Here is a 144,179-nt window from a genome sequence, read left to right as displayed (position 1 = left end):
GTATCCCTAATGAGCGTGCTTCTCAAGGAAACCTCTTACACCCTCAGGGGTCATACTGCCCACCCTGTAAGACATACCAGAAACTACTCCAGGTACCTCTGTTCCCCAACACCCCATAGGACATACCAGACAGTGCTCAAGCAGCTGCCTCTCATTCCAGCACAGACTCACCTGGCTTTTGGGCTCCTTCCCTATATGCCTCTTGACAATCTCTGCCGCTTTCTCAAACTCTCTGTTTCTGATGCACACAATAACAGCCTGCAGGAGAAAACAAAAAACATTTTCTCTGCTGACACTGAAATGACCATACTCTGTAGATTAACTTTGGAAAAGCATGTATGATCATCAAGCACAGCACAGGTAACAGCTTAGTACCAACTTACAAAGAAACTCTTCTACATTAACTGATGAAGAAGCACATGCACTGAAGATACACATTTGCAGACAAGTCAGCCCTAATAATAGTATACCTGAGGCAATTTTCACCGTCATTTACACAAGACCTTTGTAAAACAGAGTATTTATTCAAAAACACCTTACAGCTTCCTTAACCATTTCCCGAAGAGTTTCCATCGTCTCCTGAGTCACAGCGAATTCTGTATGAATAAGCTCCAGGACACCGATTGCTGATTCCAGAGGGGTGAGGTCCGACTCTTTATCAAAAGTGCAATCTGCAAGACCAGAGATGCTTGTTTGTGAGGGGTTCACAGATGTCTTACACAGACCTAGTCACTTGTTTGCTTGTTCCAATTGCGAATCCCACAGCTACCGAAGATGAAGGTGAGAAGGAACAGAAGGCTGTCTGCCAAGGGCTTAAACTGCAAGATCCACCCCTAGGCATAGGAAGCTACAGAAGCACCATGTGCCTATTAATAACTGACCCGGGGGAGTGTTGCAGAAGCAACGAGGCTGAGCCAAAGCCACAATCACAGAACTGTAGAATCATGGCATGGTTTGGGTTGGAAAGGACCTTAACATCATCCAGTTCCAATCCCCTGCCATAGGGACACCTCACACTAGACCATGCCACTCAAGGCTCTGCCCAGCCTGGCCTTGAACACTGCCAAGGATGGAGCATTCACCAGTTCTCTGGGCAACTCATTCCAGGGCCTCGCCACCTTCACAGTGAAGAACTTCTTCCTTACATGTAACCTAGATATGTACACTAATGTTGGTGTATGTCTGGCTAACAGGACAGACTGGGAGCTTGGGATCTAGGACACTGCTCCTGGCTACAGCAGCACGATGCAGACATGAAAAGTCATGCTCTTTAGACCCTTGCCTTCAGGGAAAAGCTACTACAGGTGAACAGCTTCAGCCCAGGCTTCTGCTCTGCGTAGAAACGCTTCTCCTGGTTGCTACTGGGACGGAGGCCAGGGACAATGGGCTGCAGGCTCAACCTGCGGATTCTCCCCCCAGGCACTACTGGAAGGTTTGGGGACGCACCAAGGTTCTCGCCTTCCTCGACCCGTGACAGGAACTGCATCAAGCGCAGCCTCCGGGCCATGATGTGGTCCTTCTCCAACGGGCGCACAAGCAGCGCTGCGGGACAAGGAGTAGGTTACACAGTGCAGGTACAACACGGTGCAGGTACAACACGGTGCGGCTCCGCCTCCCCCGCACCCGGCCCGGCCCGCCTCCCCCCTCAGCCCCAACGCACCCTGCATGACGTCGCGGAACTGTCGGAAGTCGCGGTTGCGCCCCGCGCGGTAGGCCGCCAAGGCCTGGTGAAAGTAGAACTGCAGGACGTGGCTGTTCACTACGGCCTCCTCGGGGAGCCCGCCCAGCGCCTCCATCGCGTTTGGCCGCGGCGCCCGCCGCCATTTCCCCACCATGGCGCCGGTCAGTGACGCACAAACCCTCCCGAACGAACGACGGGACCGAATCATCCCCTCCACTGCTCTAAAGCCGCGCACAGTCTGCTGGTACCGGCATGCATCGCGGCTACGCACCCGCGCCACGCCTACACAAGCGGCCGGTACCACGCCGCTCCCCGGCAGGGCTGGCGCCCTCTGTCGGGTGGGAGGTGTTATAAAAATTCTGTCTTGGCCATGATCTGATTTAATTAATTTTTTATTACAATTGATTAATATCGAGAGGCAATAAGCAAGCAGCGCTGGGTGCGCCGGGGAGTCTCCGCTGCACCCAAGATGCACACCAAGAGTTCTGGGGTACAGTCTCTTATACTCCTCGGTCTTGGGTTTCAGCCAATTCTGTCCTCTCCTTCATCCAAATACCAACGTGATTCTTTTTCATTGTTCTCCTCCTGTTGCTGGGATCTTATCTTTGGGTGATGAAACTTCTTAAGAAGTCATTGAATTCCTTGGCAATACATTAACACGGAATGTCTGTCACTGATGCAGAGGGTTGACCAATGTACAGGGGGGTTGTACAGGGGGGTTGGAGGGATTCGATTGCTTAAGCAAAGGTATTGTCTGTACCTATCATGCCTACTAAGCAGAACAAAAGCACTAGCTATTGATAAGGAAAAGCAGACACCTGGTTCTATTGACAAGGAAAAGCAGACACCTGATTCTACTGATAAGCACCTATTGATAGGGAAAAGCAGACCCCTGAATCTACTGTTAAGGGGGAGAAGCAGATGGTTGATGGCTGGGACCAAACCCGAAGGCCATACGTGAAGACTAAAAGGTGAAAAGTTCAAGAAGAGGAAGACTCATTTACTTCATCTTGAAGACCCCTACCCATGACCAGAGGGGGCACTGCGCAGGCGCAAAGGACCTTCTAGCTCACTGTAATACGAAGCGGGGATAGGACATGAATATGTATAGGCGTATGGTGCAACCTTATAAATGTAGAGGGAAACAACACTGGGGCACGCATGACTTTTGGAGGACCAATCCCCCGTGCGTCTTCAGCTGAATAAAGCATACCTACTTTACAACTTTAACGAGTTGTGGAGTCTATTCCGCTATCAGGACCTCCCTGAAATAGAAGAAATCCTTAACCAGGTGTATGTGGGAGTATGGGCATCTGAATTTCCAGGTAAGGTGAAAAATGCTTTGCCTGTTAAAGTAGAAATAAAAAGGGGGATCTGCCCAATTAGAATAAAATAATATCCAAAAGAAAAAACATTTATTAATTGAATGTGAATTGGAATATAATACTCCTATCTTGTTAGTGAAGAAATAAAGTTGCAGATTGGTTCAAGATCTCAGGAATCAACAAATTTATAGAGGATATTTATCCAGTAATAGCGAATCCATTTTCCTTATTGACTAAATTGAATCAGAAATGATTTGCCATCTTGGATTTAAGGACTCTTGCTTACCATTGGCCAAAGAAAACCGGAATTTGTTAGCTTTTGAATGGGAAAATCCTGATACAGTAAGGAAAACCCAATTAACTTGGACAGTATTATCTCAAGGGTTTTAAAACAGTCGTTTCAAAATCAGCATTGGAACTAGAATCATGGAAACCACCCATTCAGACAGGGACTCTGTTACAATATGTGGATGACCTATCAATTGCTACTGAAACAAGGGAAGAAAGTGTTCAGTGAATGGTGGGATTATTGAATTTTCTGGGAGTGAATGGTTATTGGATAACCAGACAAAGACCCAACTAATCCAAACTCGAGTTTCCTACCTAGGATATGAAATAACAGGAGGACAAAGAGAACTTGGAACTGCTAGAAGAGAAGCCATTTGTCAAACTCCACAACTGTCAACCATCAAGGTGCTCCATATGTTCCTGGGCATGACTGAATGATGCAGACTTTAGATCCATGATTATGGTGTTCCGGTAAGACCCCTAGATGAACTGTTAAACCCTTCTCTCTTTATTCATTAGAGGAGGGCTTTAGAAATTTAAAAGCAGAGCTAATGAGAGCTGCAGCTCTGACTTCTGGATATGACTAAATCCTTTTGGCTATATTCCTATGAAGAACAGGGAATAGCTTTGGTGGTCCTTAGTCAGAAACTAGGACCCTATAAGAGGGCAGTGGTGCATTTTTCAAAACAGCTGAATGAAGCGAGCAAAGAATGGCCTGGATGCCTAAGGTCTGTGACAGCAGTCGTCATGATTATTGAAGAGGTTTGCAAATTCACCTTGGGACAAAGGATTACTGTGCTAGTGTCCCATGTGGTATCAGCAGTCCTGGAGCAGAAAGAAGCCCACTCTTATGTTTTTTTTTTAAATACCAGGCCACCCTTGTGCAACATCATGATACAGAAATTGTGGTCACTAATGTTGTCAATCCAGAATCCTTTTGCAGAACAACCAACAGAACTATTAACACCCGACTGACGTGCCCTGCAATTGGCTAAGGACAAAAGGATAAATCTTTGGGCTGATTCCAAATATGCATTTGGTGTGGTCCATGCACAGTGTGCCATCTGGAAGAATGAGGACCTTTTGAACACACAGGAGAAACAGATTAAACATGCTACAGAAATTCTATGACTACTGAAAGCTGTTCAGCTACCTGAGGAAGTAGCTATTATGTATTGTTGAGGGCATCAACAAGGTGAATCTGATCAGGAAATTGGAAATAATTTGGCCAATTTGAAGCCAAACGAGCAGCTGAACAATCTAAACTCATTTCCTTAATCCCTGATGGCAAACTAACAATTGAGAAATCTAAACCTAGATATTCAAAGGAGGATAGAAAACTGATTGGAGATCTCAAAAGAGAGGAAAACAAAGAAGATTACGTTCAGATACCTGATGGGCGAATTATAATCCCCTATAACCAACTCTGGAAGCTAGGTCAGGAAGAACATAATAAAACTCATTGAGGCAGCAACTCTGTATAAATACTTAGATGAACAAATTGAAGGAAGGAATCTGTATAACATAGTTCAATTAGTGACAATGTCAGCTCTGTCTCAAGAATAACCCTAAGATTGAAAGTAGAAATCAAATTGGTACAACTGGGGAGGAAGTTATCTGGGACAGCACTGACAAATAATTTTTTCTGAATTATTGAGACCAATATTTGTTGGTGTTAATACTTTTTCAGGGTGGACAGAAGCATTCCCTTGTAGAATAAATAATGCAAGACAAGTAATTGGAACATTGTTAAACAGTGTAATACCTTGTTCTGGAGTACCAGAGGCAATTTCTTCTGACGAGGCTCACCCTTTAGTGCAAAATAGTTAAAAGAAATTAGCAAAAATTAGAAATTCATTGGCAACTACATGTTCCATACAGGCCAGTGGGCAAGTTGAAAAGATAATAAAACAACAGATTAGTAAAATATGTCAAGATACTGATACCAAGCCTTACCACTTGCTCTGTTAAGAATTTGAACTAAACCTCGGTCGAAAGAAGAGGCTATCCCATGTAAAATTTTATATGGAAGACAATATCAGTCCCAGTTTAAAGGAGATAACCTTCTCCCACTTCCAGAAGACTATCTCCTAGAGTTTCTGATCAATCTGGGAAAAGCAATTAGAAGAAATAAAAAAATACTGAGGACAAGAGCGAGAGGCATGGATTATTCGACTCACCCTTTTAGATCCAAAGACTGGGTTTATGTTAATAATTTTTTAGGAGATCCTCTATGGGAGAAGTGGAGCAGACCGTACCAGATAATACTGACCACCTTTACAGTGGTGAAGATAAAGGAACAACCTGCTTGATACGTTATTCAAGAATAAAGAAAGCACCAGAACCAGAGAAGACATGGTGGATTGAACCTTCAGGACGCTCGCATATGAAATTATGTCAGTCATAATTTGGATTTATGTGATAACTGACATACCACCTTGGGACTAATACCTGAAATTAATGCAGAATGTTACTAAAGTTGTTAATTGTAGTGACTGTTCGGTGTGTGCACAGTTGCCTGAATCAGGAGAAGATCAGGGCCTTCCATTAATTGGCATTCCAGTTTCCAACACTATCTCATGGAAAGATGTACTACACCAGGAAGCAGGAGACTATGTTTGTTTAAATGCCACAGCTGTAGGTCACTATTCACATTGCAATCACACTATTAATATAGATGGTATTGTGGTTCAGTGGTGGCCTGTTCCTGAAGGGAACGGATGGTATTGGTTAAGTGAGGGTTTAACCCTATTGCTGAACAGAGTACTGCATTTCATAGTTTTGTGAGATGGCTAATTCCACCTTTGGGAATAAGTGAATTAAAGAAGGCAATCATAAATATCACAGCAACCATAGGAAATAGAAAGTAAAACCATTGATATAATCCCAGTGGAACAAGAATCAATGAAAATTGCTGTTCCTGAAACAGATCTGGAGGAAATCTGGAAACAAACTAAAATATTTAATAAAATGGCCAAGGATGATACCTCCTGAGGATTGAAGAAGTTACCTTCATGGTTACCTGATCTCTCCTGGTTAAGGCAACTGGTTGCAGGAATATTAATATTAATTGTTTTAATATTGATTACTTGTGGTATAACGAAATTTTCTTCCTGGAATTATAAATGATCTATGATAAATTATGAAGATTGAAAAAGAAATGAAATGTAAATATAAAGTAGAAACAGGAAACTATTTCAAAAAGACTCTGGATGGTAATAGCTGTATATAAAACGTTGCAACAGAATTTTCAAAAGGACAGAAAAAGGGGTATAGACATTTGTTGGTACTAACAGACACCTTTTCAGGTTGGCCAGAAGCCTTTCCAACTAGAAGTGCACAAGCCAGGGAGGTAACAAAGATATTGTTACAGGATGGTTGTGAGGATTTCGAAGGTATGTGCTGCGTGAATTTATCTGACCATTCTGAATCAATTCATGATAAGCTGTGAAAATCGAAGGAAAATATGCAAGAGCTTACAATTGTTGGGGACAGATTGGATGAATGGCTAAATAACCTAGGAGTTACTGGATGGTTCAGGGAAATACTTAAACAAGGCCTTCTAATCTTAGCTATAGGATTACTTATTTTAATGATTGTATCTTGCATAATACAATGTGTATCGAAATCACTTCATAAATCAATAGAAGGAACATGGATAGCTATGTCATAAATAATAGAGTAAAAGAATTTACTCACTTTATAGAAAAAGGGGGGTTTGATGCAGGGGGGTTGTACAGGGGGGTTAGAGGAATTCCCTTGCTTAAACAAAGGTATTGTCTGTACCTATGATGCCTACTAAGCAGAACAAAGGCACTAACTACTGATAAGGAAAAGCAGACACTTGGTTCTACTGACAAGGAAAAGCAGACACCTGATTCTACTAATAAGCACCTATTGATAGGGAAAAGCAGACCCCTGAATCTACTGTTAAGGGGGAGAAGCAGATGGTTCATGGCTGGGACCAAACCCTAAAGCCATACCTGAGGACTAAAAGGTGAAAGTTCAAGAAGAGGAAGACTCATTTACTTCATTTTGAAGACCCCTACCCACAGGAGGAAGACTCATTTGCTTCATCTTGAGACCCCTGCCCATGACCAGAGGGGGCACTGCGCAGGTGCAAAGGACCTTCTAGCTCATTGTAATACGAAGCGGGGATAGGACATGAATATGTATAGGCATATGGTGCAACCTTATAAATGTAGAGGGAAACAACACTGAGGCACACATGACTTTGAGGAATTATCCCCGTGCGTCTCAGTGCTGAATAAAAAGCATACCTACTTTACAACTTTTAACGAGTTGTGGAGTCAATCTGCGCATCAGCAGCAACTTGGAAACCTTGCTTTTTGTCCCCCCTGTGCTTCAGCACAAACAGAATCCTGTGTTTGAATCAGTCTTGGTAGTGTTTCATGTGGTATGTTTGCTGATGTTGTTTTTCTTTCTAAGCTATCTGTGGAACAACTTGCTGCTCTCTTCTTCCATTAAAAATCCCACCTATTTCAGTCACCCCTTAGCACAGGGGAACCCCAGCACAGCCAAAGTAGCGTGCATATCTAACTAGCGTGCAGGCATCTGTGACCTTGAGCACCTTATGATGGTAACCAGAGCATCCAGTTTGGGAGTGCAGTAGTGTACTGTTTGCAAGTCCTTGCATTTCATATAACTTGTAGGAATGTTTTGAATGGAATATATACTCTCGTACAAGCAATAAATTCAGACACACAAACATATAGGTATAGATTTAAGTATTGCTTGGTCTTTATTATTTTAGGGAGGCTTTTGCAGTCTGCTGTACTGTGGTGGGTTAACCTTGTCCAGTTGCCAGATGCCCACCCAGCTCTTCTCTCACTCCCCATCCTCAACAGGACATGTAGAGAAAATAAGATGAAAAAGCTCATGAGCTGAGATTGCTTAGCAGTTACTGTCATGGGCAAAATGGACTTGACTAGAGGAAAATTAAATTTATTTTAATTTATGTCAAGAAGGGCTGGGAAATGGGAGGTTATGGACAGCACAGTGATGATCAGTCAGTGGTGGGTCTGTCTGGAGCTGGTTATATCCAGAACAGGGCAGCCCCTGACCTCAGAGAGGCCCCCTGTCACCCCCTCTGCTACAGAAGCTTGGACATGTACACCCAATCTGTACACACATTTCCATCTTGTGTTGTGCAGCACAGGCCTCAGCCAGCCTGACCCCTGGCCTCCAAGCAGATGTCTCCAACTTTTCTTGCCTGCTGTCAGCGTAAGTAGGTGACGGGCTCTCACCCAAATGTTTATTCTGAGTCCGGCTTGTGGAGGCCCCTTTTGATCTTTTGTTTTGGCTTCTCACCAGGGGGTCCAATTTTTAAAATCACTGGCATAATGATCAGATTAATTTTATTATTCCTGTTTCCGAATTCACTGTTCTGCAGATGTTGTGTTTCCTGTACTCTTGTTGGGTAGCTAGTTAGGTCTCTGAGAAGGATGTGCTACCAGATGCAAGATCCATTTCTGTGATGCTGGGAGGAATAACAGAAGGACTACAGAAAGTTGCCTATTCGTATGTTAATATCACAAACCATGGGCTGGTCTGGAAACAAGTACAATGCATCTGGGTGGTTAAGAACAGCCTTGCTTGCTTTTGTTCTAGGTACCCGGGAGTATATGTTAGCATGTCACAGTGCAAGACCATTTGTACACTGTAGCAAAACTCAGTCTAGAATTATACCTGCTTGGAGTTTTCTTTGTACTTAGGTGGGAAATTGAGCTTTATAAATAATTCTAAATCTTTGTGCTTAAGTCTTAAGAATACATACCATTCAGATTTGCATACTGTCTGATTTATTAATCTGAGTAAAAAGACAACCGAAATATACCTGGTCCATTGAATATTCTATCTTTATGGCAGATCAGGAAGATGAAAAAAGGTACTGAACACTTGCCCAAATAGAAATCTTCAAATAGCATTTGTGGTAGAAATAAGCTGGCAGACCAACAAAGGCTGCCCATATTTACCATTCATAGCATTTTACTGCTAGATACAGTGGCTACCTCAGATGTAAAAAAGTAAGAGACTTTGCACAAAATGTGTTTTTTTTATTAATTTTACAACACTCTTTCTAATGCTACCCAAACCAGCGTGTGTTGCTCTAATGGCCCCATTTTTATATCATTGTAGCTGTTTAAAATTTGGAAATTCTTGATTGCCCTGTGTACTGTAACATTTTGAAACTCTGCTTTAGCATAAATGTATTTTGATGCCCCTGTTTGCTTCAAATGGCAAAAGCACTGAATATAAAATAGAATATATTAGCAGTTTGTTAACTTAAAAGATGGCATTTATTCTGATGCAGAAAGAGTTAATCCTAGAGTTTTAGCTCTGAGCTTAGTTTATTGAGCTTCTGGATACACATATAAATTTTATCAGATGAGAGATAATGGATGTCAGTTAAAAAAAACAATACTGATTTGGGTTCTTTCATAGTCTGTGGGTTTGTATGTCCCACATGGTATGGAAGCAGGCTCTGCGAGATTGCCTGAAATATGCCTGGCCTCTCAGCTGCACTAAAAATAATTCCTGCTCCCCTTATTTCTAGAAGCTGCAAACCTTTTCAGCTCCTTGTTTAGGAAGATTTCAGCTTTCAAATAGCAATAAGGGAATGGTCTTTAGGGGTGACTTGTATTTCTAAACCACTCCTTTGTAAGAATTTGTGTGTTTTGGAGGTTTTTTTTTTTGTTTTGTTTCATCACTTTTGTTATGAAGTGTTCTTGACTGGGTGACCTTTCTTTGAGAGCAGCAGTTCACATTGGATTTTGGCAAAATGGGTTTGATAGTCCTTGCTTTACTAATCACTAATACCTAGATGACAGTAATTCACCCTCTAATACCCCCACAAAACCTATTTATGCAGAACTTGACATGATTTGCAGTCTCTGTAAAGGAGGAACAGAGGACTTAAGCAATGCCTAGAATTTATTTTTTTTTTTTTACCTACATTTCAGTTCAGTTCAGACAACTAAACTGTTCTTGCTATAACCTGGCACTTAGCACCTTATAACAGTCACACTATCAATTCTGTGTCATTCATATATCTTCCTTCTAACGGAAAGGGGAGGAAACTGCAAGGGTTTAAGGCTGCCAGTAAAATTGATCTTAGTAGCAATAATAGTCCAATTTAAGCCAATGCAATCACAGCCTTTTTATTAATATTGGTTTACCATCATCCATTTTAACTGTAACATGTTGTCAGTGAATGAGAACGAGCATCCCAAAGTCAGAGTACTTGTTTGAGGTTTGTAATCAACAACACAGGTTCAGAGGCATTATTTTATTTATTTGCTTCTGGAGACAGAAAAAGAAGTGCTGGCAACTCATAGTTTTGAGAGAGGTTTCTTTCCCAATGCCTGTTTTAGGGAAATGTGTGAATGGAAAATTTTGTTTCCATGAGTTTAGATAACACCTGCAATGGTATAGTGTAAGGATCATTAAAGTTCAGAGTATGTTATTAGGTGTTCTCTAATGCACTTTTGATGAGCTTTAATGATGCTTGCTGTAGTGTTTTTTCATCTTTTCTCTTCCTCCCCTATTTTTTTCTGTTTGATTTTAATAATGGCTTAACCCAGATGGTAGACTCTATCCAGAAAGTGCACAAGGCAAATATTATTCCCTAGTACTGGCAAATATTATTCCCTAGTACCAGCAAATATCACAGATAGTCACTGAGTTCACTATGGTAGTTTGCCCAGGAGAGACGATCTTGGCTCTCCCCTTGGATGTCTGGACCTGCCCCCCATTTGCTGTCTAATAATTTGGCTTTGGGAGGAGGTGGAGAAATGGCAGAAACAAAATTAAAAATGTATGTAGAGAGGAAGGAGAGAAGCCAATAATGGATGGTAACTTTTAAAATTACTAATTTCCGTTAGAAAACAACGTCATAGAATAAGATCCTAGAAAGTGTTCAAAATAGCAAGGCTGAGTATATGCAAGGATAGAGATTTTTCTCTTCAGATATCTTGGGTTACAGGTTGGTTGTGATTCATGCTATAAAACACTTTTGATTTTTTGAAATAACTGCTATTTGTTCTCAGTATTTGTCTTTTATAGCTCCCTTAATATGCACTATAAGTCAGAAAACTTATTTTAAAAGACATAGTTTCATGGTCCTTTTTATGCCATCCAATTATACAGAAAAGCAAGCTTAAAGTAAGCGTCACAGGTACACTGTAGCTTCATGTAGAGATGCCATACAAAAGTGCAAAAGTGAAAATACAGGCAACAGTGAAAGAAAAATACTACAAATACCTTCAACTGAGCAAGTTCTCTGTAGTAGCAAGTTTGTAGTGTTAGGTATCACTCACTGTGTGTAGTTAAGATTTACTGGCAGTAGCCAGCACCTGTGCCACAAGCAAGAGTAAATTATGTTGTGTTGGTTGTTTAAAAGATCGTCTCTTTTAAGTTTATGTCGTGGTTTGAACCCAACCAGACAGCTTTCACTCACTCCCCCCCCCCTTTCTTGCACTCCCCCTATTCTCGGAGGTTCAAACCACGACAGTTTACCCATGTTTGAAAGCACATGGGAAGAAGGGGGTTCTTAGTTTTCTTTTTGCTTGTTTATTCCCCCCCCCCCCAATCACTGCTTCATTGTTTGCAGAAGAATTCAAAAGTAAAGTACTCGGGAAGAAAATTAGGCTGTTAGGATGCTTTTGGCTGCACTATACTGAAAGCTGTGTTTTGCAAATGTAATCTGTAACAGCAAATGGTGTACAAAGGGAAAGAAGTCATGTTGTTGCACACAAGGTTTTCCGTGTTCTGTACATAAATAATTTTGTGCTCTCCCCTTCTCAATGTCTTTCTCCAGGCAGCAGTTGACCACGAGGCCCTGTTGCCCCAGGGCTGGTCCATGGCATGGGGAGACTTTTCTCAACAAAGGGTGCTGCTGGTGGGGAGGCTTGAGTGTAACTTCCCACCAGTGGACATTTTGTCTGTAATTGTCTTTGAGGCTGTTTCTACTTTCTGAAAGCACTTTGCACCATCTTTTAATCTACCCACATCTGCCCCTTTTAGGCTGCAGCAGCCCCTTAATATTTTCCACAGATGGGGCAAGACTGGAAGGATGCAGTGCAGGTCTCCAAAATGGAAATGAAAAACCTATGTGATATCTGGCCTGAAACTGTTTTAGATTTGTCTTGGAAAAAAAAGAGGCTTTTCAGTGGTCTTTTACAGTTTTCCTCCCTAGCGAGATGCATTTTGTGTCAGCTGTTTCTATATTAACAGAGTCTCCTGAAATAACTGCTCTTGGCTTGTCAGCATCTGGCAGCCTCTCCTCCTGGAGCAGGCAACACCAAGGGCCTGCACAAGGCAAAGGACCTCAACCCATCCCACTCTGGTGAGGAAGGGGGTGCTCAGCCCAGCTGGAGTCATAAGTGGGGCAGCCCACGTGGATTGCACCGCAGGTGCTTCTGATGTGCCTGGCCCATGTGTGCACAACTCTGATTAGATTTCTGTTCTTGTCAGTCCATTAAACCTCCAAAAGTGATTTGCTCTCCCCAGAGAATCCAGGGAGAGGGGGTGTAAATGTAAAAAGAGAAAGAAGGAGGAAAATAAGGAAGGGCTGGCAGGGGGAGAGGGTGAACCAAAAATGAGTAAAACAGAGCTGCTGAATCCAATAGCCAGTATAGACTTCCAGTTTGTACATAAACAAAATGTTTCCTTAGAGCAGAACTGCATCCAAAAATTGGAAAAGTTGTTTTCCAGAGCTGAAACAGCCATACTCTATGCTGCCTTAAGAGGGAGAGAGGGTGGCTTACCCCTTGCACTCCTGTCCTCACCACCAGCCCTCTTTGCACACACATGCACCTGTCAGTCCCCAGTTTGCATAGTGAGCAGCTGGCAGAGGAGCTGCTTATATATCATAGTTGTAGCCCTGGGTGACTGCTGCTGCCCAGGGCAGGCAGCTGGCTGGCCTGGCTCCTGCAGAAATTGTGCCTCTCAAAGCTATTGATCCCTGCCCTCCCTTGGGTCAGGCCTGTGGGTGCTGTCATGGCCACTGTGGCTGCAAAAGCCCAGCCCATCATGTCCATACAAGCACCATTTTCTGCCACCCACCTTGTCTCTGCTGGCTGCCCTGAATTCATCTGCCTGCTTCCATCTATCCGACACTTGGGCTGACTTCCATCATCTTCTCATAGCACTCTGTTGTCTTGCTTCGTATCTCAGTGGCCCTGATTTAATGTGACTGAGGGTGACCAGCCAGCTTTGTTGCTGCATTGTTCCACATTGCCACATTGGGTGGGTTTTGCAGGCTGGTGGTGTGGCTCATGCAGCGCTGTGTGACTGTGACCACATGGCAGTGGCTTCCCCTAACATCCCTTCAAGGGGGCCTGGGACAGAGCAGGGCAAGGCTGGGGCTCTCGAAAGGTTCTTGGTTTTGAGGAGTCTCCATCTCTTACAATATCATTCAGCTAAATGGAGAGCATTTTCTAACAAAACAAAACAAAACCAAAAAACCCATGGCAAAAGAACATGAATGTTGTCACCAAAGTTAGTAAAAGTAAGGAAATTAATACTTATAGTTGACCTCCAATACCTAGGCACAGTGGGGTGTAGCAAGGAAGTCGTTAGAAAGGCACCATGATGAGCCTTAGCTGTGAATTACCTTATTTTTATTAACTTTCTGACAACCTCAGTGAGTTTACTTTCTTTTTATGAATTAAAAAAGCTAATCAGATAATGTAATTAAAATACATAATTACACGATCTCAGAGTTTTTAATAATTAGTGCACATGGTAAATATTGTTATCTGATAACACTGCACAAAAAATCTGATAGGAAATTGTGTAGGATGGTTAGGAGGTGTCTGCTTTCCAGTGTCTGCAATGGAAGCTTCTCTAACAATATTAGATAGTAATTGTTTTCAAATGGAAAATATAGTGAAACTCTAAAATAATGACTCAGTTGTCTTTTTTATAATTTTGTATGTATTGGGCAGCTGGTATGTGTTGACGCGGTGTGTTTCTGTGCATTTATAATGTCTCTTTCCTTTGTGCTCACACCTCTGCTTCATATTTTGTTAGGTACCACCCACTGGAAAACAGGTTTTTTGATTCAAAGTAACACAGTAAAAAAAAAAAAAAAAAAAAAAATCAGATCCAGTATCTTAATTCCGGCCAAAGAAATGAATTAACATAGAGTCACTCAAGCCTATGTACAGTGACTGCAGGGTAGATGTTGCAACCTTCCTGATGTCAGGTAGCCAGGAGGTCTGGGGACATGGTTATGTTCTTGGGAAATCCAAAGATATAGCCTGATGTGTTTTTAACAGGCAGCTTCTAGAAATCCAGGAACCCAAACTCTAAAGTGAATTGTTTGAAATCATACAGTTACTGCTGTATGTCAGTCTAATATTTACTACTCAGAAGATTAGTTTTATACTCAGATGCTCTATGACTGAGGTGGAGTTTCCATGTTTCAACAGAAGACGTTGAACTATTTTAAATACAGGCAGATAATTTGGTGTTGATGGGGAACTGAGGTTGGTACTATCATAACTTAGTACTTGTAATTTCATGTGCTAAATTGAGTATGAGATGGAGGAAGTGGAGTTCAATTTCACAAGTAATTCTGGCTAAAGATGTGAGGGAGCAGTTACTGAATTTTCATTCAAACCAATCACTTCTCCGTTTTTGTTTGTTTATACAAGGGTGAAATGAGCTGAAGATACTCTTTCAGACAGCAGTCCAGGTTATCTGAGGTCAGAAAACTGTTTTATCCTGAATTTTTTTTTCTTATCGACCAGAATTAAAATAATAGAAAAGCCTTGACAAACCAAAAAAATAATATGTGAATGTGTATCTGGGGTGCCTTGTTCTGTCACTCTCCTATGGGAGACATCAGAGTTGCCCAGTTCTTTCTGGGCAGGGAGCTGCAGCTGTCGGCCTGGAAAAGGGACATAGAATCATAGAATAGTTAGGGTTGGAAAGGACCTTAAGATCATCAAGCTCCAACCCCCCTGCCATGCCATGCTAAAACTAAATGGATTTGCGGAGGGGGCAAGGGTTTTTCAGTATTTGGGGGTACCTAGGATGGTATGGGTTTGGGAAGTGAAGCTGGTCTGAGCTTTAAAACTTTTTGTGTTGTTTATGAAAACAATTTTTAATCCCCCCCAATTTACATTGCCTAATTATGACCAGCTTATTGACAATATTTACTCTTTTAGACAGTCAGAGTGTGAGCTTATGCAGCTTAAAGTCACTGCTTTGCTCTTTATGACAGTAGAAACAGGATGGAGTTTCTTCCAGGTATCTGCCAGTTGCATTTCAGTAGTTTTTGTAACTCTGCCACACCATACATGAGGTTTCTGTGCATGTGAGACACCCCACACCAGAGATCTAAGCGCGGGTACAAAACCTTTTCATATCTGGAGAAAAACAGCAACAAAAATATTAATTTACCTGGTGTGGGGAGGGGGCACATGTTTGCAGCCATTAACTGGCTGGAGATGTTTTCTTGAACAGCTCTGGTTCTGGAGGTGCATGTGTGTCTATTAAACCTGTCATGCCTGATTTCCCCAAGACTTTGTTTGTTTGTTTTTGTTGTTGTTCTTTTGTGTTTTGCTGTTGAAGTTTTGATTTTCTGACCATTTTTTCCTGTGCAGGGAATATGCCCACACCCCAAACACCCACCTTAGCTTTCACACACTTTTTAATTTAGCAGACTCTACTATAGAAAGCTGAAAGCTTTTTGTATCTGTAGTATCAAAATTCATTTTTCTAGGGTAAATTCAATTTCTCTCTCTCCACCATCTCCTCATTCCTTTTACTGTGTTGCTTAGTCTGTAACATTACCATCTACATTTCTGTAAACATAGCCAGTCCTCATCATGTAGATAGAGCTACAGAGAAAGCTATTGACTATAGCTTTTCCCTTTATTTCATTTAATTCTCTGATATCAGTGCCAGTGTCTGTGTGAGGCTGCTCTCAGATGGAAGGGGTGCTCTTTGAGAGAGACGGTGGGAAAGATATAGTTTGTTTGCAGGTGCCAAGACATTTGCTGTTCCTCCTTCAGGGATAAATTGGGATGATTCAATGTACACTCCAACCCTAATTTTAATCCCGTTTAAGCAAATAACTGTGCCCTGCACCTTTCCTCATTATAAATTCATTCTCTCATGTATCTGTGGTCAAGGCACTGAGACAGTTACTAACTAGAATAAATTGTGCAATTCACATTTGTGGGAGGTAACAAACCAACCACGCACATGCGGGCAGAAGGAAACCTACATTGTTGATTAAACTAGAGCTATCTGAATACAGATAATTGGCACCTAAGACTCTTAATTCAGGATTAAGACACCTTTGCTTTTAGGGAAATGTAAGGAAATTGCCATCCTGTTGCGGTACATGGACAGCGTGGTACCTGCAGCTGAGGTGGGAAGTGCAGCTGTGTCTGGCAGGTAGGTTCCTGCAGGGCTCTGTGTGTCCCTTGGCAGGAGCACACAGGGCAGGAGGGGGTCTTGTCTCCTGGTTGGATTCGCTTTGGCTCCCAAGCTGTGCTCCCCTTGCCTGTCTGTATGCACTGATGAGTATCCTCCCTATGGGAGCCTTTCTCCTGAGTGTGGTCGGTGCTGTCTGACATCCTGAGAAACCCCTAGAGAATTTAGAGAGCCTCAGAAAGTCTTTCTGGAGGCTTGTGGTGTAGGAGATGGGGCACAGTGTGGGCTGATCTCACTGCCTGGTGCCTGCAGGAGAGAGCTATCTGATGTAGTGTCCCTGTGTCCCTGTGGAGTGGGCACCACTGAGGTCATCCCCTGCAGCCTGCATGGGCACTCGGTGTTGTTGGGTGCAGGATCCCTCCTTGGGCTGTAACAGAGTGGGTGTGAGCCCTGGGGAACAGACCTTAGCTGTCACTGCAGCTCTTCTTTTGAAAATCTCAGAGTGCAGTCACATGAGTTGTCATTGAACCCTGGATGTTGTTTTTTACTGTTTGTTTATTGCTGAGTAATTTCAGCCAATGTGTTTTTTAGCATTAGCTCTATTCATCATGAATGTCAACACATTAAGTTCATAAGTTTTCTGACCTAGATCAAAATGAGAGTCTGGAACAGGCTACTCTTTCTAACTTAACAAGCTGGTTTAATTTTCCCCTGCAACTTGCTCTAATAATATGACCAGCTTTAAATTCCTCTGTCTGGAAGGCTTGGCAGTAAAGTCCTATGCAGGGCTAAGGTTTGAAACATGAGGTTTTTCTCAGGTTTGGAACATGGCAATTTATGTCTCTTCTACTGAGCACTGATGGAAAATGCTCAGGAGCAAAAGTCTGTTCTTGGGAAAGTACTTTTCATATGCTGAAGACAGGGACTGCAAACCCATTTTCCTAGAGGTCAGGTCACTGCTTAGCATTAGTTGAAGATCTAACTATAGAAAGCCACCCTAGCAATCCAGTCACATTTGGTGACCCCAGCCAGAAGACACAGAACATTTGTGGGGTCTGGTCCCAGTTTTCTCCCTTCTTAAGTGTTTCTTTTGGCTCAGAGTTGATACATGGCCGAAAAGTTGAAACAAAACTCTGCAGAAATGGAAATGCCACTGTGATATTGTCTACCAGCACAGAAGCAGATATGCATTTGTCTTAGCAGTAGCAGCAGCTTATTGCAAAGGGCTTGGCAAAACTCTCCCTGTCCTAGTTTGCCACTTCCCCAGTTTTAAAGGCACTTGTTCCTCCAGGCTGCTGTTCATGCCACCAGAAGGAACTGACTTGATTCTGCACAAGGTGAATATCCTGTGGGAAAGCGCTGCCTGTCCTTGTCAGAGCTGGCTTCCAGGTCTCCCTGCTCACCATGCAGGATATGACCCTTAAATGAATTTTATGAATGAGCTAAATGGATTATAATTGATGACGTAATCTTCACTTGAAAGTACAATTCAGAAACATGAAAACGAGCACGGTAAAGCATTAAATTAAATCACACCAATCTGGTCAGATCATGGAGAAAAGTATTTTTCTCTTTAATTTTGGCTTCTGTATTCATTGAATTTCTCCAAACATCGGCTAGTCTGTACGTCTGATTCTCAGTTAATGGTATGAACTCGGCGAAGGAGCTTGAGCCAAGTCTGCCTGACTGCACATGCCTGAGGGTGCTCAGCAAAACAGCCAGAGAACAGGTGCCTGCTGTATTTGAGAGCTGCCTGATCTGATGGGAGGGAAGAAATCATAAATCTAGGAAATTCATTTCATGTATTTCATCCCACCAGAAAGGCTCTTCCACTGGTCACATCTCCACAAGCGGTTCAGTGTCTCGATGCTTGGGTTTGTGCTGTATGGGAAGCACCCTTCATGCTAGTAGCAACAAAACATGAGGAAGGGAACACACCCCCCCATTCCACCACTACAGGCTGGGTCTTTGGCTCTGCAAAGGAGGTAGTGCAGGGGCTGGGGTGGCCCTGGTCCTGCGGCGATGAGGGCAAGCTCTACAAATCTGCTCTGAGCTCTGCTCAGAACATTGCAACCGACCGCCTTGTATCCTTAGGTTTAGATAAAAAATGAAGCAGGCAAAGCTATTAACTACTGCATGTTGTGTCTTTGTTTTGTATAATCAGGTGTTGAAATCATGATAAATGTTGATATCAAGTAGCAAGAAGTGCAGAATATAACTGTGTGAGCCAATAGGGTCATATGAAGTTTGTGCTTTGGCTAACATAATATGAAGAGATGCTACTAACAATATTATCATTTATTATAACTAATTTTATAGCTAATTATTAGAAGTAATAATTATTTTACTAAGATTATTTTTCTAAGGGCTTTGTCATTCTTTATGCTTGAAAGTTGTACAGTATGTATGACAATTGCTGAAACTCTAATTTTGTAGGATTCTCTCAGTGTGACTACTGCATTCATGATGTGTGCATGTGACTCTGTATATGGTTTTGGTCTTTTACACCTGTCTTGCATGATGCCTTCTTGCTAAATGCTCTGCAAGTATCAAAGCAGGCAGGAATGGCACAGCACCCTCTCAGCAGCAGGGTAAGCATGAGCTGCAAGCTGTTAAGATCTTTCTGTTAATTCATTGATAATTTTGCTGGCATCATCTTCTCATCTTGCTTAAGAAAAAGCCAGAATGTGCATTTGTACATTTCTGAAGAGCAAATTACTAGAAAAATATATGTATAATCCTAACATTTTGGTGGAAATAGGGTGAGTTATTATTGATTCACAGAGCATGACAAAACATCACTGCATGAATTAGCAAACAGCTGTTTCTAATTTGAGTTTAGAACTGTACACAAAGGAACTTGTTTTAGAGTTCACTCCTTTCATTTATAATGAATTTTAAGTACTGCTACAGGTGAGAAAAATGTAGAAACAAGCTTGTATCTTGTGGAAGAAACAAAGGAGAGACAGATGTTAACAGATTTACAGTCTGTGATAAATGTTTTGGTACACTTTAAATGTAATTAGCAAACAGCTGTTTTCAGTCCCAAGTCCATGATTGCACAGCAGAATATAGTATCTGCTGCTTTTCCAAGGGGAGTAAAGAAAAATAGTGATTCAACTCTGAAAGCATTTAGCTTATTCCTAGATCTAACATAAAACTTTCTCCTCCACCCCTTACTATGTCATTTATTGAAGTGTGAAATAACTTATTTAATATGTTAATTTTTTATTACCACCAAAATACAGGTGGCTTGAAAATAATGTTAAAAATAACTTCCTGATTTTATCATCAGTGGTCATTACTGAGTCTTGATATCTCTGCTAATGGGAGGCAAGGGCTCAGGCACGCATTACTCTGGCTTAACAAGTTTCTGTGTATCAGCTAAGCTTTAATAGACATCGTTGTGTGTACTTGCAGCATAAAAAGGACTAATTAGATGTATCTTTGATCACTACAAAAGGGTTTAAACAAAGACAGTGAGGTTTAAACTGTGTGTAACCATGTATCTGCGGCAGACACCCCAGCAAGTTTAATGTTTGAAATTCTGCACTATGGCTTGTGCTGTACCAAGTTGATCTCTGCATGAGAAGAAAAATTAGATTAAATATACTTTCCATTGAGGCAGATATCTGTCTGTCTTTTTTAAAAACTTCACTTAAAAATGAACTGCAGTGCAAAGATGAAAAAATTCGAAAAAAGTCACTAACTGGTAATTTAATCCAATAAAAATGCTTACCACATAAGCATATAATTAGGTATAACTGCATTTTTTTCAAGTCGAAGATAACAATGAAAGCACTGCCTGTGTTGCCACTTATATTAGCACCTCCTAGATTTTTATCCAGTTTTAGGTTTGCTTTGAACATTTTAAATATATGTTTATATATATTTTTTTTTTTAAATGGCATCATGCCTTAAAATAAAACCCTATGAAGACTGTTTTGTGAAGAAGCTAATGTTGCTGAAGTCTGAAGCTGCATATGGAGTTCTTAAGAACTTCCCAGGGCATCTTCTTAGTGCCTCAGCTAAGGGTCAGTTGACCAGTTCTGGGACACAGTTGCATGATTTTTTGTAGGGGTAATTATAAATAAGTTGTAGAAATCTTTTTTCCACTGTTTAGTGTTTGAGTGTGCATGAATGCTGGGTTTCAGTCACCATTTGGAGATAGGTGTGGTGTCAGAATAGAAAGGCTTCCATTGCCCCAAGAGCTGGTGGTTCACAGTCCACTACTGCCTTCTGTGACACAATGGACAAAACCATTCAGGGAAACTAATATCTGCATATATAATTGAGTTTGGAATATTAATAATATTTTTTATTATTTACTATGTTATAACTGTGTGGGAAATGTGCAGAAAAATGGGACTAAACACTCCAGCAAAAAATTGAAGTAAAAGGATGTCACAGTGTACTGAAAATATTGAAACTTAACACATTTGCTATGTGAACTTGATGTGCATTATTTCACACCAGCACTGCAGTGTAAATGAGCAATGTATGCCATGTGAGGTTCTTACTATAATATATTGTAAGGATCTGTCCTTGGCTATAATACATAGTGCAGCAATGCAAAATTTGATGTAACCAGTACTTCAGACTGCTCAATCCTCAATCTTTCTATTGTATAGTTAAGCATCTGTGATAATAATAATGATTGAAATTGATAGCATTTTTATCAGGCCTTCCATCTGAGGATGGAAATTTCAGGGGTTTCACAGCTACACAGAAGACCTACAATCTACCCTTGACGGTAGATGGCTTTTTTTCTATTATGGAGATGAAACACAGTTCAGAAGTGTGTCTTATGATGCCAATCTCGTTTTCAAAAGTAACTTACTATTTGGGTGCTAGAATTCCATCAACTATCAATAGCTGTTGTGGTTTAAGCCGAGCCGGTAACTCAGAACTATGCAGCCGCTTGCTCACTCCCCCTTCTTCTTCCCCCTCCCCACTCTCAGAGGGATGGGGAGGAGAATCGAACGAATGTAAATCCCACGGGTTGAGATAAGAACAGTCTGGTAACTAAGGTATAACACAAAACTGCTACTGCTACCACCAATAATAATGATGATAAGGGAAATAACAAGGGGAGAGAATATAAAACTAAAGGGGGAAAAGGAAAAGAAAATAATAAACACAAGTGATGCACAATACAATTGTGCACTACCCACCAACCATTACCCAGCCTGACCCAAGCAGCAATCTGGGCCTTCTGGGTAACAACTCCAGTTTCTATACTGGGCATGACGTACTATTGTATAAAATACCCCTTTGGCTAGTTAGGGTCAGGTGTCCTGTCTGCTTCCTTATGGCTTCCTGTGCTCCTCCTCACTGGCAGAGCATGAGACTGAAAAGTCCTTGGTTGGAGTAAGCATTACTTAGCAACATCTAAAAACATCAGTGTGTTATCAACACTGTACTCAGGCTAAAGCCAAAACACAGCACTGCACCAGCTACTAGGAAGGAGGAAAATAACTATTACAGCTGAACCCAGGACAATAGCCTAAAGCAATTTGAGTGCTTTGACCATTTTTAACTTGTGTGCCATGGAAAGGTTCAGAGAGAACCAGGAGTCCGAACTTAAATCAACATCAGTCCTCTGACAACTTTTTTTTTTTTTTTTTTTTAAGTTTTGTCAGTTTATCTATATCTCTTGTGTACTAGCTCTGTGCTAGAGGATTAAACATGATAGAATAAGAGCACCTTTCAAATCTGCTCTCCTTGGTTTATTGTCCTGTATGGAGATGCCTTCTGGGTTTTGTAGGGCAGTCTCAAATTTGCCTTTTTGGCCAAACCCTGGATATTTTGTTGATGCCTGGGTAGGTTGCGTGGCCTCTTCTGAGCCCTGTGGTGCTCAGTCTGTGCTGCTGTTTGCACCCAAGCCAGCTGAAATAAAGTAGCTGCCATATAGCACTGGCTACGTTGTGATGTACCCACAGTATGGGGGGATGTATGGAGGGCTTGTAGAAGAGCCATCTGAACATGCACAGAAGAGACAGAGAAGGGAGGTTTTTCACTGGAGGGGAACCCAATGATGCTCTACATTGGTAAACAGAGGGTTTAGGAAGGGATAAACTTCAGGTCTGGGCCAGCAAATGGGGCTCTGTGCACACCTTTTGTTCTTAGGAGAATGTCGGAGACTCTATGTCGTCGCGATGCGGAGGGAACACAGCACAATCAATATGATTGATAGAAGTGATCCGTTTATTCTGCTTAAGCCTAGGGTATATATAGAGCTAGACTGCTACAGACACACATTCTTGGGAAACTCCTTTTCTTGGGAAACAGGGAAAAAAACAGGGAAACTCCCTGTTCTTGGGAAAACATCCCTTCTTCTAACATCCTTGTTCCTCCCTTCAGGATACTCTTTAACTACAAGGTCAGCTTATCCTTTTGCACAGCTGATGTTTTACCAAGCTGGGTTTCTTACTGACTTTTACAAAACTGGTCCCTGGCCAAGTTCAGCCATGGGAACGTAGCCCTTGCCTGCTAACCACGCTTCCACAGGAGAAAAGGCAGCTGGCTGGGGGAGACCTGGGTATGTGCAGCCCCTGCCCATGAGCAGTCATGGCAGATTGTGGTAGCCTGAGGTTACCTGAAAATCCTGAAAATCCAACTGCCTTTAAAAGATTTCACTAAGGCTTCTCACTCCAGGATTTCTTTTTCACATACTTCATTCCTATCTACAATGTTTTCAAAAGCATGCATTGGAAATGACAACAATGACAGTTAGCAGGAAGTTTCATTTCTGTGATAGACTTCTCTCTCCAAGCTCAAGAATCCAAAGGAAACACGACAAGAGAAAATTAATTTTATAGAATCAGTCTCCCAGGTGGAAAAACTGCATTCTGTTTGGCCACTTGCCACATACCAAAACCCCCAGTCACAAAGCCATTTGTAACTGACCCCAGGGTTGGGGGTGACTGGGCAGCTGAGCAAGTCTGGTGGGAACATAATATTTGCAGGTAGCTCTGATCAGGAAGATAGAGAGAAGTGTTTGCAGGGACTGAAATTGTGTCTGCTTGATTGTGTCTGGTTGATTTTCTTTCTATTAGTAAAATAACTCTGAAATTATGAATATCAGTGTCATTAGTGTATGCTGAGACAGCAGTGCTGATCACTCCTGGCAATCTGGGATGTGCTGTTTGCCTCTTTTCTGAGAGATCACATTTTTTAAGACTTAATTTTATTGTTTTATCTTCATGAGTTTATTTCTGAACTTGGCTGCAGTTACCTGGAAAATAAATAGAGGATGAAGTATGATTTATACTACATTTTGGCCAAATTGCTCTTATTAGAAGGAAAAATCCATTTATTGAATGCATTGAGGATGGAATTAGCTCCTCAGTGATGATGATAAATGCTTGCAGTCCTGTAAATGTGCTGAACATTAAGTTCCTAAATTACTGTACCACTTTGATTATCAAGTTTGGTCCTTTAAGCTTCATGACCCACACATATCCTGAGGCCTACTGACGTTCTGAAGCTTCCTTAATGCTATTTTTTTCCCTAATTAAACTTTTTATTGAATTTTCTTACCCTTTTAATGGTTGTTTTGATTCTCTTATATGCAAGTGACAAAAGACTTGCACTAGCCATGTGATTCTCTATTTTAGAACAGTCCCAATTTGCGGGATTAACCATTTTTAATGACTTTAATCTCCTTTTTGAAAGTGATTTTTCTCACACTGCTACAGTCCTTTGATTGCATTAATGTAGAATTAGTACTAACCATTGTTGCTATATGTCGACGCGGGAGTCACGGACAACGCAGGAACGATCAATGTGATCAGGGAATGCCAATTTATTACAAAGCTTTAACTCCTTATATACCATTTCTTACAGGCACTTACAGTGATTTGGCATATTATGATTGGATACATGTCTTGAAGACCCTTAGTGACTAACACACAATTGGTTAAGCACAGGTGTGAGAACTTGACCTCGAAAGCTTGCCAACAGTCCACAGTTCTCATTAACTCAGTGAATTACAGCTTCTTCTTATCTTGCTTTCTTAAGCTTCCTCGGGCCCCTCACGGCCTTGCTGTATCTTTCAGGATTATTCAGTTTTTGCACCAATTATGCATTCTCCTGTGAGAACACTGTCTCCACATCTCCTCCTTTTTGTTTTATGTATCTTTTGAATGACCCTACTTGAGCAGGGGATTTGGGCTAGGTCATATTTTCAACATATGCCAACCACAGGCTACTGGGCCTGCCCCTTTTATCTGCTGTATGGCTCTCTGGTAACAGGGGAGGCCATCCTTCACATCAAGGTCTGGCATGGCATGTGTCCCCACCACTCCACGCCTGCTGGGTTGCAGCCAGCAGCGGAGCTAAAGGTTCTTCTTGGTGGCAGGCACAGAGGCCAACCCAGTCTTGCCCTTGATTGTGGTAGCAGGCATTTGGTCAGCCTCAGTCCTTGCATCTTGTCAATGCAGTTTCACCTGCTTCATCCAATAACAAGCTGTTATTATGGCAAGGCACACACACAGATTTACATTAGCAGAGTAACTATTACAGGGTGCAGCAGCATGTTGAAGATGCTGATGCCAGCAAGGGACTAGCCAAAGAAATTTCTTACCAGTGGAATTCTCTCACCCTCTTAATTTGATCCATTGCCTGCTTTACAACACTACCATTGTATTAAAATATTTCTGTCTTTTGCTTTAGTATTTTCTAGCAGCTACTACAAATTTGCATACTCTAACATCTCTTTTACAAGTGACAAATTCATATAATACAAGGTGTAGTTTCCTATTACACTGGCTAGTAAATACAGGTGGTTTTAGACACAAAATCACAGCATCTAACAATAGCTACTTTACAAGCACACATATTCAAGCTGTTACTTTGCAGTTGCCCCCAAATGATGTTTAGCAATCATTGGTTTTTCTCTTCCTCTGTCTCATTCTGCTTGGGGTATTCACGGTCAGCTCCTGCAGCTGAGGCATCAGGTTCCTCCATTTGTCTGTCCAGCTCATGGCAAGGCTTGACAAACTTTGCAGGCAGTCCCATGGACCTGTAGGCAGGAGGACACAAATACACCCCCTCCTCCAGGTTATCCGTTCTTGAGAAGTAGACAGGTTAAACAAGGAGTTTGCTGCATCATTGCCCATAAATATCTGCCGGCAACCTCACTTTTGCAGTAACCCTTTCTTGTCTGAAATGTTAAACTACTGTCTACCCAACAACAAAAAATACACAGAACACCGTCTGCCCTCAACACACACACACATATGGGATCCCACAAGCACACTCCACACTACAATATTTGAAGCACAAAATCCTAACAATCATTACTTCCACTACACAATCCCACGTACAGAACATGGCACAAGGACCCTGTGGAGACTAACAAGAAAACCAGCTCCGAGAAGCATCATCACAATTTGAGGTGGCAGGCTTAACCCTGGTGGGCATCCCCGCAAAGACTCTGCCTCCCCCACATTGCATGAGGCTTGGGCTTTTATACTGACCAAAATGCACACTCATTCCGACACAGGTGGCCAGCCTATGTTGGAAGAAGTAGCCAGCAGTATTTATAAAGGTCTCCAAAGGTCGATAGAAACCTGGACATACTTATTTTTACCAGCTTCTAGTACATGAGTATCACAGAGAGAATGTATTAAATGTATATGGGGTCATAAGTCCTCAGCCCGTCACAGTCTGCCCGATACTCCTGATAAGAGCATACGAGAGACCTTCCCACTGCGGGTCTTGATGCAGAAAATACACCACCAGGAAAGCACACAATACATCTGCATCCCCCACTGGTCTCACTTCTCCCTTTACAGATGTGCATTTAACATGAGGATCTCGGGGATATAAATCAGGCTCCTTTTCCAGATGAATAGGTTCCAGGTCAAAAGGACCATCCAGGTCAGCATCAGAATTATCAGGCATCAGAACCTTAGGAGCAGCGCACAGGCTCCTTCTCGGGGCCAATAGGGCATGAGTCAAAAGGATCATCTTCATCTCTGTCCTCAGTCTTCGCAGCCGCAGCGGCAACCGGCGAAGGTTGGGAGGGGGGTGGGAGGTGGTGGTGGTTTTGGTGTGGTTTTTGTTGTTGTTGTTGTTGTTGTTGTTTTTGGTGGGGTTTTTTTGTTTGTTTTTTTGTTTTTTTTTTTAATGTAAAAAAGGTTGCTCCCTTCACTTTAAGAAGGACTGAAAACATCCATAAAACGGATGTCCTAAGCTCAAATTTCAATTCATTCAATCACTGACAAGGGGGGTGTCCTGGGCAGTGCTGACTCTTTCCAGTGTTTCACCCATCGAGTGGGCACCCACCACAGACCAGAATCTGTAATTACACACATATTACCTTCACCAGTTAGTTTTACTTCCGCAGGACCTTTCCAAATGCCTGTTTAAAATCCTTGTACTGGACCAGAATACCCAGAGTTTTAGTCATATAACCTGAATGTAATGCCTGACCATGTATTATAGCGGAGGGGGGGGGTCATTAAAATCTCCTGTCAATTGCAAAAAACTCATAACATATACAGCTTTCTGTATCCTTGCTTTTGGTGTAAGTCCTTCTTCCCCCGTTTTTTCTTTTTCCAACAACTGTTTCAAAGTTTGATGTGTTTGTTCAATAATAGCTTGTCCTGTAGGAGTATGAGTAATACCAGTGATATGAGAAATACCCCAAGTATTCAAAAATCTAGAAAGTGTAGCTAGATGCATTGTCTGGTTTTAGCTGTAAAGGTACTGCCATAGCTGCAAAACAACCACGTAGATGTATGATTACATGGCGTGAAGTCTCACCAGCCAGGGGAGTGGCCCAGACGAAGTGAGAAAAAGTTTCAATAGTAACATGGACATATTTCAATTTCCTGAAAAAGGGTACATGAATCACATCCATTTGCCAAAGCTGAAGAGGCTGGAGGCCTCGAGGGTTGACTCCAAGGCCTATACCTACTGCTTGGCCTTGACAATCGGGACAAGATTGCAGAATGCCTCTGGCATCTGTTAGGGACAGTCCAAACTGTCGAACTAACATCTTTGCTGATTGATGGAAGAAGGCATGGGATGCTCGAGCTTGTTGAAAGATATCTACAGAGGGTTCTGCCCATGATGGGGCAACTAATTTATCCACTTTATTATTGCCTTCACTAAGGATTCCTGGAAGGCCTGAATGACTGCGAATATGCATAATAAAATATGTACATTTACAATTATTCACAAGATGTAATAAGGTTTTTAACAAGATCCACAACCTGTGATTAGTGACTTCTTGTAAAATTGCTCTTTCTATACGTTGAACAATGCTTACAACATATAAAGAATCGCAGACAATACTAAGAGGGGTGTCAGGCCATGGTTGAAATACTGCAATAACAGCACTTAGCTCTAGTGTTTGTAGCAAATTGGAAAAATGACCAAATATCTTCTGCTCTGTCCAACCATCTCCTGTAAAACATATCTGGCTGTGTGATTGATTTTGCTTGCATCTGTAAAGACAGTTAATCCTACAACAGGTTTACTAGGATAAAAGGTAACATCTTCAAACTGATTATTCTTTAGCATTGTAAACATCTTATGAGGTGGAAAAAGTATATTAAGAGGACCAACAAAACCTATCAGAGCAAACTGAACAGCAGAGCTAGATTGTTGTGCCCAGTCTAACCATACCCTGGTAAGTGGCAAACAAATTTGTGATGGATCACAGCCCATAATTTCCTGACAACGTGAACGACCTCGTATAATCAAAAGAGCAAATACTTCTAACCGAGTAGTTACAGTAGTTACAGTTTTACGTAGGAAAATCCATTCTAAAATGCATAAAGAATCAGTCTTTTGAAGATCCCACTGTGCTAGTAGACTAAATGGATAATACTCAATAACCTGTAAATCTGGATTCCATTGAGCAGCATAAGAGGTGGTGATTTTTGTCATGATGTGATCTAAGGCCTCATTCTGAGCTTTTAATAGAACTTTGGGGAGGTTTTTTTGTTTTTTTGTTTGCTTTTTTTACTCACCCTTTAGAAGGGGCATGAGATCCGTCAGATCATCATTTGTGATTCCACACAAAGGGCAGATCTATTGAATATCACCCATCAATTTCTGTACATCAGACAAAGTTTTTATCTGTGTGGTAATTTTAACTTTTTGAGGCCTAATTTCAGTTCCGGAAATGATCCACCTGAGATATTTCCAAGGGCTTCACGCTGCTCTCTGTCTGGTGCAATTACCAGTCCTGCTTTTGCTAATTCTGATTGTAGCAGCTAGAGCAGATGGTCCTTGTTTAAATCTTTGCCTGCAATTAGGATATCATATATACAGTGATAGATAACACGTTTTTGCAGTTTTCATCAGATCGGTTGCAATACTCTGGCAACATACAGTAGACAAAGAACAGGATAATTTTTCATACCTTGAAGTAAAACAACCCCTTTTGTATCGCTTAGCAGTCCCTCCGTTGTTAATTGCTGGGACAGAGAAAGCAAAATTTTCACAATCGCTTGGGTGTAATCGCTTGGGTGTAGAGGAATTGTGAAAAAACAGTCTTTTAAATCAATTACTATTAAATCCCAACCCTGAGGTATCATTAAAGGGCTAGGCAAGCTAGGTTGCAAAGCAACGACATTCAATTGTCTTGTGTCCAAATTTGTCATATCTAATACATTTATCTGCAAAACCAGTAACACTACTGGGGGGGGGAGGGGGGGTGGCGGCGGGCTGCTGGACTAATTGTCTTTACAGTACACTGTTTCTTTTTACAATGCCCTGTCCGTCCACAATTATAACATCTCATACCTTTAGCACCCCCACGATTGCCCTAACCTGATTGTAAAAGGGGTTTAACAGCAGCAGAAAAGGCAGTAGCCTTGTATCCAGCCTTTTCCTCTGCTGTGCTCACTTTAAATCATATCTGAAGGTGGGGAGTAAGCAACAGTTGAGCTATCATACAGATATCATATGGTGCTAAGATATATGCAGAAAAAAGATGTGCAATAATTGCCTGAGTATACGATGATTTTAACCTGTAGGATGTTACCGGTTGACGTGCCTCCTTTACTGCCTTTAAATTCAATGCCTCCCACTCCTTTCCCCCCTGTGGAGTGTTAAACACCAGGAATGCCAAGGGACCCATAGCCGAAAATTCCCCCATAACAATTGCATCTTTGACCATCCCTCGCCAACCTTTAGCAGGGTTATTACTGTAATCCCCTACCCCGTGCCCAACACCCCCCTCCCACTCCCCTTGCTTTACTACTGGATTGTAGGAGGGTGGGGCAGAGGGTTCGGAGGTTTCTTTTGTCTCCAATACTTTAATTTCTTCAGCAGCTGTCGCAGTTGACCATCACTGAGGCTGGTTCGCATCTGCCGATGAACCGAACTGTCTGAACCGTCTGAGTCAGGATCAGGAAGGAGAGGGTACAAGTCCGGCTCTGCTGGAGTCTCTGGGTCTGGTTCCAATTCCATTTCGGGGTCTTCTTCCTCTAGGTCGAAGGTGACTGCGTTTGCACTTTCTACTTGTACTTTCGGACGCGAGCGCCCTTTCACTTTATCTTCCCCCTTATACCGAGGAGGCTTCTGCGATGCTGTGCCAGGCACACTGGGGGGGGGGCAAATACCATAGAGGCAGCACTCAGCACTCTTCTCTACCTCTCAGTGACTTTGTGAAGGAGCAGTGGCCAGGAAAACAGATGCCACTGCTGCCTGTTCCGATTTCATTTCCTTTAAAGTCTCAATTATCCATCTCCATAACGTAGAATACTTCAGGGCTTCCTTTGTCCCTTTACTAATCTCATCCCACAACGGCAGGCCTATACATTCCCATTCAGAACCAGATTCAGAATTCCCATTCAGATTCATAATTCCCATTCAGAATTCAGATTACCCAGCATTTGTACCAATTATGCGTTCTCCCGTGAGAACACTGTCTCCACAGCTATATCTATAGATAGATATATCTAGAATATATCTTCCCACTGAAATATTACTCCAGTAAAATACTTTAGATTTTCCTTCTCAGTTTATTATAGAATTCATAGAATCATAGAATAGTTAGTGTTGGAAAGGACATTAAGATCATCTAGTTCCAACCCCCCTGCCATGGGCAGGGACACCTCGCACTAAACCATATCACCCAAGGCCTCATCCAACATGGCCTTGAACACTGCCAGGGATGGAGCATTCACAACTTCCTCGGGCAACACATTCCAGTGTCCCACCACCCTCACAGTAAAGAACTTCCAACATATATTCAGGCTAAACATCCCCTATTTAAGTCTGAACCCATTACCCCTTGTTCTATCACTACAATCCCGAATGAGGAGTCTCTTCCCAGCATCCCTATAGGCCCCCTTCAGATGCTGGAAGGCTGCTATGAGGTCTCCATGCAGCTTTCCCTTCTCCAGGCTGAACAGCCCCAACTTTCTCAGCCTGTCTTTGTCGGAGTGGGAGTCGGGCCCGGAGTAACGACGCAACCTCAATATGAGTATGATCGTTCTCCTTTATTGTTTGCATAAACAGTGTTTATATAGGATTCTAAATAAGCCACGCTCCTAAAGCAAAGCTATCATTGGTCCCCAACAACTGTTCACGTGCCTGTCTATACATTGCTATTGGCTAAGCTAAGTTTTACACACATATCTCTGCAACAGCAGGGTGCATGCCTTGCGATAAGCGGTGCATTCCTTGTGGCCAGCAAGCTCCTGTTTCAACGTTCTGCTTACATTTCTTCGACTCCAGGCCTCCTCGGCTCAGCTGAGTCAGAAAGAGTTCAAGGCTGTCTCACTCGGCTCTAATCCTGGGTTGTGCAGGCCCTCGTGAGAATAACCATTGCTCCACAATTCCCCCATTTTTCTTTTGCACAACCCAGGATACTTTCTGTCGCACAAGGAAAATTTTGCTAAGTGATCTACTAAGTAAGCTTTGCAAACATTGTAATAAGCAAGGTATCAATAGTAAAACAAAAACAAAAGCAATCAATCCACATATGCATGCCTTAATCAAACTATGTAGCCAACCACTTGATCCCCAGGTTGTGCTGTAGGCCATACAAACTTAGAATACGTATCTACCGTAACATGTACCTAACATGTTGGGCAAATGCCCAAACTCAGAAACATGAGTGACATCCATTTGCCACAGCTTCAAAGCCCTCAAACCCCGAGGGTTGACCCCAAGTCCAAGTCCTGGTCCATGATTGCTGCACTGAGGACAACTTCAAACAATTCCAGTGGCTTCAGTCCATGTCAGTCGATACTGCCATTGTAGGCCTCGTGCATTTTGATGGAACTGAGCATGCGCCATCCGTGCAGCATCAAATTGATTGATGATAGGACAAACATGGCTTACGAGTTTATACCTCCAGCTAACCCATCTTGACTTTTGTGGCTCCAAATATGAATGATGTAATATTCTGCTGAACGCTGGCGAATAGCTTGTTAAGGTTGTTGAAAAAGAGTCATAAGACGCACATTCCACATTTCTCTAATAAATGCATCTTTGAATTCGTTGTACTACACCCACCACGTATAATGAATAAGTGACCACATTCAGTGGGACATGTAACCAATTCAATATTGCCCAGACAACCGCAGTTAACTCTACAGTTTGTAACGAATCTCCTGACCTGGCAAAAGTTTGTGATGTTTCCATTGATTGCCCTGGCACCATGTGACCACTGTACTAGCCGATTTTTTCCCTGCATCTGTATACACAGTTAGCCCTCCCTGAATGGGTCTCATGGATAACTTTGGTAGTGTTATCCATGCATTGGACAATAGCAATGAGGCTTCTTTTCCGTTAGGTAAATCCACCGAGACTTTCCCTTCATATTGCAGCAAGGCCATCTGCAGGCTAACGGAATGCCCCATTACCCACTCTAGGTCCTCCACAGCTATAGGAATGTGAATGCTAGCTGGCTTTTCTCCTGAAATGGCAAGTATGCATGTTCTCCCTTTTCTAATGATTTGTCCAACCACTTCCATGCATGTTTGAATGCTCTTGCGAGCTTGCAATGGCAAAAATAACCATTCCAAAATAGCCAAGATGTCACCCCATTTTTCTTTTGCCATTGCAAGATCACAGCAAACACTGACTGTGCATGAGAGACGACCGTTGTTCTTCAGAAACGACTACTGGTTTGTCAGCTTGTGCACCCTTTAGCAAAGGATGTAAAGGCATTAGCTGTTCGTTAGTAATTCCAATAAGAGGCTGGACCCATTGCAAATCCCCCATTAGGGTATGAACATCGGTCAACGTCCTCAGCTCTAGGTGCAATTCTACTTTTTGGGGCCATACAACAGAATCAGATATAAGCCATCCCATGGCATGTGTCCTCACCGCTCCACGCCTGCTGGGTTGCAGCCAGCAGTGGAGCTAAAGGTTCTTCTTGGTGGCAGGCACAGAGGCCAACCCAGTCATGCCCTTGATTGTGGTAGCAGGCATTTGGCCAGCCTCAATCCTTGCACCTTGTTGTCAATGCAGAGTTTCACCTGCTTCATCCAGTAACAAGTCATTATCGTGGCAAGGCACACACACAGATTTACATTAGCAGAGTAACTATTACAGGGCGCAGCAGCGTGTTGAAGATGCTGGTGCCAGCAAGGGACTAGACAAAGAAATTTCTTACCAGTGGAATTCTCCCCCTCTTAATTTACCATTGTATTAGAATATTTCTATCTTTTGCCTTAGCATTTTCTAGCAGCTACTACAAATTTGCATACTCTGACATCTCTTTTACAAGTGACAAATGTATACAATACAAGGTGTAGTCTCTTATTAGTAACTGGCTGGTAAATACAGGTGGTTTTATACACAAAATCACAGCATCTAACAGTAGCTAATTTACAAGCACACATATTCAAGCTGTTACTTTTCAGTTGCCCCCAAATGATGTTTATCAATCATTGGTTTTTCTCTTCCTCTATCTCATTCTGCTTGGGGTATTCACATTCAGCTCCTGTAGCTGAGGCATCAGGTTCCTCCATTCATCTGTCCAGATCATGGCAAGGCTTGACAAACTTTGCAGACATTCGCTATGGATCTGTAGGCAGGAGGATACAAATGTACCCCCTCCTCCAGGTTATCAGTTGTTGAGAAGTAGATAGGTTCTGTATCTGCCACCCTGATGCTGCTTAGGTGAGGGCTCGTAAGGCTTGTGGTTGGGTTGCACTACCCCTCTTGCTTTTTCAGTTAGTAGTTCTTGTTTCAACCGATCTATCTGTTCCTCCTCCAAGTCTTGGATTAATCCCCAGGTTACTTTAAACATATTAAGCTTGGTTTTGTTTTATTTTGTTTTGTTTTTTCTCTCCTCGGCTCTGGTGTCCATCCTGGTCCTTCCACCTTTTTTTTTTTTTTTTTTTTTCTTTTTTTTTTTTTTCTGAAGTTGCTCACCCTGCTTTGCACGGCTACAAATGCCGGCCTGCCCAGCAGCAGCTATAAATGCCTGCCTGCTGGGCAGCAGCTATAGCTGCCTGCCTGCTTCAGCAGCAACCATAAATATGTGCCGGCAACCTCACTTTTGCATTAACCCTTTCTTGTCTGAAATGTCAAACTACTATCTATTACAAACTTTTACATGAACCCAACAACAAAAAATACACAGAACACCGTCTGCCCTCAACACACACACACACACGTATGGGATCCCACAAGCACACTCCACACAACTGCAACATTTGAAGCACAAAATCCAGACAATCATCACTTCCACTACACAATCCCACATACAGAACGTGGCACAAGGACCCTGTGGAGACTAACAAGAAAACCAGCTCCGAGAAGCATCATCGCAGTGCGAGGTGGCAGGCTCAGCCTTAGCGGGCATCCCCGCAGAGGCTCTGCCTCCCCCACATTGCATGAGGCTTGGGCTTTTATACTGACTAAAATGCGCACTCATTCCGACACAGGTGGCCAGCCTATGTTGGAAGAAGTAGCCAGCAGTATTTATAAAGGTCTCCAAAGGTCGATAGAAACCTGGACATACTTATTTTTACCAGCTTCTAGTACATGAGTATCACAGAGAGAATGTATTAAATGAGTTGTATATGGGGTCATAAGTCCTCAGCCCATCACAGTCTGCCCGATACTCCTGATAAGAGCATATGAGAGACCTTCCCACTGCAGGTCTTGATGCAGAACTTTTACTTTAACGTAAAAAAGGTTGCTCCCTTCACTTTAAGAAGGACTGAAAACATCCATAAAACGGATGTCCTAAGATTAAATTTCAATTCATTCAATCACTGACAAGGGGGGTGTCCTGGGGCAGTAATTTGTCACATCTAATACATTTATCTGCAAAACCAGCAACCCCACGGGGGGGGGGGGGGGGGCTGCTTGCTGAACTAATTTTCCAAAAGCAAGTATTGAGAGGGTGTTAAAACTAAACGGGCTAGTGACATGCAATCATTAGGTGTCATAACCTCTGACCCAAAAACATAAGACAAAAGATGTCTTGCTGGTTCAGAGTGAAGCCCATACTGACAGACAGCAGCCCGCAGCTGCTGCATTAGCTTCCAGTCGAAAGGACGCCACTGTGCCCCGGGCTGTCCCTGGGGTGTTGTTATGGTCTGAACTGGGAATGCCAATGCCGATGCTGCTTGCCACTCACCCTCCAAAATGGCATCTCTGATAACCCCAGACCAACAACTATTTGTTTCAGTGGGTTTCACTAATACCCCATTAGTAGTTGTCACCTGGACATCCCCCACGGGAATTCCACCCATCTCCCTTATTCCCTTTTCAATGTCCATTAAAGATTGATCTGAGGGTCCTGACTTTTGAGGGGAGAGGGGTCCTGGAGTGGTCTTAGGGTGTTCTCTTGGTACGCCGTCGGGTTCCGAATCTATGTCAGACTCATCTGTCGCATAATGCAGGCAAGTTTCCCGAGGACGAGAGTTGGGGTCCCTTGGTGTGGGTTCGGGGGGGGCCGGAGGGGTCTCTCTTTCCCCCACCTGTTAGGGTTTCTGCAGAACTTTATCAGTTTCCTTGGCCACTTCTTCAGGTGTGTCCTTAATAGGGATAATAACTCCTTTGGCTGTATCAGCCAATAGATGGTCAAAAACACGTGTATCAGGCAGGGGGGGCCCTTCTGATCCCAACAGCTTAGTAGCTGCCATAGTCATCCTCTTCTCTGCCACCATCTGCTGCAGCTGATTTATGACCTCCCTCCAGGTGACCCCCAGGTCTTTAGCAGACTTATTCCCCCCTATGGTAGCGTCCCACAAAGAGTCCCCAGTTTCCCTCCATTCAGCAATGCTGAACATTAGCTGTGGGTCCTTAAGATGTCCTTTCTCCTTCGCCCACCGACATAGCTCTCTGAGCTTTTTCGTGCTCACACTTGCCTCTCGCTTAGCAAGTAATTGTTCTAAAAGTGTGAGTGCCGCCTCTCGATCCATGGTGGATTTTAGAGCGCGGTCTTACCCGTGCAGGTGTGGGTGCGCAGGCCACATCAGCTGTCCCTCCTAGCCGAGCTTCACTGCTTTTGCCAGTAGCCGAGCTGCGCCGCTTTTGCAAGTATAGACGCTTCCTGCACCGCCGGCTCCTCGCTTCCCCCGTCTGTGCCTTTGCTGCAACGGCCGGGCACAGTTTGGAGAAGTCCGAGTCCAACCTCGAGTCCCCGTTCGGGCGCCAAATGTCGGAGGAGCGACCCGAATCAAGAAGACAATCCCAATATGAGTTACGCTTCTTGTTCGATTTATTGCACAGGCTCACCTAATTTATACCATTGGTGATAGTTTACGTGACAGCTGTACATCTTTCATTGGCTACATAAACCTGTCCACGCGCCTGTCTATACATTGCTATTGGCTAAGTTAAGTTTTACACACATATCTCTGCAACAGCAGGGTGCATGCCTTGTGATAAGCGGTGCATTCCTTGTGGCCAGCAAGCTCCTGTTTCAACGTTCTGCTTACATTTCTTTGACTCCAGGCCTCCTCGGCTCAGCTGAGTCAGAGAGAGTTCAAGGCTGTCTCACTTGGCTCTAATCCTGGGTTGTGCAGGCCCTCATGAGAATAACCATTGCTACACAGGTCTTCATATGGGAAGTGCTCCAGTCCCCTGACCATCCTCGTGGCCCTCCTCTGGACTTGTTCCAACAGTTCCATGTCCTTTTTATGTTGAGGACACCAGAACTGCACACAATACTCCAGGTGAGGTCTCACGAGAGCAGAGTAAAAAGGGGCAGGATCACCTCCTTCGACCTGCTGGTCACACTCCTTTTGATGCAGCCCAGGATACGGTTGGCTTTCTGGGCTGCAAGCGCACACTGCCGGTTCATGTTCATTTTCTCGTCGACCAGCACCCCCAAGTCCTTCTCCACAGGGCTGCTCTGAATCTCTGAATTATTTTATATCCTCATAGTTGTGCACACATCTCTTATTCCTGTTGTTTGGTCCCCATGCTATGGGCAGTTGCATAGAGGTATCTGAGCTGAGCTCCAACTGAAGGCAGCTCATTAGCTGGAGTGGCTGAAATATCTCTACATTGCTCCAAGCATTTATTTTAGGTGTCCGGAACTGACTGGGTGTGTTGGGATGGAATGATGCCCCCCTCCCCCAGCACATTTAGTTTAAAGCTTTCTTCACCAGCCTGGCAAACCAAAACCAAAACAGCTCTTCCACTTCATTAGACCAGCTCCACCAGCCTCCAGTAGATCTGGGCACCCAAACTGAGTCCCATGTTCTAAATACCCTGACTATGGCATCACTGTTCTAACCATTTATTAACCTGCCAAATTGGTCTTTTCTTCAATGTAATATTCCATATTAAAATTAACAGGGATACTTTTCAGAGATTAATGGTAATGAGCTTTCCCTAATTTAACATCTCATTTTTAACCATGGTAGGTTGTTTCTGAGCCTTAATATTTTCTAATTCTTTTTAAATTGTAAAAGAAAGAGAAAAGGGTGCAATAAAAAGAATCTACATGTTAAACATTTTTATTGCAAACCCAGGTTTTCAGCCTGAGAAATGTTGGATTTTTAATCCAAATTGTATTAGCACAGCAATGTATTTGTGCATCACTCACAAAGTAATATCAGGTGTCCTGGGTTCAGCAGTAGCAGTCATTTTTTCTCCTTCTTGGTAGCTGGTGCAGTGCTGTGTTTTGACTTTCAGCTGGGAACAGAGCTGAAAAACAATGATGTTTTGGTTTGGCCAAGGACTTTGTGGGCCTCATGCTCTGCCAGGGAGGAGGGAAGCCGGGAGGAAGCAGAGACAGGACACCTGACCCAAACTGACCAAAGAGGTATTCCATACCACAGCACGTCATGCCCAGGATGTAACTGGGAGAGTGACCCGGAAGGGGGCGAGGTGGACTGCAGGGTTGGAGGAGGTATGGGTCGGTGCTTGGTCGGGCTGGGGGGAGCAAGTTATCGGTCGCCTGGTGATGGGGTGTTGTATTCTCTTCCCTTGTTATTTCCTTTATCATTACTATTATTGGTGGTAGCAGTAGTGATTTGTGTTATACCTTAGTTACTAAACTGTTCTTATCTCAACCCGTGGGAGTTGCATTCTTTCTGATTCTTCTCTCCGTCCCTCCAGGAGTAAGGGGAGGGCAAGAAGTGGGGGGAGTGGGTAACAAGCTGTCTGGTTGGGTTAAAACCACGACAGTTCTTTTTGGCGCCCAACGTGGGGCACGAGGGGTTGAGATAACGACAGATCTGACCGTCACAATGCTGATTTATTGGCTCTCAGAGTTGTTCCTCTTGATCTCAGAGCTTCAGAATGTTGTAACTTACTTGGAGCCGGTATTTGCTGTGTTAGTGTTTATCAAGTGTGGGGCTTGGGCTAAGGTTCTTGTCTCACTGTACTTTATGGCAATGACTTGTAATACGGGGGGGCTCCAGCAGCAGGGCAGGACGGACGTGGCCGTGGACTGGTACCTGGCCGTCCAGCTGCTCCTCACCGTCCTGGGCCTCGCCCTCGCCTCCGTCTGCGTGAGGCTCTGGGAAGCCGAGGGGGAACGGCCCCGGGAGCCGGCGGCTGCTGAAGCGGCCTGGGAGAGCGGCCCCGGGCACCAAGCGGGAGCGGGTCCGGAGGCCGGCAGGGAGCGGCTGCCGGTGGAGGAGGTCGGGGCGGTCGAGGAGCGGAAGGAGGCGGCTGCCGAGCAGCGGGAGAAGGCGGCGGAGGAGCCGAGCCCCGCGGCCGAGCCCAGCCCCGCGACGGCCGAGAGCATTCCCCGGAAGCCGCCCGCCGAGCCCCAGGAGGACGCAGGAGACCCCGCAGCATTTCCCAGCAAGGCAGAGGAGGAAGATCTGGACTCAGGAAAAGAGAAGCTGGTGGTGGGAGAGCCGGCAAGCACAGCAGCTACACCAGCCCCAGTGACAAGTACAGCAGCATCGTTTGAGAGTTCTGAAGGTTTTGAATGGCCTTTGGGTACCCTTGGGACCTGCCTGCTGATTGTGATGGTGTTCACTATGTTGGCACATATGCAGAGTGTGTTTTACCCACCACCATTGTGTCTGATCCCAAAATTTAAGCAGAGTCGGGTTTGGGTCTTGTCTGGGGTTAGACAACAATATGGGAGGACCAAGAGGTTTTCCCCAAGGCTGGACAGCCATGAGTGGCAGGGCATGTGGGACAGTATGGGCAAGTATCTAGTCCACTGGGCCCCTCCAGTGCTTTGGAAGCATTGGAGATGGAAGGACAGTGAATTATTTTGAGCCTGGTGGGACCATGGCCCTTAAGGCCATCAGAGCAGAGGTGCAACATAGAGATGGACTCATGATCGAGGGGTGGACTTAGCAATGGACACTATTGCCCAGGTTATTCAAGAGTGTGAACACTGCACACAGCCTCTCGTGCTCCGAAAGACTGTTACAAGAGATGGAGCCTGACATTATGGACCAGATGGACTCAGCAGCTTTATAGGGACTGGTCCATGCACTACGATGAGAGTGCACTTAGGTAAGAGTGATGGTATACTGAAAATGTGGGATCTGAGCATGACGTGAATGGTATGGAATAAGGGGTGGATAATGTCCTGGGTTCAGTAGTAGCAGTCATTTTTTCTCCTTCTTGGTAGCTGGTGCAGTGCTGTGTTTTGACTTTCAGCTGGGAACAGAGCTGAAAAACAATGATGTTTTGGTTTGGCCAAGGACTTTGTGGGCCTCATGCTCTGCCAGGGAGGAGGGAAGCTGGGAGGAAGCAGAGACAGGACACCTGACCCAAACTGACCAAAGAGGTATTCCATACCACAGCACGTCATGCCCTGGATGTAACTGGGAGAGTGACCCGGAAGGGGGCGAGAGAGAGTGGACTGCAGGGTTGGAGGAGGTATGGGTCGGTGCTTTGTCGGGCTGGGGGTGGGCTAGTTATCAGTCGCCTGGTGATGGGGTGTTGTATTTTCTTCCCTTGTTATTTCCTTTATCATTACTATTATTGGTGGTAGCAGTAGTGATTTGTGTTATACCTTAGTTACTAAACTGTTCTTATCTCAACCCGTGGGAGTTGCATTCTTTCTGATTCTTCTCTCCGTCCCTCCAGGAGTAAGGGGAGAGCAAGAAGGGGGGGGGAGTGGGTAACAAGCTGTCTGGTTGGGTTAAAACCATGACACCAGGTTTCTTAGATTTTGTTTTTTGAATAACCCAATTTGTTTAAAGAGCAGCAGCTGGAGGGGAACTGGCCCTAGTGCATGGAGACATAATAGCAGCCCTCCAGTATTTGAAGGGGCCTGTAAGCATCCTGGGAGGGGACTCTTCATTAGGAACTGTAGTGATAGGACAAGGGTTTTGTTTGGGCGGCAAAAGAGGCCTGCTAGCAGAGTTGTTCAATTTGCATGGTGGGCCATTTTAATGATTGGAATAAGCACATATGGATGTAATGAAGTGGGTGCAGCCTGTGTTACCAATGGATTTGGCCCATTGCATCTCCAGTTTCAAGGCTGAACAATGCAGCTTTATTTGCTGGAGCTGTTTGAAGTGCTTGGGTTTCTCTCTGGTATGGTACAGCCCTTCCTCTGCCTGCCACTTCCCAGCATGAGGTGTGAGTAGTCTGGCTGCAAACAGGGAGGTATGTAAAATGTGTGTACTTTTGTAATATTTTCTGCAAAGTGAGCATTTTAAATTATTTTAATTGCAGCCAGTAAGGTTGAACCGTAACATAACGGTGGTATGCTTTTTTTCCCTGTTGCTTTTCTTCTCCTCCCCCCAGGTGGACAGCAATAATGGTTGCAAACTCAACATGTGCTGCCCTAGTTCAGGCCCAGCATACCCCTCTTGCTCCCCTTTGTCTCCTTTCCCCTGGAGAAGCCCAGCTGGTGAGAGGAGGGAATTAGCCAGCCCTGAGCTTATTGACACCTCCCCATGGCCCCTAATCCTGGCACTGGTAGCCAGCTGCCTCTGGAATAGACTCCACAACTTCATTAAAGTTGTAAAGTAGGTATGCTTTATTCAGCTGAAGATTCACGGGGGATTGATCCTCCAAAAGGCATGCGTGCGTCAGTGTTGTTTCCCTCTACATTTATCCTCTAAAGTTACAAGGTTGCACAATACGCCTATACACATTCATATTCTATCCCCGCTTCGTATTATAATGACCTAGAAAGTCCTCTGCGCCTGCGCAGTGCCCCCTCTGGTCATGGGCAGGGGTTTCAAGATGAAGTAAATGAGTCTTCCTCTTGTGGGTAGGGGTCTTCAAGATGAAGTAAATGAGTCTTCCTCTTCTTGAACTTGTCACCTTTTAGTCTTCACACATATGGTCTGTCCTGGGTTTAGCAGTAGCAGTCATTTTTTCTCCTTCTTGGTAGCTGGTGCAGTGCTGTGTTTTGACTTTCGGGCTGGGAACAAAGCTGATAAAAATGATGTTTTGGTTTGGCCAAGGACTTTGTGAGTCTCATGCTCTGCCAGGGAGGAGGGGAGGCCGGGAGGAAGCAGAGACAGGACACCTGACCCAAACTGACCAAAGAGGTATTCCATACCACAGCACGTCATGCCCAGGGGGGAACTGGGAGGTACCCGGAAGGAGAGGGGGTCGGCCGGGTCGGACTGGTGGTTCGGCGCGTGGTATTGTACTCCTTTCCTTTGCTATTTTCTCTTATCATTGTTGTCGTTGGTGGTAGCGGTGGTGATTCGTATTGTACATTAGTTGCTAGACTGTTCTTATCTCAGCCCGTGGGAGTTGCATTCCTTTGATTCTCCTCCCCACCCCTCTGGGAGCGGGGAAAGGGGGCGGCAGCCCCTGGGGAAGGGGGGGGGGGGCGGACTAACGTGGGCCTCGATTGCTTCCAGCCTGGCACCACTCACTGGGAGTAAGTGAACAAGCTGTTTGGTTGGGTTAAACCACGACATGGTCTTAGGGTTTGGTTGGTGCCCCAGCCATAAACCATCTGCTTATTCCCGTATCCGGTGTCTGCTTTTCCTTATCAATAGCTACTTATCATTATAATCAGGTGTCTGCTTATCAATAGGACCAGGTGTCTGCTTTTGTTTATCAATAGGACTTGGTGTCTTTGTTCTGCTTAGTAAGCACTTACAACAGACAATACCTTGTCTAGGCAAGTAAATTCCTCTAATTCCTCTAACGCAAGCAAATTCCTCTAACCCCCCTGTACAACCCCCCTGTGCATTGGTCAACCCTCTGCATCACCTCCTTCCCTCACTTGACCATGGCCGTGGGCCCGTGGAGATGGAGCCACGGATGTGGCTGGCAGCAGAGACAGGGGCTGGGGCCAGTGGCTCCCCAGGGGTACAGAGTGAAGCTGCACCAGCAGCTGGGTGGGCAGTGGAGGTGGCTTAAATTGGGAACATGAGTCTTTGTTGCAGCCACAGAGACAGACCAGTGCATGGTTGGGGGAACGAATTCTGAGAAAAGTTCATGTAAAAAGCAGAGGCTGGTCACCTTGTGTTTTAGGTTTGTGCTCTGCTAGGCTCGGAGGAGGCTAGCTAGGCTCAACTAAGAGCACAAAGGGCTTGAGCATCTTAGAAGTGCAGGTGTTTGCTGAGAGCCAGGGTGCATTTCGGGAGTGGGAGAAAGCATGTTCTCAGTGTGCAGCATTGTTCTGGGGCAGGACGTTTAGTTAAACAGGGGAGCAGAGCTCCCTGGGAGCACAGGGCAAGGGGAGCTGGTGCCCAACCTGCACATTCAGAAAACAGGCAGCCCTGTCGTGCAGGAAAAGTTGTTTGGTGTGTGATTATTTGGTTTAGTTTTTCCAAGGTAACATGCTCTCTCTTTTCCTGGGATGAAAAAGAAGGTCTTTGCCACAGCAAACGGTACCTCAGGAGCCAGGCTCTTGTGGTGGTGATATCCCCTTTAGCCAAGCCTTTCTTTGAGAGCTTCTCCACCGTACATGTGCTTTTCCCTGTCTGGTAACTCTAGTTGGCAGGCATGAGGATTGCGTGTGTGGCAGCCTACATGCACAGTTGGGGATTTTTTTATTGGCTTGTTTTAGTAAGAGATGAAGTAGAAACATTAAATGTTTTATAGGGACAACGTATCTGGAGAACTGGTTCCGTTTTTGAATCTCCAAATGTGTATGTGGTCAGTGCCTTCCCTCATTTACATGGATTTTGGTTTTGCTTTGTTCTGTAAGTCAGTTTTATATCAGACTAGTGGCATTTTTGCTTCTCTCAACATCTCCGTATTTATTGGAATTAGGACAGTTGAACTTGCTCTCTTCTGTTTCTTGTTAACAATTTTGTTTATGAAAGCTGCCAACATTTTATGTATTTTTCCTGAAATTACTGTTTTGCTGCTGGAGTTGGTGCTGTGTTTCTTTATGGTAATAGTGAATTATAAAATATTTTCCAAAGCCTCATATTGAGCAAAGGAAATAGTTATTAAAACAGAGACCTGGCCATTGTTGGTTTATCCTGAAGTTCATTCTTTTGTAATGTCTTAAGATCTCCAATAGTGACATTCTGGGCTTTTTTAATTTGTATGGTTTTGTACCAAGCAGGCAACATTACCTTTGATTCGAGAAAGTATGGTAATGGTGCAGATCTCTTCTCTGATTTTCTTGAGCTTTATCAAATCTGATGCTTTTATTTCACCTAGATGGTTGACTCTGCTTCTGAGTAGCCTTTCATTCTGTTACAGTTTTTGTGACAGAACTGGAGGATTTTGTTTAATGGAGACATAACTTAAAATCATCTTGATGTAGCATTTAAAAAGTCCCACAAAATCACAGGTGATCACTTAAACACTGTAGTTTTTAAAAATGTTTGTATTGCTTCATTACATATTGTGTTTTTCTTTATGCATTTTTTATTGCTTTAGAGTACAGTGAGCAGGTGTTAAACCTGCTAAATAAGAATGCTTTTTATTAAAACTATATGTTGGCATATTTGTGAATTATGTGTACAACTATATTTCTCTTTCTCAGACCTCCTTTGAAATTCAAGATCTCTTTGTTTTTTAGTTGACTTTTTTTAAAATGCTGTAGTAGCAGAAGCCCATAGTGTCATTGAGAGCTTTGTCCTTATTTCACAGATGCACTGGGAATTGTTTTAAATCTCCTTTCTGCTTTCCCATTACAGATGGTGATGATGACCCACAACTCTCCTGGGTGGCTTCATCTCCCTCCAGCAAAGATGTTGCATCACTCACTCAGATGATAGGAGATGGGTGTGATCTTGGCATCGGGGAAGAGGAAGGGGGGACTGGCCTGCCATATCCCTGTCTGTTTTGTGATAAGTCCTTCATTCGCCTGAGCTACCTTAAAAGGCACGAGCAGATCCACAGTGACAAACTACCTTTCAAATGCACCTACTGTAGCCGGCTTTTTAAGCACAAGAGAAGTAGAGCAGATCCACAGTGACAAACTACCTTTCAAATGCACCTACTGTAGCCGGCTTTTTAAGCACAAGAGAAGTAGGGATCGCCACATAAAGCTTCACACAGGGGATAAAAAGTACCATTGCCATGAATGTGAGGCTGCGTTCTCTCGCAGTGACCACCTCAAAATTCATCTGAAAACTCACAGCTCCAGCAAACCATTCAAGTGTACTATGTGTAAACGTGGGTTTTCATCTACCAGCTCATTGCAGAGTCACATGCAAGCTCATAAAAAGAACAAGGAACATATGGCAAAGACTGAGAAAGAGGGGAAGAAGGATGCTTTTATGTGTGATTACTGTGAAGAGACATTCAGTCAGACTGAAGATTTTGAGAAGCACGTAATGATACTCCACCCACAACATTCCGTGAAGGCAGATTTGCAGTGTATTCATTGCCCTGAAGTATTTGCAGATAAACACTCACTGCTCTCACACATTCATGAAGCCCATGCCAACAAAAAACACAAGTACTCTATGTGCCCAGAGCAGTTTTCTTCAGTGGAGGATGTCTATTGCCACTTGGACAGCCACAGACACCCTGACTCTAGCAATCACAGCATCAGCCCTGACCCAGTCTTGGGGAGTATGGCATCCATGAGCAGTGCAACACCTGACTCCAGTGTATCAGTGGAAAGAATTTCCACCCCAGATTTGACCTTAAAGCCTTTGAGAGGACAAAAGAAAATGAGGTCTGTGGACAGAGGGGAAGGCCAGAACTGGTCTAAAGTTGCCTACAGCTGTCCGTACTGCATGAAACGTGACTTCAACAGCCTTGCTGTTCTGGAGATCCACCTGAAGACCATTCATGCAGACAAACCTCAGCAAAGCCACACATGCCAGACTTGCCTTGATTCCATGCCTACACTGTACAACTTGAATGAACACATGAGGAAAGTGCACAAAGCCGATGCCTATCCCATGATGCAGTTTAGAAACATTTCTGCCTTTCACTGTAACTACTGCCTAGAGATGTTTGCGGATATCAACAGCTTACAAGAACACATCCATATTACTCACTGTGTCTTAAACACAACCCCTCAAAATGGCAACAATGCTTTCTTCTGTAACCAGTGCTCCATGGGCTTTCTGATGGAAGCAACCTTGACTGAGCATATTCAGCAGACTCACTGCAATGTAGGAAATTAAAAATTGGATTCCCCTGTCATTCAGCCAACGCAGTCTTTTATGGAAGTTTATTCATGCCCTTATTGCACAAACTCCCCCATTTTTGGCTCCATTATGAAGCTTACAAAGCATATTAAAGAAAACCACAAGAACATTCCTCTGGCACACAGTAAGAAGTCTAATGCAGAGCAGAGTCCAGTTTCTTCTGATGGTGAAGTCTCTTCCCCTAAAAGGCAGTGGCTTTCTGCTAGCATAAATTCAGTGTCTAATGGTGAATACCCATGTAATCAATGTGATCTAAAGTTCTCAAATTTTGAAAGTTTTCAAACCCATTTAAAGTTGCATTTGGAGTTGCTGTTGAGGAAACACTCTTGCCCTCAGTGTAAAGAAGACTTTGATTCTCAGGAGTCTGTTCTGCAACATCTCACCATGCATTACATGACAAATTCAACTCATTATGTATGTGAGAGCTGTGACAAACAGTTTTCTTCGGTGGATGATTTGCAAAAACATTTGTTAGACATGCATACTTTTGTGTTGTATCACTGCACCCTTTGCCAAGAAGTTTTTGATTCCAAGGTATCTATCCAAGTGCATCTGGCAGTCAAGCATAGCAATGAAAAGAAGATGTATTGTTGCACAGCTTGTAACTGGGATTTTAGGAAGGAGATGGATCTCCAGATCCATATGAAGCATAGTCACATGGGGAAACCATCAGAGTCTCACAAATGCATCTTCTGTGGTGAGACCTTTAGCACAGAGGTAGAGCTGCAGTGTCACATCACAACCCACAGCAAAAAATACAATTGCAAGTTTTGTAGCAAAGCTTTTCATGCAATCATCTTGCTTGATAAGCACTTGCGGGAAAAACATTGTGTTTTTGATGCTAGCATGCAGAATGGTACAGCTAATGGCGTGACCCCAACTAATAAGACAGAAGGGGTAGATATCCAGAACATGTTAATGAAGAATCCAGATACTTCTAACAGTCATGAAGCCAGTGAGGATGATGTAGATGCTTCTGAGCCCATGTACAGCTGTGATATTTGTGGGGCTGCCTACACAATGGAGGTCCTCTTGCAGAACCATCGTTTAAGAGACCATAACATCAAGCCTGGGGAGGATGACTGTTCTGGGAAGAAAGCAGAATTCATCAAAGGTAGCCACAAGTGTAATATTTGCTCAAGGACCTTCTTCTCAGAAAATGGCCTGAGAGAACACATGCAGACCCATCGAGGCCCAGCCAAGCATTACATGTGCCCCATCTGTGGGGAACATTTCCCATCACTCCTGACCCTGACGGAGCACAAAGTCACTCACAGCAAGAGTTTGGATACAGGGACATGTCGGATATGCAAAATGCCGCTGCAGAGTGAGGAGGAATTTATCGAGCACTGCCATATGCATCCAGATCTCATAAACTCCCTCACTGGGTTTTGTTGTGTTGTCTGCATGCAGACAGTCACCTCTGCCCTTGAGCTGAAAATTCATGGGACATTCCATACGCATAAATTGGCAGGAAACTCTGAAACCTCTTCTCCCAATGGCCAGGCCTTGCAAAACCTCTACAAGTGTACATTGTGCTTGAAGGAGTTATGGAATAAGCAGGACTTGGTAAAGTTGGATGTGAATGGCCTTCCCTATGGCCTGTGTGCTGGATGCATGACCAGGAACACCAGTGGACAGTCTTTAGGCTTGACTCCACAGGAGGTGAAAGAGGGACAGTGTGGCAGTCTGAGGTGCCCAGAGTGTAGTGTCAAATTTGAAAGTGCCAAAGACCTAGAGAGCCACATTCAGGTTGACCACCGAGACCTGATGCCTGAGACTAGTGGCCAAAGGAAAGGTGCCCAAACATCCCCTGTTCCCAGAGTAAGTACAGCTGAACTTTAAAATGTTTGAGGGATAAAATGTAGACCTTCAATGAGACTGAGAACTGATTTGTTGTCATTCTTTTTTGTTTGTTTATTTTTTAACTGTCACTTTATAAAATTACTAGTGCTACTAAAAAACCCAACAAAACAGGAGGAAAAGTAGACTAAGGCACATTGAAAAATCAGGTGTTGCTCAGCCTTGAAGGCTCCTTGATTCCTAGTGGAAGTACACCAGATTTTTTGCCATAAAACTGCCCTAGATTTACCAACAGAGAGATGAGACACTTGAATGGTGGGGATTGAGTTTGTCCATGAATTCTGATGCTACTAAGCTAGCAGATCTGGAAAAGCTGGGACATTTCCATGAAAAAAGAAGTACTGAGTACCCAAATCAGACAAAAATATGACCTGTCATACTTGAGAGTTGAGTTCCTACCAGTGAGCTAAACATGAGCAGGAGGATAAAGGAACTTTGAAGGAAAAATTTAGTGAATTCCACCTTACCTCCCAAATTCTCACTAAAACAAATTTCTGTGCTAATGAGGTTGTCCTTATGGATGTCTGTCAGAGTGAACGTTGAGAGGCTATTGGATGTCTGTGTGCATCCATGTGTGCTTGTATGTGTGTGTGGATGATTTTAAAAGGATCTGCTTCATGGCCCTCTGGTAAGATAGCAGTTTTCTTAGCATATCTGGAAATAGTTGTCTAATGCAGGTTACATCTAAGTGTGCTTTCCTTCAATGTTTGCAGATAGCCTGCTTTCCCATTTCTTAGCTTACAAGATATTTGGGAACATGCAGATCCAATAAAGGTTTTGGAAGCCTATTCAGGAGATTAATATCATTTGTAGTTTATAGTCTTTTAAAATTGTTTGTTGACATTTTGGTTCAAGATTGGGCCAAGTCAGTCCTTCTTCTGTCAGGAACAGATAGAATGAGTAGATTTTGGAAATCTTGAGAGACCAACAGCAAAGAAATCTGAGTATTGATATAATCTGACATTTTTACTTAAACATGATGGGGTGAGATTTTCAAAAGTATCTAAGGAAATTAGGCACCCAACTCCTAATGAATAATTTCAACCATAGATGCCTGTTTATGCCAATCTGATAATTAAAGCACCCACAAGCACATCTCACTGTATTAAAAGAACCTGAAAATGCCATTCAGCTAGAACACTGGGGGCTCAGTAACTAAGAGAAGACCCTAAGTACAGCCTGAGGACACAGACTGAGGTGCCTACACTAGAGCTGGTACAGGCTGTGTGTGTCCCCAGCAGGACTTGTTAGCTCTGGCGCAGCACTAGGGCACACGAGGCAGCAGCGTCCAGTGGAGCTGGGCTTTGTGCAGCTAGCTTGGAGCATGGCACTGCCTGCCTCGGCACCCGCTGGCATCAATGCCCCATTCCAGGCTTCTGAGAGAATCCCCTAGAAAGTTTAATTTCTTGGGTTTTTTTGCTTTTTTAGTAAAACAGCTGCATATTGTTCCCTCTGTGTGGGTTGAATGTTATGACTAAGCCTCTAGATACACACACCTAATTCTGCAGTAGAATGAGGAATGGAAATATTCTTCCTCCAGTGTAATACCTCTTGAGAATTTGTCTGGGGCTCTGGCTAGGTCATTCTCCTTCCTCTTCCTCCAGCCTTTATTTCCTTCTAAATTCTTTAAAGCACCTATGTTCTCTTAGGTAAGACTAATTCTTACTTCATAGCCTGAAGTATTACCTTTTCTTTCCTACTGACTATCAGAAGCAGAATATTTTGCCATATTCTGCTCTTATTTCTTGCTTTAAGTCTTTCTTTTCAGTGACAGCTTCCATACTCATTCTCTCAAGGGAGAGTTTTAAGTTCTTCAATAAGGTAAATGCCTTGAATTTCATCCCATGAGAGAAGGTCTTAGTTCCTTTGTAGAAGATAATGAAAAATCAGCATTTGTGATGATGGCAAATGTTACTTTCAACAGGTGTCTATGGCCTGCACATATGCTGATATCAGAAGCATTTATGGTATACAACCCAGGAATAGATATATTGTTGTTAGGAATAATTCATTACAGGTACAAGAGGTGAACTCTGATATCAGTTAACATGGAAACTACTGATGTTTCAGGTTTTTCAAGGCAATGATTTCCCTTTGTGTCTGCCTAGTACAGGGGTTTTCAAAGAAAGAATTACACTGTCTTTTAAATGGTAGTAAACCTCTCTATTTCAGGAATAGCATTTACTTCACAGTATCACAGTATCACAGTATGTTAGAGATTGGAAGGGACCTCAAAAGATCATCTAGTCCAATCCCCCTGCCGGAGCAGGAACACCTAGATAAGGTTACACAGGAACGTGTCCAGGCGGGTTTTGAATGTCTCCAGAGAAGGAGACTCCACAACCTCCCTGGGCAGCCTGTTCCAGTGTTCTGTCACCCTCACTGAGAAGAAGTTTCTTCTCAAGTTTAAGTGGAACCTCTTGTGTTCCAGTTTGTACCCATTGCCCCTTGTCCTATCATTGTTTGCCACTGAGAAGAGCCTGGCTCCATCCTCGTGACACTCCCCCTTTATATATTTATATACACTAATAAGGTCACCCCTCAATCTCCTCTTCTCCAAACTATAGAGACCCAGCTCCCTCAGTCTTTCCTCATAAGGGAGATGCTCCACTCCCTTAATCATCTTAGTTGCCCTGTGCTGGACTCTCTCCATCAGGTCCCTGTCCTTCTTAAACTGAGGGGCCCAGAACTGGACACAATATTCCAGATGAGGTCTCACCAGGGCTGAGTAGAGGGGAAGGAGGACCTCTCTCGACCTACTAACCACCCCCCTTCTAATACACCCCAGGATGCCATTGGCCTTCTTGGCCACAAGGACACAGTGTCGGCTCATGGTCACCCTGTCGTCCACCAGGACCCCCAGGTCCCTCTCCCCTACACTGCTCTCTAACAGGTCATTCCCCAATCTATACTGGAACCTGGGGTTGTTCCTGCCCAGATGCAGGACTCTACACTTTCCCTTGTTATATTTCATCAAGGCCTTAGTCATCCTAGCAGCTTTCCTACATCCTCTAGCAGCAGCCTTATATTCCTCCCAAGTGGCCAGCCCTTCCTTCCATGACCTGTAAACTCTCCTCTTCCACTTTAGCATACCCAGCAATTCCCTATTTAGCCACGCAGGTCTCCTGACCCTCTTCCTTGACTTCCTACGTGTCGGGATGCTCTGATCTTGAGCTCGGAAAAAGCAGTCCTTGAACGTCAACCAACTATCTTGGGCCCCTTTACCTTCAAGCAGCCTAGCCCATGGAATTTCCCCTAGCAATTGCTTGAAGAGGCCAAAGTTTGCCCTGCTAAAGTCCAGGGTTGCAATTCTACTTGCTATTCTACTGGCCCTACCACACAAGATCCTGAATTCCACCATCTCGTGGTCGCTGCAACCAAGGCAGCCCTCAACCTTCACTCCTTCAACCAGACCCTCCTTGTTAGTGAGGATGAGATCCAGCAGCGCACCTCTCCTGGTTGGCTCATCCACCATTTGCATGAGGAAGTTATCATCCATACACTGGAGGAACCTCCTGGACTGTGGCTGGGTTGCCGAGTAGTCCTTCCAGCAAACATCAGGGAAGTTAAAATCCCCCACGACGACCACGGCCTGTGACTGTGAGGCCGCTCTCAGCTGCCTGTAGAAGGCCTCGTCAACTTCCTCACCCTGATCCGGTGGCCTGTAACAGACCCCCACAACAGTATCGCCCCTGCCAGCCTGCCCCTTAATTCTCACCCACAGACTCTCAACTCGCTCATCATCTGTCCCTGGACAGAACTCAACGCATTGTAGCTGCTCTCGCACATAAAGAGCAACCCCACCACCCCGCCTGGATGGCCTGTCTTTCCTGAAAAGGACATAGCCCTCCATGACTATATTCCAGTCATGTGAGCTGTCCCACCACGTCTCTGTAATTGCCACCAGGTCATAATCTCCTGACTTAACACAGGTTTCTAGCTCCTCCTGCTTATTTCCCATGCTGCGCGCATTGGTGTACAGACATTTCAGGGAGCGAGCTGAGCACACCGATTTCACCCTAGGATTACAGGAGGCCTCCCAGTCTTCATCAATTCTGGAGCGCTGTCCCACTGAGGCAAGCCCAGCTACAACCCCATCCCCCTTCGAATCTAGTTTAAAGCTCTCCAAATGAGCCCTGCTAATTCGTGCCCCAGCATCCTTTTGCCTCTGTGTGATAAACCTTTCCCACATGCCATTGTCCAGACTGGTGCCCTATAAAACCAGCCGTTATCAAAGAATCCAAAGCCCTGCCTGCAGCACCAGCCTCGAAGCCAATCGTTTATGGACTGAATTTTCCCATTCAGTCCCACATCATCAATGGAAGATGGAAGGAGTGAGGAGAAGATCACTTGAGCCCCAGAGTCTTTCACCATCCGCCCCAAGGCCCTGTAGTCTTTCTTCATCCCCCTCAGACTGCGGGAAGCAGCTTCCCCCTCACCTGTCTGGAAGACCAGCAGCGGGTAGTAGTCTGTCGGGTGCACCAGGTTGGGGAGCGCCCTGGTGATATCCCTGATCCGGGCTCCAGGCAGACTACACACTTCCCTATGATGAGGGTCAACTCTGCATATCGGGCCCTCTGTTCCTTTCAGAATGGAATCACCTACTACAATGACCCTTCTTTCTTTCTTATCAGAGGCAGTCTTGAGGTGTGAAGTCGACCGCTTTTTCCTATGTGGCCTTGTAGGCGGGCCTTGCACCACATCCTCACCTACCTCTCCTTCAAGATCCAGGGCCTCAAACCTATTACGGAGGGACACCTGGGGAAGCGGGGCAGGAAGGGAGGAGGGCTGCCCACGATGCCGAACCGGAACTCGCTTCCAACCCTCATCATCTTTTTGGTCCCCTACCTCTGGGCGACAGCTACAGGGCAGGGGCTGTCTCGGGCCATCCCCCTCTGTCTGAGAGGGCAGGGGGTCCATCCCCTTTTGGGGGGTATCTCCCTGGAGCCGTTCCAACTGGCCAGCCAGGGAGTTACTCCACCAGTCGATCTCCCTTTCAGACTCCCTGATGGTCCTCAGGTTCTCAACCTCCTCCTTAAGTTTAGCCACCAAGATAAGCAGATCTTCTACCTGCTCACACCTCACACAGGTGGAATGCTGTCCTCCCTCCCCCGGCAATAGCAGGCTCTGGCACTTCCTGCATCCAGAGACCTGAACAGCCATGGTTAGGGCCGGGGTCTCTGTCTGAGTTGCTACAGTTCTCTTACTGCTAGCTCTCTTCCTGGAGACGACCATATTGGTCAGCAAAACGATCTACCTGTTCTTCCCTGCACGTGTTGGGAAGCGACACCGACACGTCGCTGCCCTCTCAAAGGCTCTTTCAAGTCAAGGGGCAAGGGGGTGGTCGCCGTCACTGTGGGAACGCCCCCCGCCACGTCAGCCACTCTCTCGCAAGGGCTGCTGGGACTTCGGGAATCTGGAAGCATCGGGAAATGTTGGGAAATGTCGGGAATCGCGATGCCTCTGCGCTATTCCCTCTGATTTTCCTAATCTCGGTAGAACCTCACGGTTGCTGTAGAGTGCCGGCTGCGTCTCTAACTGGGCTAGCTCCAATCAGATGTCATTGGCTTCATAGCAAAGCTCAGCAAGTTGAACACAGTCTTTCTTGTAATCTTGTTAGCATGCTGCTTACAGGTAAAATGCCATTTTACTGGAGCAATCTTAAGTACACAATGCATGTAGAGTAATCTGCAGATGTCCAGAGAAAAAAAGCTGCTTCTCTCCAGTTCATGAGCACTTCTACATTTCTTTTTTAAACACCTTATTGATTTTTCTTTCTTAAACAGAAAAGCCATCGAAGACAAGATACAGTCAGAAAGTATGGGGAGATTAGATTTTAAGTAGTGGGTATATATTTCAGAGTAAATAAGAATAGGCAGAATGAAATCCAAGCAAATAGAAAAGATGATGATGTACAAAATCCATAAGTTCTTTCAGTGTCAGAAATCACTCCACCAGCAGTTGCACTTCTTGAACTGAAAAAATGGGCATGGAAGCCTAAAGGAATTTCAGGGAAAAAAAAAGAAAGAAGAAAGAAATGAAGAAAATAAATATTAGCTCTTGATGAAAAAAAATTAATATATTTGGGAAAGGAAAAAGAGCAGGAAAAAACAGACAATTCCTGTTTACTGTATGTATTAAAGTTTTTGTATATATACACATGGATATAGCACCACAAAGGAAGTATGAAAATTTTTTTATTTTTAATTTTTTTACTATCGAACTTTTGGATGTTTTGTTCTGAAAATCAGATGGAAACAGCTAGATGAGGATCAAAAAGCACTCATAATTGCTTGTAAGTTTGGGGACTTGTTTTGTGGGTTTTTTTTATCCATAAGAATGAAAGAAAGCACATAACCCTTAAAAATTCTGCTGTATTTTGTCTTTTTCAGTTACATTTTAATATAGCAAACAACCAGGAATAAATATCTTTGAATTGATCACATTTGTTGCTAGGACTTCTAACTAGGATCCAATCCTGATGGTCAACAAGATAGATTTCCAGATGGAGAAAATTTTTGCATTGTGTACATGGCAACATCTGCATTGGGGGATTTGTTATTAGGAGATTTTAAATCAAGTCAATGGTCTTCCATAAGGAGCATCTCTAAGAGGAATAAAGTACACCTTAGTAGTAAAAGGTTGATCTAACATCAATTTGTGTTTGATTCTTATAGTTTTACATGACCTATTCTGTTTGGATAAGACTGAAAGGATTTTTTTTAAATGAGAATCACAGGTGGAGGTACCATTCCAGTATCTGACACATGCATAGCTCAAGACCTTTCTAGTTCTATCATGATGGCATAAGAGGTAATGCTTTCATGTTTTTCTGAAGGTATTTCTGTGTGTAGGAGCTTCAGTTTTGAATATATTCTATTAATTCCTTTAACATGTCTTGAGAAACATGAATAGTTGTTTAGTATTGAGATTTCTTATTGCCCCTTGTAATACTGGAAACAGTCATGTTTCAAGCTGTTCTTTCTCTTACACAGATTTATTATCATTTTGTACCATAGTTATTGTGAACAATGCTTGTTTAACATTGACAATGTCAAATGATTAGTCTTTCATTAAATTTCTATCTTTAATGGTGTTACATTTTTAGCCCACGTAGATTATTTGGACTGAAGAAGAAAAGAAGGTGGTATAGAAAATTGGAAGAATGAACCCTATTGTGCTCCTTTACTCAGCTCCTTTTCTCCTGCACACTTTATTGGACTCAGTTCCTTCTCTTTGATCTCCCCTGCACCCCTTCTCTTCCCTTGTAAATTTACTTGAATGGAGGAATATTATCTTTGTAGAACAGGAAACCATTTCCAGGTTTAAAGGAGAACAGTCTGGAAAACCCATGGGAACAATGGTTAGTTTAGAAATCAGAACCCTCTTGTTATTGCTACTATTTTGTGCCAAGATTAGAATTAAATAACTTGACTTAATGGGGATTGAACTCTCAGCTGAACACCTGCTCATCTGGTCTCTTGTCACCTAGATGCCATCCTCCAGACTCTGTTAGCTCCTCAGAGTCTGAGCACCTTTGTTGTCACCACTTGTGAAGACAGAACTTTAAAAACAGCTAACTGACCCATTAATAATGTCTGTGAAGCCATGATACCCATGTGATACCCACAAGAAGTTCTTATTTTGTACCACAAATAACACAACCTTGTATTCAAACTAGTGCTCCCCATTTACTGAGAATGGAAGTCTAGTTTTGTGACATTCTTTTAAAAAAGTATTAATGAGCCAAAAAATAAGCTCTTCCATCTCTTGCATATACATTTGCGTGCTAATCTAGCTGTAGCTATTTTGTGGGCTGTATAAGGCCATTTATTAACCTCACTCCATATCAAGCAGGGTAACCTATCACAAGAGCCATCACCTCAGTTAAGCTGCTCTTGTGCATGCATGTATCTCAGCTGAGGCTGAAGATAATACTAAAAGGAAGTCTGAAATCTGACATCTTCTCTGAGGGGTGATCATGCAAAGCAGAGTGTTATAAGTTTGTGAAATGGTGCAGAGGAGTTTGCACTGGATCTGTGGGTAAACAAAGACATCCTGTCTCCAGATCTGTTAGCAAGTTTTCAGAAGCACTGAAATCAATAAACAAATGTGAATCGTTTGTATTTAACATAAATTTAAAAGTTTGAAATAGAGTTGAGCTGAAATATTGTCCTTTTTAGCTAGTTACTTATGGACCCCTCATAACAGAAGTAAGTGTTGAACAAGGGGCAGAACTTAGTCAGCTTTGAAGTTTTAAATAGGAAGGTTTCAAGTTTTAAATGTGACCACATGAATCCTTCACTTCCCAAATCCTGTTTTTTTCCTCCAAGGCTTTTTGTGTTTTGTTTTTTAAATTAGGAGCCCTCAGCATGTGTATGCCAGCATGTTTGAGAGGACATGTGTACATGTGTGTGCTGTGCTTGTCTGCCAGAAGAGACTCCCAAGAAAAAGTGCTGCAGAAATCCAGCTGCTTTTCCATTCACAGCCTTGATTTCCGAATGGACTCCAGGAAGATACTTTCTTGAGCTGCCTAGGGACAACTAGCCAGTCCAAACTATTTCCTTTTATGTGGTTGGCTGTGTCAGGTTTCGGCCAATGGAGTGCAGCCTTCTTCCTATTATCATGTGAATCACTCGTCGTTATTTTAGCCTGGACTACATACAGAATTCATGGAATAGGCATAACATCCATAGACTGGTGCATTTGTTATTATGGTTTTGCAGCATGTTCATTAACCACCAGCAGGCTAACTTGTTGCTACTGATGACATGGGAAGTAGTTAAGAAGCTCTTGGCAGCACCTAATTTGTTCTTTCCTCAGCAGGTGTTTGAGAAAATAGGATCCCATGCACAGAGGGGGTGACAGCAACTCCTCTGTTTAACTCAAAACTTCTGACTTATTACTGCTGTCCTAAAAATGTGATTATAAGGTGTGGGATGGAGGCTGTAAGAAAAAAATCAAGTGTGTCTAAAAATGCACAAACCCCACCTACAAAATATTTTCCTTCAAACAAGTTAGGAGGGTGTTGTTTACCAAATTGGGTTTCTCAGTGCTAATGGCTTGGGTTTCTCATCCATTCCTTGGCTAACTAAGCTTGTGGCCAGTTCACGGAGATTTCACATATTTTCTGCTGCCATTCACACTGGCTGTAAGTATGTGGACCACATGCTCATGGCTGGTGGCAACTGCTTCAGCAGGAGTTATTCTCTAGGAAGAAGTAGGCACAGAAAGCCAATTTTTTCTAAATTGCATGTCAAAAGATGCCTAGTTAGATAGCATATTCCCATGCAGTCAATGAGCATACACATTAGACCAAAGCACTGTGCTCCTGCAGAGTTTCTGCTGGCATACAAAAAACCCACTTAGCATTCATTTTTTTTCCCCTAACTTGGATGTCTAAGTTGTCAACATGCATTTTAATTTCTAGAAATTATTTCTTTGATTTTTTTCCTGTTATGTTGCACAAGTGTCAATCTGAGTGCAAACTCCATTTTCCCTATTTGAATAAATGGTTCATATAATTGCCTCTTCACAGTGTCTCCTGCCTTCTGCAGCTAAGCCTCCCTGGTATGATGCTGAGACAGAGAAAATAATGCACAACAGATTGTGCTAGGAAACAATTCCTTGTGATAATGCAGTTTTTCCAGAATTGGGATACCATTACAAAATATACTTTTTTCCTTTCACTTCCCCAAGTAAGGTGTTTTGCCTACTGTATTTTGAGTTTAACTAAAGATGGATTTTTTTGAGAAAGTTGATCTTTTTCTGAAAACAGTTACCTTTCAATGTCTTTTATTTCACTCTACAAGAATTTTTACTGCAATGGGTTAAATGACACAAGCAGTCTTATTATGGCTTAAGCACTCAGAGTTTCAAGTACTATAACTTGGAATTTTTAAAGTTGAAATTAAAAATTCTCCTAAAGCAGGCTGTTAATTAGAGGGTGCATTTATGGTCCCAGAAAAGCCCAGCCCAACTTGGTGTTTTGTTGGGGATATGTGAGCAGAAAAGGCCTCAGTGGAAGTTGAATCATGCAACATGCTATATTCATGATCACACTTGCCTTATGCTACACTGCAGTTTTCGCTAATCTCTTTTTGGTTATTAAACAGAAAAAGACCTATCAATGCATCAAGTGCCAGATGACCTTTGAGAATGAGAGAGAGGTACAAATCCATGTCACTAACCGTATGATTGGTAAGACATTCTTTAAACTAGGCCACTCATTGGCTCCTTGTTTTTTTCTGCTACTCTTTGAAATTCACTATTCTGATAACTTGTTAATATTCCTGCTGTAATTTCTTTTTTTATCCATCAAGGAAAATTGTTTTGATGTAATGATTCTTTCCTTCAAAGCTTTTTAAATATGTGGTTATAAAAGTGCTGCTGCTGAGCTTTTTTCCCATATCCTTTTGAGTCCTCATGTAGCATTTTCATTTATATTAAAGTCAAACTTTTGAAAGTATCTTCCATTTAATAGCATAAATTTCTCTCTAACCTTGTAAAAAGTACTTGCCACTTATAAACCACTTAGGAGCTATTATGTTTCAATTTTGTATGTCATGACATTGAAAGGATTTAACTGCTAGCATTTTCCCAGCTATGTGATGTTAATTCCCGAGGAACATTGTCAAAACAAAACACTTAAAGAGTTATTTTAGTGGGTTTTTTTTCTTCCTTTTACAACAACTCTGGGCTTCAGAAAGTTAAACTTTTCAGACATACAAGTGTTTTTAAAAATCAGTGTTTGCTGCCTTCTACTATGGTCCTGTCACAAGAGTTTGTATTATTGTAATCTGATGGGTTGTATTTCTGCTGCAGCTATTTGGTTGATTTTCTGATGAACACAAATAAATGTTTTTCCCATCTGTACAGATGTTATAAATATATGCATTGGCCCAAGAGGTCAGTTTATTTTGATGCATAGACCACAAAGGAGATACTTACACATGCCATATAGGCAAATGTTTGATGAGATCCTTCAAGGAACTACAGTGCACTCTGTGTGTCTCATATATTCACATGCAGCACTTACCTCGCATAAGCATAATGGTTTTCCTTCAACAATTTTACATCTAGAAAACTATTCTTCTGTCAATGCATGTATGTAACTCCTATTATCTTTGAAGTGATTTATGCATAAATACCGGAGAGACAGAAATATGGAATGACACAGTCTTCACACTCCCACCCCAAAATGAAAAGTCACAACAGTTTTCACCTGAGAGCCACGTAGGCGTTTGAAGTCAATGTCAAGCAGGTTTAGATGAAGATATCTAAAAATGTTTGCTTTCGTACCAGGTGTTAATGTAATATCTTGTTTGCAAGCTTGAAGAGTGAGATCCTTGTTAATTCACAGAATCATAGAATCAAAGAATAGTTAGGGGTGGAAAGGACATTAAGATCATCTAGTTCCAACCCCCATGCCATGGGCAGGGATGTCTCACACTAGACCATGTCACCCAAGCCTCTCTCCAACCTGGCTTTGAACACTACCATTTCTTTGGGCAACCTGTTTCAGTGCCTCACCACCCTCACAGTAAAGAACTTCTTCCTTATATTCAACCTAAACTTCCCCTATTTAAGTTTTAACCCATTACCCCTTGTCCTACCATTATAGTCCCTAAAGAAGAGTCCCTCTCCAGCATCCTTGTAGGCTCCCTTAAGACACTGGAAGGCTGCTATGAGGTCTCCACTCAGCCTTCTCTTCTCCAGGCTGAATAGCCCTGACTTTCTTAGCCTGTCCTCATACAGGAGATGCTCCAGCCCTTTTAGCATACTTGTGGCCCTCCTCTGGACTTGCTCCAACAGCTCAATGTCCTTCTTATGCTGAGAACACCAGAATTCACACAGTACTCCAAGTGTGGTCTCGCAAGAGAAGAGTAGAGGGGCAGGATCACCTCCTTCGACCTGCTGGTCACGCTTTTTTTGATGCAGCCCAGGATATGGTTGGCTTCCTGGGCTGCGAGCACACACTGCCAGCTAATGTTAAATTTCTCATTGACCAACACCCCAAAGTCCTTCTCCACAGGGCTGCTCTGAATCACTTCTCCGCCCAACCTGCAGATGTGCCTGTGTTTGACCTGACTCAGGTTTAGGGCCTTGCACTTGGCTTGGCTGAACTTCATGAGGTTGGCATCAGCCCACCTCACAAGTGGCTTCATGTAGTTCCCCCCTATATTTTTTTATTTTTATTTTCAGGAAACCTAAAAGAAAAAGTCCTTAGGCAAGCTTAGTACTTGCTTCAACTTAATTTGTGATACAGTAGCTAATAAATATTTTTTTAATACAAAGGTCATGAAGTACCAAGTTAAAATTCTGCTTGATTCAAGAGGGGAATTCTTTGTCCTTTTGAAAACATGCAATTTCTTCTTTTTCCAGTAACTGATATGTGAAGTTTATTTATGTATATCCCTAGATTAGTTTTCTCTGTAATAATAATCGATGACATTACAAGGTTTACTATTAGAACCATCTAACCAATTTTCTATTGGAAAACAACAGTGGTAGAAGGCATAGGTGGCTAAGAAAAGTGTGGTGATGCTGTTTGTGAAAACTGTACCTCTTGTTTCCTTGGAGCTGTATGTAAGTTATTATAGATATTTGGAAGAACTCTATATAAATACAAAGGTAAATATAGACAGTTACCTAGACTTGGAACATTGTAAATGCCAGGACATGGTGAGAAAATATGCAATTATTCCATTGTGGTGTCAAGTCTTTGTGTTTCTTTGCTGAGATATGGACTGGGAACGTTCATTAAGTTCAAGTCATCACTTTTATACAGTGCAGTTTAGGAAAGAGTGAAGTATAGAAAGCTTTAATATGGAACCAGGCTTCCTCTCACTTTGGTCATCTCAATGCACAAGGGACTTGTGGCCCCCTCTCCTTCAGGACATGTAACTGCTTCCAGAAAGGTGTTGCCAGTGAGTATGCTGATGGTATTTTTTCTTTACTAGGGAATACTGAAGGTGAAAGTAGAGGCTATATATCACCATTTCTCCAGCAAGAAATGCTGTTGTCCTGGGTTCAGCAGTAGCAGTCATTTTTTCTCCTTCTTAGTAGCTGGTGCAGTGCTGTGTTTTTGGCTTTCAGCCTGGGAACAACGCTGATAACACCAATGTTTTTAATTGTTGCTAAGTAATGTTTTTCAAGGGCATTGAAAGGATATCCTCATGTCTTCTCCATGATCCCACGGGAAACAAACAACTTTCACAGTATCACAGTATCACAGTATGCTAGAGATTGGAAGGGACCTCATAAGATCATCTAGTCCAATCCCCCTGCCGGAGCAGGAACACCTAGATAAGGTTACACAAAAATGCATCCAGGCGGGTTTTGAATGTCTCCAAACAAGGAGATTCCACAACCTCCCTGGGCAGCCTGTTCCAGTGTTCCGTCACCCTCACTGAGAAGAAGTTTCTTCTCAGGTTTAAGTGGAACCTCTTGTGCTCCAATTTGTACCCATTGCCCCTTGTCCTTTCATTGTTTGCCACTGAGAAGAGCCTGGCTCCATCCTCGTGACACTCCCCCTTTATATATTTATATACACTAATAAGGTCACCCCTCAATCTCCTCTTCTCCAAACTATAGAGATCCAGCTCCCTCAGTCTTTCCTCATAAGGGAGATGCTCCACTCCCTTAATCATCTTAGTTGCCCTAAACTGTCGTGGTTTAAGCCCAGATGGTAACTCAGAACCACACAGCCACTCGCTGACTCCACCCCCTCTTCCTTCCCCAGCTCCCAGAGGGATGGGGAGGAGAGTCGAAAGAATGTAAATCCGACAGGTTGAGATAAGAACAGTCCAGTAACTAAGGTATAATACAAAACTACTACTGTTACCACCAATAATAATAATTATAACGGGAATAACAAGGGCTCACCACCCGCCGAACGATACCCATCCCAACCCGAGCAGCAATCTGGCATTCTGGGTAACTCCCCCTGGTTTCTATACTGGGAATGGTGTGCTGTCATATGGAATACCCCATTGGCTAGTTTGGGTCAGTTGTCCTGTCTCTGCTTCTTCCAGGCTTCCCCTCCTCCCTGGCAGAGCATGAGACTGAGAATGTCCTTGGTCAGAGTAAACATTACTTAGCAACAACTAAAAACATTGGTGTTATCAGCGCTGTTCCCAGGCTGAAAATCAAAACCACAGCACTGCACCAGCTACTAAGAAGGAGAAAAAATGACTGCTACAGCTGAACCCAGGACAGTGCAGGTTTTCTGGTGATAATTTGCATAGTACTGAGGCAGTAAGAGTAAGAAGAGTGATGGACTGCCTCTTGGGCTTGCTCCTGTGCCCTTTTTTCTAAGCCTGAGAGCCTTGCTCCCTTATTCAGGCCATAGGAGAGATGGGCACGTGCCTCCTCACTGCTCAGGCTGGTTTGTCACTTATAAAGTAAGGGGTGCAAGAGTTTCCTTTCTCAGTGTTAGACCAAGTCTAGCCAGATGGGCAGTGAGAGAGAGAAGTTAATATAGCTGGTTTTGCATCCCAGGTCTGGGGGGTAGAAGGGGAGCTTGACCTCAGACTGTCTTCCCGGGAGCTTAAGGTTGGATTCATCTCAATGAACTTATATCTGTCTAAAATTAAGGTGTCTGGTTTAATAGTAATTGAGATGTTGTTTGGGGAAAATGGATGGTTAATACCAATCTAAGAGAAGAATGTGAGGAGGATATGCATTTCCAGGGAAAGTTTTTTATCTCTCTTTTGCATTTGAAGTGAGTCAAGACAATGAATTTAGCCTTGACATGTATTTTTAGGTAAAAAAAACCCAAACTTGACTTTGATAATCCAAGACCTCTCAGCAGCACTTTCTTCTCATACTTTGAAAACTAGAAAATCAGTAGTTGAGATATCCTAAGCACTTGCTTATGATTTTATTCTGCTCAAGTGACTGTCAACAAAGGAATCTCTGCTCTGTAGCAGCAACACCTCTCAAGTATCAGTGTTCATAATATTATTAAAGAATTCAATTATTTCTTATTTCATAATCTTAAAAAGTGCATCCAGTTAAGTTGTCTGTGGCTCTCCCTTCAACCTCTTGGCCCCTCAGTCTGAAGTCAGAGTCCCTGCTCATAATTCATGGAGGTAGGGGGTTTATTTTTTTTGAAGCAGTATGCAGGGAATTTCCAGTGCTATTCCTACCCACCACTTCGAAAAATTACCCTTCTGCACTCTACCCCATCTCAAAGGATGCACCTCTCGAGCAACCAGACTGGGAACTTTTCACAGATGGAAGCAGCTTTGTGGAGAACGGAACACGATACGCAGGATATGCTGTAACAACACAGCAAAAGATAATCGAAGCCAAAGCATTACCTCCAGGAACATCAGCCCAACGGGCAGAATTGATAGCTCTTACAAGAGCATTGGAACTGAGCAACGACAAAAAGGTAAATGTATGGACAGACTCAAAGTATGCATTTGGTGTGGTACACATTCACGGTGCATTATGGAAAGAACGAGGACTTTTATCCTCACAAGGGACTAATATAAAATATCAAAAGGAAATTTTAGAATTGATAATTGCTGTGCAAAAGCCTAAACAGGTGGCCATTATGCATTCTAAAGCGCACCAAGGAGGAACTTCAAAGATATCTGAAGGAAATACATTGGCAGACCGAACAGCTCGACAAGTGGCCCGAAAGGTATGGAAGGTGATGGCACTAATACCTCTCAAGGTAAGCCCACTCCATACCTATCTTTCACAAAATCCAAACTATTCAAAGGAAGATGAAAAATTGGCAGGACTTTTAAGAGCTCAAAAGAATTCTGACGGATGGTATACAACAGTAACTGGACAAATAATAGTGCCACCAGCAATAATGAGAAAAATTTTGCAGACTGAACATCAGAAATGTCATTGGGGAGCAGAAGCACTGGTAACTTATTTAAGACGAGGAATAATCTCCACACAGATGTTAACTATGGCAAAATCAGTGGGATCAAAATGTGAAATTTGTCTGAAAAATAACCCAATAGTGAGGAGGCAAATTGAAATGGGAAGGATCAGAATAGGAATGGAACCAGGAGATTATTGGCAAGTTGATTTTATGGAATTGCCAAAAACACAAGGGTATAAATACCTATTAGTAGGGGTTGATACCTTTTCTGGATGGCCGGAGGCCCTTCCCTGTCGCACTAATCAGGCAAAAGAAACAGTGAAGTGGTTGCTCAAAGAAATCATTCCAAGATTTGGTGTTCCTTTAGGAATGTCTTCAGATAGAGGCCCACACTTTATTGCAACAATAGTCCAGGAAATAAGTAAATTATTAGGAATATCATGGAATCTGCATACCCCCTGGAGACCTCAATCTAGTGGGCAGGTGGAAAAGATGAATCAGACAATGAAAAGACAAATCAGTAAAATATGTCAGGAGGCCAAAATAAAGTGGCCACAGGCACTGCCCATAGCCTTGTTACGAATCAGAATAAAGCCTAGAAGTGGAATGTCAGTAAGCCCCTACGAGATCCTCTATGGGAAACCATATGAGGCACCAGAACCTAATCCTAATACTCACATTAAAGGAAATCAGGATGTTTACAACTATGTGCTATCTTTAGGTAAAACCCTAACCAGATTGAGAAGCACCTTGGTGTGGAACAGGCCATTGTCCTTGGAGAACCCAGTGCATGACATTCAGCCGGGAGATCAGGTATACATCCGAAACTGGAATGAAGAGCCATTGAAAGAGCGGTGGGACGGACCTCATCAAGTGCTGCTAACAACCTTCACTGCAGTAAAGGTAGAAGGGGTGGACACTTGGATACATTATACACGGGTGAAAAAGATCCCGAAAGTTTGGGAATCACAGATACTGAGTCCTACAAAACTTAAACTGAAATGTAAGCAGGATGTCTAGATTCTATTATAAAACTGTGATTATTGTCTGGTCACTAACACCATTGATGGTTGTCCCCTTTTTGGAAATTTCACAAAGGAAAGATGTCTTGACACAGTCTGTTGGACAAAATGCTACTCTGATCTGCAAGTTCACTAACACAACTTCAATAGGATTAATGCCAGTGAGGATAATCTGGAAAAAGATAAATGAATTTTCTCAAGAATCTGATCTAATTTTTGATAGTCAGAACAAAAATCAACTGCAGAATAAATGGGAATCAAAGGTTGAAATTGAAAACAAATTGCACAGCCAGAATCCAAATGAAGGGGAAACAAAACTGAAATGGTTCAAATTGACCCTTGAGGACCAAGGCAGATACCAATGCATTATAAGGACAAACAAAAGTATAGATTATGGTGAAAGAACATTAATTGTCAATACCATAGAAAAGAAAACTAAAGGACCAGCAAATCTAAAAACCAAAAGATCAGTAAATCCAACCCAAACAGTCCAATCATATCGTCGAGATCCCGAGGAAAATTTAATGATAGGCCTAATTAAAGATTTTGCTAAAATGAAAAACACAAGCAAAATAACGGCATGCTTACCAATACCAAAGGCAGCTGGAGAACCAATTGAGTGGGGAATAATAACGCTTTCACTTTCAGAGATCAACGGAACAGTCACTTGTCAGGAAAAAGAAGTAACAAAAAACATAACAGTGACAGAGTACAAGAAAGAAGGTGTTTTTGGAGATCCTGCGGTTCTGGTACCAAAATCAGTATGCGGAAATTATCAAAATACTCAGTTCACCTCTATAAGAGGTGAATGGGGAGAGTGCTTCTATCAAAAGGAAAATAAAATAAACAAACAAGAAAAGGTATGGGAATGTGAAAAAACGAATGGTTTAAAACAAAACTGGGACACAATTTGGTCAATAAGCATTTTGCAAAAATTTCAATATATTGGAAACACATCTTGGTGCTTTAGATGGACAGGAAAGGAGAATGTAACAGGAAATGTGGAAATTAATGATTTGCTATCCACACATAGGATTAGCCGGAATGTTATCAAAAATGTCCCTTGGTGGAATTGTACCAAAATTTTAGACTGTGATACTGACCCCGAAGAAATTACAATACCTCCAATTAAAATTGCTTTAATGGCAGGATGTGCATGCCGAGGATTGAAAATTGGAGGAAAAGAGATACAGGTCCCAATTGGCAATGCAGATTGTAAATATTCTACGGTGCGTAGTATGGGACATTTTGTCTGGGCAACAAGTGATGGAACCTGGACTACCCACCTATCCATGGAAGGCCCCGCTAAAGAAATCACCCTAGGAATACCAACTCTTTGTCCAATTTGGAAAAAGTCACCCTTCAGAGGCAAATTAGAAACTCTGCGAATTCGGACAAAAAGAAATATAGATGATGATGACATCGATGATGAAAACACATGGCAAGAGCCCTCCACAGGAGTTAAAATAGGGTGGGCTTTTGAATCTCTATTTGCACAAATAGCAGCATATCGAAATAGAGAAATGATTGACAAACTGATTGGCCAAACAAATAGATTAGCCAGAATAACAAAGAAAGGATTCAGAGATTTAAATTTACAATTACAAGCAACAACTAAAATGACTTTGCAGAACAGAATGGCATTAGATATGTTGTTACTTAAAGAACATGGTGTCTGTGGATACTTAAAGGACAGAGTGGATCACTGCTGTATTCACATTCCTAATGTGACTGCAGATGTAGAACATGACATCTCCCAACTGACCCGCATTGAGGAAGAAATGGAAAAAGAAAAAGAAAATGCTGAACAAAATTGGCTGGGGGCAATATTTAAAAGTTTAGGTTTTCACCTTACCGGTTGGATTCGTTCCCTCATACAAACAGCAATTGTAGTATTGATTGTGTTTCTGATAACATATCTAATGTATCTCTGTATCCGAAGGGAAATGACCCGCAACAGTGCATGGACTCATCGACTCATAGGAGCAGTAACAAGAGAGTATCCAAAACACTCAACACCCCCGCCCTCTTATATGGAGACAGCTGCTTAAATGTAATAAAGGGTAGCTGTTTCCTGATAAGTAGGCGGGCAAGAGTGAAAATACTTGCTGAAAATGAAGTATTTTCAAAGGGGGGAAATGTTAGAGAATAGTGAAGTTTTTCTCGTGAAGTTTTTCTCTGTAACGTTTTTTTTTGTAACTCTGTAACGTTTTTTTGTAACTTTGTGTGGTTGTTCTATCATAGAACTCCCCTCTTTTGATATTAAGGAAGGGGGGGTGTTTTATGATAGGATAAACATATAATAACAATAGAAGAAAGCATAGTAGAAATAGTTATATTTTATATTTTAAAGGTTTATAAATTGAAGGCCTTTATATGTGGCTAAAGCTTTGCTGTTTTAAATTTTAGCTATGCTGCAGATTTAGCAATAAATATGCCTGTACCATCCTGTAACTGTGGTTCTTAGCAACAGAAACTAACTTAACCATATATGGTACAGGGAGTGTAGAAAGGAATGAACTGTGAAGCTATACCCGAGTAGAACCGATATTTTAGAAAGCCAAAAAGGCATACCAGAAACTGATAAGAAAGTGCTAGCATCCACACAAGGGTTGGGATATGTCCCAGTAAGGGAAAGGTGAAGAGGGCGACCTGAGGAAGACTTCTTACTTCATCTGAGGAAGACTCCTTACTTCATCAGGACGACCACCAGAGGGGGCTGCGCAAGCGCAGAAGAGGCTGATGTTGTAACATTTATGATGTGGCAATCCTTAATGAATATGTATTAGTAGATGTTGTAACCTGTGCTAAATGTGTATAAATTGCGAACGCGATGTGACGAGGTTGGAGCCAGATTTGGGTGCGTACCCCTGGTTCCCCAGCGCTGCAATAAAGCACCTCATATAACCATTCCGGTGGTTATGTGTTTGTTCCTACGCTAACACCTTCATATACTGTGCACAAACACAGAGGCATATTAGGCCCTGAGCAGGGTCCCTGGGGAAAGAGCAGGCTGGATACATCCCCATATGAGGTAAATGGTAGATTTTTTTTATCCATTTTACACTGGGGCCTGTAGGAGGGCTGTAAGCAGCAGAACAGATCTCCTCAGTTGCAGCTAGCCAGGAATGGCTCTGTTTAGAAATGTTTTCAGATGGGGGATGTGGGGTGTTGTCGTAGTTTAAGCCCAGTCGGCAACTCAGCCATGCAGCCCTTGCTCACTCCCCCCCTTCCTCCCCCCCGCTCCCAGAGGGATGGGGAGGAGAATGTAACTCCCACGGGTTGAGATAAGAACAGTCCAGTAACTAAGGTATAACACAAACCACTACTGCTACCACCAGTAATAATAATGATAAGGGAAATAACGAGGGGAGAGAATACAACTGCTCACCACCTGCCGACCAATCCCCAGCCTGACCGAGCAGTGATCTAGCTCTTCCAGGTAACTGCCCCCAGTTTATATAGTGGGCATGACGCTCTGTGGTATGGAATACCCCTTTGGTTTGTTTGGGTCAGGTGTCCTGTCTCTGCTTCTTCCAGGCTTCCCCTCCTCCCTGGCAGAGCATGAGACTGAGAAAGTCCTTGGTCAGAGTAAACATTAATTAGCAACAACAAAAAACATTGGTGTTATCAGCATTGTTCCCAGGCTGAAAGTCAAAACCACAGCACTGCACCAGCTACTAAGAAGGAGGAAAATGACTGCTACTGCTGAACCCAGGACAGGTGTTCAGGGTGAAAGTTTTAGAGAACAGAGGTCTTTGAAACCTTGCGCTGATTTGGGCTCCTTTGAAACATTTCCATGCCCATGTTTTCAGGCACTGGGGAGTCCACCTGGGACTATATAAAAAACTTTCAGTAGTTCTTGCTGCCTCTGTACTTGCTTGCCTCCTGTTGTGCTGACCTGGCAATGCTTACAGCTTATCTCCCCACGCACCACTGCCTCTGATTTGCAGTCTATTAGATGCAGAGAAGGATTGGTACACAGCTTTGGGCTCTACGGGAGGGACTGAACAGCCATGGAAGCAGCCAGAACCATGGAAATCTGTCAGTACAGGTTCTCCCTGGTGTCTGGGGGAGTTTCCATTGCGGGGCCCCCACTGAGTCCCCACAGCATGTGAGTGGTGGCTGTCCTGGGGAAAAGGCCCCAGCACTCGCCCTTCCTGTGCTGCCAAGGGAGATCCCACTCAAAACCATGCACAGGATTTGGCCCAGGGTTTTCCTATTGGTTTTTTACAACTGTGCTGTTCCAAAAGCCAGGCTGGGTGCCCTAAATAATATTTTTCAGGGTGTACAAATTTCCACAGATGTGTTGCTCTACATGCAGGTCAGGCTACCCAGTACCACATTTGAATCCATGCTGGGGCTCTAAGCCGTTTGGGTAAGGGATGTGGCCACAGCAATGCTTCTCTCTGTCTTGGTTAGATGGAGGATGTTTCCTATTTAATGTCCAAAAAAGATTAACAACTGTCTCCACCCTTCTTTCTCCCTTTCTCTAAGAAAGTCTCCTGGCAAACGTGCATGGGGAAACTCAACTGTGGTGCAGTTAGTGCTGGAACAGGGGAAATAATGATTCCTGGTCATGCTCTAACACTGGGATAGCTGCAGGACCTTCCTGCCTCAGGCTCCAGAGGGGCTCTAAGGGTTTGTGGACTCATGAGAGGTTGTCCAACTCCCCGGAGCTCAGCAGAGCCCTTCTCTGGTGCTGCTCCTGTCCTTACACATGCAACTGTCGGTACTCTCAGTCAAAATTCACATCTGAATTCTGGTGCACAGTGAGGGAGGGAGGGGGATGCAGGCTGGAGGTGTGGTATATGCATGAGGCCCTGTTTGTGCTTTGGGAGCCACTGGGGACAAAAGGCAGTGCTGGAGGGAAAACTTCCAGAAGTCACATGGAAATTGTTCAGTGGTCTGGTTCTTGGACTGCTCTCTGGATAAATACCTCCCTGTTTGACGTGATGGGGACGACCAAGTTAAACACTATTTGGAGGAACAGGGGGAATTTTCTGAGTACTGCCCTAAGCCATGGTATATTATACATGTAGCATAGGGCTCCAAGTACCTGAATTACATTTCCTGTCCTTGGAGATCAAGTTTAAAGTTCAGCATTAAAAACAAAGAGAAGTGATAACATCCATATGTTCTGATGACAGATAGGATATGCCACAAAGTGACCACACACTAGCTGTATAATATGCAAAGTTCATTAAACAAGCACACTAAAGCCAATAAGCACAATAAAGCAAGCACACTAATGTGAATTAGGTAAATATATATATATAGCGAATAAGCACAATAAAGCAAATCAGAGATATAGGTACATAAGCAAAGTACTGAAGAAAGTTAGCAATGCATTAAATCATTACTGCATAGAGAGAACAGAGATTAAGAAGGGATATATTTAAGAAGGGATATATTCCCCTAGCGATTGCTTGAAGGGAAAGGGGCCCAAGATGGTTGACGTTCAAGGACTGCTTTTTCCGAGCTCAAGATCGGAGCATCCCGACACGTAGGAAGTCAAGGAAGAGGGTCAGGAGACCTGCGTGGCTAAATAGGGAATTGCTCGGTATGCTCAAGTGGAAGAGGAGAGTTTACAGGTCATGGAAGGAAGGGCTGGCCACTTGGGAAGAATATAAGGCTGCTGCTAGAGGATGTAGGAAAGCTGCTAGGATGACTAAGGCCTCCTTGGAATTAAAGCTGGCGAGAGGGGTCAAGGACAACAGAAAGAGCTTTTTCAAATACATGGCAGGTAAAACTAACACCAGAGGCAATGTAGGCCCGCTGATGAACGGGACGGGTGCCCTGGTGACAGAAGATACAGAGATGGCAGAGTTACTGAATGCCTTCTTTGTCTCTGTCTACTCTGCCGGAGGCAGTCCTGAAGAGCCCTGTACCGCTGAGACCTCGGATGAAGATAGGTCAACGGAGCGGTTTGCCTTAGTCGATGAGGAATGGGTTAAAGACCAGTTGAGCAATCTGGATATCCATAAATCCATGGGTCCAGATGGGATGCACCCGCGGGTGCTGAGGGAACTGGCTGAGGTCATTGCTAGACCGCTCTCCATCATCTTTACCAAGTCTTGGGAAACGGGAGAGGTGCCTGAGGACTGGAGGAAAGCAAATGTCACTCCTGTCTTCAAAAAGGGCAAGAAGGAGGACCCGGGTAACTATAGACCGGTTAGCCTCACCTCCATTCCTGGGAAAGTGATGGAACACCTTATCCTTGGTGCCATCTTAAGGCATATCAAGGATAAGAGGGTTATGAGGGGCAGTCAACATGGCTTCACCAAGGGGAAGTCATGCTTGACCAATCTCGTAGCCTTTTATGAGGAAATAACACGGTGGATGGATGATGGCAGAGCGGTGGATGTGGTCTACCTTGACTTCAGCAAAGCATTTGACACGGTCTCCCACAGTATCCTTGCGGCTAAATTGAGGAAGTGTGGTCTGGATGATCGGGTAGTGAGGTGGACTGTGAACTGGCTGAAGGAGAGAAGCCAGAGAGTTGTAGTCTATGGGGCGGAGTCTAGTTGGAGGCCTGTATCTAGTGGAGTGCCTCAAGGGTCGGTACTGGGACCAGTATTATTTAATATATTCATCAACGATTTAGATGAGGGAATTGAGTGTACTATCAGCAAGTTTGCTGATGACACTAAGCTGGGAGGGGTGGCCGACACGCCAGAAGGCTGTGCTGCCATCCAGAGGGACCTGGACAGGCTGGAGAGCTGGGCAGGGAATAACTTGATGAAATATAACAAGGGAAAGTGTAGAGTCCTGCATCTGGGCAGGAACAACCCCAGGTTCCAGTATAGGCTGGGGAACGACCTGTTAGAGAGCAGTGTAGGGGAGAGGGACCTGGGGGTCCTGGTGGACGACAGGGTGACCATGAGCCGACACTGTGCCCTTGTGGCCAAGAAGGCCAATGGCATCCTGGGTTGTATTAGAAGGGGGGTGGTTAGTAGGTCGAGAGAGGTCCTCCTTCCCCTCTACTCTGCCCTGGTGAGACCTCATCTGGAATATTGTGTCCAGTTCTGGGCCCCTCAGTTTAAGAAGGACAGGGACCTGCTGGAGAGAGTCCAGCACAGGGCAACTAAGATGATTAAGGGAGTGGAGCATCTCCCTTATGAGGAAAGACTGAGGGAGCTGGGTCTCTATAGTTTGGAGAAGAGGAGACTGAGGGGTGACCTTATTAGTGTATATAAATATATAAAGGGGGAGTGTCACGAGGATGGAGCCAGGCTCTTCTCAGTGACAAACAATGAAAGGACAAGGGGTAATGGGTACAAATTGGAGCACAAGAGGTTCCACTTAAACCTGAGAAGAAACTTCTTCTCAGTGAGGGTGACGGAACACTGGAACAGGCTGCCCAGGGAGGTTGTGGAATCTCCTTGTTTGGAGACATTCAAAACCTGCCTGGACACGTTCCTGTGTAACCTTATCTAGGTGTTCCTGCTCCGGCAGGGGGATTGGACTAGATGATCTTTTGAGGTCCCTTCCAATCTCTAACATACTGTGTTACTGTGATACTGTGATCTATCACCAATTACCATAGAATCATCATCCAGGCCCACACTTCCAGCTAGGAAGCCCCGTTGCGGCCAATGCTGGGAGTCTCAGGTAACTGGGAAAATTCCTACATGGTGCATCCACCAATAGGTGAAGCTTCTCTCATGGCCACAAGAGGATCCCCCTTGTCAAAACAACCAGCTTTATGCCAGATCTCTAATTGTTTACTCGTGGGACCATGCAGTTTCTCATGACCTCACCGTTGTCCACTGTGAGGGTGTGGGCCAGGCGCCCCAGTGCAGCCATGTGTTATGTCATAGAACAGCTGCACATCTATGTTTTCCTGCCTCTTTCCAACAGTCATGATGAACATAAACATATATACTCTACCGAATACACTGTGGCAGGCAACATCCTTTGTTGTGCCTCTCAGTCATGAGGGAATCAACTCACAGCTATGTTCCCATCCATTATGCTATCCATAGTTACATTTCTTTCAGATGCATACAAGTATTCTAAGCAGAAAATGAACCAATATAGTTTTTTTGTTGACATTTAAAAATAACAGAATATTTTAAAATAACAAAATACTTAAAAATAACAAAATAAGTTTATTGCTCCATAAGAGGTCAAACTGCAATAATAACCACATAAATAATTTCCTAAAAAGCATCAGTTCAGAAAGCTGATTTTATGTTTGAAAGAATTAGCAGTTGATACCAAGCTCAGTCACTGAGATGAAAACATCACAGTGGTGAAGGGGTTGAGATAAGATTCAAAATCAAACATAAACTAATACATTCCCAGTTATGCTTTTCTCTTCTGTTTAAAAATGGAAGGAAACAATTTTAACTTTTTACTTAGGAACGCATCGTTTTCATAAATTCAGATCTTAAGAAAATTGATAGTTCATATATTATATAAATAAAAATTTCGACTCATTTTGGATGGTCTTGGACTCCTGCCTGTCACAGTAGATTCTAAGTGCATGTGTATGTGAAAAAGATGTAGGTTAGGATCATTTTGCAGAACTGACTTTTATGCATGCGGACATACTAGCCCTGGGTGTCTCTAATAGGGATGTAAAGCATTTCTGATACTCAGCCTGATCTTGTGAAGTGCTTTGTTCCTCGTTCTCATTGATTTGGGAGCTGAGGACAACTAGCGCTTCTCAGAATCTCTCTTATGATAAAACATCTTTTATTTTATATGAAATAAATGTAGTCAATATTGGTAGAATGGCAGATTTAATTCTTTTAAAAATCCTATTTTTTGTATTTAACACAGAACTTGAATTCATTTAAAAGCTTAAGGCTGCTATTTGGTAAATACATTCCCTTCCATTAAGATACCATCATGATATTGTGTCCTGAGAGAAAATTTTTTAATTCTGGAGGGAAACTCTTCAGACCTAAGTGCTACTGTTAGTTAAAGAATATGCATAGTAGTGGTGATGATGACATTGTAAAGCACTATCTTGGTAACAGCGTTCAGGCATTACGGGAAATAAAAATGTGCCAGATTGTTTTTGAAGCATTAGATGCAAATTATCAACAGGAACATATTTCTGGACTCAATAGCTGAATGTGTGAATTAAGTATGGACACATTAGGAACTCAAAAATATTTCTTTGACTTTCAGGTTTGTAAAGCATATTCAAAGTACAACCTTCATATATTTGCTCAGCGCTTGCTTCAATATCCAATTCTATGTGGACTTGCCTTAACAATATTTACTAAATATTGTACAGATCCCTGTGGGGATCTGTTACAGACCAACTGATCAAGAGGAATCTGCGGATGAAGCACTCAATAGACAGATAAGAAAAGCCTCATGCTCACAGACCCTCGTTCTCATGATTGACTTCAACCACCCTGACATCTGTTAGAATGATGGTACGGCCCAGCACAAGCAGTCCAGGAGGTTCCTCGATTGTGTGGAAGACAACTTCCTTCTGCAAGTAATAGAGGAACCGACAAGGAGAGGTGCCATGCTTGACCTCGTGCTCACCAACAGGGAAGGGCTCGTTGGAAATGTGGAGCTCCAGGGCAGCCTTGGTTGCAGTGATAACGAGATGGTCGAATTTGAGATCCTCAGGAGAGTGAGAAGAGCGTGCAGGAAGCTCAGTGCCCTAGACTTCAAGAGAACAGACTTTGGCCTGTTCAGGAACCTGCTTAGTAAGGTTCCATAGGATATAGCCCTTGAGAGTAGGCGGGCCCAAGACTGTTGGTTGATCTTCCAGAATCACCTGCTACAAGCTCAGGAGTGTTGCATCCCACCTAGAAGGAAGTGCAGCAGGAGGGCCAGGAGAACTCCTTGGATGGATAAGGAGTGGCTGAGGAAAATTCAAATGAAAAGGAGGCTTATAGAAAGTGGAAGCAAGGACAGGCATCTTGGGAAGAGTACAGGGATGTTGTCCAGGAAGCTAGGGACCAGGTTAGGAAAGCAAAGGCCCAGTTAGAATTAAACTTGGCTAGGGATATTAAGGATAACAAGAAGGGATTCTACAGGTACATAGCAAATAAAAAACAGACAAGGGAGAACGTAGGCCCCCTCAGGAAGCTCTTGGAAGAACTAGCTACACAGGATTTGGAAAAGGCTGAGGTTCTGAATGTCTTCTTTGCCTCGGTCTCCATTGGTAAAGGTTCTGACCGCACCACCAAAGTCTTGGAAGGCAGATGCAGGGACTGTGAGAATGAAGACTTTGGGCCCACCATAGGAGAGGAACTGGTTTGAGACCATCCTAAAAATCTGAACGGGCACAAGTCCATGGGTCCTGATGAAATCCATCCCGAGGGAGCTGGCGAATGAAGTAGCTAAGCTGCTGGCCATCATATTTGAAAAATCATAGCAGTCAGGTGAAGTTCCCAACAACTGGAAAAAAGGGAAATATAAACCCCATTTTCAAGAAGGGGAAAATGGATGACCCGGGGAATTACAGACCAGTCAGTCTCACCTCTGTGCCTGGCAAAATCTTGGAGCAGATTCTCCTGGAAGGCATGCTAAGGCACATGAAAAACAACAAGGTGCTTGGTGACAGCCAGCATGGCTTCACTAAGGGGAAATCCTGCCTGACCAATTTGGTGGCCTTCTATGATGGGGCTACAGAACTGATGGACAGCGGTAGAGCAGTTGATGGATTTGTGTAAAGCGTTCGACACTGTCCCACACGACATCCTTGTCTCTAAATTGGAGAGACATCAATTTGATGAATGGACCACTCAGTGGATAAAGAACTGGCTGGATGGCCGCACACAAAGAGTTGTGGTCAATGGCTCAATGTCCAGCTGGAGACCAGTAATGAGTGGTGTCCCTCAGGGATCGGTGTTGGGACCGGTCTTGTTCAACATCTTTGTCGCTGACATGGACAGTGGGATTGAGTGCGCCCTCAGCAAGTTTGCTGATGACACCAAGCTGTGTGGTTCGGTTGATACGCTGGAGGGAAGGAATGCCATCCAGAGGGACCTTGACACGCTTGTGAGGTGGGCTGATGCCAACCTCATGAAGTTTAACCATGCCAAGTGCAAGGTCCTACACCTGGGTCGGAGCAATCCCAGGCACAGCTACAGGCTGGGCAGAGAAGAGATTCAGAGCAGCCCTGCGGAGAAGGACTTGGGGGTGTTGGTCAATGAGAAAATGAACATGAGCCAGCTTCAGTGTGCGCTTGCAGCCCAGAAAGCCAACGGTATCCTGGGCTGCATCAAAAGGAGTGTGACCAGCAGGTCGAAGGAGGTGATCCTGCCCCTTTATTCTGCTCTCGTGAGACCTCACTTGGAGTATTGTGTGCAGTTCTGGTGTCCTCAACATAAAAAGGACATGGAACTGTTGGAACAAGTCCAGAGGAGGCCACGAGAATGATCAGGGGACTGGAGCACCTCCCATATGAAGACAGGCTGAGAAAGTTGGGACTGTTCAGCCTGGAGAAGAGAAGGCTGCATGGAGACCTCATAGCAGCCTTCCAGTATCTGAAGGGGGCATATAGGGATGCTGGGGATGGACTCTTCATTAGGAACTGTAGTGGTAGGACAAGGGGTAATGGGTTAAAACTTAAACAGGGGAAGTTTAGTTTGGATATAAGGAGGAAATTCTTTCCTGTTAGGGTGGTGAGGCACTGGAATAGGTTGCCCAGGGAGGTTGTGAATTCTTCATCTCTGGCAGTGTTCAAGGCCAGGTTGGACGAGGCCTTGGGTAATATGGTTTAGAGAGAGGTGTCCCTGCCCATGGCAGGGGGGTTGGAACTTGATGATCTTAAGGTCCTTTCCAACCCTAACTGTTCTATGATTCTATATGTGAGTGCCACGGGCTAGCCAGAGCCCTGATGGTGCTGCTGCAGGATTTTTTTCCCAAATGGAACTTGCTCCTGTCTCAGGCTTCTATGCTGAGGGAATTGCTATGCCAATAGGTCCTCATGTTATTTAGTCAAACTCTAAGCCCTGGGTTTCTATTTTTTGTGATAATTTTTTTTAGCATAAAGCACTTATGCGGGGAGTTAAATAATACTGGCTATTTATCTATTTATTTATTTATTTTTTGGTTATTTAAAAGAGGCCAGCGTGACATGGTTTAGTTCAAGGTGTCCCTGCCCATGGCAGGGGAGTTGGAACTAAGTGATCTTAAGGTCATTTGCAACACTTACTAGAGTATGATTCTATGATTCTCTTGTAAGGAGTATAGTCTTTAAAAGGCTAGAAATGTTTTCATTTCAAAGCCACACTTTCTAACAGTGTAGTCTCACTGAAAGTTAACTCGCCATTGCAAACAGACATAAGAAGCTCCCTTTAATATAAACAATATCATTGATTGGGGTGTTGGAATGGAAGGTTTCAGGCTCTTTAGAAAAGACAGGCCAGGCAGACAGGGAGGGGGAGTTGTTATTTATGTTAGGGATAGGCTGGAGAGTATGTAACTCTTTCTGGGGACAGGTGAGCATTTAACAGAGAGTTTGTGGGTCAGGGTTAAAGGTAGAACAGCTATGGGGGACAGTATTATGAAGATCTGTTACAGACTGCCTGATCAAGAGGACTCTGTGGATGAAGCGCTCTATATACAGATAGGAATAACCTCACGCTTGCAGGCCCTTGCTCTCATGGGGGACTTCAGCCTCCCTGATATCTGTTAGAGGGATGGCACAGCCCAGCAGAAGCAACCCAGGAGGTTCCTCGATTGTGTGGAAGACAACTCCCTTCTGCAAGTAATAGAGGAGCCGACAAGGAGAGGTGCCATGCTTGACCTCGTGCTCACCAACAGGGAAGGACTCATTGGAAATGTGATGCTCCAGGGCAGCCGTGGCTGTAGCGATCATGCGATGGTCGATTTTGAGATCCTCAGGAGAGTGAGAAGAGCGTGCAGCAAGCTCACTGCCCTGGACTTCAAAAGAGACTTTGGCCTGTTCAGGAACCTGCTTAGTAAGGTTCCATGGGACATAGCCCTAGAGGGCAGGGGGCCCCAAGATTCTTGCTTGGTATTAAAGGATCACCTGCTACAAGCTCAGGAGTGTTGCATTCTGAGCAGAAGGAAGTAAAGCAGGAAGACCAGGAGACATCCATGGATGGATAAAGAGCTGCTGAGGAAACTTCGAGGGAAGAAGGAGGCTTATAAAAGGTGGAAGCAAGGACAGGCGTCCTGGGAAGAATACAGGGATGTTGTCCAGGAAGATAGGGGCCAGGTTAGGAAAGCTAAGGCCCAGTTAGAATTAAACTTGGCTAGGGATGTGAAATATAACAGGAAAGGATTCTATAGTTGCATTGCAAATAAAAGACAGACAAGGGACAACATGGGCCCCCTCAGGAAGCTCTCAGGTGAACTAGCTACACAGGATTTGGAAAAGGCTGAGGTTCTTAATGACTTCTTTGCCTCAGTCTTCACTGGCAAGGGCTCTGACCACAGCACCCAAGTCTTGGAAGGCAGATGCAGGGACTGTGAGAATGAAGACCTTAGGCCCACTGCAGGCGAGGATTAGGTTCAAGAGCATCTGAACAACCTGAACTTGCACAAGTCCATGGGACCTGATGAAATCCATCCACGGGTCCTGAAGGAGCTGGCAAATGAAGTTGCTAAGCCACTGTCCATCATATTTGAAAAATCATGGCAATCAGGTGAACTTCCTGATGACTGGAAAAAGGGAAATAAACTCCCCATTTTCAAGAAGGGGAAAACGGAAGACACAGGGAACTACAGACCGCTCAGTCTCACCTCTGTGCCTGGCAAAATCTTGGAGCAGATTCTCCTGGAAGGCACGCTAAGGCACATGAAAAACATTGAGGTGGTTGGTGACAACCAGCATGGATTCACTAAGGGGAAATCCTGCCTGACTAGTTTGGTGGCCTTCTATGATGGGGCTATAGAACTGATGTACGGGGTAGAGCAATTGACGTCATCTACCTGGACTTCTGGAAAGCATTCAATACCGTCCCATATGACATCCATGTCTCTAAATTGGAGAGACATCAATTTGATGGATGAACCACTCGGTGGATAAAGAATTGACTGTATGGCTGCACACAAAGACTTGTGGTTAATGTCTCAGTGTTCGGCTGGAGACCTGTAACAAGTGGTTTCCCTCAGGGATCGGTGTTGGGACCAGTCTTGTTCAACATCTTTGTCGGTGACATGGACAGGGACAGTGGGATTGAATGTGCCCTCAGCAAGTTTGCCGATGACACCAAGCTGTGTGGTTCTGTTGACACGCTGGAGGTAAGTGATACCATCCATAGTGTGGTGTATCAAAGACAGACTCCCGTTCTGGTGAAATCTAAAGAACTTTATTTCACATCTCGCATCCCTTTTATAGTTTTCTAAGTGCTAAGCAGTAAGTTTCTACTCTCTTGCTCCCTTCTCATCTCAATTTAGCATAACTGTGAAGGGTCACAAATATTCACATGGTTTGGTCTGTCTTTGAGATGCTCATCCTGCTTTATCTTGCAAACCACCTGCTTTGTTTTACTAAATGATCTTTACCCTTCATTGTTCTCTTTATGGTTCCCAAGGCTTAAGCCATAGCAGGGAAATAGCACCTGGTGTTTTCTTCACTGTTCCTAGGGCTTAAGCCAGACCAGGGTGATAATGCCTATATCCATTTCATTAGCCATTTCTATCCTGTCACCCACACCAGAGGTCCCTTGATACGCTTGTCAGGTGGGCCAGTGCCAATCTCATGAACTTCAACACTGCTAAGTGCAAGGTCCCACACCTGTGTCTGAGCAATCCCAGGCACAGCTACAGGCTGGGCAGAGAAGAGATTCAGAGCAGCCCTGTGGAGAAGGACTTGGGGGTGCTGGTCAATGAGAAAATGAACATGAGTCAGCTTCAGTGTGCGCTCGCAGCCCAGAAAGTCAATCGTATCCTGGGCTGCATCAAAAGGAGCGTGACCAGCAGGTTGAAGGAGGTGATCCTCCCCCTTTGCTCTCGTGAGACCTCACCTGGAGTATCGTGTGCAGTTTTGGTGTCCTCAGCATAAGAAGGACATGGAAGTGTTGGAAGAAGTCCAGAGGAGGGCCATGAGGATGATCAGGGGACTGGAGCATTTCCCGTATGAAGACAGACTAAGTTGGGACTGTTCAGCCTGGAGAAGAGAAGGCTGAGTGGAGACCTCATAGCAGCCTTCCCGTATCTGAAGTGGGCCTACGAGGATGCTGGGGAGGGACTCTTCATTAGGGACTGTAGTGGTAGGACAAGGGGTAATGGGTTAAAACTTAAAAAGGAGAATTTTAGATTGGATATAAGGAAGAAGTTCTTTACTGTTAGGGTGGTGAGGCACTGGAATGTGTTTCCCAGGGAAATTATTCATATCATTAGTTTTGTTCAGACTATTATATTTGATAGATTAGGCATTATATAGTTCTTTTTATACATGAAATGGAGCTGCCTTTGAACATTAAGATGGCTAATTGCTAGTAATTTGTGTTACTAACAAGCACCAGAATGGTAGCATAAGGTTAGATTCAACAGTCAACAAGTTTGCCGATTCAGGTTTCAAAGCATGGGTTTTTGTGACAGTGGATTTCTGCATCTCACATGCAACTAAAATTGTATGCATTTGAAAATTCTACCCATAAAAAACGTGGTACGGTGCTATGTTCTGCTCTCATTTGCATTGGTGTCTGAACTGGAGTTACTCCACTTTAATTTTAAACCATATTAAGAGAGGTTTTTTGCAATTATTCTAGTGAAACTGAGCATTTGCATTCACTTGTAGACTTAGAAAGCTATTTCAGGATGATTTTAAGACTGTTCTGCCTGTTAACAGGTACTTATTTCCAACAGTCCCAGATAATGGATGCTCCTGACCAGCATGTGTTGAAATGCTGCAGACCATCTTTAAATGAGGAGGTGCCCTCAAAGCTTTCCTTTCAAAGTGTTCATGTTGAAATACAGACATTTTCTTTGATAGGAATTTGGTTTATGGCATAGATATATTGCACAAAGGCAGAGTGTGTACCTGTCCATAGTAATTGGATGTTGTTATCCAGCTACATGATCACAAAGCAAAGCTTTGGCATTATTTTTCCTTTCTAAAGGATCTGGAAAAACTGTCTGATGGGCTGATGTGAGAATTTTCAGTAGAGTTCATTCATGGACAAATCCTGCTCCCTTTGAAGTCTATGGCATTTTTACCATCAAGTCTAACACTACAGCCAACAGTTTAGAGCATTTGAAAATCTCACCTTAAATTAGTTGCTCAACCTTGCTAAAATTATTGTCCTTTGTGTTATTTCTCAGGAGCCCCTTGTCAAGCTGACACTGCCAAGCCACTAATGTATTTCCTGAGATAATGTCTTAATGTTTTGGGTTTAAAAAAGAGATGGAAAGGCATCTACTTGTATCTACAGCCAGCAGGTGTTTCGGACCATGTTCAGGAAGAGAAGAACGTGTATGATCATTAAAGATATTAGGAAGCTCCTTTACAAAGAAAGACATTTGGAATTTAAAACAAATTCAGACCCAAAACCAGCTTAGGTCTGATAATGCTCTAGATTAAAGTGCCTTCCTTATGCATTTGTTTTGATTATGAATTTACTTCAGAGTAGCAACCTGATGGTCAGGCAGGCTCCTGCAGTGGAGGATTCTGCTGTTTTAAAGAGGTGAATGACTGAGGCAGAAAATATTTTTAGGCAAACTTGTTTTCTTAGTTCTTGCAAACAAACATGAACTAAAGGGCCTGAACATGTGAGGTGGTGTTCGAGACGCTGTGCTGGAAGCTGATGATACAGGGCTCCTTTTTTAAGCATCTTTGCAGGAGCTGCAGACTGAGAAGCAAAACCACTTCAGTGCTGACCTTCTTGTGGTGTATTTCACATTCAGTGAATTTCAGTAACCATGCATTTAAAAGGAAAAGTTGATGACAAACTGTGCAATGAATGAAACCCAAATGTCTATAACACTTGAATATGGCTCTGGAAATATTATTCCAAGCCTTCTCCTGGTGATATGTCACATTTAGATCAAAAAATCTATGTGGCAGTTCACATTTCTTAAGCTGATTACAAGCATGCCAGATACTATTTCAATTGAGCATCTGGCATCCAGAAAGCCATAGGGTTAGGGTTATTTAATAGCCAATAAGCCATTTAATAGGATCGAAAGAAAATAAATGTTACTTTTTATCACATGAGACAGCAAAGAGAACCCAGAATATTCTTTCATTTGAACAAATTACAATAGACTCTCAGGGGCTCTTTCAGGGAACAGATGAAGAAAAGCACTTAAATATCATTCCATCAAACTAAATTTTTTACTACAATTTTTTACAGATAATATGTGTTGGGAGGGTTCAAAGAAGATAAGAGCTCACCTAAGGAACAGTATTCAAATTTGAACAGCTAATGGAAGCCTGCAAAACCTGTTCATGTCTATATCTTTCCTCTAAGGGACTTAGATTTCAGTATTCTTATGAAAACACATTGATCTGATTTCATTTCTGTTTCTCTACAGACTTCATTCTTGTAATTTCTGTAAGTGTTGCAAATGTCATTTTAAATATTATAATGCTAATTCCTACTGACAATAAGCTTTTAAAGCTCAGCTTCCATTATTAAGGTAATGTTTACTTCAGATAGCATATAACTGCTTTTTTCACAGTAAATTCTCTGTTCCAAACTACTTAATCAGCCATGGCAAAGAGAAGAGAGTTTTGTACCATTTAATGTTCTTGTGATTACATTAGAGTACCATGTAAACCCACATCAGTGGATCTTGGGAAACACATTTTTTTTTTGCTTGTCCACATTTCTGAAGGCAAAGTATTTTGAGCACTGGTCTTTGCAATAACATGAATAATTTATTAATATAAATATCACCAATATGGTATAAATCTTCTCTGCTCCTGAACTCTCAGGACATTTCTTCATTTCCTTAGATGGAGTCATCAAGGACTTCCTTGTGCCTTGCTGTAATTCAAATAATGTACCACATTCCAGTCACAGGCAGCGTATTCCCTGCTCCCAACAACAGGAGACCAGCGTATGCTTTCAGAATGAGCTTTCTGCTGTATCACATCAACCTAAACAATATTTATTATGCTTCATGCAAGTTAAAACCTTCTCTTCCTTCTAACGCTCTGCAGAGGATGCAGATCATTGTTGGCTCAAGGATAAACTTTGACTGTCCTGTCTTTTCTGTCAGAAACCAAATGCACGCATGAATTAAGTTGTGAAGGAAACAGAAATGAGTGTGTTTAGTAGTTTGCCCATTTCTAACCTCACTTAGGCAGCAGGATATGTAAACTACTTAGGAGCCGGTGGCATAGTGGGGGCCCACGGTGGTCAGTGCTAGGGGGCCGTTTGGGGATGCTGTTCAGCACAGGGCTGCAGGTGGTCATGCTTTTTGGTACTGTGATGCTAAAATGGGTAAACCATGGTTTTGGAGAGTGGCAAGTTCACTGTGATCTCTCTCTGTTACTGTTTTTAAATTTGGGGTGGCAATGGACTGTTCTTAGCAGTGGAGTCTAATACATATTATCCTTGAGTAGAGTCAAAGAACACAACCCTGAAAGCTCTCCCTGAGGTGAAAACTACACTGAAATTAGAGCATTGCTTCAAACTCTACTGCAGAGGTTTGTCATAGAATCATAGAATAGTTAGGGTTGGAAAGGACCTTAAGGTCATCTAGTTCCAACGCCCTGCCATGGGCAGGGACACCAGCTTTCTGTTTCTTCATGTTAGTTGTATCACCGGCCAGCTGGTGGTCTTGTGGAATTTTTTACTTGACTGAGTTCCTCAATGGACTAATAGGTGAGGTAAAAGTAAAAACTTCACAGGCATGATAGCGCATTATTTAACCGTAAATTCAAATGCCTACAAGGGCTGATAATAAATATAAATTGATTGGCAAATAATCTAGTCTAATGCTTTTTGTCCAAAGTAAAAATGTATTGAAGTTAATAGGAGTTTTGCCTCTACAGCCATATCGTATCACAAGATGATTAGTAGATGAACAGATGTGACCCTGGGAGCACAAGTATGATCGTGGTGAGAAGACTTCCTTTACGTTTCAGATTGATTTAGTGCTTGGGGCCTTGAAACGATCACAGAATATGCCCAGGCCTTGTGGCCTTGCTATTTTCAGCCCAAAAGACAGTTCTGCTGTCTGCCCACAGTGAAGCAGGGAGTTGCAGATGGTCAGCTAGCTGCTGAATGACTTGGTGTACATTGGCCAGGTTTGGGTCACAAAGTCCAAATTAACTAGGAAGAGCGTTAGCCACTCGCCATGTCCCAGCAGCATAGAATTATAGAATGGTTAGGGTTGGAAAGGACCTTAAGATCATCTAGTCCCAACCCCCACCCCGTGCCATGGGCAGGAATATCTCACCCTAGACTATGTCGCCCAAGGCTCTGTCCAACCTGGCCTTGAACACTGCCAGGGAGAGAGCATTTACGATTTCTTTGGGAAACCTGCTCCAGTGCCTGACCACCCTCACAGTAAAGAACTTCTTCCCTATATCTAACCTTAACTTATCATTAAGCCTCGTTTCAGGGTTTGAACTCCAGATTATGCAATCCCCTTTTATTTCTTATGTATAAACATGGATGAGGAATTACAGGTGCCCATGTTATTTTAATTCTGTGCACTTATGAATTGCATGGGGATGGAGGGTGCATTGTGTGCTGGTCTGATGGGAGGCTGGAGAGGAGGAGGAGGCTGGTGATGAAAAGGGCCATTTGCAGGCTGGCCCAGGATGTCCTGCCAGAAAGTGTGCAGGAAGAAACACATTGTGTATATATATTTATTTTTTAGAAATAGGTTAATATTTTAATGATAAATGGCTTGTATTGATGAGTTTTGAAATGAAGCACTGGTCTTGGCTCTTTGCAAGGAAACCATTGACCCCAAAGATTCTGCTCTTTTTCTGAACAAAAAGGATGTGGTTTTATTTTCCTTCACATGATCTCGGTAAGGGGTCATTTTAAGGATGCATGAAGCATACTTACAGAAGACAAAAGCAGGGGTTTTCTCCAATAAAATATTCAGTCATTCTTCTATGTATCTCCTAGAGAACATTGCAGGATCCAGGAGCAGGGGGAATGGTGGTGGAAACAAAGTGTTGAGTGATTCGGAGAAAACTCCAGGGACAAACTTGCCAACAAAGTTTTCAAGCTGACAAGCAGGTATTCTTTATTGCGGCGCTGGGAAACTCCTCCTAATGTGTGTCTCCCTATTGCCACACAAGCCGTCCTTTTATAGTCCCTGGGCATACATACATATTTATGAGGATACATATGGATTACATCATTTTCCAGAGAGTTCCCCGCATGCGTACAGAATTGTGGTGGTGGTCTCTGAGGGTCGTTTACTTCTTCCAACAATCTTCATCACTTCTGGCAGCCTTTGAAGCACGCGCAGTAGATGCTTATACTAGCTTAATTGGTTTGTTAGCACCAGAGGCATGATAATCCTCCTGTCCTCCTACTTATCAGTTAGTTTAACTGTAGCCCAACCTGGACACCTGCGGTTCCCAGATACTCCTTATCCCTGTGTCCTGTTCTTCTACACTGCTTTTCTTAAAACTATGTCAACTATAACGATTTATCTTGTACAAGAATTCTCAGTATGTTCTCTAGCTGTACTCTATTTTTTTTTCCTCTGTGTATCATGCACCTCAGTAATTTTCCATTGCTACTGTTACAAAGCCATCAAACTTAACACTACTTAAAACTGATTCTAAAGGTTTATATATTTCATTTTGCAATGTTGTGCTCCCCCTTGTTTCAAACACCCCTTTTTCTGTCCTTTTGCAAATTCTTTTGCAACGCTTTATATACTACCATTGCCGTCTAAAGTCTTTTTGAAATAATTTCCCATTTCGACTTGATGCTTGATTTCATTTCTCTTCCAATCTTCATAATTTATCATAGACCGTTTACAACACCAGAGGAAACATTGTATCATACCATAATTAATCTGTATTAAAATAATTAACATCAGTATTCCTGCAACCATTTGCCTCAACCAGGAGAGATTAGGTAACCGTGAAGTTAACTTTTTCCATATTTCTTCAAAACCCCAGGAGGTGTCATCCATGACCATTTCAGGAAATATCTTCATTTGTTTCCAAATTTCCTCCAGATCTGTTTCAATTCTGCCACTTTAGTCTGTATAGGAACAACAACTTTCATTGATTAGGGAACGAACCCCTCTTTGTGATGCAAGTAACATATCAAGAGCAATTCGGTTTTGTAATATCACTTTATATAGGCTAGTTATCTCTTGTTATTATGCCTGGATTATATCAATGTTTTTCCTTTCCATTTCATAGAATCATAGAATAGTCAGGGTTGGAAAGGACCTTAAGATCATCAAGTTCCAACCCCCCTGCCATGGGCAGGGACACCTCTCTCTAAACCATGTCACCCAAGGCCTCGTCCAACCTGGCCTTGAACACTGCCAGGGATGAAGAATTCACAACCTCCCTGGGCAACCTATTCCAGTGCCTCACCACCCTAACAGGAAAGAATTTCCTCCTTATATCCAATCTAAACTTCCCCTGTTTAAGTTTTAACCCATTACCCCTTGTCCTACCACTACAGTCCCTAATGAAGAGTCCATCCCCAGCATCCCTATAGGCCCCCTTCAGATACTGTAAGGCTGTTATGAGGTCTCCACGCAGCCTTCTCTACTCCAGGCTGAACAGCCCCAACTTTCTCAGCCAATCTTCATATGGGAGGTGCTCCAGTCCCGCGATCATTCTCGTGGCCCTCCTCTGGACTTGTTCCAACAGATCCATGTCCTTTTTATGTTGAGGACACCAGAACTGTACACAAAACTCCAAGTGAGGTCTCACGAGATCAGAATAAAGGGGCAGGATCACTTCCTTCGACCTACTGGTCACACTCCTTTTGAAGCAGCCCAGGGGTCCTAAACCTCTTGCCCCCACACAGAACCGCTTTGCTGTCCTGCAGGGGGCTCATGAGGAAACGCAGTTGTGCCAGAAACAGCCTGTTGATGCACTAGTAAAGAAGGTTTCAACTGGTGCTGCCAGGAAAAAGCAGCGGGTTGTAGTAGTAGGGGATTCTACTTTGAAAGGGACAGAAGCACTCGTCTATGGGCTTGACCCAGTCTCAAGGGAGGTGTGTTGCCTACCAGAGGCACGAATCAGGGATGTGGCAGAGAGGCTGCCTGCTCTGGTAAGCCCCACGGACTATTACCCACTTCTGGTGATACATGTGGGTGCTAGGGTTATAGATAGTAGTAGCCTGGGTAACATAAAGAAGGACTACAGAGCCCTGGGAGAGGTGGTTAAGGGCTCTGGAGCTCAGATTGTCTTTTCGTCTATTCTCCAGGATACAGGGGAGGACCTAATAAAAGCTAGGAGGATTAGCCAGGTTAATAAATGGTTAAAAGGGTGGTGTCACAGTCAGGGGTTTGGGTGTCTTGAACATGGGACCCAAGTTTGTAAGCCAGGTCTAGCGGGGGCTGGTGGAGCTGGTCAGATAAAGAAGGGGAAGGGCAGTTTTGGTAGGAGGCTTGCCAGACTGGTGAAGGAGGCTTTAAACTAGATGTGTTGGGGGAGGGGGGCATCATTCCATCCCAACACTCCCAGTCAGTTGCCAGTACCTATAATAAATGCTTGGACCAATGAAGAGATATTCTGGCTGCTCCAGCCAATGAGCCGGCTTCATTTGGAGCTCGGCTCTGATGCCTCAATACAAATGCCCGTAGCATGGGGAACAAATAAGAGGAATTAGAGATGTGTGCTTGTCTATGGGGGTATGACATTACAGGCATCACAGAAACATGGTGGGATGGCACCTTTGACTGAAGTGTTGGAATGGAAGGTTACAGACTCTTTAGAAAAGACAGGCCTGGCAGGCGCGGAGGGGGAGTTGCCCTTTATGTTAGGGATAGGCTGGAGAGTATGGAACTCTGTCTGGGGACAGGTAAGCAGTTAACAGAGAGCTTGTGGGTCAGGGTTAAAGGGAAAACAGAGATGGGAGACATTACTGTGGGGATCAAGAGGAATCTGCGAATGAAGCACTCTATAGACAGATAGGAAAAGCCTCACGCTCACAGGCCCTCATTCTCATGGGTGACTTCAAGCCTTGGATGCAGCGACCATGAGATGGTTGAATTTGCGATCCTTAGGACAGTGAGAAGAACGTGCAGCAAGCTCACTGCCCTAGACTTCAAAAAAGCAGACTTTGGCCTCTTCAGGATGATTCGGAGAAAACTCCAGGAACAAACTTGCCAACAAAGTTTTCAAGCTGACAAGCAGGTATTCTTTATTGCGGCGCCGGGAGACACGGGGGATAAATCCTCCTAACGTGTGTCGCCGTATTGCTATACAAGCCACCCTTATATAGTCCCTGGGCATACATACATATTCATGAGGCTATGTATGGATTACATCATTTTCCAGAGAGTTCCCCGCATGCGTACAGAATTGTGGTGGTGGTCTCTGAGGGTCGTTTACTTCTTCCAGCAATCTTCATCACTTCTGGCAGCCTTTGAAGCACGCGCAGTAGATGCACATACCAGTTTAATTGGTTTGTTAGCACCAGACCCATAATAATCCTCCTATCCTCCTACTTATCAGTTAGTTTAACTGTAGCCCATCCTGGACACCTGCAGTTCCCAGATACTCCTTATCCCTGTGTCCTGTTCTTCTAGACTGTTTTTCTTAAAACTAGGCCAACTATAACGATTTATCTTGTGAGAATTCTCAGTATGTTCTCTAGTTGTACTCTGTTTTTTTTCTCTATGTATCCTGCACCTCAGTAATTTTCCATTGCTACTGTTACAAAGCCATCAAACTTAACATTACTTAAAACTTCTTATAAAAGTTTCTATATCCCATTTTGTGATTTTGTGCCCCTTTGTCTCAAATTCCCCCCTTTTTCTGTCCTTTTGCAAATTCTTTTGCAACATTTTATGTATTACCATTACCACCAAAAGTCTTTTTGAAATAATATCCCGTTTCTACCTGGTGCTTAGTTTCATTCCGTTTCCATTCTTCGTAATTTATCATGGACCGTTTACAACACCAGAGGGAACATTGTATCATACCACAAGTAATCAATATTAAAATAATTAACACCAATATTCCTGCAACCAGTTGCCTCAACCAGGAGAGATTGGGTAACCATGAAGTTAACTTTTTCCATGTTTCTTCAAAGCCCCAGGAGGTGCCATCCATGGCCATTTCACGAAATATCTTAGTTTGTTTCCAAATTTCCTCCAGATCTGTTTCAATTCCACCACTTTAGTCTGTATAGGAACTACACCTTTCATTGATTATGGAAGAAACCCCTCTTTGTGATGCCAGTAACATGTCTAGAGCCATTCAGTTTTGTAATATCACCTTAGATAGGCTAGTTATCTCTTGTTCTGCCTGGATTATATCGATGTTTTTACTTTCCATTTCCTCTATGGTTGCCGAGATATTTACAATTGCCTTCTCTAATTCACTTACTGCCAAAGATGGAATTAGCCCTTTTACAAAACTGTGAAATGAGTTGTGCTGTTGAATAATAGGGTTAAACCCTCAATTAATTTGTTCAGCAAAACTTCTAATCCAGGTCCTGGAAGGGTACCTGTTGATAATAGTAAAATTGGGTATTACAGCACCTAAGGTGCATGCCCCCTTCCAGTTGGGGGTAGAATCTTATAAGCATTTTTCCACATAACCAATACCATCCTTTCCCTTTAGGAACGGGCCATCACTGAACTACGATACCATCTATGTTAATTGTTAATTGTATGATTGTAATTTGAATGGTGACCTACATCTGTGGCATTTAAACAAGCCTGATCTCCTACTCTGGTTTCTGATGTAATACCCCTTTGTGCACAGGTGTAGTATTTATTACCTGGGTTAGGATTAACTATTTCAAATGTTAACCTTTCCTTCGAATACAGATCACTAGTGTTCACCCACAAATTTGTCCATGAGACAGTGTTAGGAATTGGAACTCCAATTAATGGGAGATCCAGGCTTTCTCCTGATTTAGGCAACTGTGCACACACCCAACAGTCATTATGATGAAAATATTAGTAACATTCTGCACTAATTTCAGGTATAAATTCTGGTCCCAAGCTTCTGCGCCAGTTATCATATGAGTCCAAATTATGACTGACACAATTTCATACGCAAGGGTACTGAAGGTTCGATCCACCCTGTCTTCTCTGGCTCTGGTGCTTTCTTTATTCTTGAATAATGTGCCCAAGCAGGTTGTTCCTTTATCTTCACTGCTGTAAAGGTGATCAATAATATCTGGTACAGTCCGCTCCACTTCTCCTGTAGAGGATCTCCTGAAGAATTCTTAACATAAACCCAGTCTCCAGATCTGAAAGGGTGAATTGGATAATCCAAACCTCTTGCTCTTTTCCCTATTATCTCCTCCAATTGTTTTCCCAGATTGATCAGAAACTGTCGGAGATAGCCTTCTCCCACTTCCTGAAGACTTTCTCCTTTAAACTGGGACTGATACGGGCTTCCATACAAAATCTCAAATGGGCTAACCTCTTCTTTTGACCGGGGTTTAGTTTAATAAAGCCAGTGGTAATGCCTGGTACCAATATAAATTCGTTTCCTGACATATTTTACTAATCTGTTGTTTAATCAGATGGTTCATCTTTTCTACTTGCCCACTGGCCTGAGGCCTGTATGGAACATGGAGTTGCCAATCAGTTTCTAATTTTTTGCTAATTTCTTGTAAAAATTTTGCACTAAAGTGCGAGCCTCGGTCAGAAGAAATTGCCTTTGGTACCCCAAAACGAGCTTATTATGTCGTTAAATAATATTTTAATCACTTGTTTTGCATTATTTATTCTATAAGGGAATGCTTCTGGCCAGCCTGAAAAAGTATCCGTTAACACCCATAAATATTGATAACCCCCCCTTTTTTTTTTTTTGGTAACTCAGAAAGATCTATTTGCCACTGCTATCCGGATAACTTCCTCTCCCAATTGTCCCAGTTTGATTTCTATTTTCAGTCTTAGGATTATTCTTAAGACATAGCTGACATTGTTTTGTCACTAATTGAACTGTGGTGTATAGATTTGTTTGTCTAAATATTTATGCAAAGAGTTGCTACCCCAATGAGTTTTATTATGTTCTTCCTGAGCTAACATCCAGAGCTGGTTATAGGGGATTACAGTTCGCCCACCAGGTATTTGAGCCCAACCCTCTATTTTCCTGTCCCTTTAGATTCTCAATCAATTTTCTATCCTCTTTTGAATATCTAGGTTTAGATTTTTCAATTGGTAGTTTGCCGTCAGGGATTAAGGACATGATTTGAAATTGTTCAGCTGCTCGTTTGGCTTCAAAATTGGCCAAATTATTTCCAATTTCTTGATCAGAGCCACCTTGTTGATGCCCTTTACAGTACATAACAGCTACTTCTTCAGGTAGCTGAACAGCTTCCAGTAATTGTAGAATTTCTGTAGCATGGTTAACCTGTTTCCCTTGTGTGTTCAAAGGTCCACATTCTTTCCAGATAGCACCATGGACATGGACCACACCAAATGCATATTTAGAATCAGTCCTAATATTTATCCTTTTATCTTTAGCCAGTTCCAGGGCTCTTATTAATGCTATTATTTTTGACTTCTGGGCAGAGGTGTTACCAGGTGAAGGTTTAGATTTTTTTTTTTTTCCCTGTGAAGTGGTGGTAATGGCATATCCTGCCTTTCATTTACCATTTTTCATGAAGCTACTACCATCAGTAAACCAAGAATCAGCATCTTCCAGAGGTCTTTCTTTCAAGTCTGGTCGGCTCTAATATACAGTCTCTATGGTGGTCAAGCAGTCTTTTGTTAGTGGTTCTGTCGATTGTTCCTGCAAAAGGATGCTGGATTCACAACGTTAGTGACCGCAATTTCTGTATTATCCTGTTCTACAATAGTGGCCTGGTATTTAAAAAAACGTGAAGGAGATAACCTCCTTTCTGCTCCAGGACTACTGATACCACATGGGACACTAGTAGAGTAATCTTTTGTCCCAAAGTAAATTTGCAAGCCTCTTTAATATTTGTGATAACTGCTGCCATAGCTTTTAGGCATCTGGGCCATCCTTTGCTCGCTTCATCCAGCTGTTTTGAAAAATAGGCCACTGCCCTTCTGTAGGGTCCTAGTTTTTGAGCAAGGACCCCCAAAGCTATTCCTTGCTCTTCACAGGAATATAGCCAAAAGGATTTAGTCACATCCAGGAGTCACAGAGCTGCAGTTCTCATTAGCTCTGTTTTTAAATTTCTAAAAACCCCTTCTGCTGTATCAGTCCGTTCTAAAGAGGGAGAGTTTCCTTTCAACAGTTCATATAGGGGTCTTACCAGAACACCATAATCATGGATCCAAAATCTGCACCATCCAGTCATTCCCAGGGATGTCCGGAGCTCCTTGACGGTCGATGGTCTTGGAGTCTGGCAAATGGCTTCTTTTCTAGCAGTTCCAAGTTCTCTCTGTCCTCCTGTTATTTCATATCCTAGGTAGGAAACTTGGGTTTGGGTTAGTTGCGCCTTTTGTCTGGATACCCGATAACCATTCAGTCCCAGAAAATTTAACAATTCCACTGTCCACTTGATACATTCTTCCTTTGTTTCTGTAGCAATTAACAGGTCATCCACATATTGTAACAGAGTCCCGTTTGAGTAGGTGGCTTCCATGATTCTAGTTCTCATGCTAGCTGATTTCCAAAACTTGCCGGACTGTTTGTTTTTTTTAACCCTTTATGTAAACTATCCAAGTTAATTGAGTTTCCCTTCCTCTGTCAGGATTTTCCCATTTAAAAGCCAATAATTGTGGCTTTCTTTGGCCAGTGGTAAGCAAAAGAAAGTGTCTTTTAAATCCAGGACGGCAAACCATTTTTGATTATTATTCAATTAATAATCTATATTTTAAAATTTATCAATTTTTTTTTATTCCCTTTGATCTTCTAATTTTAAGGGATACTGTTTTATTCTAATTGGGTAGGCCCCCCCTTTTTATTTCCACTATAACAGGCAAAGCATTTTTCGCCTTACCTGGAACTTCAGGTGCCCATACTCCCACATACACCTGATTAAGGATTTCTTCTATTTCAGGGAGGTCCTCCTTTTTGCTTTTCTGTTGAATTAAACTCAAAACTGCAATTAATTTTTTTTAACTCTGAATTCCATTTTGCCTTCTTTAAATGTTGCTTCTCGCCCTAACAAAGATTTTAGAGAATTTGGCATGCATAAAAATTTATGCATTCCGATTTGTTTTCCCAATTTGTACTTTAAAGGTTCCAAAAAGAATGCCTTTTTTTTTTTTTCCTCTTTTCCTTGGTGGCCAGTAGCTCCCACATCTGTAACGAATTCTTTTCTCTCTTATTTAACACCAAATAAGTTACTCCTGTATCCACTAAAATTCCACTTTATTTCCCCTAGTTCATAGTCTTAATGTAACCAGTGGATCTGCTAGGGTAGATTCCCCAGGTCCCCGTCAGTTTAGTTCCAGTTCAGACACCGGAGCCACTCCATGGCACTGCCCTCCCCAGGCAGTCTCACTTCCAGCGTCCAAAACCCCCCATAGCACGCACACCGGTCCGGTCCCACAGAAGAGAAGAGCCCACTCCCCCACCTCCTGCAGACATCCCTCCTCCCACGCTCAAACACTGGAGCTGCTCGAGCTCCCCTCCTTTCCCCCTTGGTTTTCCTTTTTTTTTTCTTCTTTTTCTCACAGCAGCTCCCCCTGCTCTGCAGGGCCTGCAGATGCCTGCCTCTGCAACGGCACTTCTGGTTTAACCCCTTCTTAACTCTGAATGTGGATGTGCCGCTTGTTGCCAGTGACAGAAATCTCTTCCTCCTTATCAATATCAGATAGGACAGAGGCAGAGGGTGCTCCTCTCAGAGGTACCTGTAGTACGTGATTTTCCACCTTATGTTCCTGATTACTGTTTTTTAACTTTAAACATCTTTCCCCAATATCAGAGGCTGAGCATCTCCAGCGTAACTTTCAGTTTTTCCCTGTCCTTTTCCAAAGCCAAAATTAAGGAATCTGGTGGAACTATATTAATTTTGCATTCAGTCTGTCACTCTGTGTGATTTCTTAAAGTGAAAAACATATCTGCATACATTACTTCACCCATTTTCCTTGCCCCCTTAAAACAACATTAATTGTAACAATGTATTATAGTTCAGAGTTCCATTTTTAGGCCATTTTTCCTGATCTTCCAAAGTATACAAAGTGCCACCATTGGTTACAATATTTTACCAATATTTTCTTATTTACCAAGCCCCCAGGAGACCCTCCCAAGTTTTTTCCAGTGTGCCAAAATGCACCCAAAAGGATTCTTTTTCAAGATCTCTTCACTCTGCTGATTTTCCATTATCAATCTCACATTCACACACACACACACAGATGGGATCCCCAGACATACTCCACACAGTTACAACACTTGAGACAAAGACAGAGACTTAAATTCAACCAAACAAACAACAGTTAATAACACAGTTATAACATCCTGTCACCAGTACCAGAATCGCAAGACCAAAATCATTACTGTAACAAGCCACAAAATAAGCGAATACCAGTAGAATCAAAAGCAATACTTCCTAACCCTTATAGCTCAGACCATATTGTAACATTAATAGGGGGGTTTCCTTGAACCCTTTATAGTTGACCCGCCTGTCAGTGTCCCAGGAAGGATGAGACCCTTGTGTCCGACCAGCCTGTCTGCGTCCCACTGTGGGAACCATACTGAACAGCCCACTGTATCGGAGGGTGATTCTACTAACCTATTCAGGGACCCCCGCTGACAGCATCACTGAATAAAATCCCTTATGGGCTGTTGATAGCACACTGGACCCAAAACCATTTCCACAAGACACCCCCCTGTGTCTTGTAGGACCTAAATCACAAGATGATACCCCCTGCTTAGTTATAACAGTCTGTCACTGATACCAAAACCACAAGACCAAAATCCTTAATATAACAAGCCACAAAATAAATCAAATACAAGTAAAATCCAAAACCTTTTTCTGCAAGACACCCTCTGCGTCTTGCAAGACCCAAACCACAAGAAGCCCCCTGCTTCCTTTGGGTGTATACCAGTAAAATCCAAAACCTTTTTCTGCAAGACACCCCCTGCGTCTTGCAGGACCCAAACCACAAGAAGCCCCCTGCTTCCTTTGGGTGTATACCAGTAAAATCCAAAACCTTTTTCTGCAAGACACCCCCTGCGTCTTGCAGGACCCAAACCACAAGAAGCCCCCTGCTTCTTGTGGGTGTATACCGAACGGACGCTAGCAGCTGGGTATACGCCTTTACCTACGAGATTTCTTATCTCGATTTACGGAAGGCTTCCAAACCATGCGTACGCTTACCAAGCCAATTTACCAAACCAATTTACCAAACCAATTTACCAAACCAATTTACCAAACCAATTTACCAAACCAATTTACCAAACCAATTTACCAAACCAATTTACCAAACCGAGGTGCCCCCTGCACCTTACAGACTATACAAAAAAAAGAATACCTTTTATGAGATGGTCCTTGTCTGCTCCCGCAGCGATCCGAATGAGTCGAGGGGTCCCTCCAGGAAAAATTCCCGAGGGCCCTAGGGAGCCCTCTCCTCAGCGGGTCCTGCAGCCGAGCAGAGAGGGTCCCACCTGGGTCGCCAAATTGATTCGGAGAAAACTCCAGGAACAAACTTGCCAACAAAGTTTTCAAGCTGACAAGCAGGTATTATTTATTGCGGCGCCGGGAGACACGGGGGATAAATCCTCCTAACGTGTGTCCCCGTACTGCTATACAAGCCACCCTTATATAGTCACTGGGCATACATACATATTCATGAGGCTACGTATGGATTACATCATTTTCCAGAGAGTTCCCCGCATGCGTACAGAATTGTGGTGGTGGTCTCTGAGGGTCGGTTACTTCTTCCAACAATCTTCATCACTTCTGGCAGCCTTTGAAGCACGCGCAGTAGATGCTCATACCAGTTTAATTGGTTCGTTAGCACCAGAGACATAATAATCCTCCTATCCTCCTACTTATCAGTTAGTTTAACTGTAGCCCATCCTGGACACCTGCCATTCCCAGATACTCCTTATCCCTGTGTCCTGTTCTTCCAGACTGTTTTTCTTAAAACTAGGCCAACTATAACGATTTATCTTGTGAGAATTCTTAGTATGTTCTCTAGTTGTACTCTGTTTTTTTTCTCTATGTATCCTGCACCTCAGTAATTTTCCATTGATACTGTTACAAAGCCATCAAACTTAACATTACTTAAAACTTCTTATAAAAGTTTCTATATCCCATTTTGTGATTTTGTGCCCCTTTGTCTCAAGGAACCTGCTTAGTAAGGTTCCATGGGATATAGCTCTAGAAGGCAGAGGGGCTCAAGACTCTTGGTTGGTCTTCAAGGATCACCTGCTACAAGCTCAGGAGTGTTGCATCCCAACTAGAAGTGCAGCAGGAGGGCCAGGAGACCTCCTTAGATGGATAAGGAGCTGCTGAGGAAAATTCAAATGAAAAAAGAGTTTTATAGAAAGTGGAAGCAGGGACAGGTGGCCTGGGAAGAGTACAAGGATGTTGTCCGGGAAGCTAGGGACCAGGTCAGAAAATCTAAGGCCCAGTTAGAATTAAACTTGGCTAGGGATATTAAGGATAACAGGAAGGGATTCTACAGGTACATAGCAAATAAAAAACAGATTAGGGAGAATGTAGGCCCCCTCAGGAAGCTCTCAGGTGAACTAGCTACACAGGATTTGGAAAAGGCTGAGGTTCTGAATGACTTCTTTGGCTCAGTCGTCTCTAGCAAAGGCTCTGACCGCACCACCCAAGTCATGGAAGGCAGATGCAGGGACTGTGAGAATGAAGACCTTGGGCCCACTGTAGGAGAGGAATTGGTTTGAGACCATCCTAAAAATCTGAACGTGCACAAGTCCATGGGTCCTGATGAAATCCATCCGCATGTCCTGAAGGAGCTGGCGAATGAAGTTGCTAAGCCACTGTCCATCATATTTGAAAAATCATGGCAGTCAGGTGAAGTTCCCGACAACTGGAAAAAGGGAAATATAACCCCCATTTTCAAGAAGGGGAAAATGGATGACCCAGGGAACTACAGACCAGTCAGTCTCACCTCTGTGCCTGGCAAAGTCTTCGAGCAGATTCTCCTGGAAGGCATGCTAAGACACATGAAAAACAACAAGGTGCTTGGTGACAGCCGGCATGGCTTCACCAAGGGGAAATCCTGCCTGACCAATTTGGTGGCCTTCTGTGATGGGTCTACAGAACTGATGGACAGCGGTAAAGCAGCTGATGTCATCTACCTGGATTTGCATAAAGCGTTCGGCACTGATTAAGCTATGAATGCAGAATGCCTGTCAGGTTTTCTTGCATTAATTTGACTGGTTTATCTTAAGCACACTGTCGTGGTTTAACCCCAGACAGACGGCTTGTGCACTCACTCCCAGTGAGTGGTGCCGGGCTGGAAGCAATCGAGGCCCACGTGTCCCCCCCTCCCCGCGGGCTGCCCCCCCTTCCCCGCTCCCAGAGGGATGGGGAGGAGAATCGAAAGAATGCAACTCCCACGGGCTGAGATAAGAACAGTCCAGCAACCAATGTACAACACAAATCACCACCGCTACCACCACTAACAACGATAAGAGATAATAGCAAGGGAAAAGAGTACAGTACCACCCGCCGAAGAACGAGTCCCCCCAAGCAGACCCCCTGTCCTTCCGGGTAACTCCCAGTTACCTCCTAAGCCATGACGTGCTGGGATATGGAATACCTCCTTGGTCAGTTTGGGTCAGGTGTCCTGTCTCTGCTTCCTCCCGGCTTCCCCTCCTCCCTGGCAGAGCATGAGGCTCACAAAGTCCTTGGCCAAACCAAAACATCATTTTTATCAGCTTTGTTCCCAGCCCGAAAGTCAAAACACAGCACTGCACCAGCTACCAAGAAAGAGAAAAAATGACTGCTACTGCTAAACCCAGGACACATACTCAGTAGACTTGCCTCAGTTTTTTCAAGCTATTACTGTTTCTTACACCGTGTTTGCACACTGCAGTGCATCTAGGGAATTTCAGCCATCTGAATAGTCATGAAAAGACACCTGTTCTACTTTCATAACGTCCCTGGATGAACTGGACGAAACTTCAAGGCCCCATGGTGGAGTCAGAGCCGCATTTGTGTGCCTTGCCATTGCCACACATCCGATATCGTGAAACCCAGACCAATCGAAAACTTACGACTTTTGATTTTGCAGGAAAGCCTTCATCAAGCTGAGAGAGGGAAGGGAATATAGCCGAAACTGGACTCTGTTCTGTGGCAAGTTTGAAATCCCAGCCCAACCACAGAGCTGCTTGATTTGAATAGTTGGAAACTGTGTCCAGGAATTTGGCAGCAAGAACTTGGCTTTCAGCAACTCCTGCCTTTTTTAAAGGAAAATTCACTATATGGGTCACTTAGGAGCCTTATTTATTCTGTTGGAATTTTAAATATGTACATTCTTGTAAAGTGTAGTTGCAACGTGTACTGTATATTGCTTGGTGCTGTACATTTCTATTCCACAGCCACTTTGTTTCTTAGCCTCATGGCGGAACACTCTTGGCTAAAGCTTCCATGCTTTGACACTGGGTGTTTTTTTGGTCCTTAGTCTACTTAGGAAGCAGAAAGAAACAAAAGAAACCTTCATTTACGCTGCATATGTTAACATTAGCTTCTCCTTTAAACATTATGCAACATTACCCAACATGTATTGTGTGTTATGAAACTCATCTCTCCATATTTGTGGGGGTATTTCAGTGGTATGTCAAAATTATCATTGAAGTCACTAATGACGTGTCACTGAGTTATGCCACTGATTAACTATTGCACTTGTTCATCTTTTCTCAGCTCATGTAGCTGGGCTCTGGTACACGTCGTGGGAGTACAGCTCAGAGCTTGGGAGGGGGTTTGCTGCCAGCTCTCCTGTCTTCTCCTCCGGGGCACACAGGAATGCAGCTGGAAAGAGGTGCCAGGGTTTGCAGTGCCTGCTGCCTGCATACTCTCCCAGGACTGTGTTGGCTGTGAAGCACAGCAGAGGCTTGGTGCAGATCCATCCCTGTGCCGTGTTAAGGCTCTGTTGGATCAGATATTCAGCAATGTTTCCTCAGCTAGTGTTTTGGGTTTGGTTGGTAAAATTATTTCTTAATACCACAGCACTGTATAACAGCATTTTCTTTACCCAATAAGTTTTAAGTTGAGCTTGCAAGGTTCAAATGAGTCCATTTTAAACACAAAAAAGCTTTAGAAAGTTATGAGATTATGAAGCTTAATGTTAAGGTGGAATCTGAACCAGAACATTTATGGTTGAATTGTAGAGGGTTCAAATGTCTTTATAGTTTTCAGAGTTTTCTCTTCACCAAATCACCAAATTTGAGACTATAAAATTGAACCAGTCTACATCTCGACCCCTTAACTATATTAAATAGGGATACGTGAAGATTGCATATTATAAAAACATATGCAAAGTCACAGGATGGCATCTTTTTTGAGTTCTATTTAAATGGCTGCAGAGTGTAAATATCCCAGCGCCTATATATATTCAAAATGCCGGTTATTTTCTGAAGATCTGCAGAGAGAAAAGCTCTAAGCGATCCTCTCAGAGCTCTTTAAATTGGATCCCAGTGGGTACTGAGTGCCCAAAGCACTGGCCATGTTCCTGGTGAGCAGGGTGCTCCTGCCTCCAAAGGGGATGATCCTGTAGCCATTCCTCAGCATTGTGGGGTGGTTAGTGCCAACAGCTCCAGTCATTCAAACTGCAGTGCACCCAATCGCTCCAAAGGAATTTTTGTGAAACCAGAGTATTCCATATTATCAAGAGTTAATTATAACAAATATATGCTTTGTGATTAAATAAAATGCAGATGAAAAAATTAATCGCATCTTGCATTAAGCAACGCTTAAGACTTTTAAAGCTAAAATAGGTGCAGAACTTAATATTTAAAGATCCCTTGAAATGCCAGGGAATGAATATAAATGAGACTGTGCTCTATAGTGTCTTGATATGGTAATACCAACCAATGGAGGTGCAGAATTCAATCCTGCTATTTTATAATAGGCTAGTAAATATTTTACCTTGTGCCGTGTTCTTTTTACATATAATTTTAGTCCAAGTCCCCCACACCCTTAGTCAATCAAAAGTTTAAATTCATTAATTTATCAAAGGTCTGATGCTGTCTGTTAACCCCACTGCCAGGGCACACGAGAGGTGCTCTTTTCTCTCTGCACCCTTTTCTTCTTTCATCAGCTTGCCCCGCATTTTAAGGTCTAAGCCTTTATTTTATGGGAACTGTGCCCCGTTAAAAAGAAAAAAATAAAATAAAAATATAGTGCCATTTTGTTTGTTTTGCTGAAGGTACAGACCTGGAGAATCATTGCTGTGCATAAGCTGCCTGACCCTGCAGTTTCTCTTACCAGGATTTCATTTGTATACAGAAGGGATTAGTCAGAATTTACTGTAGCGTTGCCCTGTGGAGCTGTGAACTCCCTAGGAATATGCTCTGATGAAAGCGTGCAGTTGGTAAGATTAGAACAAACCCTTCTGCTACAGAAAGTGCCTTGGTCACTCACTAGTCCTCCAACATTGAAATAATTTTCATTTCTAACCTTTTTGATCATTCAACCTCAAAGAAGCCTTGGCTTTTATGTCAACTTGCACCCAAATTGCCCAATTATTTGGGGGGTGGGGGGAAGGAATGAGGGAGAATCTGAAAACAGTCTGATGTGAGAGACGGGGAACTTGATCTGCGCTCATGGCTTTTTCTTCCCTTCTACCAATATTTTTACAGCTGTTGATATATATTGAGTTACATGTGGCTGTGACATAACCCCATGGTAGAATTTCAAAGATCTTTTTACCAGAAAGTGAGTAGTTTTCGAGTAAATTACTCTGACTTCAAGAAAGCACAGTAGTTTAAATGTTCCTATAAATACAGGAGCTAATACATTTAAATTATAACTTTTGAGTTATACAGTGCTCTGTTACGTACGCTAGGCTTTTACAAAAGGCTGGGGATGTGCTCAGGTTACTGTGCTCTCTTGTGGCTAAGGCAGTAACTGCAACCACCTCATTTTCTGATTCCCTTTATTTACGTGTATTTGCAGTGTTTATTGACAATGAACACCTTTAGTTTGGGAATTCAGCTGTGAGAGCTAAGAGGAGGGGAAAAGAAATTCAGCAAAAAAAAAAAGAATATTTAAACTCAGATTCAAGAGAATTTTTTTTTTTTTTGCTTTGGGATATTGTAGAAATGATACTTTTGTCAAAATATAACTTTGCCAGTTATGACTTTAGCTAGGAAGTATCAACACATCTATTGTCCTTTCAGTGCCCTTCCAACTCGCATCTGGTAACTAGGGCAGATATTGAGAAATCAGTACTAATAGATCTGTCAAATTTTTGAGAAAATCCTAGGATGTGTCTTCATTGCTGATTATTTTTTTCATCAGTGTAGCAGTATTTGCTTTAGTGAGGTTATTCCTAATTTGCTCTGATGAAAGGAGGGAAAAATTAATTTTTTATGTGGTGCTGCTGTTTTGGGAATAAATATGTACGGAGTGTGGGTGAAGCACAGATGAGCAGCAGTATGTGCCAGGAGGTTAATTTTTAGCTGTCAGTGGGTCAATGGTGTTATTTTCTTTTCCTTTTTTAAGCTTGAAAACAAAACATATCTAAAAAGCTTTTACAGGATTTTGTCTTACAAGACAGTACCAGTTATCCACACTAAAGGTTTCCACCCTGGATATGAATGTCTGATTCTTTGTATTTGGGCTGATACATACAATACAACAGTGACTATAAGCTTAAACAATCACCCTTCAGACAGCTCTGCAATTGAGATTTAACAAATCAAGTATCAATAGGACTCCCTAAATGAAATTGTCTTCCTGCAGTACCTGTGACAGAGCCACTGTAATGATGATTTCAGCTCTCTCTGCTGTGACTGCTGCAGTAAAAGCAGCTCCTCTCAGTGTCTTCAGGGCCTGAACCAAGATGCACCGAAATTGGTAAAAAAATCCTTTGATAACTGAAACCAATTTTGGATCAAGCCTGCACTGCAGGCTTGGATGCCCATTGTTTGCTGCTGGCATGTTTTTGGTCATGCAGTCTGCTAATCTACATAAATTAATAAATATTATGCATAATAAATAACACATGCATAGTAAACTGCTTCTTTTGGCTGCCCTGAAAGACTGCCATGGTTTCTAGCAGCATTTGTCATGGTCTCAACAAGTGGACTCTGGGCACTGTGGAAGCCTTCAGTGCCATTGCCAGCAGATCCTCCTTGGCCATTAAGCAGTGCCCCTGTGTCACTCAGCCAGGGAATGTTATATACTTCCATTTAAAAACAGTTGAGCAGTTTCTTCAGTAGGAACTGAAAACTCAGGACCACCATTAGAGCTACATCCTCTGGCCTTTCACCTCTAAAATCATAACAGATGTTTTCTAAGGTGTTTTTGAGTAGCAGTGGGAAAGCACGCAGGCTGTAGAGGTTGCAGGGAGGTACCAAGAGCATTTGACCAACTCTTAATGTCTTTTACTGGGTTTGGACTCACATTATTGTGTGTTTCTTTTGCTTATAACTTCATCTTTTCTGAGAATCAAACCCAGCTTTTCTGTTGCGCAAATTGTACAGGAGAGTGAGGTATAGAGAAAGACTTATTTCTCCTTCTGAGCAATGCTATGAACTCTTAGGAGAACAAGACCATTCATCTTGAGCACCTTGTAGGTTGTTTTTTCTTTCAAAAACGTCATTTGAAGTTGGACTACAGGCAAGTGATCTGAATGATGAGAATAAGCTGTAAGGCCCATACTGATGTGCTTGGTCACTATTTCAGATGGTGTTCTGCTGACAGGAAGGGTATGCAACACAATGATCACATGCTAGCTGTATAATATGCACAATTTATTAAACAAGCGCACTAAAGCAAAGAAGCACACTAGCACAAATATGATATATATATCTGTCGTGGTTTTAACCCAACCAGACAGCTTGTTACCCACTCCCCCCCCCCCGTTTCTTGCCCTCCCCTTACTCCTGGAGGGACAGAGAGGAGAATCAGAAAGAATGCAACTCCCACGGGTTGAGATAAGAACAGTTTAGTAACTAAGGTATAACACAAATCACTACTGCTACCACCAATAATAGTAATGATAAAGGAAATAACAAGGGAAGAGAATACAACACCCCATCACCAGGCGACCGATAACTCGCCCCCCCCAGCCTGACCAAGCACCGACCGATACCTCCTCCAACTCTGCAGTTCACCTTAGCCCTTCCGGGTAACTCCCCAGTTACATCCTGGGCATGACGTGCTGTGGTATGGAATACCTCTTTGGTCAGTTTGGGTCAGGTGTCCTGTCTCTGCTTCCTCCCGGCTTCCCTCCTCCCTGGCAGAGCATGAGGCCCACAAAGTCCTTGGCCAAACCAAAACATCATTGTTTTTCAGCTCTGTTCCCAGCTGAAAGTCAAAACACAGCACTGCACCGCACCAGCTACCAAGAAAGAGGAAAATGACTGCCACTGCTAAACCCAGGACAATATCTATTTAGTAAATAAATACAATAAAGCAAATCATATATATATGTAAAGTACTGAGGAAAATTAGCAATGCATCAAATCATTACTGCATAGAGAGAATAGTTATTAAGAAGAAATACATCAACAATTACCACTGAATCATCATCCAGGCCCACACTTCCTCTGGGAAGCCCCATTGCAGTTGATGCCAGGAGTCTCAGGTAATTGGCAAAGTTCCTATGAAGTGCATCCACTCATAGGTGAGACCTCGGATTCAGCCACAAGGGGGTACTGCTTTTATACCCTTAGAAAAACAAATGGCTTTATGCCAGATCTCTAATTGTTTACTCATGGGGCTGAGCAGTTTCTCATCATCTCACTGTTGTCCACACCGAGAACTTGGGAGGAATATAAGGCTGCTGCTAGAAGATGTAGGAAAGCAGCTAGGATGACTAAGGCCTCCTTGGAATTAAAGCTGGCAAGAGGGGTCAAGGACAGCAGAAAGAGCTTTTTCAAATGCATGGCAGATAAAACTAACACCAGAGGCAATGTAGGCCCGCTGATGAACGGGACGGGTGCCCTGGTGACAGAAGATACACAGATGGCAGAGTTACTGGCTGCCTTCTTGTCTACTCTGCCGGAGGCAGTCCTGAAGAGCCCTGTACCGCTGAGACCTCGGATGAAGACAGGTCAACGGAGCAGTTTGCCTTAGTTGATGAGGAATGGGTTAGAGACCAGTTGAGCAATCTGGACATCCATAAATCCATGGGTCCAGATGGGATGCACCTGTGGGTGCTGAGGGAACTGGCAGAGGTCATTGCTAGACCGCTCTCCATCATCTTTACCATCTCTTGGGAAACGGGAGAGGTGCCTGAGGACTGGAGGAAAGCAAATGTCACTCCTGTCTTCAAAAAGGGCAAGAAGGAGGACCCGGGTAACTATAGACCAGTCAGCCTCACCTCCATTCCTGGGAAAGTGATGGAACACCTTATCCTTGGTGCCATCTTAAGGCATATCAAGGATAAGAGGGTTATGAGGAGCAGTCAACATGGCTTCACCAAGGGGAAGTCATGCTTGACCAATCTCGTAGCCTTTTATGAGGAAATAACACGGTGGATGGATGATGGCAGAGCGGTGGATGTGGTCTACCTTGACTTCAGCAAAGCGTTTGACACGGTCTCCCACAGTATCCTTGCGGTTAAATTGAGGAAGTGTGGTCTGGATGATCGGGTAGTGAGGTGGACTGTGAACTGGCTGAAGGAGAGAAGCCAGAGAGTTGTAGTCTATGGGGCGGAGTCTAGTTGGAGGCCTGTATCTAGTGGAGTGCCTCAAGGGTCGGTACTGGGACCAGTATTATTTAATATATTCATCAACGATTTAGATGAGGGAATTGAGTGTACTATCAGCAAGTTTGCTGATGACACTAAGCTGGGAGGAGTGGCTGACACGCCAGAAGGCTGTGCTGCCATCCAGAGGGACCTGGACAGGCTGGAGAGTTGGGCAGGGAATAACTTGATGAAATATAACAAGGGAAAGTGTAGAGTCCTGCATCTGGGCAGGAACAACCCCAGGTTCCAGTATAGGTTGGGGAACCACCTGTTAGAGAGCAGTGTAGGGGAGAGGGACCTGGGGGTCCTAGTGGACGACAGGATGACCATGAGCCGACACTGTGCCCTTGTGGCCAAGAAGGCCAATGGCATCCTGGGGTGTATTAGAAGGGGGGTGGTTAGTAGGTCAAGAGAGGTCCTCCTTCCCCTCTACTCTGCCCTGGTGAGACCGCATCTGGAATATTGTGTCCAGTTCTGGGCCCCTCAGTTCAAGAAGGACAGGGACCTGCTGGAGAGAGTCCAGCGCAGGGCAACTAAGATGATTAAGGGAGTGGAGCATCTCCCTTATGAGGAAAGACTGAGGGAGCTGGGTCTCTATAGTTTGGAGGAGATTGAGGGGTGACCTTATTAGTGCATATAAATATATAAAGGGGGAGTGTCACGAGGATGGAGCCAGGCTCTTCTCAGTGTCAAACAATGATAGGACAAGGGGCAATGGGTACAAACTGGAACACAAGAGGTTCCACTTAATCTTGAGAAGAAACTTCTTCTCAGTGAGGGTGACAGAACACTGGAACAGGCTGCCCAGGGAGGTTGTGGAGTCTCCTTCTTTGCAGACATTTAAAACCTGCCTGGACACGTTCCTGTGTAACCTTATCTAGGTGTTCCTGCTCCGGCAGGGGGATTGGACTAGATGATCTTTTGAGGTCCTTTCCAATCTCTAACATACTGTGACTGTGACTGTGTTGCCTACCAGGGGCACGGATCAGGGATGTGGCAGAGAGGCTGCCTGCTCTAGTAAGCCCCACGGACTATTACCCACTTCTGGTGATACATGTGGGTGCTAGGGATATAGATAGTAGTAGCCTGGGGAACATAAAGAAGGACTACAGAGCCCTGGGAGAGGTGATTAAGGGCTCTGGAGCTCAGACAGTCTTTTCATCTATTCTCCAGGATACAGGGGAGGACCTAAAAAAAGCTAGGAGGATTGGCCAGGTTAATAAATGGTTAAAAGGGTGGTGTCACAGTCAGGGGTTTGGGTGTCTTGAACATGGGACCCAAGTTTGTAGGCCAGGTCTAGTGGGGGCTGGTGGAGCTGGTCAAAAAGAAGGGGAAGAGCAGTTTTGGTAGGAGGTTTGCCAGACTGGTCAAGGAGGCTTTAAACTAAATGTGTTGGGGGAGGGGGGCATCATTCCATCCCAACGCACCCAGTCAGTTGCCAGCACCTATAATAAATGCTCGGAGCAATGTAGAGATATTCCGGCTGCTCCAGCCAATGAGTTCGGCTCAGATGCCTCTATACAAATGCCTGTAGCATGGGGAGCAAACAAGAGGAATTAGAGATGTGTGCTCGTCTACGGGGGTATGATATAATAGGCATTGCAGAAACATGGTGGGATGGCTCCTATGACTGGAGTGTTGGAATGGAAGGTTACAGACTCTTTAGAAAAGACAGGCCTGACAGGCCTGGCAGGCGCGGAGGGAGAGTTGCCTTTTATGTTAGGGATAGGCTGGACAGTATGGAACTCTGTTTGGGGACTGGTGAGCAGTTAACAGAGTTAAAGGGAAAACAGCAATGGGAGACATTACTGTGGGAATCTGTTATAGACCGCCTCATCAAGGAGAACCTGCGGATGAAGCACTCTATAGGCAGATAGGAAAACGCTCACAGGCTCTTGTTCTCATGGGTGACTTCAACCACCCTGACATCTGTTGGAATGACAGTATGGCCCGGCACAAGCAATCCCGGAGGTTCCTCGATTGTGTGGAAGACAACTTCTGCAAGTAATAGAGGAACCGACAAGGAGAGGTGCCATGCTTGACCTCGTGCTCACCAACAGGGAAGGGCTTATTGGAAATGTGATGCTCCAGGGCAGCCTTGGATGCAGCAATCACGAGATGGTTGAATTTGAGATCCTCAGGACAGTGAGAAGAGCGTGCAGCAAGCTCACTGCCCTAGACTTCAAAAAAGCAGACTTTGGCCTCTTCAGGAGCCTGCTTAGTAAGGTTCCATGGGATATAGCCCTAGAGGGCAGGGGGGCCCAAAACTCTTGGTTGGTCTTCAAGGATCACCTGCTACAAGCTCAGGAGTGTTGCATCCCAACCAGAAGGAAGTGCAGCAGGAGGGCCAGGAGACCTCCTTGGATGGATAAGGAGCTGCTGAGGAAAATTTAAATGAAAAAAGAGTTTTATAGAAAGTGGAAGCAGGGACAGGCGGCCTGGGAAGAGTACAAGGATGTTGTCCGGGAAGCTAGGGACCAGGTCAGAAAAGCTAAACTTGGCTAGGGATATTAAGGATAACAGGAAGGGATTCTACAGGTGCATAGCAAATAAAAAACAGATTAGGGGGAACGTAGGCCCCCTCAGGAAGCTCTCAGGTGAACTAGCTACACAGGACTTGGAAAAGGCTGAGGTTCTGAATGTCTTCTTTGCCTCGGTCTCCATTGGTAAAGGTTCTGACCGCACCACCAAAGTCTTGGAAGGCAGATGCAGGGACTGTGAGAATGAAGACCTTGGGCCCACTGTAGGAGAGAAATTGGTTCTAGACCATCTTAAAAATTTGAATGTGCACAAGCCCATGGGTCCTGATGAAATCCATCTGCAGGTCCTGAAGGAGCTGGCAAATGAAGTTGCTAAGCCGCTGGCCATCACATTTGAAAAATCATGGCAATCAGGTGAAGTTCCCGACGACTGGAAAAAGGGAAATATAACCCCCATTTTCAAGAAGGGGAAAATGGATGACCCAGGGAATTACAGACCAGTCAGTCTCACCTATATGCCTGGAAAAATCTGGCAGCAGATTCTCCTGGAAGGCATGCTAAGACACACGAAAATCAACAAGGTGCTTGGGGACAGCCAGCATGGCTTCACTAAGGGGAAATCCTGCCGGACCAATTTGGTGGCCTTTTATGATGGGGCTACAGAACTGATGGACAGCGGTAAAGCAGTTGATGTCATCTACCTGGATTTGTGTAAAGCGTTCGACCCTGTCCCACACGACATTCTTGTCTCTAAATTGGAGAGACATCAATTTGATGAATGGACCACTCAGTGGATAAAGAACTGGCTGTATGGCCGCACACAAAGAGTTGTGGTCAATGGCTCAATGTCCAGATGGAGACCTGTAACGAGTGGTGTCCCTCAGGGATCGGTGTTGGGACCGGTCTTGTTTAACATCTTCGTCGCTGACATGGACAGTGGGATTGAGTGCGCCCTCAGCAAGTTTGCCGATGACACCAAGCTGCCTGGTTCGGTTGATACGCTGGAGGGAAGGAGCAGCATCAAGAGGGACCTTGACACACTTGTGAGGTGGGCTGATGCCAACCTGATGAAGTTTAACCATGCCAAGTGCAAGGTCCTACACCTTGGTCAGAGCAATCCCAGACACAGCTACCGGCTGGGCAGAGAAGAGATTTATAGCAGCCCTGCAGAGAAGGACTTGGGGGTGTTGGTCAATGAGAAAATGAACATGAGCCAGCAGTGTGCGCTTGCAGCCCAGAAAGCAACCGTATCCTGGGCTGCATCAAAAGGAGTGTGACCAGCGGGTCGAAGGAGGTGATCTTGCCCATCTACTCTGCTCTCGGGAGACCTCACTTGGAGTATTGTGTGCAGTTCTGGTGCCCACAACATAAAAAGGACATGGATCTGTTTGAACAAGTCCAGAGGAGGGCCACAAGAATGATCAGGGGACTGGAGCACCTCCGATATGAAGGTTGGCCTGGAAAGTTGGGACTGTTCAGCCTGGAGAAGGGAAGACTGCGTGGAGACCTCATAGCAGCCTTCCAGTATCTGAAGGGGGACTATAAGGATGCTGGGGCTGGACTCTTCATTAGGGACTGTAGTGGTAGGACAAGGGGTAATGGGTTAAAACTTAAACAGGGGAAGTTTAGATTGGATATAAGGAGGAAATTCTTTCCTGTTAGGGTGGTGAGGCACTGGAATAGGTTGTCCAAGGAGGTTGTGAATGCTCCATCCCTGGCAGTGTTCAAGACCAGGTTGGACGAGGCCTTGGGTGATCGGTTTAGAGCTAGATGTCCCTGCCCATGGCAGGGGGGTTGGAACTTGATGATCTTAAGGTCCTTTCCAACCGTAACTATTCTATGATTCTATGAAAACTTGGTGAGCTAAAGCACTTGATCAACTTCACACACATGGTCTAGTGTGAGGCATCCCTGCCCTTAGCAGGGGGGTTGGAACTGGATGAATTTAAGGTCCTTTCCAGCCCTAACCATTTTATGATTCTGTGTCCTGGTTTTGGCTGTAGCAGTCATTTTTCTCCTTCTTAGTAGCTGGTGCAGTGCTGTGTTTTCGACTTCATCCTGAGAACAATGCTGGTATCACTGATGTTTTTAGTTATTGCTAACTAACGTTTACTCCGATCAAGGACTTTTAAATCTCATGATCTGCCAGGGAGGAGGGGCACGGGAATCCAGAAGGAAGCAGAGACAGGACACCTGGCCCAGATTAGTGAAAGGGGTATACCATACTACAGCACGTCATGCCCAGTATGGAAACTGGGGGGAGATACCTGGAAGGCCCAGATCGCTGCTCAGGTCAGGCTGGGTATTCTCTCCCCTTGTTATTTCCCTTAACATTATTATTATTGGTTGGTTTACTGTCACTTGTCTGTAGTGACAGGCGAGTGTTGAAACGGCGGATGACAAGGTGCATTGGAAACTGCAGATCCAGCCTTGCATGTGGGGGGATCAGGCTTGCGATTGCCTCAGGAGATGACAGCCCTGGTTGGAAACTTCCTGATTGCCTAAGCAGCCTTTTTTTCAAACAGATTTGCCTATCCCACATGCGCTTGGTCACTGTGATTGTAGTAAGCATGGGTAAAGCCCTTCCCAAATCTTTGCTCTCGAAGCCAAGGCATCAGTTATTATTGGTGGTGGTAGTAGTGGTTTTGTATTATACCTTAGTTACTAGACTGCTTTTATCTCAACCCATGGGATTTAAATTCTTTTGATTCTCCTCCACATCCCTCTGGGAGTGGGGAGAGGAAGAAGGGGGTGTCCTGGGCTCAGAAGTAGCAGTCATTTTCCTTCTTCCTAGTAGCTGGTGCAGTGCTGTGTTTTTGACTTTCAGCCTGGTAACAGAGCTGATAACACCCATGTTTTTAGTTGCTGCTCAGTAATGTTTAGTCTGACCAAGGACTAATGTTTAGTCTGAGTCTCATGCTCTGCCAGGGAGGAGGGGAAGCCAGGAGGAAGTAGAGACAGGACACCTGACCCAAACTAACCAAAGAGGTATTCCATATCATAGTATGTCATGCCCAGTATATAAAGTGGGGGCAGTTACCCGGAAGGGCTAGATCACTGCTTGGCTAGTACTGGGTATTGGTTGGCGGGTGTTGGGCAGTTGTATTCTCTTCCCTTGTTATTTCCCTTATCATTATTATTGGTGGTGGTCGCAGCAGTGGTTTTGTGTTATACCTTAGTTACTGGACTGTTCTTATCTCAACCCATGGGAGTTACATTCTTTCGATTCTCCTCCCCATCCCTCCGGGAGCAGGGGGAGGAAGGGGGGGGGGCAGTGAGCAAGCAGCTGCATGGTTCTGAGTTGCCATCTGGGCTTAAACCACAACACTACAATATGCAGTTTGTGCAGTGTGATGTATTAGTCACCAATCTCGATGTTGATTAAGGGGCAAGTGAACTTGTATTATCTTGACATATACTTACCAGCTTCACTTGTTATCTGCCTTTGAAGACGCCAATGGACTAAACTGAGGTTTGGTGCAATTCAGCGGGACTCTATCAAACACCAGAACTGTGCTATGGTGCACAAAATATACCACCAAATTTGGGTATTCAACAGCACTTGTTGCTGTTCAGAATGCATTCTCATTTTGGTATTGGAAAGTGCAGTGTTACCCCAGATGCTTTCAAATATGTGGCAGTTTCTAGATGAAATTATTTTTGGAAAGGCCAGATGAAGTTACAAGTTAACCTAGAAAGCTTATTTTCCTCTGGAGAGATGGTGAATGCCTTTCCCTTATCACACTGCTGGCACTTTGCCTTGGTTAACACAATTCAAAGTCTAAATACTGGTAACTTACTGAGTCAGTACACAACTGCTGGTTCTTTAACCTGCTGTAAATCGCAGTTTTTATCCTATCCACCAACATCCCCAAAGTGTAGTGTAAACGCTTGGAAAAGATGTGCAGTTACTGCTTGTTTGTGTACTATCAGAGTGAGAGGTATTTCACTTGAAAATACCAAGAACAAGTCAACATTAAACAGCATTGGATCACAAATCTTTCAAATAGAAAAAATGATTAAAGGAGTGTTTTGAAACACACATGCCCTAATGCTATCACAGCTGATCAGTTTAAAGTAAATTCAGTATTTCCAAGAAAAAAATTGGGTTTGTTCCTTTGAAATTATGTATGCCTAAATTAATCTTTCAAGGTATAAGTCCCTGTAAACGGGATTAGCATTGGAATGAATTATAGTTACAAAAACTGGAATGATGAAGATAAATCACGTTTCCTTGGTGAAAATCTAATAATAGCTGCCATATCCATACAGCACTGCTCAGATGTAGATTCTCTGTTCTGTGACCGGGATGCACTCTGAGGAGCTCATGCTGCCTAACAATGAAGATCAGGGTCCACAAGGCTCAATACTGGGCACTTTCAGTATTTTAGCATTTTTATTAAAATGATGACACTTGAAATGGTGCAAGCAGATGTGCACCTAAAACAAGGAAACAAAAGAACTGGCTTGCTTATTTTGGGACAAGCAAGAGGAGGTATTTGTAGTTTGAGTGATGATGATCCTGAGTGTATTTAAGCATCACAAGGCCAACTGCTGTTTCATTAATCTGGGTCAGAATAAAGCTTATGGGGGCGGATTGGCAGTACAAAGGCACTGCATAACAGTGCAGGCAAGGCAGATTGGTGCGGCTCCTGCGAGGTGTGCTGACTTCCCTGACCTCGTACCCTTCACAGGAATTAGCTTTGACATTTTGCAGAGTCAGACCTTTAAAAATAAAAATAAAATTTAAAAATCCTTTGAAGCCCTCCTCATCCTCATCTAGGGGGGTGTTGGGGAGTCCTCAGTAGCTAGGATTTTGGAGAATTGGTAGTATTAAACTACTGTAAATTTACCAAAGTGTAATGATGTTCAGGACGTGCGCTTTCAGCCACTGTCTCTTCAGTGTGTGAATGAATGTCAGAGGGAATATTTTGTGACAGTTCCTTGTGACCCAGATTGTACAGAAGTCTCTTATAAAATAATCTTTGAGCGAACACTACTCACATGTCCTAACAACACCTCATTCCTGTGGACCCAAAGGTATGTAAAGCTGCTGTGCACAGCAAGATCTGTGACTTCCTATCTGAGAATATTGGTCTTGTTTGATAGTTCAGCCGTTGTGCCTTGCAGGTCCATTTTAAATTGTCTGAGGCAGGAATAAATATTACAATGACCACTGTTTTTTTAATAATGCAAGATGGGTCTGTGAAGAGGTGTTGAAAAGTAAAAACGAAAGGCAGAAATTTTAAGGAAAACCTGTTTGTTGGACAAACTTGCAATGCAGCAAAAAATAAGCCCAGAGGTGAAAGACGGCCTGTTCTCAAAAAAAAAGAAAAAAAAAAGGCAGTGAAAAAGACTCCTCCTCCCCCTTTTATTTTTTTTCTGTGGGTCTAGGGGAGAAAAAGTCCTTTATTCTTTAGTAACTTTTCTGTTTTTAAACAACAGAAGTTCTAGTTAGATATAAGGAAGTTCTTTACTGTGAGGGTGGTGAAGCACTGGAACAGGATGCCCAAAGAAATGGTAAATGCTCCATCCCTGGCAGTGTTCAAAACCAGGCTGGACAGAAACCTGGGCGATATGGTCTAGTGTGAGGCGTCCCTGCCCATGGCAGGGGGGTTGGAACTAGATGATCTTAAGGTCCTTTCCAGCCCTAACTATTCTATGATTCTATGTGCTTGTTTGGTCATAAGGAGAAAGGTCATTTCTACTGCTCAGGGCCTAGGCTTTGTGCTGGCATTGGTGGGAGCTTCTCTCGTCTCCCTCCCTCCCTCTATCATTTTTGTCCTGAGGTGCAGTTGGCCACATTTGCAGGTTAACTGGAACAGCTGGAGGCACATTATTAGCTTCCTGCTGCTAACTCATATTTACTTAGATTTTTTTTTTAAAACAGTAACATAATTTACAAGTAGTAGGCCAGTGACAAAGCTGGCATGTTCTAAATCCGCATCTGATTTATATAATGCTGTTATTTATCAGTGACTGAAGTCATAATTATTGCTTTGTACCATTAAACAGCATAAATATATAAACTGTTATACCAATTGCAGCAAACGTTTCCTCTAGGGAGCTCTAGACAAAATTTTAATGCAGTGCCTTTGTCTGTGGTCAGTTTCCATAGTATATAAGAATGTTGATAAATTTTACTGTAGGAAGTGACATTTTGTAACATTAAACCTGGTGGTAAAAATCTGATTAATACTACAGTTGTATGTGCAAGGAGAGCTTTTGACACCGAGTGAATTGACTTTAATAGTGCTTTAAGGCTCCAAAGCACAAGGATGGTGCAGAAATGGCAGATCCTTCACTGGAAGGAGACTAGAGCAGGTGCTGGAAAGCAAGGCACCAGGGAGCTTGACTTGATGGTGGTGATAATTAATTCTTGTAAAAATCTTCATGGATTAATACAGCCTTTGCTTTGAAAAGCAAAAGGAAACCAAATGGTGTGATGAAAACACTTAAAATCCTCACTGGTGTCATGGTTATTTAAACTGAGCATGTGAGTGAAGACCCTGTAATAATTAAGAGATTAAGGAGTATTTTATTTTGCTGTTTTCCTGGAAATAAGGAGTGCTCAAGGTGGGCTGTCCGAGGATGATGGGCACAGTCCCACTGCCTGGCAGGGTGCATGCACAGACTGTATCAACTTGTACACATCCACCACTGCTGTAGAAGGATGATGCAGACAGGCAAGTGGCTGGGTTTGCCCCAGGCCAGGGCAGTGGGCAGGAGCTTCCTTGGGAGAGCTGCTGCCCTCCCACCCACAGCTGTCTTGGCCTGTGGTGCTTTCACAAAGTGCAAGTGTTCCTCTGTCTTGTGGACATTGACCAAAGGAAGTATACTACTGCCCAGGGTACTGCTTTAGCTGAAAGCAGGAGGAAAAGATGTGGGAGGCCAAGAGAAAATGTTTACGCTATTTGTGCATGAGTTGTGTTTCTAAAACAGGAATGGTATTGCAGGTGCTCAATTGCCTGTGCATTAATTATCCATGTGACTTCACTTCTAAAAGTGCTGAGATGCTTTAGCTGCCACATGATCTTGATGGTTGCCAAACACAGGTAAATCCCTTCTATCTACATCATATACAGCACAAGAAATAATTGAATGCATAAAATGAAATTATCCTTTGAGGCAGCAGTTTCTGGTAGAGACACTTTTGGCAGAAGTATTTTGTATAAAATCTTGATGCAATAGACTTTTTTTCTCTTTTGTGATTTACCTTAAAAATAGTAACTGCTTCCCACCTGATCACAAAACAGTGACACACAAGCAGGCACTTCTATTTCATTAATACACAGACATAACTTGCTCACCTGTACTTATTACTTGTTGTTCTTACTGAATTTACAAATTGGTCTCAAAAATGTAATGTATTTACAGAAAAAGAATACCAGAAATGTACTTGCTTCACAATTAATCTTTTAAGGAACTCCTTTTCTCCAGAGAAGCTTTGTCCTGGGTTCAGTTCTAGCAGTCATTTTTCTCCATCTTAGTAGCTGGTGCAGTGCTGTGTTTTTGACTTTAGCCTGTGAGACAAGGGGGGCACGAAATTACAAAATGGGATATAGAAATCTTTAGAAGTAGCTTTAAGTAGTGTTAAGTTTGATGGCTTTGTAACAGTAGCAATGGAAAATTACTGAGGTGCAGGGTACATAGAGAAAAATATATAAAGAGAGTGCAGCTAGAGAACATACTGAGAATTCTCACAAGATAAATCGTTATAGTTGACATAGCTTTAAGAAAAAACAGCCTAGAAAAACAGGACACAGGGATAAGGGGTATCTGGGAACTGCAGGTGTCCAGGATGGGCTACAGTTGAACTAACAGATAAGTAGGAGGATGGGAGGATTATTATGTCTCTGGTGCTAACGAACCAATTAAACTGGTATGAGCATCTACTGCGCGTGCTTCAAAGGCTGCCAGAAGTGATGAAGATCGTTGGAAGAAGTAAACGACCCTCAGAGACCACCACCACAATTCTGTACGCATGTGGGGAACTCTCTGGAAAATGATGTAATCCATATGTAGCCTCATGAATATGTATGTATGCCCAGGGGCTATAAAAGGACAACTTGTGGGGCAATTAGGGAGACACACGTTAGGACGAGTTATCCCCCGTGTCTCCCGGCACTGCAATAAAGAATACCTGCTTGTCAGCTTGAAAACTTTGTTGGCAAGTTTGTTCCTGGAGTTTTCTCCGAATCAATTTGGCGACCCAGGTGGGACCCTCTCTGCTCAGCTGCAGGACCCGCTGAGGAGAGGGCTCCCTAGGGCCCTCGGGAATTTTTCCCGGAGGGACCCCTCGGCTCATTAGGACAGCTGCGGGAGCAGACAAGGACCATCTCCTAAAAGGTATTCTTTTCTTTTATATAGTCTGTAAGGTGCAGGGGGCACCTCGGTTTGGTTTGGTTTGGTAAATTGGTTTGGTAAGCGTACGCATGGTTTGGAAGCCTTCCGTAAATCGAGATAAGAAATCTCGTAGGTAAAGGCGTATACCCGGCTGCTAGCGTCCGTTCGGTATACACCCACAAGAAGCAGGGGGCTTCTGTGGTTTGGGTCCTGCAAGACACAGGGGGTGTCTTGCAGAAAAGGTTAAAAGGTGTTTGGTATTTGGTTTGGTATGTGGCCTGTTATAGTGCTGATATTGGTCTTGTGGTTTTTGGTATCGGTGAACTGTATTATTAATTGTGGCCTGTTTGATAGAATTTTAGTCTCTGTATCTGTTTCAATTGTTGTAACTGTGTGAGTGTGTCTGTGGGGTTGTGTGTGTGTGAGTGAGAGATTAATAATGGGAAATCAGCAGAGTGAGGAGATTATGAAAAAGAGTCCTTTAGGGTGCATTTTGGCACATTGGAAAGAACTGGGAGGGTCTCCTGGGGGCTCAGCAAATAAGAAAGCATTGATAAAATACTGTAACCAGTGGTGGCCTTTGTATATTTTGGAAGATCAGGAAAAATGGCCTAAAAATGGAACTCTGAACTATAATACATTGTTACAATTAATGTTGTTTTTGAGGCGGCAGGGAAAATGGGATGAAGTAATATATGCAGATATGTTTTTCACGTTGCGAAATCACCCGGAATGGCAGAAAGAATGTGGAATTAATATAGCACCTTCAGATCCTTTAGTTTTAGCATTAGAAAGAGAAAGGAAGCAAGCAGGGAATAGATTGGAAAGATGTTGTTCTGGTTGTGATATTGGGGAAATTTGTTTGAAACTTGAGAAGCGAACTGAGGATAACAGGGTTGAGGATAGAATAGAGGATTATGTTTCCCCAAAAGTACCAGAGCAGAGACCACCTCGGATTGAGGAGGAATCCTCTGATTCAGATGAGGAGCAGGAACAAAGTGTAAAACAAGAACAAAGTGTAAAAAAAGAACAAAGTGTAAAACCAAAACGAAGTGTAAAACCAAAACGAAGTGTAAAACAAGAACAAAGCGTAAAACCAGAACAAAGTGTAGAGCAAATTTCCTCCTCTCCTGTTGCTTCCCGGGTTCGTAGTAAAGCTAAGACTGTTCTGCAAGCTCCTCTGAGGGAAGCAATGGGACCGGGGGGGCGTACCAAAATAAAAGTGAATTTTTCTCTAGGGGATTTGGATAATTGGAAGCAGATTGCAAAAGAGTATCGAAATGACCCTATAGGGGTAGCAAAGAAATTTGAGATACTGGTAAAAAGCCAGGATCCTGACTGGAAAGATATAGATGTAATCCTGGATGCATTAAGAGAGACAGAAAAACAACTGGTTATAAAAACTGCTTGTACGCAGGTAAATGCTCAGATTACTGCAGGGGCGATAGAGGGGAGGGTTGAAGATCATATTCCCCTCTCAGCTCCAAATTGGGACTATGATGATGATGAAGATTATGCATCTTTGAAAAGATATCAGAATTGGATTAAATATGGGCTTGAAAATGCTGTACCTAAAGCGGTAAATTGGTCGGTGCTGTTTGAAATAAGACAGGGGCCGAAGGAGTCGCCGACAGAGTTTCTGGATAAGCTCAGAGGAGCTATGCGAAAATGCACCACACTGGATCCTTCCTCAGAGGAAGGAAAATTACAGCTTGCAAATTCCTTTGTGGGGCAGTCATCGGATGATATCAGGCAAAAGCTTCAAAAGTTATCTGTGACTGAAATAAAGGATATGGAAAAGTTGCTGGAAGTGGCTTGGAAAGTATACAGGAATAGAGAACAAGTTAAAGATAAGAAATTAGGAAAGGTCGTAACAACAGCTACGATTGCAGCACTGGGGCAAGTGAATGAGGGATATAGTGGAATGAGAGGTCGTGGCCGAGGAATGGGAATGAGAGGCAGAGGTCGTGGCCGAGGCAGAGAGGGGGGTTATAAAAGAACTCCCCTCAGTCAGAATCAATGTGCAAACTGCAGAGGGTTTGGACACTGGAAATGGGAATGTCCGCAGGGAAAACAGACTCAATTGACCACCGAATTGGAATTAGATTGACGGGGACCTGGGGAATCTACCCTAGCAGATCCACTGGTTACATTAAGACTATGAACTAGGGGAAATAAAGTGGAATTTTAGTGGATACAGGAGTAACTTATTTGGTGTTAAATAAGAGAGAAAAGAATTCGTTACAGATGTGGGAGCTACTGGCCACCAAGGAAAAGAGGAAAAAAAAAAAAAGGCATTCTTTTTGGAACCTTTAAAGTACAAATTGGGAAAACAAATCGGAATGCATAAATTTTTATGCATGCCAAATTCTCTAAAATCTTTGTTAGGGCGAGAAGCAACATTTAAAGAAGGCAAAATGGAATTCAGAGTTAAAAACAATTAATTGCAGTTTTGAGTTTAATTCAACAGAAAAGCAAAAAGGAGGACCTCCCTGAAATAGAAGAAATCCTTAATCAGGTATATGTGGGAGTATGGGCACCTGAAGTTCCAGGTAAGGCGAAAAATGCTTTGCCTGTTAAAGTGGAAATAAAAAGGGGGGCCTACCCAATTAGAATAAAACAGTATCCCTTAAAATTAGAAGATCAAAGGGAATAAAAAAAAATTGATAAATTTTAAAATATAGATTATTAATTGAATGTGAATCGGAATATAATACTCCTATCTGGACAGTAAAGAAATATGATGAGAAAAGTTGCAGATTGGTTCACGATCTCAGGGCAATCAACAGAATTGCAGAGGATATTCGTCCAGTAGGAGTTAATTCGTATGACTGATTGACTAAATTGAATAATAATCAGAAATGGTTTGCCATCCTGGATTTAAAAGACACTTTCTTTTGCTTGGCATTGGCCAAAGAAAGCCACAATTATTGGCTTTCAAATGGGAAAATCCTGACAGAGGAAGGGAAACTCAATTAACTTGGATAGTTTACATAAAGGGTTAAAAAAAAACAAACAGTCCGGCAATTTTTGGAAATCAGCTAGCATGAGAACTAGAATCATGGAAGCCACCTACTCAAACGGGACTCTGTTACAATATGTGGATGACCTGTTAATTGCTACAGAAACAAAGGAAGAATGTATCAAGTGGACAGTGGAATTGTTAAATTTTCTGGGACTGAATGGTTATCGGGTATCCAGACAAAAGGCCCAACTAACCCAAACCCAAGTTTCCTACCTAGGATATGAAATAACAGGAGGACAGAGAGAACTTGGAGCTGCTAGAAAAGAAGCCATTTGCCAGACTCCAAGACCATCGACCATCAAGGAGCTCCGGACATCCCTGGGAATGACTGGATGGTGCAGACTTTGGATCCATGATTATGGTGTTCTGGTAAGACCACTATATGAACTGTTGAAAGGAAACTCTCCCTCTTTAGAATGGACTGATACAGCAGAGGGGGTTTTTAGAAATTTAAAGACAGAGCAAATGAGAACTGCAGCTCTGTGACTCCTGGATGTGACTAAATCGTTTTGGCTATATTCCTGTGAAGAACAGGGAATAGCTTTGGGGGTCCTTGCTCAAAAACTAGGACCCTACAGAAGGGCAGTGGCCTATTTTTCAAAACAGCTGCATGAAGAGAGCAAAGAATGGCCCAGATGCCTAAAAGCTATGGCAGCAGTTATCACAAATATTAAAGAGGCTTGCAAATTTACTTTGGGACAAAAGATTACTGTACTAGTGTCCCATGAGATATCAGTAGTCCTGGAGCAGAAAGGAGCCCATTGGTTATCTCCTTCACGTTTCTTAAAATACCAGGCCACCCTTGTAGAACAGGATGATATAGAAATTGTGGTAACTAATGTTGTGAATCCAGCATCCTTTTTGCAGGAACAGTCAACAGAACCACTAACACACAACTGCTTGACCACCATAGAGACTGTATATTCGAGCCGACCAGACTTGAAAGAAAACCCTCTGGAAGATGCTGATTCTTGGTTTACTGATGGTAGCAGCTTTATGAAAAATGGCAAACGAAAGGCAGGATATGCTGTCACCACCACTTCACAGATAATAGAAGCTAAACCTTTACCTGCAAACACCTCTGCACGGAAGGCAGAAATAATAGTATTAACAAGAGCCCTGGAATTGGATAAAGATAAAAGGATAAATATCTGGACTGATTCTAAATATGCATTTGGTGTGGTGCATGCACATGGTGCTATCTGGAAATAACGAGAACTTTTGAATACACAAGGGAAACAGATTAAACATGCTACAGAAATTTTACAGTTACTGGAAGCTGTTCAGCTACCTGAAGAAGTAGCTATTATGTACTGTAAAGGACATCAACAAGGTGACTCTGATCAGGAAACTGGAAATAATTTGGCTGATTTTGAAGCCAAACGAGCAGCTGAACAATCTCAAATCATGTCCTTAATCCCTGATGGCAAACTAACAATTGAAAAATCTAAACCTAGGTACTCAAAAGAGGATAGAAAATTGATTGAGGATCTAGAGGGACAGGAAAATAAAGAGGGTTGGGCTCAAATACCTGATGGTCGAATTGTAATTCCCTATTACCAGCTCTGGAAGTTAGTTCAGGAAGAACATAATAAAACTCATTGGGGTAGCAATTCTTTGTATAAATATTTAGACAAACAAATTGTAGGAAGGAATCTATACACCACGGTTCAATTAGTGACAAAACAATGTCAGTTATGTCTTAAGAATAATCCTAAAACTGAAAACAGAAGTCAAATTGGGACAATTGGGAGAGGAAGTTATCCAGGACAGCTGTGGCAAATAGACTTTTCTGAGTTACCAAGAAAAGAGGGCTATCGATATTTGTTGGTTTTAACAGATACTTTTTCAGGCTGGCCAGAAGCATTCCCTTGTAGGATAAATAATGCAAGACAGGTGATTAAAATATTATTAAATGAAATAATACCTCGTTTTGGAGTACCAGCGGCAATTTCTTCCGACTGGGGTTCACACTTCAGTGCCAAATTGTTACAAGAAATTAGCAAAAAATTAGAAATTGATTGGCAACTACATGTTCCATATAGGCCTCAGGCCAGTGGGCAATTAGAAAAGATGAACCATCTGATTAAACAACAAATTAGTAAAATATGTCAGGAAACGAATTTATATTGGTACCAGGCATTACCACTGGCTCTATTAAGAATTCGAACTAAACCCCGGTCAAAAGAAGAGTTTAGCCCATTTGAGATTTTGTATGGAAGACCATATCAGTCCCAGTTTAAAGGAGAGAGTCTTCAGGAAGTAGGAGAAGGCTATCTCCGACAGTTTCTGATCAATCTGGGAAAACAGTTGGAGGAGATAAATAAGAGAATAGTAGGGACAAGAGCCAGAGGTTTGGATTATCCAATTCACCCTTTCAGATCTGGAGACTGGGTTTATGTTAAGAATTTTTCAGGAGATCCTCTACAGGAGAAGTGGAGCGGACTGTACCAGATATTATTGATCACCTTTACAGCAGTGAAGATAAAGGAACAACCTGCTTGGGCACATTATTCAAGAATAAAGAAAGCACCAGAGCCAGAGAAGACAGGGTGGATCGAACCTTCAGTACCCTTGCGGATGAAATTGTGTCGGTCATAATTTGGACTCATATGATAACTGGCGCACAAGCTTGGGACCAGAATTTATACCTGAAATTAGTGCAGAATGTTACTAATATTTTCATCATAATGACTGTTGGGTGTGTGCACAGTTGCCTAAATCAGGAGAAAGCCTGGATCTCCCATTAATTGGAGTTCCAATTCCTAACACTGTCTCATGGACAAATTTGTGGGTGAACACTAGCAATCTGTATTCGAAGGAAAGGTTAACATTTGAAATAGTTAATCCTAACCCAGGTAATAAATACTACACCTGTGCACAAAGATGCATTACATCAGAAACCAGGGTAGGAGATTATGCTTGTTTAAATGCCACAGATGTAGGTCACCATTCAAATTACAATCATACAATTAACAATTAACATAGATGGTATCGTAGTTCAGTGATGGCCCGTTCCTAAAGGGAAAGGATGGTATTGGTTATGTGGAAAATGCTTATACTATTATCAACAGGTACCCTTCCAGGACCTGGATTGGAAGTTTTGCTAAACGAATTAAGTGAGGGTTTAACCCTATTATTGAACAGCACAACTCATTTCATAGTTTTGTAAAAGGGCTAATTCCATCTTTGGCAGTAAGTGAATTAGAGAAGGCAATTATAAATATCTCAGCAACCATAGAGGAAATGGAAAGTAAAAACATCGATATAATCCAGGCAGAACAACAAGATAACCAGCCTGTCTAAAGTAGTATTACAAAACCGAATGGCACTAGACATGTTACTGGCATCACAAAGAGGGGTTTCTTCCATAATCAGTGAAAGTTGTTGTTCCTATACAGACTAAAGTGGTGGAATTGAAACAGATCTGGAGGAAATTTGGAAACAAACTAAGATATTTCATGAAATGGCCATGGATGACACTTCCTGGGGTTTTGAAGAAATATGGAAAAAGTTCACTTCATGGTTACCCGATCTCTCCTGGTTGAGGCAACTAGTTGCAGGAATACTGGTGTTAATTGCTTTAATATTGATTACTTGTGGTATGATACAGTGTTCCCTCTGGTGTTGTAAACGGTCTATAACAAATTATAAAGAGTGGAAAAGGAATGAAATTAAGCACCAAGTAGAAACGGGAAACTATTTCAAAAAGACTTTTGATGGTAATTGTAATATATAGAAAAGAAAAGAGAGTTGCAAAAGAATTTGCAAAAGGATAGAAAAAGGGGGGAAGTTGAGACAAGGGGGGGCACGAAATTACAAAATGGGATATAGAAATCTTTAGAAGTAGCTTTAAGTAGTGTTAAGTTTGATGGCTTTGTAACAGTAGCAATGGAAAATTACTGAGGTGCAGGGTACATAGAGAAAAATATATAAAGAGAGTGCAGCTAGAGAACATACTGAGAATTCTCACAAGATAAATCGTTATAGTTGACATAGCTTTAAGAAAAAAACAGCCTAGAAAAACAGGACACAGGGATAAGGGGTATCTGGGAACTGCAGGTGTCCAGGATGGGCTACAGTTGAACTAACAGATAAGTAGGAGGATGGGAGGATTATTATGTCTCTGGTGCTAACGAACCAATTAAACTGGTATGAGCATCTACTGCGCGTGCTTCAAAGGCTGCCAGAAGTGATGAAGATCGTTGGAAGAAGTAAACGACCCTCAGAGACCACCACCACAATTCTGTACGCATGTGGGGAACTCTCTGGAAAATGATGTAATCCATATGTAGCCTCATGAATATGTATGTATGCCCAGGGGCTATAAAAGGACAACTTGTGGGGCAATTAGGGAGACACACGTTAGGACGAGTTATCCCCCGTGTCTCCCGGCACCGCAATAAAGAATACCTGCTTGTCAGCTTGAAAACTTTGTTGGCAAGTTTGTTCCTGGAGTTTTCTCCGAATCACCTGAGAAGAACACTGATAACACACTGATGTTTTTAGTTGTTGCTAAGTAATGCTTACTTTTCTCAAAGATTTTTTCAGTCTCATGATCTGCCTGTGAGGAGGATCATGGGAAGCTGGAAGGAAGCAGAGACGGGGCACCTGACTCAGACTAGCCAAAGGGGTATTTCATACCACAACACATCATGCCCAGCATAGAAACTGGAGGGAGTTACCTGAAAGGCCCAAATTGCTGATCAGGTTGGGCTAGGTATCGGTCAGCAGGTGGTGAGCAATTGTATTATGCATCACTTGTGTTTATTGGTTTTTTTCCTTTTCCCCTTTTAGTTTTATATTCTCTTCCCTTGTTATTTCCCTTTTCATCATTATTATTGGTGGTAGTAGTATTAGTTTTGTATTATACCTCTGGGTGCAGGGAGGAAGTGAGCAGCTGTGAGTAAATGAGCAGCTGTGTGATGCTGTTACTGGCTGGGCTGCTTCTGGAGTTCAGCTCCAGACCAAAGCAACTATTTTACAGGGGGTTTTGGGGCAGGAACCAAGGTTCAAAACTGCCTCCGCACCTATGGAGAAATCAATATTTAGCCGTAAAACCAGGAGGGCATGATTGGGAATCACAGCCTGAACAAGAGGGTTTCAGTATTGTCATAGAAGTTAAAAAAGGAGGAAAACATTTTTGAATTTACTCTTTGTGTATTGAGGCCTTTTATTACTCATCAGTAGGTAAATATAAGCTAAGGGAGTGATTTGTTTCTAATAATATTATAAAATAGTAGAGTTATTTGTGAATTTATTGGAGTGCTGATTATAAACGTTCCCTCATGCACACTCCTTTGTGTCAAATTAATATTCAAAATACAAATATCGTATCTTTAAATATTCCTGTAGTCTCTTCCCAAGTAATTGAGATCTTTGATGAGAGGCAATTGACAGTGTCACATGAAAGGTAGCTGAGTGCTCTGTCACTGTTTTGGACATATTTTTCATTTCTTTGGCATTTGTTTTGCTCATTCTGCTTCTTTGAATTGCCTGCAATGTGTTCTAGCATTTTGGTTTTTGATGCAGTGCATAAATGATGCTCATCTAGCTGCAAAGGTTCAACTGTTATGCATGCTGCACTGCCTCGCACAGTTTCCTGAGATGTACCCCATGATCCAATGCTGCCATTGCGTAGTGGGAGAAGTAGCTGGTTGCACTGGGCCTAGGTGGCCTTGGTGCATCTCCCCACAGCCTGCCAGGGCACTTCAGGCACATGGGTGGCACTGGGGGCATCCCTGTCTCCCTTAGTGCTCCCTTGAGGAGCTGGACCTTGTGGCCTCTGGAGCCTCAGGTGTGGTTAGAAACGGAGCCCTGTTCTTGCACTTTCTCTTGTGCACGAATGCATTTTCTGTTGGTAATCATAAGGAATAGAAATGCAAAGAATAGAATGGTCCACTGCATGTTCCTTAGATCCCTGATTTAGACACATCCCCTGTCGGCAGTTTTCCCAGAGGATGCACTGGGTGTGGAAGGTGTCCCAAGGCCAGGGCTGGCTGGGACTGGGGAGTTTTGGGGAATAGATTTCGGTTGTGCTCCTTGATGCTTCTCTGGCTACAGAAGTGCCATTTCACCCCCTCCATGTTGGTACAGCAGGTGTATTTATAGTTTAATCAGACCGACCATTTGTTTTATTTTATGATTTTGTTTTCCACTCCCTTCCCACTAAAACATTCCCCTATTGTTATTGTCAGTGCCCAAATTCCTTGCCTTTCCTGTCACTGTGCAACTTGGTTTTACTAAGCAGAGGAAAATCCTGAAAGGGTAGGTCTTAGTGGCTGCCATTTAAAAAGTCAATTTTTGCCTACAGGCAAAGTATTGTTATCAGAGTTCATACCTATTTTGCATATATATGATTGTATCTTCCCTACCTCTCTGGGGTGACAAGAGCAAATGCTGACTTCTTAATACTAATCATTGAATCTGAGCTTAAAATAAGAACTCGCGAGAAAAATTAAGAATAAAATGGCGGGTAGCAGGTCTCTGACAGACCTTTTTTGTTTCCTTCTTTTTGGTTCAAACAGGGACTCCATGACAGCTTGATTTAGGATCTTATTTTGTTTGAGGGAGCAGCTGAAAAGCAGCATGATTTTTCCTTTCATTTCTCACTCTTCCTCAGTAACTTTTGCAGGGCTGTGGAATATGCTTCTTCTCATCTGGGCTTATTAGGTAGCTACCCCTAGATCTATTTTAAATTCAATGGATGCATGAGGCCCTCCTCTACAGCAATGCTACTGCACCTTTTGACATTTCCAAGTCATCCTGGCCTCTTCTGTGTAGCTCCAGTCCGTTACTGTGCCCACCTCCTGAAGGCACTGTCCTGCTTGGCCCTGCCTATCCTCTGTGGCTGAGAACTTAGTGCTGCTTGGTGGTCAGGGGCTTGGGTTTGTATTTAAAAAATGTAACCTCTGTGAATGAGAGAAGTCGCACAGATCCCAAGAAACCTCTACAATACCATGGGGCTGAGATTTGGGCAAGTTCAAGCAAAACTGTGTATGAGTCTCACTGTTCATGAGCCAACAGATCTTCCTGGAGGTTGTTGTTTTTTTATATGGTAGCATGCTCACACTTTCCTGTGGCTGGAAGAGGGCTTCTTCAGCACCATCGTGGGATCAGTGTTTCCAGATCCTTTTACTGGAGCAAAAATACAGACTTTCCTTATATCTTACACTAAGTTTTCTGTCACAGCCCACATACGTTCTTTGGTGTCTGTCTACAGTATAAGAATTTGTACATGGATTTCCTTAATGGATTAAAAAGCTAATGACATATAAAATGAAGAAAATGTGTTTCTAAAAATTAAATAAAACTAAGCTGGTCATCTTGTGCACTGACAGCGTATCTGCCAACAGCCATATGCCTGACTGAGCTACACACATAATAAAATAGAAAGGGATTTGTTTACAAAGGCAAAAGCCAAAGTATTTTGGTGTTAGGAGCCTGAAACATGGTTTCTGCCCACGTTGCCAACCCAGTGATGCCTGCAGGCTGCGCTGGATTTGTGCACTGGCCCTTTTCAGAGAGCCCAGGGCAACTGTTTCATTGCTGCCTGTCCAGCTCCAGATCATACAATAGAATCACAGAATTGTTTAGGTTGGAAAAGAACTTTAAGATCTTTGAGTCCAATGCTAACCCAGCACTGCCGAGTCCACTGCTAAACAATGTCCCTATATGCAAAGGGTGCAAGCTGGCTGGCTTACATGCAGAACAAAGAGCAAATGTAAAGGGGATATTAGTTTGATATTAGATTTTGTGTATTGTAATCAATGTTTGTATGTTAGTTAAGTGCTACCAAGGTTAGCTTCAGAGTCTGTGCTCTGCAGTCATTGCTGGCAGCGAGATCTCTTCCAAAAGGTCACACTGGGTTACATCTTTTCTTATTCAAGATGAAGTTGCTACAGGGTATAATTTCCACCTGGACTGTGGAGTGTTACTCAAGCAAATGCCATCTACATCAATGGAAGATGCTCTGTACATTCACTTGTGCATATTCCCACAGTACAAGAATACATGTCTGCATAATGCAGAGATACTTAAGATATTTTCTTGTTTTCATGCAGATTCTTCTTTTTGACTGCCTTTAAGAATATCGTGACTTACTGCATCTTAGGATTCCTGACTTAAAATATGTCTGCTAGGTCTTTTCCATTCTTTTGGGCATATTTGCACTTAACAAGATTTGCAAGATATTCACATCATGCAAAATCAGTCACCTGTTTTAGCCAGCTAGAACTTAAGTCACCCATGGTCCCCTCTATTGGCAATGGCATCTCATTTTGTCAGCTCCAATAACTGGTTTGTGTCCCTGAGCTCCCACCCTAGTCCATGGGGAGAGGGAGCTAGGGAGGTGCCTTGGGGTAGGGCTCAGGGGCAGGAGCCTCTCTGGGGCTGGGATAGATGTGACGTGTGTTCAGCCCTTGTATGAAAAAGTAAGTTCTGGTGCAGTTGTGCCAAATGGTCATGTCAAGATAGCTGGGTAACTGCCTTCCTGTTTCCAGCGTTTTGCTTGTCTGCATGTGTTTTAAAGAAGAATTTTGGTCCATAGGCTGGTAACATTAATGTAAGAGATTGCTTTTTAACCAGAGGCTTTTCCCTAACAGTTCTATTTCTTAAAAAAACAGAGTTGAATTCAGGTTTAAAAGAAATGCATTTGTTTAATCTGAGCAAGTGGGTGCAAACTGCCCCAGTGTTGTGGCAGTGCATCATTTGGCCAATCTCTGAACCATTTGGGGATCTGCAACAGAAATAATTGGTTTTCAATTGCACATACAACATTATGCACACTGCATTATTTCCCAGATATCTCTATTAATATAAAGCTTTAATATGACCATAGCTGATACTGCTGTAAAGTTTACATTACTGGATACATATTTCCATGTTTATGCAGAATAAGCAATATCAGAATAAAGCCTCTCACACCAGTTCAGCTATATTCACTCAGGAGGTATTGCATTAGACAATCATAGAATAGTTAGGGTTGCAAAGGACGTTAAGATAATCTAGTTCCAACCCCCTTGCAATGGGCAGGGACACCTCACACTAAACCAGGCCACCAAAGGCTCTGTCCAACCTGGCCTTGAACATCACCAGGCATGGAGCATTCACAACTTCCTTGGGCAACCCATTCCAGTGCCTCACCACCCTCACAGTAAAGAAGATCTTCCTTACATCCAATCTACACTTCCCCTGTTTAGGTTTTAACCCCTTGTCCTATCACTACAGTCCCCAATGAAGAGTCCATCCCAGGCATCCCTAGAGGCCCCTTTCAGATACTGGAAGGCTGCTATGAGGTCTGCACACAGCCTTCTCTTCTCTAGGATGAACAGCCCCAACTTTCTCAGCCTATCTTCATACAGGAGGTGCTCCAGTCCCCTGATCATCCTCGTGACCCTCTTCTGCACTTGTTCCAACAGTTCCATGTCCTTTTTATGTTGAGGACACCAGAACTGCACACGATACTCTAAGGGAGGTCTCACGAGAGCAGAGGGGCAGGATCACCTCCTTCGACCTGCTGGTCACACTCCTTTTGATGCAGCCCAGGATACGGTTGGCTTTCTGGGCTGCAAGTGCACACTGCTGGCTCATGTTCATTTTCTCATCGACCAACACCCCCAAGTCCTTCTCTGCAGGGCTGCTCTGAATCTCTTCTCTGCCCAGCCGGTAGCTGTGCCTGGGATTGCTCCGACCCAGGTGTAGGACCTTGCACTTGTCACGGTTAAACTACATAAGGTTGGCATTAGCCCACCTCACAAGCATGCCAGGGTCCCTCTGGATGGCATTCCTTCCCTCCAGCGTATCAACCGAACCACACAGCTTGGTGTCATCAGCAAACTTGCTAAGGGTACACTCAATCTCACTGTCCATGTCACGGACAAAGATGTTAAACAAGACCGGTCCCAACACCGATCCCTGAGGGGCAACCTTTGCTACTGGTGTCTAGCTGGAATTTGAGCCACTGACCACAACTCTTTGTGTGCGGCCATACAGCCAGTTCTTTATCCACCACGTGGTCCACCCGTCAAATTGATGTCTCTCCAATTTAGAGACAAGGATGTCATGTGGGACAGTGTCGAATGCTTTGCACAAGTCCAGGTAGATGACATCAACTGCTCTATCCCTGTCCATCAGTTCCGTTACCCCATCATAGAAGGCCACCAAATTGGTCATGCAGGATTTCCCCTTAGTGAAGGGCTGTTACCTACCACCTTGTTTTTCATGTGCCTTAGCATGCTTTTATGGATAATCTGCTCCCAGATTTTGCCAGGCACAGAGGTGAGACTGACTGGTCTGTAGTTCCCTGGGTCATCCATTTTCCCCTTCTTGAAAATGGGGGTTATATTTCCCTTTTTCCAGTCATCAGGAAGTTCACCTGACTGCCATATTTTTTCAAATATGATGGACAGTGGCTTAGCAACTTCATTTGCCATCTCCTTCAGGACCCGTGGATGGATTTCATCAGGTACCATGGACCTGTGCATGTTCAGGTTCTTAAGGTGGTCTCGAACCAGATCCTCTCCTACAGGGGGCCTAAGGTCTTCATTCTCACAGTCCCTGCGTCTGCCTTCCAAGACTTGGGTGCTGTGGTCAGAGCCTTTGTCAGTGAGGACCGAGGCAAAGAAGTCATTAAGAACCTCAGCCTTCTCCAAATCCGGGGTAGTCAGTTCTCCTGATAACTTCTGGAGAGGGCCCATGTTGTCCCTCATCTGTCTTTTATTTGCAATGCAACTATAGAATCCTTTCCTGTTATATTTCACATCCCTAGCCAAGTTTAATTCTAACTGGGCTTTAGCTTTCCTAACCTGGTCCCTAGCTTCCCCCACAACATCTCTGTATTTTTATCAAGCTGCCTGTCCTTGCTTCCACCTTTTATAAGCCTCCTTTTTCCCTCGAAGTTTCTACAGCAGCTCTTTATCCATCCGTGGATGTCTTCTGGCCTTCCTGCTGCACTTCCTTTTGCTTGGAATGCAACACTCCTGAGCTTGTATCAGGTGATCTTTGAATATCAACCAACAGTCTTGGGCCCCTCTGCCCTCTAGGGCACTAGCCCACTCCCCCACCTCCTGCCGACACCCCTCCTCCCACACTCAAACACTGGAGCTGCTCGAGCTCCCCTCCTTTCCCCCTAGGTTTCCCTTTTTCTCACAGCAGCTCTCCCTGCTCTGCAGGGCCTGCAGATGCCTGCCTCTGCAACAACACTTCTGGTTTAACCCCTTCTTAACTCTGAATGTGGATGTGCCGCTGGTTGCCAGTGACAGAAATCTCTTCCTCCTTATCAGTATCAGATAGGACAGATGCAGAGGGTGCTCCTCTCGGAGGTACCTGTAGTACGTGATTTTCCACCCTGTCTTCCTGATTACTGTTTTTTAACTTTAAACATCTTTCCCCAATATCACAGGCTAAGCATCTCCAGATTAACTTTCAGTTTTTCCCTGTCCTTTTCCAAAGCCAGAATTAAGGAATCTGGCGGAGCTATATTAATTTTGCATTCAGTCTGTCACCCTGTGATTTCTTAAAGTGAAAAACATATCTGCATACATTAGTTCATCCCATTTACCTTGCTCCCTTAAAACAACATTAATTGTAACACTGTATTATAGTTCAGAGTTCCATTTTTAGGCCATTTTCCTGATCTTCCAAAGTATACAAAGGCCACCATTGGTTACAATATTTTACCAATATTTTCTTATTTACTAAGCCCCCAGGAGACCCTCCAAGTTTCTTCCAGTGTGCCAAAATGCACCCAAAAGGATTCTTTTTCAAGATCTCTTCACTCTGCTGATTTTCCATTATCAATCTCACATTCACAAACGCACACAGATGGGATCCCCAGATATACTCCACACAGTTACAACACTTGAGACAGAGACTTAAATTCAACCAAACAAACAACAGTTAATAACACAGTTATAACATCCTGTCACCAGTACCAGAATCACAAGACCAAAATCCTTAATATAACAAGCCACAAAATAAATCAAATACCAGTAAAATCCAAAACCTTTTCTGCAAGACACCCCCTGTGTCTTGCAGGACCCAAACCACAAGAAGCCCCCTGCTTCTTGTGGGTGTATACCAAACGGACGCTAGCAGCCGGGTATACGCCTTTACCTACGAGATTTCTTATCTCGATTTACGGAAGGCTTCCAAACCATGCGTACGCTTACCAAGCCAATTTACCAAACCAATTTACCAAACCAATTTACCAAACCAATTTACCAAACCGAGGTGCCCCCTGCACCTTACAGACTATACAAAAAAAAGAATACCTTTTATGAGATGGTCCTTGTCTGCTCCCGCAGCGATCCGAATGAGTCGAGGGGTCCCTCCGGGAAAAATTCCCGAGGGCCCTAGGGAGCCCTGTCCTCAGCGGGTCCTGCAGCCGAGCAGAGAGGGTCCCATCTGGGGTGCCAAATTGATTCGGAGAAAACTCCAGGAACAAACTTGCCAACAAAGTTTTCAAGCTGACAAGCAGGTATTCTTTATTGCGGCGCCGGGAGACACGGGGGATAAATCCTCCTAACGTGTGTCCCCGTATTGCTATACAAGCCACCCTTATATAGTCCCTGGGCATACATACATATTCATGAGGCTACGTATGGATTACATCATTTTCCAGAGAGTTCCCCGCATGCGTACAGAATTGTGGTGGTGGTCTCTGAGGGTCGGTTACTTCTTCCAACAATCTTCATCACTTCTGGCAGCCTTTGAAGCACGCGCAGTAGATGCTCATACCAGTTTAATTGGTTCGTTAGCACCAGAGACATAATAATCCTCCTATCCTCCTACTTATCAGTTAGTTTAACTGTAGCCCATCCTGGACACCTGCCATTCCCAGATACCCCTTATCCCTGTGTCCTGTTCTTCTAGACTGTTTTTCTTAAAACTAGGCCAACTATAACGATTTATCTTGTGAGAATTCTCAGTATGTTCTCTAGCTGTACTCTGTTTTTTTTCTCTATGTATCATGCACCTCAGTAATTTTCCATTGCTACTGTTACAAAGCCATCAAACTTAACATTACTTAAAACTACTTATAAAAGTTTCTATATCCCATTTTGTGATTTTGTGCCCCTTTGTCTCACTCCCACAAAAAAAAAGAAAAAAAAAATCACATTTGTCATACTTTGATGCCTGAAGAACCTTCACTATTTCTCAGTTAAGTCTGATGATTATTTACACAATAGATTTATAGTCTATCATGCCAATGTGTACTTTGGAAACTGTAATCTGAAAATCAGTGGAACTTGCCTTTGGGTAGGCAAAAATGCACCCAGCCTTTGGCTTTTAAGCAGTAAATTGCAAATGCAGGTGCTCCTGTGTGCAGGTTTCCTGGCAAGGCTGCTGGTAAAGAGAGAAGGCTTTGCCTTTGGCAGCTCTTGCTCAAGTCCTGGCAGTTCTGGGGTCTCCATGCAACCATGGTCAGTTCACAATGGATATGCAGGTGGTCTGGCTGCAACCTGGTGGGGAGGGTGTACCTTGCGGCTCTGGTGGTCCTGATGCTGAGGAACATGCCAGGCCTATAAAACAAGTAAAAAGGGCTTTATACTTTTTTAAACTCAGTGTAAAGCTTTGCAATTTTTAAAAGCACTTAGGATATTCCAGTGAGATGTTTAATAAGAGTATAATGACATTTTAATTGTTAATTTCACAAGAAGAATAGATGCCAAATAGATATTAGTTTCTGCTGCTTGTCTGTATCGATCTCTTTGCTGTGATATTGTCAATAGGATCAGAGGGTGGTCGTATTTCTGCTGTGCAGCAATGCAGGGGCTGCTTCCAGGGAAGAGATGAGAGTGGAGAAAAGACCAGGATTAATAAGGGATGTTCAGGTTTAATCAACACAATGGCATGAGGGAAGCTAGTGCAGGGAATAGGCTGTGTGTCCACGAGCCTGCATTCAGGGTTGTGTTACTTAAGTTCTACCAAGTATCAATATTAAATGTGAAATAATATAACTGTGAACATATCAAATCTTTGAAATACATAACTAGGATCAAGTTGTGTGGGAATACAGTTTTTTTATTAGCATGTAGCCATTCATAGGGGTTCATTAGCTTTATCCAGACTCATTCTGTGTGTGTATGGGCTTGCACACTCAAAAGGCATCATGTTTCATTTCCTGTATGGGTTTTGCAATTCCATGAAAGCTACTGGAGTTATTCCTTAATGAACTACTGTGAAGGAACAGCCAGACCTATCAGACTAGAAAACTAAAAAGTCCCTGTGTTATCATTTTTCATTAAAGTGATATTTCTTACCACAGTGGACAGCTCTCCTATCCCTTGAAAACATAATAGTAAAGTTGTCGTAAGGATGTAGCAGGAATGCAAGGTTTTATTAAACAATATTTGGCTCATAAAAGACATCAATGTTGTCCCATTTTAGATCATCTAAATGTATTTCAAAGCTGAATCATATTTCAGCAGAGAGATAAAGCACAAAAGAATATGAGTAGTGGATGCCACCATAAAATATTAAACCATCCAAGAATGGGTGTAGGTGTATGTTTATCCACAAGGGCAAGTCAGGGGCTGTGAGCAAGGCAAGGTTTTGGCAATATATCAGTAGAGCCATGACCACAGGTATCTTTGTCAGTCTGTGTGTGTGTTGTGGTGGTGGTGGGGGTTTGGCATGGTTTCTTCTAGCGCGGAGCTGGGCGTTTCTGCACAGCTGTGTGAAATGCTGCAGGATCATGACAGGTGTCTTTAGTTTGGCAGAGTCAATCAAAGGGAGATATGAGCTCTACCTGGATAAATAAGTATAAATAGTTTTCTTTCTGATATGTGAACAGATTATTTTCCATTTGATTTCCAGCCAAGGTCCCAAGTGGACCACAGATCAAAAAACGATAAGGGTCAGTTACAAGGTTGAGCTTATTTGACGTTGCCATAGTGCTGACCTCCAGTATCCCTGGGAGGACAGCACCCAGCTGACATTTCTGCTGCCACACTATCAATCCACTGCCTTTCACTGCCAGGCTGCCTAATCACTGGGGCATCGGCCCACGCCACGACGGAGCACAGGGTGTCCTCACCCTTCAGCTGCCCCACCAGCTGGGGTGGCTCGGCTGTGTCCTATGGGATTAATTACAAAGCTGTAATGGAGCGATGTGGTCCAAATGGCTTGTATGGCAGGTCAGGAGCTTAGGCAGCAATGGCAGGGAAGAAATGTCATCTGTACAGCAGACGTCATCTTCGTCCAATGTGAGCATCTGCAAATTTGCCATCCCCTCGGAGCAGTCGCATTGTATTCCCAGACCTTGGTTTTACCTCCATCGTTGGATTGTTTTTAATGTAAACCAGTGGTGAAGTGGTGCCAGCCAAGCGAAGGGTCAAAGTGGTTCTCTGCAGGCTTTGTTTTGGAGGGGGATATCTATCACTGTCATCCTACCCTTCTCCCAGCCTCTTGCTCCTTCACAGCCACATGGAAAAAATTACTGGAGGAGCTCCTGCTTTTCTTATGTCATAAATTTTTCCCTTTGCATACTTACTGGGAAATTAATGTATAAACAGAAAAGTTCCACACAGTTTTCATTTTATTTCCCTGTCTTCATTCCAATTTCTATTTATTTCTATTATAATTAGAGCACACAGCCCATTTAATTTCACAAAATTTATGAACTAACGGAGAAAAGGTTCTGTGTGAACACACTATATTAATGCTTTGTTACACTGAATTACAGTATTTCAAAGTTCATTACAAGTGCAGTTAACTCATGTACATCTAAGTAGAGAAAAGATATTCCCCTTTATTGCCTTAATTTGCTTCAGTGGAGTAGAAATTTACTGGTCTGGGAAGCTATAGTACGGGATGTACATGTTGTTGTCAGGAATGGAAAATGTCTGTTGTCATGTCTGGAAAATGAACATGAGCCAGCAGTGTGCGCTTGCAGCCCAGAAAGCCAACCATATCCTGGGCTGCATCAAAAGGAGCGTGACCAGCAGGTCGAAGAGGTGACCTGCCTATATCTGCTCTTGGGACACTCACTTGGAGTATTGTGTACAGTTCTGTTGTCCTCAACATAAAAAGGACATGGATCTGTTGGAACAAGTCCAGAGGAGGGCCACGAGAATGATCGCGGGACTGGAGCACCTGCCATATGAAGATCAGCTGAGAAAGTTGGGGCTGTTCAGCCTGGAGAAGAGAAGGCTGCGTGGAGACCTCATAGCAGCCTTCCGGTATCTGAAGGGGGCATATAGGGATGCTGGGGGTGGACTCTTCATTAGGGACTGTAGTGGTAGGACAAGGGGTAATGGGTTAAAACTTAAACAGGGGAAGTTTAGATTGGATATAAGGAGGAAATTCTTTCCTGTTAGGGTGGTGAGGCACTGGAATAGGTAGCGCAGGGAGGTTGTGAATGCTTCATCCCTGGCAGTGTTCAAGGCCAGGTTGGATGAGGCCTTGGGTGACATGGTTTAGAGAGAGGTGTCCCTGCCCATGGCAGGGGGGTTGGAACTTGATGATCTTAAGGTCCTTTCCAACCCTAACTATTCTATGATTCTATGATTCTATGAATGAGCATCAGATTGTTTTACACAATCTCTCAAATTAGGACTATTGCATTTATTCCATAAGGGAAAATTTTGCTTTATTAAATCAAGTTGGAGAGACATTTTAACTAATGGTAAAGACAATGCCATCTTGAATTTTATTGTTCAAATCTCCTATTTGTTATTGGTGTGGTAACATGTCAGTACACAGCAGTGTTAATGTGTACCTTTATATTGCCATTAATATAGTTATAATTAGAAATGCAACTGATACAGTACATACAGCACTGTTAATTATATTGCATCCTCTCCAGGAGACTGCTAATGTTGGTTCTCTTAGAGGCCTAGAAACTCATTGTAATGTGTATTAAATACACATTGCTACAGAAGAAATAGCTTTATGGAGAAGCATATTCTCATTCTAAGATGGGCAGAATGGCAGTCTAAGTGCTACTAGGCACCCTATCAGCATATTTAAAACTATCCTACAAATGCATATGAATTTGGGAACAATGAGCACTGTGCTTTGCCTCTGCCGTTCAGCTGGGTCTGCGCAACTCACTAATCCTTACTAACAGGCAGTAAATTATGTATCTCCAAATTTATACAAATGCCTGCCTTTGACATCAGTGGGCACCACCCACGTTTCACCTGCAGGGTTCAGATAATCAGCTCTCATTCTGACTTTTTTAATTTTAGGTGTTTTCTGATTTCTATAAGCTGTACATTGTGTTGCTTAAATTTCTACAATTCTCTCCCTTCAAGAAAATTAAGTGTTTAATTTTATGTATGAAAATTGCTTTAATATGGCTTCAGTACCTCAAAAAAAGACTCATCTGCACCCAGAACCATAAATTTCAGTAAATATTGAAATGTACAGAAATTGTAGTCTTGAAACAATAGTAGTATTTATTGTTATTTCCCTATGTATTAGCTAGAACATAGGGGAATTTAAAATGGGCCCTGTGTATTCAATGCTTAAGATATATGACATGGAAATTGCACTTTCAAATGTAATTTAAATACTTTCAGTGGTCTCTCTTCACTTTGCAAAAGCCAAGAAATATAAACATTAATGCTGGCACTTTGCTCTGGGCTCCTGCTCTTTTCTGATAGTTTCTTCCTCTCCTGTACTTTTGCAGTGTAGTCTGCATTTCAGCCCACTTTTGGTGTTGTTGGCAGAGTTCACACTGTTAAATTCAAGTGCTATTTGGCTATTTAATAATCTATCCCCAGAGCAGGGATGCTCTCCTGTTGTGGTAGGATGCGAGGTGGAGTAGTGCAGTGTCATCAGGAGCCTGGGGAGCAGGCGTGTGGGCTCCTAGTGGGTTGATCATGGTGCTGCTTCCATCACCGCTGAAAATCACCGCCCCTACATGTGGTTTGGGCTGTACACCTGCATGCCTCGCACAAGCATTTCGGCCTGCTTCTCTGGTGAGGCTGGAGCCACAGCAATGTCTGTGGGTCAATGAAGTTGTATGTGTCGGCACGGGTGATTCTCGCCAACTGCTGTTGCTGCATCCCTGATACTAATCTGCTTTGTCACTAACAAGTTGTATCATTTGAACCTTGCAGAGGAAGGCATCAATCATGAGTGCAAGCTATGCAACCAGATGTTTGACTCTCCGGCAAAGCTCCTGTGTCACCTGATTGAGCACAGCTTTGAGGGGATGGGAGGCACATTCAAATGTCCTGTTTGTTTCACAGGTAAAATAAGGAGGCCAAGACAAGCCTCAGCATCCATGGCTAGATCCAGAAATGACACTCAGAGGATTTGTAAAATGCTGTATTCCTTTTCTTGGGAAAAAGAAGTACTGTGCTTAGAAATGTTCAGTCTTTTCTGTCTGAAACTGGGGCTCGCTCTGAAGAGCAGCACTGTAGTGTCTGACACCGAGCAGTGCTGCCGCACAGTTCGAACCCTTTAAAATTATACCTTGTGGCTTGAAGTTGCTATGTGTTTCCAAGTGCAGGACTGCATGGTATGGACCTGCTCTTGCAAGCCCTTATTCCCCCGAGCAAGGACACAAGGCTACGTAGTTCACAGTTCACTCACGGTGGTGAGGCTCATGTGAGTAAAGGCTTGATGAGACCAAATTGTACAACTGTGTAGTTTTGCCAGATGCTCTCTCAGAGGTTTCTTTAAGCCCAGTTTACTTGTGGTGGCACACAAACCGAGAATCTGCTTTTTGTGTGATCTTGGAGTTCATCCTTTCCTGAAACATGCTCTAAAACAACTCTTTGAGTGCATGTGTTTAATTCCACTGAAGAAGCTATTTTCAGATGCTGATGATCATTCATATAAAATGAGATACATTTTTTACAATCTAAAACCTGCAGTTAAATTTGTTTCACTTCCAAATTTCACTTGATAAAGTCAGAATAATTGTTGATTCAAAATCATAATGTAGATGCTGTGACATTTCTGATGTTAATTCTTGATATTTTTTTATATTGAATGGACAACCCATTTAAAAGGTTTAAAAACTGTGACAAGCCTGTCCTTTCAGATTCACATGCCTGCCAGAAATGCTGTTCTGGGCCACATGTCTTCCAGACCCCAGCTATCCAGGCTTCTCCTGGGCCACTTGTCCTGCATTAAAAATGCACCTTCTGTGGGCCCAGGGCTCCCTGCAGAAGGGGTGACATCCTCTCTTTGGTCTCATGACTGAGTTCTTCCAGTTATCCATGGAAGGCATTAGCTTCATGTGAAATATCAAAAATCCATACAGCATATAGAGTCTGTTAGAAGTAAGATGTCTGCCAGTCTGAAGACTGTAAATTGACTACTTGTAAGGAAATTCTGCTGAACAGAGTATATCGACATTCTCTGGAAGATATCCTTGGACTTTCTTAGAGTCATTACAATTGTAAAAGTGCAGTTTGAAGACAGATGCATTATATGAAACAATCTTAACTAACTGTACTATGTTGTTTCAGTTTTTGTACAGGTAAACAAACTGCAGCAGCATATCTTTGCAGTCCACGGGCAGGAAGATAAAATACATGACTGTTCCCAGTGCCTGCAGAAGTTCTTCTTTCAAACAGAACTTCAGGTATGTTTACAACAGGATTAAAAGCAAACCTAAAGGCATTGAATTCTCTGTGTAACCATCACATTTGTGCAGCATTTAGAAAAGGTGAAAATCCTTGGCATAGTCTCTTCTGCCCTTAAACAGTCTCTCAGTCTCCTCCTGCCTCTCTGGGTGTATTCTTCCTTCCCTAGAAAGAATACAGGGATGTTGTCTGGGAAGCTAGGGACCAGGTTAGGAAAGCTAAGGCCCAGTTAGAATTAAACTTGGCTAGGGATGTGAAATATAACAGGAAAGGATTCTATAGTGGCATTGCAAATAAAAGACAGACGAGGGACAACATGGGCCCTCTCCAGAAGTTATCAGGAGAACTAGCTACCCTGGATTAGGAGAAGGCTGAGGTTCTTAATGACTTCTTTGCCTCAGTATTCACTGACAAAGGCTCTGACCACAGCACCCAAGTCTTGGAAGGCAGACGCAGGGACTGTGAGAATGAAGACCTTAGGCCCCCTGTAGGAGAGGATCTGGTTCAAGAGCATCTTAAGAACCTGAACATACATAAGTCCATGGAACCTGATGAAATCCATCCACGGTTCCTGAAGGAGATGGCAAATGAAGTTGCTAAGCCACTGTCCATCATATTTGAAAAATCATGGCAGTCAGGTGAACTTCCTGACGACTGGAAAAAGGGAAATATAACCCCCATTTTCAAGAAGGGGAAAATGGATGACCCAGGGAACTACAGACCAGTCAGTCTTACCTCTGTGCCTGGCAAAATCTGGGAGCAGATTATCCATGAAAGCATGCTAAGGCACACGAAAAACAACAAGGTGCTTGGTGACAGCCAGCATAGCTTCACTAAGGGGAAATCCTGAATGACCAATTTGGTGGCCTTCTATGATGGGGTAACGGAACTGATGTACGGGGTAGAGCAGTTGACGTCATATACCTGGACATGTGCAAAGGATTCGACATTGTCCCACATGACATCCTTATCTCTAAATTGGAGAGAAATCAATTTGATAGATGGAGCACTTGGTGGATAAAGAACTGTCTGCATGGCTGCCCACAAAGAGTTGTGGTCAGTTGTGGCATTTCACAACACGGACTCAAGTTAACGCAGAGACTTAAATCCTCGTTTATTACAACCAAGCCCTTTTTATCCCCTTGTTCGGTACTTTCCCAACTTGCACATATATACAACGTTGAATTTCATTGGCCACTGTGAAAGTCTCCAGGTAAATAGTCCAATCAAAATGCTGCAGACCCTCTCACAACCCCCACATCCTCTGGCCTCCAACTGAGATTCTGGCCACAACTACATCCTGGCCCATCCCCCCCGGGCTTGCTTCTTTACCTTCCCTGTCCTTCAAGGGTCCAACTCATCACACCAGGGCTTGTCAAGCACCAAGACCTCAGAGCTCATTCCCAAACTCTTTTTCATGCAAATATTATCACCTTCACTCCCCACAGTCAATGACTCAATGTGCAGCTGGAGGCCAGTAGTGAGTGGTGTCCCTCAGGGATGGGTGTTGGGAGCGGTCTTGTTCAACATCTTTGTAGGTGACATGGACGGTGGCATTGAGTGCGCCCTCAGCAAGTTTGCCGATGACACCAAGCTGTGTGGTTAAGTCGATACGCTGGAGGGTAGGGATTCCATCCATAGGAAACTTGACATGCTTCTGAGGTGGGCTGATACCAGCCTCATGAAGTTTAACCATGACAAGTGCGAGGAACTACACCTGGGTCGGAGCAATCCCAGACACAGCTACAGGCTGGGCAGAGAAGAGATTCAGAGCAGCCCTGCGGAGAAGGACTTCGGGGGTGTTGGCTGATGAGAAAATGAACATGAGCTGGCAGTGTGTGCTCACAGCCCAGAAAGCCAATCGTATCCTGGGCTGCAGTGGGTTAGTAAAGTGAAATAAAAAATGGCTTAAAAAGGGTTAGAAACTGACAAAAAAGGGTTAGCAAAGGGAAATAAAAAACGGCTTAAAAAAGGGTTAGAAATCCACAAAAATGGGTTAGAAAGGGAAAAATGGTGTAAAAAGGGTGAGAAATTGGCAAATTGGTTAAAAAGGGGGCAAAAGAAGGCTAGAAATGGTTTAGAAATGCCCCAAAATGGGTGATAACTGTTTAAATTTGACAAAAATGAGTTAGAAAAGGGAATCAAAAAAGTTTCAAAAGACTTAGAAATGGGCAAAATGTCTGAAAACAGGAAAGAATTGGGCAAAAATTAGTAAGAAAATGAAAAAAAGTCATAAAAGTTGGTGAAAATTGGCAAAAACATGATAGAAGTTACAAAAATGGCTTAAAATGAGTTTCAAATGGGCAGAAAAGGGATAGAAATGGCAAAACCGGTTTAGAAATAGCGCAAAATGGCTTAAAAGTGTTGTCCTGGGTTTAGCAGTAGCAGTCATTTTTCTCTTTCTTGGTAGCTGCTGCAGTGCTGTGTTTTAACTTTCAGGCTGGGAACAAAGTTGATAAAAATGATGTTTTGGTTTGGCCAAGGACTTTGTGAGCCTCATGCTCTGCCAGGGAGGAGGGGAGCCGGGAGGAAGCAGAGACAGGACACCTGACCCAAACTGACCAAAGAGGTATTCCATACCACAGCACGTCATGCCCAGGATGTAACTGGGAGTGACCCGGAAGGGGCTAGAGGGGACTGCAGGGTTGGAGGAGGTATCGGTCGGTGCTTGGTCGGGCTAGGGGGGCGAGTTATCGGTTGCCTGGTGATGAGGTGTTGTATTCTCTTCCCTTGTTATTTCCTTTATCATTATTATTATTGGTGGTAGCAGTAGTGATTTGTGTTATACCTTAGTTACTAAACTGTTCTTATCTCAACCCATGGGAGTTGCATTCTTTCTGATTCTCCTCCCTCCGAGAGTAGGGGGAGGGCAAGAAGTGGGGGGGGAGTGAGTGAAAGCTGTCTGGTTGGGTTCAAACCACGACAGTTCTTTTTTGGCGCCCAACGTGGGGCACGAGGGGTTGAGATAACGACAGATCTGACCGGATTAATAGTCACTCGTCACAATGCTGATTTATTGGCTCTCAGAGTTGTTCCTCTTGATCTCACAGCTTCAGAATGTTGTAACTTACTTAGAGCCGGTATTTGCTGTGTTAGTGTTTATCAAGTGTGGGGCTTGGGCTAAGGTTCCTGTCTCAATGTACTTTATGGCAATGACTTGTAATACGGGGGGGCTCCAGCAGCAGGGCGGGATGGACATGGCCGTAGACTGGTTCCTGGCCGTCCGGCTGCTCCTCACCGTCCTGGCCCTCGCCCTCCCCTCCGTCTGCGTGAGGCTCTGGGAAGCCGAGGGGGAACGGTCCCGGGAGCCGGCGGCTGCTGAAGCGGCCCGGGAGAGCAGCCCTGGGGACCAAGCGGGAGCGGGACCGGAGGCCGCAAGGGTACGGCTGCCGGTGGAGGAGGTCGGGGCGGTTGAGGAGCGGGAGGGGGCGGCTGCCGAGCAGCGGGAGAAGGCGGCGGAGGAGCCGAGCCCCGCAGAGGAGCCGAGTCCAGTGGCCGAGCCCAGCCCCGCGACGGCCGAGAGCATTCCCCGGAAGCCGCCCGCCGAGCCCCAGGAGGACGCAGGAGACCCCGCAGCATTTCCCAGCAAGGCAGAGGAGGAAGATCTGGACTCAGGAAAAGAGAAGCTGGTGGTGGGAGAGCCGGCAAGCACAGCAGCTACACCAGCCCCAGTGACAAGTACAGCAGCATCGTTTGAGAGTTCTGAAGGTTTTGAATGGCCTTTGGGTACCCTTGGGACCTGCCTGCTGATTGTGATGGTGTTCACTATGTTGGCACACATGCAGAGTGTGTTTTACCCACCACCATTGTGTCTGATCCCAAAATTTAAGCAGAGTCGGGTTTGGGTCTTGTCTGGGGTTAGACAACAATATGGGAGGACCAAGAGGTTTTCCCCAAGGCTGGACAGCCATGAGTGGCAGGGCGTGTGGAACAGTATGGGCAAGTATCTAGTCCACTGGGCCCCTCCAGTGCTTTGGAAGCATTGGAGATGGAAGGCAGCTCTATGAAGTCCCCAGCAACCAGCTGCAGAAACTGCTGAAGGGGACAGTGAATTATTTTGAGCCTGGTGGGCCCATGGCACTTCAGGCCATCAGAGCAGAGATGTAACATAGAGATGGACTCATGATCGAGGGGTGGACTTAGCAATGGACACTATTGCCCAGGTTATTCATGTGTGTGAACACTGCACACAGTCTTTTCTGCTCTGAAAGACTGTTAGAAGAGATGGAGCCTAACATCATGGACCAGATGGACTCAGCAGCTTTATAGGGACTGGCCCATGCACTACGATGAGAGTGCACTTAGATAAGAGTGATGGTATATTGAAAATGTGGGATCTGAGCATGACGTGAATGGTATGGAATAAGGGGTGGATAATGTCCTGGGTTTAGCAGTGGCAGTCATTTTTCTCTTTCTTGGTAGCTGGTGCAGTGCTGTGTTTTGACTTTCAGCTGGGAACAGAGCTGAAAAACAATGATGTTTTGGTTTGGCCAAGGACTTTGTGGGCCTCATGCTCTGCCAGGGAGGAGGGGAGCCGGGAGGAAGCAGAGACAGGACACCTGACCCAAACTGACCAAAGAGGTATTCCATACCACAGCACGTCATGCCCAGGATGTAACTGGGAGTTACCCGGAAGGGCTAAGTGGACTGCAGGGTTGGAGGAGGTATCGGTCGGTGCTTGGTCAGGCTGGGGGGGGCGAGTTATCGGTCGCCTGGTGATGGGGTGTTGTATTCTCTTCCCTTGTTATTTCCTTTATCATTACTATTATTGGTGGTAGCAGTAGTGATTTGTGTTATACCTTAGTTACTAAACTGTTCTTATCTCAACCCGTGGGAGTTGCATTCTTTCTGATTCTCCTCTCCGTCCCCCCAGGAGTAGGGGGAGGGCAAGAAGGGGGGGGGAGTGGGTAACAAGCTGTCTGGTTGGGTTCAAACCACGAAAAGTGTTTAAAAAATGACAGAAATGGGTCAGAAAAGGAAAACATGGCTTAAAATGGTCTAGAAATTGACATAAAAGGGTTAGCAAAGGGAAAAAACGGCTTTAAAAGGGTTAGAAATTGACAAAAGTGCGTTAGTAAAGGGAAATAAAAAATGGCTTAAAAAGGGTTAGAAACTGACAAAAAAGGGTTAGAAAAGGGAAATCAAAAATGGCTTAAAAAGGGTTAGAAATTGGCAAATTGGTTAAAAAGGGGGCAAAAGAAGGCTAGAAATGGTTTAGAAATACCCCAAAATAGCTGATAAGTGTTTAAATTTGACAAAAATGAGTTAGAAAAGGCAATCAAAAAAGTTTCAAAAGACTTAGAAATGGGCAAAATGTCTGAAAACAGGAAAGAATTGGGCAAAAATTAGTAAGAAAATGAAAAAAAGTCTTGAAAGGTGGTGAAACTTGGCAGAAATATGATAGAAGTTACAAAAATGGCTTAAACTGAGTTTCAAATGGGCAGAAAAGGGATAGAAATGGCAAAAACGGTTTAGAAATAGCCCAAAATGGCTTAAAAGTGTTTAAAAAATGACAGAAATGGGTCAGAAAAGGAAAACATGGCTTAAAATGGTCTAGAAATTGACAAAAAAGGGTTAGCAAAGGGAAAAAACGGCTTTAAAAGGGTTAGAAATTGACAAAAGTGGGTTAGTAAAGTGAAATAAAAAATGGTTTTAAAAGGGTTAGAAACTGACAAAAAAGGGTTAGAAAAGGGAAATCAAAAATGGCTTAAAAAGGGTTATTAACTGACAAAAAATGTTAGAAAAGGGAAATCAAAAACGGCTTAAAAAGGGTTAGAAATCCACAAAAATGTGTTAGAAAGGGAAAAATGGCTGAAAAAGGGTTAGAAATTGGCAAATTGGTTAAAAAGGGGACAAAAGAAGGCTAGAAATGGTTTAGAAATACCCCAAAATGGCTGATAAGTGTTTAAATTTGACAAAAATGAGTTAGAAAAGGCAACCAAAAAAGTTTCAAAAGACTTAGAAATGGGCAAAATGTCTGAAAACAGGAAAGAATTGGGCAAAAATTAGTAAGAAAATGAAAAAACATCTTAAAAGATGGCCAAACTTGGCAAGAACACGATAGAAGTTAAAAAAATGGCTTAAAATGGGTTTCAAATGGGCAGAAAAGGGACAGAAATAGCAAAAACGGTTTAAAAATAGCCCAAAATGGCTTAAAAGTGTTTAAAAAATGACAGAAATGGCTCAGAAAGGGAAAAAATAGCTTAAAATAGTCTAAAATTGACAAAAAAGGGTTAGAAAAGGGAAAAAATGGCTTTAAAAGGGTTAGAAATTGACAAAAAAGGGTTAGCAAAGGGAAATAAAAAACGGCTTAAAAAAGGGTTAGAAATCCACAAAAATGTGTTAGAAAGGGAAAAATGGCGTAAAAGGGTGAGAAATTGGCAAATTGGTTAAAAAGGGGGCAAAAGAAGGCTAGAAATGGTTTAGAAATGCCCCAAAATGGGTGATAACTGTTTAAATTTGACAAAAATGAGTTAGAAAAGGGAATCAAAAAAGTTTCAAAAGACTTAGAAATGGGCAAAATGTCTGAAAACAGGAAAGAATTGGGCAAAAATTAGTAAGAAAATGAAAGAAGTCTTAAAAGTTGGTGAAAATTGGCAAAAACATGATAGAAGTTACAAAAATG

At 43.3% G+C, this 144,179-nt stretch overlaps 2 protein-coding genes across 2 annotated transcripts in view; one reads left to right on the top strand and one right to left on the bottom strand.

The window, feature by feature from the left end:
* Positions 1-1,829, bottom strand: part of LOC133207326 (telomeric repeat-binding factor 2-like) — a 1,946-nt gene extending 117 nt beyond the window's left edge. The window contains exons 1-4 of the mRNA XM_061344124.1: positions 1,661-1,829; positions 1,447-1,542; positions 541-671; positions 1-258 (exon numbers count right to left, since the gene is read on the bottom strand). The exon at positions 1-258 is cut by the window's left edge and continues 117 nt beyond it. Of these exons, the coding sequence (XP_061200108.1) occupies positions 7-258; positions 541-671; positions 1,447-1,542; positions 1,661-1,796 (615 nt within the window). The 5' untranslated portion in view covers positions 1,797-1,829 and the 3' untranslated portion in view covers positions 1-6. The remainder of the gene's footprint in view (positions 259-540; positions 672-1,446; positions 1,543-1,660) is intronic.
* Positions 1,830-44,420: 42,591 nt separating this feature from the next.
* LOC133207327 (zinc finger protein 423-like) lies at positions 44,421-137,610 on the top strand. Its single transcript, XM_061344125.1, is given in 4 exon segments — positions 44,421-47,444; positions 57,599-57,683; positions 136,076-136,207; positions 137,438-137,610. Coding segments are annotated over 4 exon segments (3,177 nt in total). The 5' UTR covers positions 44,421-44,621; the 3' UTR covers positions 137,575-137,610.
* The last annotated feature ends 6,569 nt before the right edge of the window (positions 137,611-144,179 follow it).

The sequence above is a fragment of the Neopsephotus bourkii genome, unplaced genomic scaffold, assembly GCF_033783945.1.
Source record: "Neopsephotus bourkii isolate Nb327-2 ecotype Australia unplaced genomic scaffold, CSIRO-AGI_Nbou_v1 NB_1864, whole genome shotgun sequence".
NCBI classification, from domain to species: Eukaryota; Metazoa; Chordata; class Aves; order Psittaciformes; family Psittacidae; genus Neopsephotus; species Neopsephotus bourkii.
This window is presented reverse-complemented; position numbering and strand designations above follow the sequence as displayed.